The sequence below is a fragment of the Neocloeon triangulifer genome, unplaced genomic scaffold (assembly GCF_031216515.1).
Source record: "Neocloeon triangulifer isolate White Clay Creek 2 clone unplaced genomic scaffold, ASM3121651v1 ptg000003l, whole genome shotgun sequence".
Classification (NCBI taxonomy): Eukaryota; Metazoa; Arthropoda; class Insecta; order Ephemeroptera; family Baetidae; genus Neocloeon; species Neocloeon triangulifer.
In genome coordinates this window covers 10,009,001-10,134,559 of record NW_026775546.1, presented here as the reverse complement: position 1 = coordinate 10,134,559, position 125,559 = coordinate 10,009,001, and the positions used below count along the sequence as shown (strand labels likewise).

General features: G+C 34.9%; 5 protein-coding genes across 17 annotated transcripts in view; 2 read left to right on the top strand and 3 right to left on the bottom strand.

The window, feature by feature from the left end:
* Window positions 1-4,236: 4,236 nt before the first annotated feature.
* On the top strand, window positions 4,237-14,186 carry LOC132192394 (leukocyte elastase inhibitor-like). Of its 2 annotated transcripts, none has more exons than XM_059612342.1 (6): window positions 4,237-4,349; window positions 9,394-9,754; window positions 10,116-10,456; window positions 11,975-12,179; window positions 12,919-13,085; window positions 13,439-14,186. In XM_059612342.1, exons 2-6 carry the CDS (start codon window positions 9,422-9,424, stop codon window positions 13,629-13,631), a joined length of 1,239 nt encoding a protein of 412 aa, XP_059468325.1. In that variant the 5' UTR covers window positions 4,237-4,349; window positions 9,394-9,421; the 3' UTR covers window positions 13,632-14,186. The 2 variants fall into 2 exon arrangements, with proteins under 2 accessions (XP_059468325.1, XP_059468327.1); XM_059612344.1 differs by having other exon boundaries at window positions 4,274-4,353.
* Window positions 14,187-16,065: 1,879 nt separating this feature from the next.
* LOC132192771 (uncharacterized) lies at window positions 16,066-74,015 on the bottom strand. 2 transcript variants are annotated; one of them, XM_059612878.1, is made up of 6 exons: window positions 73,731-74,015; window positions 20,657-20,943; window positions 20,040-20,354; window positions 19,541-19,867; window positions 19,114-19,341; window positions 16,066-18,584 (listed from the first exon to the last, which is right to left on the bottom strand). In XM_059612878.1, exons 1-6 carry the CDS (start codon window positions 73,735-73,737, stop codon window positions 18,075-18,077), a joined length of 1,674 nt encoding a protein of 557 aa, XP_059468861.1. In that variant the 5' UTR covers window positions 73,738-74,015; the 3' UTR covers window positions 16,066-18,074. The 2 variants fall into 2 exon arrangements, with proteins under 2 accessions (XP_059468861.1, XP_059468860.1); XM_059612877.1 differs by lacking the exon at window positions 73,731-74,015 and adding an exon at window positions 35,288-35,351.
* A 7,185-nt stretch (window positions 74,016-81,200) lies between these two features.
* Window positions 81,201-100,993, bottom strand: LOC132205769 (uncharacterized). Its single transcript, XM_059635037.1, has 5 exons — window positions 100,811-100,993; window positions 82,240-82,455; window positions 81,984-82,067; window positions 81,682-81,885; window positions 81,201-81,367 (listed from the first exon to the last, which is right to left on the bottom strand). Exons 2-5 carry the CDS (start codon window positions 82,307-82,309, stop codon window positions 81,201-81,203), a joined length of 525 nt encoding a protein of 174 aa, XP_059491020.1. The 5' UTR covers window positions 82,310-82,455; window positions 100,811-100,993.
* A 14,083-nt stretch (window positions 100,994-115,076) lies between these two features.
* On the bottom strand, window positions 115,077-115,806 carry LOC132192737 (glycine, alanine and asparagine-rich protein-like). The gene is made up of 2 exons (XM_059612833.1): window positions 115,658-115,806; window positions 115,077-115,553 (listed from the first exon to the last, which is right to left on the bottom strand). Exons 1-2 carry the CDS (start codon window positions 115,666-115,668, stop codon window positions 115,148-115,150), a joined length of 417 nt encoding a protein of 138 aa, XP_059468816.1. The 5' UTR covers window positions 115,669-115,806; the 3' UTR covers window positions 115,077-115,147.
* Window positions 115,807-124,489: 8,683 nt separating this feature from the next.
* LOC132205887 (splicing regulator ARVCF) overlaps window positions 124,490-125,559 on the top strand; it is a 33,302-nt gene continuing 32,232 nt past the window's right edge. For 7 of the 11 annotated variants that reach the window (XM_059635251.1, XM_059635240.1, XM_059635246.1 and 4 more), the window contains exon 1: window positions 124,490-124,899. The gene's annotated coding sequence lies outside the window, so the exon portion shown is untranslated. The remainder of the gene's footprint in view (window positions 124,900-125,559) is intronic. The other 4 variants (XM_059635250.1, XM_059635248.1, XM_059635243.1 and 1 more) reach the window with 1 other exon arrangement.

Below are 125,559 nucleotides of genomic sequence, written 5' to 3'. Positions count from 1 at the left end.
TTCATGCTATTTCTGATGAAGGCGCAAAAGAAATTATATTACTATGCTCAACTTTTTATTTATTTATTATTTTTTTTAAATAGAAGTAAAATAAAAATTTCTTGAATTGTAAAAATTATCAAGAAATCTTTATTCATTAATGTATCTCTGTGTACTTAAGCCTACATCTATTTTATTTTACAGAGTTTTTTTTATCTAGATTGATCTAGATATTTCTCCTCTATTCAGATTTGGAAATTTTAGTTTTTCTTTTAATTATGTTTAAAGTAACTGCAGGCTACATTCCATAATTGTCAATTGCTTCACAAGAGAAAAATAGTATCATGCTATTTTATTTTCGGATACAGCAATCACGACCTGGGTATTAATTTTGATAAACCTATTTTACAATCTTAATGAGTCTTAAAAAGAAATTAGCAATTCTTTTGGGTTTAAGGTAGATTATTTGTGTGTGTTAATTTTCATACTGAACAATTTTAAAGCAACAACTGAAAGAACACCTAAGTCAGAGAAGTCTAATCTGGTAAAATTTAATTTCCAATTAAATACACCAATAAACTTCATTTTTGCAACTAATATTTTAAATTAATTTATTTATGCGTAGAAGTTTTTCAATTTTAATCTCATCAATTTGCAAAAAGAATATCGAGAAAAAAAATTAAGAAAAAAATTATTAAATTTAATTATTTATGAGCGTTAAAAAATTACTAGAATTGAATTATCTTGGTTGAACAAAAAAATCGAGTAATTTTCAATTAAAGCCATAAAAGGTAATTTTTAAAAACTCAATTTTTAACTTCTCTGTCTTTAAGAAGATTTTGAATAAAATCCAAATCATGTCAAAACTTTGCAAGTTTTAATAAAACTCTCCGTTCACTCAAAATGAAAAAAAACTTTCACACCTCTGAGAGTTGCAGACTTTTCACGTCAGCAGAGCGTCCGGTGCCCTTGTCTTCCAATGCATAATTAATTGCATCATACACACCAACTCTCTCGCGCGCGGTGAATAAAAGCTCTCAATAAACGTGTTTTAAAAGCTGAATGCAAACGTACATGTGGAGGCACAACGCGCATGTACTCACAATTACATTACATACATCGGGGGGCTCTTCTTCTCTCGCGTCTTCGCCACGGCTGCTTTAATAAGGCTCTCCCCCGATTTATCTACAATACTGATCGTGCACAGACTCGACGGCCTTCATCGGACATTAATCCTTTTTGCTAACCATTAAGCAGTCTTTGCTGATATTAAAGAAATAAAAAAGAAACTATTATAAAAAGTGGCGAGAAAAATAAAGCGCCCGCGGCCGCCTCGCGATAATAAAGCAGCAACAACACTCGGCACCAGTTAAGGGACCAGAGATCGCGCCGAGAGACGAACCCTCTGCTAATATGAGTGTCGTACCACAAATCAAAATCGTCTTCCTGGCGCTCATGAGATTTGAGTTACTGAACTTGCTTTTTTGATTTTATGGCTCCGCATTTGCATTTTTATGCCCTTGTGCGCGATTACCCGAGCACGTCGTCCAAAACGTCTCGTCTATTTTGGTCCAAGTTTAAAAGACCGGCACGTGCTGCAAACTTATACAACAAATATTAATACGAGCACTGAATGTATACGGAAAGTGTGGGAAAATCTAAAACCTTTGTAGGAACATATTAACTGAACTAACTTTTTTACGCAACAAATCTAACCAATAATTGAATTAAAATCAAAATCTAAAGTCTGCATTTTGAAATTGTAAATATGGATCATAGAGATCGCATTAGTGGCGAATCTGAATGAAAAACTTCTGAATTATCAAGAATTGTTGAGAATTTATAAAATAACTTTTGCAGATTCTATGTCATTTTGAAACAAGAATAATTACGAGCCTCATTATGAAATGGCTCAAAACTGGGATTAATAAATTTTGTGTTCGTCAATTAAAAGTTAAATTCACTTGAAACTTATATTTTGGGAGCTTCAATTACTATTTTGGCTATTTTCCCGGGTTTAAGATTTGAGACAGTTTTCATTAATACAATAAGGGTGTTTTACTATCTGCAACTTATAATTTTGCACTTATTTGCTAGAAAGAAAAATTTAAGCCTCTGTCGAGTTTTCAGTTGAGGGCAAGGTTGCAGTCACAGCGGACGCTGCTGCTGTCTTCACATCCTCTGCTGGCACTGGTGTCGTCGCATGCACACGTCAGCAGCTGCACAATTATTTGCGCCTTGATTTGCATTCGCGTCGCGTAATAGACTCTTTGATGGCTGGATCACACGACGGTCGACTTGCTGCTGTGCGCTGCCCCTGCACAAAGGAGACAATGTCGTCGTGCTGCTCATATAAGAACAATTTCACGTGGCAGAAGGTTAGTCGACTCGACACACACGCGCATCTCATATTATACGACGTGTGCGTGATGCCGCCGCCGCTCGAGAAACAATAATATATATTTATATAAATGACGATTTGTGATCCAATAGCACAGGGCGTGCGTTGGATTTGAAAAGTGCGTGCTTTTTGTCTTCCGAGAAGACCCTGACTGGACAAGGATTATTGTGTATATAAATTTTTTACCATTTTATGATTAATTATAATATTTTTTTAGCAAATATTGCTTTTTCATAGTAAGAAAAAGTAAAAAATATTCACTCTACTGTTTCACAAAACTGACCATAAGAGGTGTTTAAGGAGTTTAAACAAAAATAGTTGACATTGACCCTGAAATGGCCAGAATAAATAATTCAGGGCTTTAATTGTGTGTCAAGTTGTTTACAAATATAATGAAGTTTGTTTCTTTTATATGTTTGCTTGCCAAAACTTTCAAGCAGATTTATTTTAAAACTATATATTTAAGTTTGAATATGTGTAAGGATTTTGACGATTGATTAATTTGCATAGTTCAATGAAGTCTTTGGAACAAAATCTCCCATGTTCCAAAAGTCGAAAGATCGACTTCTATTGTTGCAAGGATTTGATTTCATTATGCCAAAAAGGAGTTCTTTTCCGCAATGGTTTTTTTATAGTTGCGTGCATTATTGTTGTTTTTTTCTTCTCAATTGCTATAGATACAAAACAATTGACGTGGGAGTGAACAATTTAATTGTTTAATAAAACAGCTCCGCGACTTTAGCAAGAATTTCGCTAAAAGCTATAAAATCAGTTAAAACTAAGCAATCTTCTTCAGAAGTGTTCCCAAATGAGCCTTGATTGACGACTGACCAATAATTTTAATGTGTTCTTTTTGCACCAATCTTTCGTTTTAAATTATGGCTTCAAAACCTTCAAAATTTAAATTTTGGTTCATTCAGCATGTAGAGAAGAGAAAGAGTGAGAATATCTTAAATTTAATTCTGCGTTCCAGTGGGAGCGTAATATACGAAAAACTGGTTGATATGTCAAAAAAAGGCGCACCAAAGCGTGTGTGAATGGGGCCAGCTGAGAGGAGAGAAAAACGATTTCCATAAGATGTGTGATAACCGATAAGGCGCATCATCTATATAGCGCATTAGGATGCCCATAAGGCACGCGCCGCTGTGCTTTTTAAACTTTAGTATTTTCCTCTCTGCAGCCGAGATAGAGCAAGCTGAACTCATTTCGTGCCTCTCGGAGAGTAAAAGAAAGAGAACGAAAAAGCAGCGGTTCATCGGCGTCGACAATAATAAATCTGAGAGAGAAAGAAAGAGAATCATGACCTTAAACGACCGTGGGAATAGAGGGCGATTTTCCCGCCCTCGTGCGTCCAAACACTTTGACCTTGCGTCGGAATATTGAGAACTGAATTGCCCACCAAGTTCAAATGATCTGTAAATTCAATGAAGCTCCTGAGATAGAGGAAATAAAGTAAAATCAAGCCTATAAAAATAAGAGGAAAGAAAAATTTTCTTAGAATTAAAGATAATTTCAATTTTGCATCAAAACAGAATTTACATAACTTCTTTCTGTAAATAACTTTGTTTCAATTTTGATAAAAATGAAATGTCTATAATGAATGTAAATTAAATAAATTATGTGCAAATTAACTTTGACGTTTTTATATAAAAAAGTATAAAATTGCCATTTGAGCTGCAGGCGTTGAAATCTCCGCGGCTTCGAAAAGGAGGCTGGTGAGCACGCAGTTGTGGGTCGGTGCTCCAATTCGACGGAAGGTCAGCGCGAGGGTGGCACCTGCGAACAGGTCGCGGCTCCTTCAGTGCGGGGCAGGGTAGGAAGAGAGCAAAAGAGAGGGAGAGAGAGGAGCCATAGTCGCACACTCGAGGCGCACACGGGGCCAGTCCAAGTGCAGCCTCGCTCAGCGTGGGAGCAGCCGATTCGTCCCTGCCCGCGACTCTTTCCATCTCCACGACCTTCCCAATCGCAGGTTGGTAAGAGCAATAATTACGTATTGTTCATTTAATTTTCATTTACTTAACGCGTTAATAATAGCGAGCTACAGGGCAGTAAGTCGACTGCTGATTGAAATCATTAATATTTTACAATAAATTAAATTTTAAATTTCAGCTCTTGTATTGTGTTTGCTTGCGAAAAACAATTGCGAATTATTACAAAAATCGACAAAAATGTTCAGAATTGAAGAATTTAATTTTATTTGATAAGTTTCTTACTTGAAATGTTTATTCAGCATCTAATTAGTAAAAGCAACACTTAATCTGAACAGTTAAATGGAAATCTGCTTGATTTATTCAAAAAAAATATGAATTTAACTATAAATACAGGTTAAATTTGCGGAACTTATTTTACGTAAGTTTTCAACCTGCAATTTTATTATAAATATAATATAAAAAATTCATTTCTCAATTTGTTTAGTTCTATTGTTGTTTATTCTACTAAAGTCAAGTTTCTTAACAAAAAGTAGAATGTATAAAAAAATATAATGACTAAAAATTTATTGCAATTGTGATGCATTAATATAAATATAAAATAATTTTATATGTATGCTATTTTTCATTAATAAATTTTTATAAAGCCATATTAAATGAGATTGAGTGCAGTAAAATTACTCTTTCACGACACTATAGAAGTTCAGTTTTACTGTTCAAATTAATTAAATATTCAAAAATTTATAAAAATAGTTTTAAGTTTCTGTCTCATGGACGTATATGGAGAAAGAGAGGCCGCTGCAGTTTTTTGTTCCATCTCTTAATGTTGCTGATTTTCTCATAGGTGTTTTATTGGCCGCCGCTTTTCTTTGTATTTTGTGTATATTTTTTTTTTTGTGCCAAGCGCTCTCGTCCAAAAGAAAGAACAAAAACAACGTGTGGGTGCCGCCGCTCGCTATTGCTCGCTGCTTCTCTTTCTTTCTTTATTATTCTTTCTTGATAATATTCCGTGTTCGCTCCGCGCCAAGAGCAGTCGGCCTGCGCCTTTTTCTCTCTCTTGCTCTCGCACTCGCTGCTTTTTACGCTCTTCCTTTTGATGATGTAAAAAAGTAAACTGCGCTTTTATTGTGTGTTTACCTTTTTGACGCCCCATATTACCGCCTATGCAATTTAAAAGGTTATCCCAGGCCGTTTAACTAGACAACAATAAAAAGAGCATCAGGTTCAGCAGGTAGACAGCGCGCACCTCCCTCTCTGAAGAGAGAAAAAGCAACAACCTGTGTGTTCCTCTCTTTACATGCTGCGCCGAGAGATGCTCTTTTATACCTTAATTTTTCAACTTTCATCTCAATAACTAATTAAAAATTCATTTTTTTTAAATTTAAAATAGAATTTATATTTCGAATTTTAATTTAATCATATATTTGTAATTAGAAATTATCTCTTTTCATGAAAATTGAAATAAAAGAGATGAAAACATAATTTTAACAAATAAATCATAATGTTTAAAATCCATTCAAATTTTTGATGGAATGTTTAAAAATTAATTGCAATCTTTGCATATTACATCATTCTTGTGTTGAATGTGCGATAAAAGAATATTAAGAATTTTGAAATAAACATTTTAAAATATTGAGTAAAATTTACATTAAAATTGCAAGAAACTACTTTGTTGAAAAGATCGCAGTTTGAAAATTGAAACTCATTGAGGAGTTGTAGAGTTTCAATGCAAAAAGTAAAAAAAAATAGGTAGAGCTTTACAGTCTTATTTTCTTGTTAGGGTTATCTGCAATCTTTGTTGAAAAAAACATTTAATCAGTATGGAAAATTTATGCTTGATTTGTACTAAAATGACGATTGTTTTTCCTTATAATATAAAATTAATTTAAAGAACATCTAGAACAAAAAATCAAGCTTTTTTCAATGAATTTTTTTAACCCATCTTCATATAATCATATATTATAGCTTCAAAATTTCAGCGAACATTTTTTTACTTACTGTAAAATTTAAATCTTAAACCAATTTTGTTTTGCAATAAAAATAATAGCCGCAACAATATCTTCTTAATTATATTAATCAATAATCAATCTTCCGAATAAAACCTGAAAAATTTTACGTTTCAACACATTACCAATTTAATAAAATTAAATGCATTTTTTTTTTATAGTTTTCTTACAACAAAGTCAAATTTAAGCTGAAAATATTTAAAATTTCCTCAATGCAATGTTATATTTAACATTCTGAACTGCGTGCACTTTTATACTAATGCAATTGAATTCAAACTTAAGGTGTTTAAGTCCACACACTTTTAATGCAAAAGTTAGTCCCCGGGTCCCGCGACGTGCGTTAGGGGGTTTCATTCATAAAACTGACCAACCTTAAAAAAAGAGAGGCAAACCGGACGACCTCGCCATCGCTCTTTCTCGCTGCCATCTCAAGTAGAAAATAAAATAAAATGCGAAATCGACCACCAAGAAACAAAGGGACACCGCGCCGACAATTTTCGCCTGTAATTTTATATCTGCATGTGTATTTACGTAGGCAGGATTATAAACTGCCGGTCTCCTCGTCGGCTGCCGCTGCTAATTTAATTACCTAGCAACAAGAAAGAAGAGAGCGAGAGGGTGTAGTTGCACACAAAAGCGATGGCTATCGACCGCGTTCGGCCGGCCATCCGCCTCCTCTGTCTTTTTCTGCGCTGCTCCTTCTTTTTATATCGGAAAATGAATATATAAAACACCTGCAGCCTCCAATATTGGTCTCATAAAAGTCTGCCCGGTGTAATTGATGTGCAGAAAGAACCAGTCTCGGAGTTTTGAAAAGTTTATTATACTTTTTATATCAATTTGTATAGAATTGTTTCTTCTATTTCATGTCCAATTTAATTTTGTTTTTATTTGATCAAGGAAATGGGCAATAATTTTTATGGTTCAAAATCTGGCTTTTTATTTCTACCAGTGGAAAAGTCTTTTTGATTCATTTTAATTACCTACAATTCATATGGGGACTTTGTAAAAAAAAATATATGCAAGACAATTTGTATTCAAGTACAGTGCATCAAAATTAATTAAAAAAAAAAGTTTTAATTTTAATAATTTAAGCAAATTTTTGAGTAACTTCTCTCCTCTTCAAATCATTATACTACTTTAAGATTGTGAAAGAAATACGTTGTGAAATAGAAATAATGCTTGAGCTTGAAAAAAGTGTTGAAGTTGTAAACCGTGGCCCCCTCGAGCACTTTTCCTCGCCTTCTCTTGCCTGCAAACACGGCTTTTCGTTCACATATACTTCATAATAAGAAGATGCTCGGCGCGAGATAAAAGTCAGCCGAGTGAATGAAAGTGTGCAGATAAAAAAGCCGAACGAAAACTAGTCGTCATCGCCGAGAAAAGATCAATATTACGTTGCGGCGAGAAAGAAAGAATGAAAAAAAAAATCTTAACTTCGCGCACCTGTTCGAATGGCGCATTAAATGTATATCAGCGAGAAAAAACATCACTTTTGTATAAATTGATTCTTAATTTATGCAAAGCAGCGCGCCGCCGAATTTACAGTAAGTAAATCAGATAGGCGGCTTTCTGCGAAACGGAGCCCGTTTTCAGCAGAATCGCGCTCCACATTTCGCGAATCCATTACCATTTCAGGGCGCGGTGGTGATGTGTGGTCCCTGCAATCAATTACCCACGCCTCTGTAACTCTCTCGCACCTGCTCGGCTTTAATTCTACTTCGCGACACATCTGGAAGCTTAATATAAATATATTATATATAAATTCTCAGACTAAGTAAGAGGACGTGCGTATTTGGTGCCCCGTGTTTTATCATTCACTCACCGCGCCGACCGCTTTTCTTCTCTGCTGCATGAAAATACGTTTCAGCGCCTTTTTTAATTCTTTCTTAATCGCTGTGCTGCTGATATTTTTTCAATACTGATTTTCTTGAAATTTATTTTTACTGCCCCGTTTGGTGGATTTATTTTTAGAGCGACATGCAAAGAGGTTATGTAATTACTTAAAAAAATTAGTAAGGCTGCAATATAATTTGGTCAAATGTGCAAGAGAAGATGCTAAATTTTATTTTTTTCGCCATAATAACTCATAATATTGTATAGGTGCACAAATGCAACCTGCCTGACAAGATTTATGGCAATTTCATAGATTTTTAATGAATATAGTTGCAAATTGTGTTTATTGATCTATCACAAAGGCAATTGCTGCCCATATAGCAATTATAAATTATATTTGTTTAATTTAAAATTATTTATGAAAGATTCAGCTTCCATTTTTTGAAATGTTTGCGTTGTTTACCAGCTCTGGCTGCCAATTTTCTCCCAATGCAATTCCATGTTTCCTGCATGTATTGACTTGAGAGAATAAACTAATTGATTTAAAGGTATCAATGCTCAGCTTTCGCAGTTTTTATTCTTCAGTTGGGGAATCAATTTAAACAGTTTTTTTTTGGAAATTTGAAAACTGTACGGAAGAATACAAAGTAAAGAAAACAATTGTTTATAGTAGATGAAAAATTAATTAAATGGCGTTAAAATCGAATAAAATTAATAATAATAAAAAGGATCAAAATCAAAAGGTATTGTATAACATGGACATTTCAGATTTGAGCTTTTTTTCCCAATTCTTGTGAGCAAAAACGTTATTGATTTATTATAATTAATATTAATACTTAAAAAAAAAACAACGAAAAATAAAATCTTCATCACCTGACATCACTAATGATATTGAATTTTTTTTTATCAATCTACTGATGGATCTAAAATCATAATAAAAACACAAAAATCGTAAGAATGATGCATTTAAAAATATATTATTATACTTCAAAACCAAGTGATTATTGAAAATTTTGTAAAAACAATTTTATAAAAAAAAGAATACATTGCTATTGTGTCACCAAATATTCTACTTCTAAAGCTAAAAAATGAAATTTTTTCTAAACTGAAAAAATTAGTCGTTTATTATTTGATTAACAATTAAACATTCGCAAGCCTGGAGATGATAACAAATTGCATTTATTATTAAATATTCTGTTTTCATCACAATAATTATAAAAATTGAATACGTCTTGGGTTGCAGGTGCACGCTATAGAGCGAGGTGAGAGGGATGGGCTGGTGTCGGCTGGTGAGCACGGCCGCCCTGCTGGTGCACGTGGCCAGCCCCCAGAGTGGCCTGGCCTACGGCACCAACGTCCAGCGGCTCTCGCGGGCGCACTTCGAGTTCTCCCTCGACCTGTACCGCCACTTGATCGACGCGCCCGGCGGCCGCGAGAATGTCCTCTTTTCGCCCTACTCCATTTACAACGTGCTGTCCATGCTGTTCCTCGGCGCCGGGGCCAGCTCGGACACCTCGAGGCAGCTCAGGGAGGCTTTGCACTACACCAACCTCAGCTATGCCGAGGTCCACAACGCGTTCAAACTGGTGCTCGAGAATTTCCAGGTTAGTTTCAAAATCAAGTGCCATAAAAATTTTTGAGAAAAATTTAAAAATTTTGAACTTTATTTGCATTTTTTGTTGTTTTGTTGGATTGTTTTCTTTAATTTTGTTTGATGTAGTTTTGAAATTCTTCTCATATTCATTCTAACAAAATAAGAAAAAGTTTTGTAAAATAAAATTAATTTATATGAACTTCAAAATTTGTAATTTTTGATGAATTTGTTATTAATTAAAATTAATACTTTTTTCCCTCGTTTTCCACTGTTGCTCTTTTTTTTTATCAAAATATAACATTGCTTTTTATACTTTAAATTAAAGAGGTTTAAAAGAAAAATCAATTATAAATTTATTTTTAAATATATAGGACTCTTATTACAACGACACGGTGCTGCTGGCGAACGGCGTGTTCCGGCAAACGGGCGTCGGCGTGTCCTCGTACTATGAACGCGCCCTTGAGGAATTCTACAAAACGCGAATGGACCAGCTGGACTTTGCCGGAGACGAAGAGGGCTCGCGCAACTACATCAACGACTGGGTTTCGCAGCACACCGGACAGCGGATCCAGCAACTGCTGACCAAGACGCTGGCCGCCGACACGCAGCTCGTGCTGGTCAACGCGCTGGCAATGAGGGCGCGATGGCTTTTCAGCTTCGACGAGGCGCACACTTTTGCCAAGGGGCTTTTCTACATCAACTCTCAAAGAAGGTTAGTAACTTTTAATTTTTTAAATATCAAAGTTTACAATTATAAATGAGGATTATTTAAAAATTGAAATTATGGAGAAGAATTTCATTGTCAAGGCCGATCAGTGGTGGTTGAATCAATCCTCTGTCAGGTCAACACAATTTTCTGGCCTCATTTACTCAAAATATAATGCATTTAATTTAGTTTGTTGGAAATAAATTCAACATTTTTGACAGCGAATTATGTGTTTCAGTTACTTTTGAAGTAAAAAATTCACTCTCCCGATCATGCAAAACTTGGAGTGAAAAAATTGCAAATTATTCTAAGGATTCTGGTTTGGCTTTTTATGAGCAAAAATGTGATCAGAACACAATTTTGATCAGGAAAATGCTGTCACGAGAGGTGACAATTTTTGAAAAGTGATACGATTGCATCTCTGCCGAAAAGGAAGGGAGAGGCGTCTTGGGAGATGAGATCGATGCATTCCTGTGCAAATGTAATAAAAATATGCGGCGGATCCTAATCGAGATTGGCATTGTTCATCAATGAGAAATGAGTGATTGATGAATGCGTGGATATCCGGAGGAAATCTCCATCAGGCATGCACGGGGTGTCGCGCCTCGGGCCAAATTACTAATACCCCGCCACCGTTGACGGAGGATATATTTAATGCTGCAGCTCTAACTCTCAATTCCGCGGCTTTTATTCCGCGAACGAATGAAGAAGAAGAAGAGACGTTTCCTCCCTACATATTAATGCCCCGCGTTTAATTTCCTCCTCGGATGCGAAAGTATTTTAATGTGAAAAGTCTGTCTCAGCACGCCGCAATTACTTTTGCGTCATCGCCGACACGTGCGAAATTTCAATGCCTTCTCTCTGAGGATCCGACGTCAACGTTTCTTTCTTTATTCAAAAGTGACTAAAGATTTTTCTATTTAAATTTTAAATATTAAAAAAACAATTTAGAATTAAGAATTAGGGGCATTTAATTTTTTTTATTTAAAACTGAAAGAATTAGTCAAATATATTGAGGAGATCTTGTATATTCTGCTGTTGCAAATTTAAAAGCAGCTCTGATTTTTGTGAAAAATACTCTATTTTTATCCTAGAATCGACCTTAAATAGATTCTTTTACAATAAATTATAAATTTCCGGTTTCCAAATTTTCTTATTAATTAAACTGTTTAATTGCCTATGATTTAAAATACGTTAGGTGAAAAACCAATTAATTTAGACAAGGATCGTTGAAATTTTTTGCTCGTTTAACACCTTAATGTCGCGTGTTTTTTTTCATTCAAGTTTTTCCCTGATTCACAATTAAGATTTATGAATGGTAGAATTGCGGCCTTTAATCATTTCCTGTTCCGGAGTGAAGTAATCCTACCATGACATTATTTTTTATTGTAATGAAGATGGATACAAAAATAATAAGGAACATATACAATAATATAGCAGCGTGAATTTATAAAAAAAAGTTATATTAATTTCCTTAAAAATGTGTATAAAACAATTAACAATTACTATTTTAATTGTTTAAAGATTTGAAATTCCCATGATGATCGGCAAGTTCAAGTTGCCGCTGGGCTACAGTCAAGACCTGGAGTGCCGAGTCCTGGAAATCCCCTTCAAGGAGCGTCGCATCAGTTTGTTCATTTTGCTTCCGGACGACCTGGACCGAGGTCTGGCCAGACTCGAGGAACACATGTCCTCCGACACCATCAAGGCGCTTTTCTCCACCCTCAAGGTGAGCCTAAAAAATACACCAGAAAGAACCAAAGAGCTGTTTTTTCATTGTTTTAAATTTTAAAGAGACAAAAGTGGCGTTGCCTGAAAAAAATAACTGAAACGGTTGTTGATGGGTGTGTGCGTAGGTGGCAGATTTTCGACCCGGAATCGAAAAGCGAAAAGGAGGCATATACTGGTTTCTTAATTATTTACACGCGTTTTGTTTTATGGCGCGGTGGGAGGTCTATCTGCCTATCTGAGAGACCGTCGTGTATATTATGTGAGAGAGGGATAGAGCGAGAGAGAGAGAGAGAGAGAGAGAGAGAGAGAGAGAGAGAGAGAGAGAGAGAGAAAGAAAGAGACGTCCGCCCAATGCGTGGAGTGTGTAAACGGCCACACAAGGACACGAGGGGCTTGAGGGGTCACTGCACCAAGTGGTGTGTGCCGTACTCGCACCGGGCCACCATTCATCATTTCGCTCAAAACGGAGACTTTTCAAATTAAAAAATAATGTTGATATCAATTTAAAATAAACAAGGCTGGCTAAATTATCTTAGTCATTTAGAAATGTTTGAATTAAATAAAATTGTTTACTGTTAAAAACTCTAATATATCGATTTTATGATAATTATTAATAAACTAAACTGAACTCTGATAATATTTTTGTTTTGTGAAATTATATAGTGCTGGGCGTTAGGAAGAGACTGAATTATCTTGAAACTATTGGGGCGGAGAGTGAAGTGCCGTTTTTGTTTCAGGACGAGATGGTGAACATCCGGCTTCCTCGTTTCCGGGTGTCCCAGAGCGCCAACTTAGTGGAGGCGTTGGTGCGAATGGGCGTCACAGACATCTTCTCTGCGACGAAAGCTGACTTTTCCGGCATGTCTGACGAGCGCAGCGTTCACATCAGCGACATTGCACACAAGTAAATCAAATTAATTGAATAAAAAAATCTGTAAACTTATTGTTGTTGTTCCCAGAAGGGTAAAACAAATCCGTAAAACCACTTCCAAAATTTTGTTCATTCAATATTTTCAGATTTTCAGAAGAGGTATTTTTTAATTGATTTAATAAAATTTTAATTAATATATTTTATTTAAATTTCATTGCAATTTACATTTCTACATAAAAAAGTTGTTAGGATTAAAAATAAACTAATTGTAAGTGCTCCAAATCTCTGAAAACGGTCTCCTGTTTCATTAAATTAATTGAACAAAAAAATTATTTTTTAATTTATTGGAACTTTTTTTACAAAATGGTAACTTTTAATTTTTTCAGGACAATTCTGGAAATTCGTGAGAGCGGCGCAGATGCAGCAGCCGCAACGGCAACCGGTCTCGAACGGATAGGCTCATTTGGTGACAAGTACTTTGAGGTTGACCACCCTTTCCTCTTCTTCATCTGGGACTATCGCAGCGGAATCGTGCTTTTCATGGGCAGAGTTGCCGACCCGACGCCCATCACCGAGTGAAAATTCACCTGAAATTTTGGTGTTTCAAATTGCAGCTTTTGAATTGGTGACACACATAATCAGATTTTTTAACGTTTAGAACTATGGGCGTCCAAGGTTCACGCTTGACAACTCATTCGGCTGAAAAGAAAAGTTTTTGTTTCAATTTTTTTTTATTTAAATTATATTTCTTCATAATTAATGTGCCAATGTAAATAGAATGTTGCCAACTTTGAGGGAGGAAAATTTGTTTCGTTTTTAACTTAATTTACCCAGATTATTTTGTTTCGTTTGATGGTGTATTCGCTGCAAAGTTTGTTTATTGAAATTTTCTTAAATTATAGATCTCATAGTGTTTATACTGTGTGCATGCAATGGTCACAATTTCTGCCGATTTTCCATTAATTGAAAGAAAAAGGTATACACACTAACAAAACTTAATTGCACATCAACATAATTATATAATTAGCCTATAATTATAATTGATTACAAAAGCAAGATAGATTTGCAGGTACGTAGCGACAAAGTGAGTTGAAAAATTTGTAAAGTATATGATAATTAAAATTCAAAAGTAACTTTTCCAAATCACCTGCTTTTTATTAAATTAATTGGTGATGCATGAAAAAACCTATGACAGCAAATTTATGAGAAGGAAAATTTTAGATTGATTTTTGATGAATACCACTTGGTGGGTCATTGATTTAATTAGATGAAAATATTATTGAGTGGGAAATTAAAAAATACGCTATTTTTAGTGATACTCAGCAAATTTAATTTAATTTTCTGCCTTGCATATAAAAAAATTGAATAATTTTCAAATTAAACAATATTTTGAACCCTTTACTTGCCAAACAATATTAAGAAGAAACAATAATTTTATAAGTTCTAAACACTTTTAACATTTTATTGTCTTTTTGTGTTTTCTTGATTTTTATATTTTGGAAAATGATTTTTACACAATTATTGTAACGCTAAAATTGATAAAAACATTCCTAAATAATTTTTATATCAGAAATCCGCAAGACACGTAGTTTTGTAATTAATTTTATTTTCAAAGCGACTTGCAGTACACGGGGAAGCGCTGTTCCAATGATGTCTAATTTACCGCTCCGTGCGACGCCGCCACTCGTTGCAAATTTAACAGTACGTGAGTGCAAATGAAGAGCGAATTCGTTTCAGCAACTCTCGCTGATGCCTTTCCGTTTTATTTAATTTGCCTCTGTCGAGCACGTCGACGTTCCTACGCTTTCGTACCACACAATTATGCGCCAGTCATCGGCTGCTGCCTCCCTCGACGCGGGGTGCACAGACGGCTTAATATTCAGTCAGTGAATTAAAAATATATTAGAGAATGGGGTGCGTGGGCGCTTCAACTCTCAATTACGCCCGATGATTTGGCCCTCGAATTCGCTTTTGACCATGTTCAGCAGATCTGCTCTGAATTTGAATTCTTTCAAATAAAATTATACTGAACCTACTTGGAATTTTTAAAATCATTTTTTTTAATAAAAAGAAAAACAAAAACACAAATTCAAATTAAAAATGATTTTTTTATGAAATTAAAAAAAAAATATTTTTGCAAATTGCAGAAAATTTTACCATTTTGATTTGAAATATTAGTGTGAGACTTTGACTTGAACCAATTATTTAATATTTCTTACATAAAAATAGAGTGTTTGATATTTTATTATAAATGGATTGAGCATTTATTTTTTATGCACAAGATTACACATATTGAAATGTTTTTAAATTTTGGGTTTATTTTACTATTTAATCATTTAAAAATGATAAAATGGGCTTTATTATTCGCGCAGAATTTTGATTTTTGTTTTACAAGGACAATTTGCTCAAATTTTCAAGCAAATGATTTTTTATAGACTGAGAAAAATAGGATGCTTTTGTCTCATATTGTAAAAGTACCGTTCTATATGAATGAATTCAACATTATAAAAACATGCTTTCTTTCTATGTAATAGGAAATATTGAATTGCAAGCAATTCTAAGCTTAGAAAATGATTTTCCTAGGAATTTTCTAACTTATAATTGAATCTAGATTCCGATTGTAACATAAATGATTTTTTTTTAATTTCTTTACAAAAGTTTTTCAATCAAATATAAAATTTTGTCGAACTTCATTATTGCTAAAAATTGCGCATCAAATTGATCAACTTTTTATGCAGTGGTCTTGTTCCTTTTTTGGCTCCGGCTTATGACACGGGGATCACGAATTCCCAAAGCAATTTTCGCCCCTGCTGAAATGAAATACACTATATGAAGCGCGCGACGGGCGGCAGACTCAATTTTACACACGTCCTCTGGTTCCCAACACCCTTTTCAACCCTGCGTATATAGCTCGCTTTTGATTTCCTAAGCCGGGGGGTAATAAAGTGCGCGACAATGACGGGCTAAATATTTTTTTTCAGCATGTGGAATAAAAGAAAAAGAGAAGCTCTTTTCAACAGTTTCATTTTTATTGGAACTAGTGTTTCATAATGTCTTCTGTACAATCTGAGGATAATGCTTATATGATATACTTTGAAACACATAAATAAAATTACACTATACACTTCTTGCTTGACAGTAGCTTGGCATTTCGAAATTCGCCTCTCGGGCAAATGTCTGATTTATTTTTATTCATTATGAAAATACTCGATTCTGAGTTTCGATTTATTCGTTCATTTTGTGTCAAAATCACCAACACTCTGCAATGGCACACAAAAAAATTTACGTAGTCGCCGATATTTCTATCACAATTGTTCTTTCTGACCGAAAATCTCCCTATTAAAAACACACTGACAGGGAAACGTGATCATTTAATTGCCTCTTAAATATACAACGAGAAAGTTCCATAGCCGAAGGTTCTCCAAGGGATTTTTTTTTTAAAGTTTAACGTTTGATTAAAAAAAAAATTAATTTCATTCCGTTTTTTTCAATTAATTGATCAAATTTTAGATTACAACAACTCCATTATTTTAAGACTGAAGTGTGCCAAAATTTTAAAAATATATCAGGATCAACCTGTTGTTTAATTTTGAATTAATGTTTTTAAAACGATTATTTTTAATTTTTAGAATCAAACGTGAACTTCAAAAACAAATTTTCCAGTTATACATTAAGTTTTCTTTAATTAATATCATCAGTTGGGTCAACATCAGAGTGCGCAAACTCTAATTAACGATAGAGTTTATGCATGAAAACGATTCCGTAGTGGCTTTCGGAAAAGCCTTTAATAAGTAATTATATCACAGTTGACTTAATAACTAACAATCACTCTCACTCAGCGCCATCCATCAACACGTACCAGATTATAAACACAGGGGTGAGCGCCAAATATGCAATTCTAATACCGCGCTAAATATATACCTCGGCTCTCTATCACTCCCAGGCGGAAATTAATTATCATCTGCCCAAATGTGGGGCGCCGGCGTGTAGCAGATCAAAAGCAGTCAGATGCAGACCGGCGCGTTTTGTTGCTGCCGTAATTAATATTGCCAGGCTGCAAATTAGGCGTCCCCTTTTCACACTCTCGAGGTCCTTTAATTACATTGAGCACAGTCGGGGGAAATTTCCGGACGCGGCACCAGAAGAGAGAGACATTTTATCTTACAGTTCTGTGTATAATTATATTACATGGAAAGATGCTATGGCGTTTTCTGTCCAATTCTGTACAATTCTATGACAAGGGACCTTTCAGCGATTTATCATTCTCGAAAGATTGTTGTTGACATTTTACTGTCACTAATCTTATTTCTCTGTTTCATATTTAACAGATATTTTTTGTTAAAAATCTAACAAGTCTAAGAATTCTAAAAAAAGACAGGCCTAGATCCCAATTAGAGAAAAAACATTTGAAAATAGCAGCAATTTTGATACAATGTCACTTTTTTTAAATCATTGTGTTTTTTGCTTTTAATTTTATTTTTTAAAGTGACCATACAATTTTTGGTTGCATTTCTAGTAATTTCATTCAGAGACAAAAAATTTAATTTTCCATTTTTCCTCTAAATATTAAAAAAAAAATTTTGCTAGGTCAAAATTGAGGTTTAACACAATTCAAAGATTTAGTTCCAGCCTTTCTTTAAATTTGCAAAGGAAACAAAAAAATGTGGCAAAATTATATTTTACTTCATTATATTTTTTTTTTATATATACTTTGAATTTCAACTTTGGCTCTGGAAATCCAATTCCACAAATTACAAAAATGCAACCAAAAATTTCCACTATTTTTTTTCTCAAATGTTTCCACAATTTCCTTTGTAATTTATTTTCTAATTAAAATCACCAAGAGAGGTCACCCTGTCAAAATTGAAGTGGCTCGGCCAGACTTGTTGATTCATTGAATTTGTGACTAAAGGTGAAAAACCCTGGCCGGGCCTTTCGTTCAATTCGAGTAACATGGCTTTTGAGCCACGATCAGTCTAGAGAGACTCAAATCTTTCCTCAGACAAGGAAGTAGTGCAGATATCAGGAGGTGAAGGACGAGCGGAAGAAGCCGAGCCTTCGCAGGGCGTCCGTGGTGGCCGTCACCAGTTTGTCCGTGTACTTCCAGATGGTGGTGTCCAGGGTCGAGTTCTGCCGGAACTCGATGCACGACTTCTTGAGCGTTTTGACGCAGTCGGCGCGGTAGTGCTGCAGCTGGGCGTCGGTCGTGTTGATGGGGTAGGACGTGCAGCCCGAGCCGAGACAGGCCAGCGGGAAGTGGTTGTGCAGCGTCAGCACCCGCTCAGGGTTGTGGAAACACTTGACGTACTGCCCTGGCTTGGTGAAGTTCTTGCTGCGGTACACGTGCTGCAGCATGTGCATGTAACGGGGGATGTTGTTGAACCAGCCGTGCGCGTGGCTCAGCTCGTCCAGGAAGTAGACGTTGCGCACGTTGTACGAGGCGCGCGTCTCGTTGCGCAGCGCCAACGCTTTTGGCATCACCTCCTCCCTCATCAGCTGGTGCCAGGTCATCGACTTGATCGGCATGATCACCTGAGTTGAAGAAGAAATACAAAATAATTAGCAATAAAAATATTAAGAAAGCCAAACGTTAAAAAATTGTTGTAAAAAGTGTTTTTCAATTAAAAATTTTTATTTTTATAACTTATTTTAAATTGTTAAAATGAACAAATTTTGAGCCTCTGCAAACAAATTTTTATAAAAGCAAGTAAAATAAAGATACATAAATAATTTGGTTTAATATTAAAAAATGGTGTAATTTAAAATAGTAATTATAAACTAAATTATTAATAATTTTTTTTGTTATCTAAAAATAATATTCCATCAAAGTACACTCTATGCATAATTTTAGTTTGATTTTTTTTTTACCAGTTCATTTTTATAATCATGATTTTTTTTTAAATCTACAAAAGTCAGATTTGAACATAGTCATAAATCAACTAAACGATTTTTTTTTGTAATTTGATTTTTATGCCTAAATTGATGAACTTTTTTATGCTTTGCAAAACTCCACTTTTCCATTCTGTTCACTACTCTTTGTAATAAACTTTATAAAACTAACCTCATCTACGTCGAGCAGCGCAATGTACTCGTACATGTAGAGATTCTTGTAGAGACAATCGTTGTAAGGAATGAGTTCGTTTTGCCTCTTGTGGTTGACCTTCTTTGTCAGATACATGTGCTGGAAACCAGGAATGTTGGGCAGAGTTCCTGGCAGGGTCAGTGGAGTGACCTCGACCTTGCCGACTTGTTGGTAGTAATCGAGAACTTTGCTGATGTTTGGATGTACCTTGGATTTAAAAAAATCAATCAATTTTCTTCAAGATTATAAAAGGTAAAATATTAAATACTTTTAAAATTCCAGAAAAACCTATTTGGAAATTAAATTTTGAGCAAAAATAATTTTAACTTCATTAAAAATCGCATTATTACCTATAACTTTTGAAATTACAGAATAAACTAAATTATTTTATAAAAATTATTTTTACCTGCAGTTTGTACATGAAGATCTTGTCAGCGCCCAGCAAGTGCAGCAGTTCGATCCACTCGACCAGCCTTACTGAGAGGTCTTCATGCAAAAAGTCGAGCCCCTTCACGCAGACGGCGAACCCTTTTTTCTGGCCTCCGGGTGGCGTGTTATAAAGGACCCTAAGGTTGTTGTTGGCGTTGTCGCACGGCCGCTCCACCAGCGAGACGGACACCGGAACGCGAGTTTTGTGGGTTGGGGGCAATTTGCAGGCGATCAGATAGGGCTGCAGGATGCCCTGCTTGTAGTTGCCCCACTTCTTGTACCAAATGTACTTATACTCCATCACCTGGACACAAATTTCCAGAAAAAAGTTGATAAGAGAGATTCTTAAAAAAAAAAAAATTCAAAATAAATTTATAAAAATTGATAAAATTATAAACTTTTGGTTTTCTTCAAATTAAGTTTTAAACTTTTTCTTCAATTCAGATTTAAGATTGAAGTCTTTGAACATTTCTAACCTCAATGATGGCGGGTTCCTTTTGGTCGTCGAACCAAAACTGGCAGTAAGTCTTGACTTTGGGTTCGATGCGGTCGAGCATCCCTAGAATTCTGACCGCAGGACCGATGCGGCTGAAGTGTCTGTTGTCGTAATAAGCTCCATACAACTGGAAGGTGCCGTTTGACGTCCGCAGGGTCTGCCAGTAGATGTTGTTGAACTCGAGTTCGTAAGGACTCGGGTACCTTGCGCAGGTGCCATTTTTCGAGAGGCCAACTTTGTTCTTGGCCGTTTTGCTCCAGTAGTCGAGCGGAAGGCTAGGCAAACTTCTTTGCACCTGTGGTCAAATACAATTTTTTTATTTAAAAAAAATGAAAAGAAAGAAAGACTAAAAGTACCTTCAAATTTACAGAAGTATTTGAATAATAAAATAATTAAATAATATTATTTGAAAATTTAAAATATTAATACATATTTTTGCAGAATATAACTAGCCTAGTTGGTCTAACTTTGCAAATGAAAATTGGCATTTAAATTGATTTTTATCTAATTTTTTTTTTAGTTCATTTTTTTATGTAAAAAAAGAAATATTTTTTAGACTTTACTTGCAGCTCAAAATAAATTAAATTGTCAACTAACCTCTTCGACAATGGCGTTTTCATTCTTGACCGGAGACCTGTCCACCATTGGCTCCAACTCGAGCAGGTTCTCGGTGGTCGAGGTGTCGGCGGTCACCGGTGGTGGTGGTTGCTGCAGCAGAAGGCGGCCGTTAACCGCCGCACTCTTCGGCGTCATCACCAACCCTTGTAGACTAACGTCGTTGCTGACCAGGGTGAAAAGTAGCAGGGCCATGGCCGCCCACGCGAGCAGCAAGGTCGAAACCCTGCGCAGACTGCGCGAGGCCAGATGTTGTCTCCAACGAATACCTGCAACAAAAATTAAGAACAATTTTAATTTAATCGCTCTTTAAAAACTTAATATTTATAATTGAGATAAAATTTAATAAATTGATAACAATTCTTAAAAAATTTCTAATTTTTTTCACCCCTAATACTATCACTATCAATTCCAAATATTCCTAAACCAATTTAAAATTATGAAATCAAAAAAACTATGTGAAATTATGTCATTCAGTTTAGATTTAAAAGAAATTTTCCCTTAATATTATTTGTTGTTTTTGTTTTAAATCGATACCCAGTAAAACGCCTGATGATATTTGAAGATGCAACCTGCATGACTTTCATGCAACACAGGTTGCCTATCTGAAAAAATTCCAGATAAATGAAGAAATAGCTGGATAACCAACCAAGTTCTCTGAAGAATTAATATAAATTGTTTCTGATTTTTAATTTACAAAATTCTTCGAAACCAGATAACTCGTTTAAAATTGAATTCCACACTAGCTAAATTACCAACGCAGAGAGGAAAAATTTAAAATATTTAGTATCAAAATATAAAAATATGAATATTTCAATAAGGAAGCAAGGCAGCTTCCTTATATTGTTTGCCATATTCCGCCCTCAGGGTAATTCAATCACCAGCAGCGGGCGAGGGTGCAAAATCGGATTGGCAGCGCGGACCGCCTGCTGTCGGCGAGAAATCGCGCTTCATTTCCTGTTTATTAGAGTTTCGCTAATTCATCACGCCGTTGCACGCCGCCTGCAGTTTATTTGTTCCTCTGTGGGACTGACAGACGCTCTCTGTATTTATGTATTTATTTATATTAAATTTTCACACTGCGAGATGATTTATCACTGGGAGCATCTCTCTCCATCCTGCAGTGCCAGAATTATTCAACAGCTCACTCTCGGCAAATAAAACGCACTCGAAAAACGTGCGGCCAAAAAAATGGATTAAAAATGTTTTCGGCGCGGAGCCGGGCTGATTTATTGTGGGAGGGATTGCCTTTGACAAGAGGATGAATCCGGTCTGCCGGGCGAAAAATTTAATCTCGCGCACTGAGCGTGGAACACAATCCTCGAGTTTGGTAACGAATTTTCACCAGATTTTCGGATTGCATGACTTTTTTCATCTACTAATCACGTGTTCAATAAAAATTTAACTAAAAAAATGATGTGAAATTATTTCAATCATGGAAAAATTATTCTTCTTTCATGTTTTTTAATAAAAAGATTTCTAAACGCTCTGAAAAATAAGGTTTTCTAATGGAATGCAATTTGATTGGACAGGGGTTTATTTCAATTTAAAAATAACAAAAGTGACATCGCAATGGTAACTATGGCGACTCTGGTTAAAGAAATTCCAACTGCTATATTTTCAAAGAATCAATCTATCATGTTGATTGAATTTTTTTATGAATTATGTACGCAACAAATAAATTAATGAATGTATGTTAAGGATTTCTATCACATCATTTTTTTCAGAACTGTCATTTAGATTCATATTTAATTAAATTTCTAACTATGTATATATTTGGATGTATTTGAAAAAAATAATAAATGAAATGCGCAGCTCTGACAAGTTCTCGTGGAAATTGCGAAACAAAACGAACTGTGAAGTTGACGCAGTCCAATTCCACTTGGATAATATTTCAGGACTTTTCATCATGTTGGGGCTTGAAATTTCAAAGCCGACACCAGCAGGTGGTGTAAAAAATTCAATTAGCAGAGCTCGGTGGCGCAGTAACTCGCTGTGTTTTAGTGTTTTCGCGGTGGGGAGTTTGGCACTCGCTGCCTGCGACAAAAAGCAAGAAGCAAAAGCATGCACGTGTATCAAGGTAGGCCCTTGTAGCTTTGCATTGTGCGACGGTATTTTGCTGAGAAGGGAGTAATTTTTGAGTTTAATTGCTTCCATTTCGCTGGTGACAAAAGCCAATTGAAATTTACACAAATTTGAAAACTTATTATTTTTAATTTGTTATTTTTATGGCAATTATTTCATCTAAACTTAAAAGTTGTTTACTTCTTCTACTCGTTTGTGTAGTTTTGACTGAAATTTTTATCCTGTTATTAGCAGAAATAACCGAGAATTTGATTTTCAGATGAAATAATAAAAAAAAAATATTTCTTTGCGTAATTATATTCTTGTTTAAAACCAAGCCTGTTTTAACTTTTATTGAAAAATGTATAGATATTGAAATAAGAAAATGAAAATCTACAATATTTATTGCAAATTTAGCCGAGCGCATCTGCGTTTTATTTTTGAAATCTGCGTAGCTCACATTCTACTGCCATGCACCAGATGGTTTTGGCCCGGATGAAACAGTTTTGTGGGTCATAAAATTAAACACTTGTTGGTCCAAGTTTCTTTCTTTCCTTCTTTGCCTTCCCTTTTTATTGCTATTATCATGACCGAGCAATATTTTGCAAACAAACGCGAGAGCAGCACTCGGGGCGCATGCAACCTCCATTAAAGTGATATGAGGGCGAGCACACATGCTCGCAATTCCAATTCGAACCGAGTGCTTTCGATCCCATTCAGATTTCCTGCGCATTTTATCTCTGATTCCATTTTCATGACCGTTGGGAACAAAAGTTTCAACGCAGCCAGACGATTTTTTAAACAAATAAAATTAAATTATACGAGCCAAAGTTTTCAATGCAGAGTATTTTTTATGCTTCATCTATAAATTTTTATATGAACAAAAAACTTGAAAACTTTCCTGCGAATTATTTAATTTCATTAATTTTTTAATCAACTTTTATCCAACCTTTTTTTATTATATAATCAGATATTTCACAATTTTTCAATGCCCAAAAAATTCCCAGAGGTAAACAGGTCTATTCTGAACCAAAAATTGCTGGAAATTATTCATCCCTGGAGCTAAAGCTAGCGAGCAGAGGCTCTAAAAAACCCATTTTTTTTCTCTCTCCCTGGCTGCTGCCGCGACATTAATAAACTTTTTGCGCGTGCAAGATTAATTTGCGAGCTAATGAGAGCCTCCTGCACGACTAACTACGCAGTTCACGTGGCAATAAAATGTTTATAATAAAGGATAGAATAGAAAGGCTGCAGATTATTTTTCTCGCTTTGCTCAACAGCCCTTGGCTTTTTTAATTAAAATTACTTTTGAATTGCACCTTGCTATTCATTAAAACTACGCCACTCACAGATTTAATTAAAGAAAATGATAGAATGCAACAAATCAAGTTCCATTGAAAATTGTTGCAAAAGACAAAAATAAATTATTAATATAATCGATTAAAATTGAATAAAAATATAATTATGTATTTCACTATGTAAAGTAGCGCTGTTTTGGGTTTTTATTTATTGTTAGATATGAAAATTTCAATTTTTTTCCAATGTTTTGAGAAGGACGACATTAATAATAAATTATAAATCATTATTCTTTAGTGAAGAAAAATTATTAGGAAATTTCTGAATTGATTAAAAAAGAAAACAAAAATATAAAATATAGCCATCTAGATTTAAATAGCAAAGTTCCAAACTGTCAAACTTTTTATCATTATTTAAAGCTTAAGGAGATTGAATAAATAAAATATTTTATTCTGGACAGTTACAAAACCAACGACGCGGAAAAATAGTGTTTTCATGAAGGTGTGGGCGGCACACGTGCAAAATGATTTACGCCTTGGCCCGCCGACGCTCGCCGCACAGCAAATAAAAAATTTATTTGCACTCGTCGGTGGCACTGCCGGGGCGGATTTTTATTTCGTCCGTCCGGCTCACGTCGGATTTAATTTTTTGGCCTAAATAATAAAAAAGCTCACCGGCGTGCACACAGTCTGTTGTGCTTGGCGTCGCGGCGCGGAAAAAATAAAAATGACGATGGTGTCCGTAGGGAGCACGTACACCCCGTCATGTACCGCGGGTCGGCAGTTTTATTGAGGGATGGCAGGGCGACGACGGCACTGCAGACCTCGCGGGACCAAATGGAATAAAAATGCCGTCGGTGTTTTGCTGCTCGCCCACGCACCTCGAATTAAATTCGTTTCGCCTGCAGACACTGCTGCTTTTAGTTTTCGTCAAAAGTAAAAAGTGTGCAATTTTTTGCACCAAAATTACATATGTTTATTCTTTTCATTAAGAACAATGAAACGAGTATTTCCCATAATAAAATTTGGAAAAATTGAATTATAATTATTTCCATCTTACAATTAGTAATACTGGAAAGTTTATATTTTACTTTTTTCACCGACAGTTTTAAGATTTGTTTATTGCTTCATAGGAAAATTATTTATTATATATTATTTAAATGAAACGATTGACGCATTGAGGAAAAATTGAAATTCATTTTAAACACCATCTCGACCGTGAAATTCTTGCACAAAATAAATAGTTTTCTTTCTAGCTTTAGTGAAAATGATGGAATAAAAAAAATTTTATGATGATTCTAACGCAGAAATCATATTTTCGGAGTAAAATCTTGCTCGTATTTGCCTTTCGGAAGAGGCAGGAAGCAAACAAAAGTGACAAATTGATGCGTTGTAGCAGGTCAACATGATTCAATTAGCAAAGGTCAAACAGTGACGAAAAGCCTTGTCGGTTGAGAAGAGTCAATTACTTCGCCGCCAATTCCCCAGGCCCGTCCCTGCGAACCAACGTGCGAAATCAAATGGGGCCGAGAAATTCCCAGTCGCACATTTCATACCCAATTTGCGTCAAATCACAACTCCTAGACGTCAAAACTTCCGCCTCCCTCGCGAAGAAACTTTCGGCACTTGACATTGATTAAATTTTTGCCTCATTGTGACTTTGACTCTGCTCTTGTCAGTAAAATGATTTATTATCTAGGGTTTTTTTTTAATTTTCCAATGGGAGGTAAGTTAATTAAAGCGTGCACAATGTTTTAATTTTCAGCATTAATAAAATAAATTATCCACGGAGGCCCGAAAATATGTGTATGCACTGGTCGCACTGGGATTTCAATTATTCACGTCACTGCCGCCATTGCGTGTTTACTCAACGAGCTTTGACAATGATTACTCGACCGTGAAGCGTTTGCCGAAAATAAAGAGGAGTGCGTAAAATTCATAATTGTGGTCGAAATTTTGCAAGCGGAAAGTCCTCAACCGCTTTCCAAAAAGGTCATCTCAAATTGAATAATTGAATTTGAGGTTAATTATCAAAATATTCATCGTCCGTGACTTTCCTGTCCGGGGTAATTACAATTTGATTCGTTTTCGACGAGATGTTCGCTTCCAATAAGTTTGTTCAGCAGAAGAGAATTATTTACAAAGGCTCATTAGCATAATGGAGAGCTAGCAAGAGGATATCTTAGAAAAAAAATTGGTGCCTTCGGCAGACAGACGATCGAAAAGGTCAGAAAGGTCAGATCCAAAGATAGCTAGCCGGGGAGAATTCAGGGAAATTTATCAGAAGATTATCCTTTAGATAATTGATAAAGGAACTTTACTTATGAATATTAAAAAACTTTGATTTAAACATGATTTATTTTCAGTTTAAAATAAATGATAAAAAAATTGACAAAAATTAAACAATATCAATTCAATTAAGACAAATAAACGAAATCTTGAAAAATATTTTTAATACACATAATTAAATATTATCAATTGTTCAAAATGATAAAATAAGTAATAATTAATACTCTCTAGATAGATTTGATTTTAATATTTAAAAACTTAATTTATTATTTTACTAAAAGTGTTATGAATAAAACTTCTTCAACACTGTGGTTAATTCTTGCAATACCTACTATTTATTTCTTTTGTTTGTAATTTTGCTTATTGCTAGAAGGCAAAATTTCCCTCTGCCGTATAATTTGCAAAAAAGGTGTTAATTGACGATCGTCTAGAAAGCGTCTGTTTGTCCGTCTCTCTTTCAAAACTCACAGTCGTAAAGCAGGGCCGCATGCAATAAAATACAAGCGGCTGTCCTATAATATTTTTATGTCAAACTTTTCAATCGTTTCTGTTTTTTTTTTTTTTTATTATTTGGCGAGAGTTGGTTGGCGGCAGATGATAAGTGTGGCAACAGATCCTCTATCAACCATTCGCCTGTGCGTGCAATGAAACCGAAAACGCACGCAGACGTCCTTCACATTAATGTGCCACTTATTCATTGCTATAATTACGGACGCCGACGGAATACAGGATGAGCCAAATGGGAGGTGAAATTAATCAAGTGAGGATCGCGTGACGCAAGACTTGGGGAAAACTAACACTTTGTGTTGATGTGATTTCGAAAAGGTTCATCACAGTAATTACGTTTTCTAAAGTTCTAAGGACCGATGGAAAAGTCTATAATTAATTGATATGGCTTATTCTTATAAAAAATAAAATAAATAACTTGAGAAAAATTCTAAAGCGGCTAAATTTTTATTTTAAAGTCGTCAATTTAAGATTTTTTTTTAAGCAAAAAGTCTAAAAATTTTTATAGTTGGTGATTTACTGATATGTTAAGAATAAGGATTATATTTTTAATTTATTTCAAATAACATCACGGCAGCTTAAATGTTCAAAGAAAAAAGACAAATTGCTCAAAATATTGAATTTAAAGTAACTAGAATTGCATGAAGTCTCTAAATAAAATATTTAGCTATGGAAAATTTTAAAAATCTAAAAACTATAAGCTTGACAACTGTTTAAAAAGTGATTTTCTTGTTAAAAATCGAATATTAAAAGAAAATTATATAATATTATTTTCAACTGTTATAGAAATTGAGATTTTTAAATAAATATTAAATATGATCAAATTCCAAATTTCATTTATTTTATTCTTACATCCTTTAGAAAAATATGACATTTGCCTTGATTGGATTGAAAACAAAATTTTCTTATCCAGATTATTGATTTCTGTGGTCTGTTTTATGCTTCATTTGATTCAAAGCGTCTGCAATTCTGTGGGAAAATGTGGGTGTTGCAAAGTGCAGCACTGGAAGAAAATCCGCAAACTTTCTCCCAGGAAGCAGAATCGATCTAATCAAGACGGAGACGAAGTTCGATTGTGCTTTTTGTTTTGTTTTGCGCCAAACAATCCCTCGTGGCGCAAGTTCGCCATCAGCAGACTTTTCTTGCTTTTGTTTTCTTTCATTTTCGCAGCGCACCATGTTTATTTCATGGGAAAACGAGCCGGCATTGGAAAATTCCAGTTTGCCGCGGGTCATTTTAATTTGTCCTTTGTCAAAATGACAAGCCTTGCTTTTTACCCGTCGCCCTCAGCACGAGAGATGCGTCAGTTTTTTTTTTTGCCAGGATATTGCCAATTTTACAACTTTCTGCCATGATAATATTGGCCCGTCGAGTGGAATTATTAACCGCGGTGCATTGTTTAGGATAAATTACCGTTGTAACGCGACATGACAACTTAATGCAGGCCAGACGAAGAGCTGGCGGGATATATTATGTGACACGGTCGTCGCAGCAAGAGAGAAGCAAAAAAGAAATAAATTTGTTTAACTGACAAGTTGTCACGACTAATTATCAAGGATGAGAGCATTTTGTGTGTCAAAAGTGCTCACGCAAAAATGAAAATATTTTTGCATATTGGAAAAAATATTTGAAATATTTTTTTAATACTTGCCGTTTTGTCCAAAAATAATGTCCCAACAATTAGATTTTTTCCAAATTCAAAATGGACAACAATTAGAAATGGATAAAAGTAAATAAAGTTATCAAAATTTAAAAGTAAAACAAATACGATGGGAAAAATTCAAGGAATTGACGCGATATGGAAATTTATACCGGACAGTTAAATTTTTTACTTTGAAAAAACCAGTTTTGGTCTTGGTCTGCGGCCTATTCATATCAGACAAATATTATGTTTCATAAAATTGGACCATAGAAAAGATGTTTTTTTTTCGCTGATAAAAATAACAGGAAAAATATGGACTCTTTTTATTTCATCGTGAACGTCTCGTTGAGAGGTATAAAAAAAGTAATGTTTCTTATACTTTCTTACTGTTATGTCAGAGAACAAGCATAAAATGTTCATTCATTCATAACCGCTACACAAAAAGACTATTCATCTATATGAAGTCAATTATTTTATATGTTGGAAATAAACAGAAGTCACCGCATGAATATCAGAGACATTGCATGGTTGAGTTGTCGTAGAATTTAAAAAATTACAAATCAAATTTTAAAAATTATTCTTTTTTAAAAGATCACAGCGTTTTATTTCATCAATGTTCATCAAAGTTTACTTAACAATGGACATTATTTAATAATTGCACAGAATAAACTCTCAAGGGGATAAAAAAGTCAATTAACTATTTTTTTAATTAAAATCTACTAAAATATTTAAAAAATTTAATTACAGCTTGACGTTTACTTCTTCTTATTAAGTTTAAAATCTACCGCCCGGAGGCTTTAAACCTGATGTGTCGAGTTCGCCGTCGATTCGTGAACCCTTCCATTTTACGTATTATGACATTATAAATCGCAAACTTAATGGCACGGGGCAAAATCAGAATCGCCCCCGAAGGGGTTGCCTGGCTCGTTTTTTTTTACTCTTGGCAGCAGATGCCGCACGGCTGCTAATGCGATTCCCTGGTTTATTAAAAAAACGGGTGCGCATTTTGGAGGCTTTTTATTGCCGCCGCCGCTGCCGCCGACTCGAAGCGCTCGCCAATAATAAATTAAGCGCACGGCTCTTTATTAAAGAATTTATATCTACGAGTCTGACAAAATTTGGCTTCCGCTCAGGGGTATTAATTATTGAATCGCGGTTCGGCAATTTTTCAGCCGGCAAATGAACCCAGCCATATTGGTCAGTTATCGTTCTCCATTATCACGGCCGCGAATTTTGCGAGTGTCGATTTTTGGCTGCTGCGAGAGAACATTAGTGGAGCAGTAAATTAAGCGCGGACGGCGCGGTATTTTAATTTCAGCCGTAGTTGCTTTAATTGCTCTAATTAAAATTGATGGTGCAAAATATTGGAAAATTTATGATAATGTTTTGCCACTTTTGCCATTTTAATTGATATTCATTACTTTGGGGAAAGTGAATGCACAGTCGTTACTATAATTAATTTGATGAATTTGCGTATTTTTTTTATGAAGAATTTTTACGTGAATTGCAGTTCAATACTTGAGGAGAATTCTCAAATTAACTGAGCGAGAAAAACAAAGCTATAAAACGTTTTTAAATGAAAAAATTTAATAAGAAGTCTCATTTATCTTAAAACATTTAAGTAATTTCTGTGAAGCAAATTCATCAAAAAAATCCTGCACAGTTTTAGAATCCTATATCAAATTTCTCTGTCATTTTGAAAAAATTAAAAATTTTAAATCCATCTGCTGAATGAGTTTGATTTTTGTTTAGTTAAAATTTAACTTTGATTAAAATTTTTTGACAGTAAAAGAATTAGCGATTTAAAATATTCCATTAAAAAAAAAAATACTTTTTGTCCCTAAGAACCTCTTGTTTTTTCTCTCTCCAAATTCACAATTCATTTAAATACATATACATTTGGGTGTTTTCACACAAATCGATTGCGGGCTTGCCTTCCTTGTCAGAAGCGGAAAATTTATTACAGCTGTGCTTTCCCAAATATGTAATACACAAAATAAGATCCATAATAACACACGGCTTAGTTCGGTGCTTAGCACATACAAGTCTCTGTGCAGCGCTTCTCACATTAATTCTGCGCCTCCTCCAACTGCCAACTTGGAAAACTCCCTCTTTTGTCTAATTTCCCGACCTGCAGCTTTTCCCTCTCTCTCGGAAGGGAGTTTGAGCGACTTCATTATTGCAGCTGGGACCTCCGACGACTTGATTTTATTATAGATCCGAGCCTAGTTCCGGAACTAATCGCCATTTACGCCGGCTGCTGCCGTCAGATTGGTCTTTTGGGGTTTGAATTTTCTTAATTTTCCGCAATATCTTCTTCGCCACTGCAATTATTAATCTCGGCAAAAGTTTCGCAGCCTCGGGACTGATTTCAAAAGTTGGCCAGAGCTAATTTATTTTTATTTCAGCAAAACCTCAGGCAAAAAATCCGTGCCTAGGAATCTTATCCTGTCTGAGGTTGAAAGAGAAATTACTATTTTGCAATTAAAACTTTTTGGAGAGCCGGAAAAAAAGGCTTTTCGTTTTCAATTTCCATTGTTTGCGCGCGACGAGCGCGCAACTTTTGAGTTTTAATTATTTGCCGAAGTCTCCAGTGTTTTCCTCCAGAGTTCTTCAGGCGTATGCTCCGAACGACTTTCGCGTCATTTATTTTTGCAATTAAAATGAAAGAGTCTCCCGAGCAGAAAGAATTTTTGTTTGGACAGGAGCTCAATTTCGCCATCGCAAACTCTTTCTGACAAGACGTTTCACGACAGTGTAATTATGCGAATAAATTTGTCCTGGGTTGCGTGAAATGAGAAGAGACTTTTTATTTAAAAGTTAAGAGTTCTCTATTTATTTTCTAGATTTGAATTGAGGCAATAAAGTTTCAGTAAACTACGGTAATGTACGTGTTAAAATTGCTGTTTCCTCATCCAAGCGTTTCAAGTTTATTGACTTTGATAAATAGGATCTGTTGAAAAAAGGGCAAAATCTTAACATCCACTTTTCCGTTAACAATTAATTTCCTCCGGCTGTTTTTTCAGTTTATGATATTTTCTTGTTATTATTTTAAGCATTATAAATTATTTTGGTTAATTATTTACATTGGTATTTTTGCTTCAAGGAAAATTTGAGCACCTTGAACTGCTGTGTTTTGGATCAGCAGGAATGGATACAAGCAACACGGCGTTGTGGCTTCGCTTTCCTTGCGCAACCCAAGCGGCTCGTTGGTTTGCAGCGGCTATTTGATATAAAACGCCGACAACGGTGCTTCCAGGTCACTCATCGCAACATGCTTAGTCTTACATAAGTTTTCGAAACAAACACAACTCAGCTTGTTGTTGTTATTAAAGTTTGTTTTTCTTTTTCAGGTTCTTTGAACTGAAATTTTTGTAGCTGGAAAGCCCTATGTGGTTATGAGGATTCTGCTTATTTGTAAAAATAAAAAAAATAAAAAAGTGTGATACAATTTAATAAATTTTTTTGGGCTGACTTTGCTCCAATTTAAATTTTTTTGCTCGCTTAATTTACTTCAATACTCTCACGGATAATCTGTAAAATAACTGAAATCTAATTAAATAATAGAATTAACAAATATGTAGTGCCAAGTATACTTGATTGATTTAAAAAGTTTTTTTAATGAAAAATTATAAAATTAATAGCATTGTAATAATTACAAAAATATCAATAACAATAACTATATGGATTGTGTCAATTTCTTGTATTCCATGATATAATTTTAGAGTCTTATTCTGGTTTACTTTTCTTGAGACAATAAGAAAGACATTTTCTCGGCAAGGTACGGACCCAGGGCGATGTTTCTAGACTTTTTTTTGGCTCGTGTCTCGAGTGCCAATTTCCAAAGCAGCTGATAACTCTTCTCCCAAAGGCAAAATGTTCGCGACACAATAACGACGTTCGCGAGTGGAATTTCAAAGCTGCAATCAGCACGGGAGTATAACTTTGCGAGTGGAACAGAAAGAAAGAAAGTTGTGTTGTTAAGCCGAAAAGCAGGGACGGTGGAACGACGCAGGACGTTAAGAGGATTCCATTTACGCGCCAAACTCGCTGATAGAAACTCTCGCTTCTCAATCGAGGAAGCCAAATTGAATCCCATTTTGTTGAAAAACCTCGATTAAAAATGCTTATGTTGGTTTTTCAATTCACATCAAAGGCATTTGAAAAATCCACTCGGCTTTTCATAAATAAAACGAAAATCCGTGAAAGGGAAAAGCTTCACGCTTCAATTTAAATAAAAATGCGCAGCTGCGATGGTTTTCACTAAGGGATCAGAGTTTATTATTAAATTTTGCGCGAGAAGGAAGATCAAAGAAAATAATAACCGTCGCAATAAAGCGCCTAATAATTTCGCTCGCTTTTCTCATTTTCCGCTTGCACAGCACAACGATGATGGGAAAGCCAACTCAAGAATAGCAACTCGGGAACAACTTCAATTCTCTTCAAAGGAAAGGAAACATTGATGACGAGTAAAAAATAATAGCACAACGATGATACTTTCCCACAGTAATTATTTATGTGAAAATATACAACATCAAACTAAAATAAAATAAAGTTTTTGCTATGAATTTTAAATAGTTTTCTTCTATAGTTCATTGTTGTTGTCATAAGATGAAATATATTTTTCCCTAATAAAATAAACCGGTGCAAAGTTCGTTTTGATTTTTTATTAAATCTGCTCTGAAATTAATCTTTGCATTGCTTTGATTACATTGATTTAAAAAGTTAACCCTAAACTTTTTTACAAAGTTTCTTTTTTATTCATTTTAATTTAGTTGTAATAATGTAATATCCTTTTTTTGCAGATTTAATATTATCTTCATATTGACAATAGTTAGTTAAATCTCTAGCAGCAATTAAAAAAGAAAAACCAGCAAAAAATATCAAATGATCCCTGTTGATTTCATTGAATTGAGATTTTACAACTCTGCTAATTAACTCGTCAGGTTGCAAGCACAGAAACCCTGGTGTTGCTTTTGATTTCCAGACGAATGGAGGCTTTAAAGGCTGACTCTCGAGATTGCTTTTGAGGCGCAGAAAGAGTGCAATGTCATGTGCTGGCGTGTAATTGAGCGCATGACGCGATTGAGTAATGCCTTTGCGTCTTCCAATCCCCGGCAGGCTGAATCGAACGCATCCTTTTCCATCAGAGAGGACGGAAAAGAATGAAAAAAGAAACGTTCGGTGAAAGCAGTTGAGGCACATAATGGCACTGATTGCGAACGAACACAATGGAAATAAATGATTCGGTAAATAATATGGAAAGTGAATTATTCATAAGCAGAGCGAAATGCGACTCCTGTGTCGGATTTTGCAATTCAATTCGGAATTTGCATAAATCATGCGTGTTTTGATTCAAATCAGAAATATCAACTAAATCCGTCTTATTGAAATTGGCTGACGTGTTTCGTCACTTCCTCCATGATAGAAATGCAAATGTGTAATGGTGAGAGTGAGTCGTCGCTGTTACAAGTTGTTGTCCAGAGATTAGAGCGCCGTGTTTGCCGAAAACTGCAAAATTTTCCACCCAACGGAGACTCAAAAGCAAATCCGGCAAAGAATCTGGAAAACTTTTTTCTGAATTTTTTGGCATGGAGGAAAGCTGTATATTTTATGGGTAATTGCCTGCTGGGGTAATTCAATTCTTAAGAAGTAAATGGAAGTAAACAACTTAGGGGCAGTGAAACAATTTATTCAAGTTGTAGAAATTATTTAGAAAGAAACTGAGCAATGCAATAAACTAATTCAAATTTCTGATTTCTTCAAAATTTAGCAAATTCTTTTTTTAAGTAAATTTTTGTGCTCAAAATTAAATTAAATTTACAGTAGCATATTATATATTTTTTGAATGTAATTACAAAATTGTCTTTTTCATTGAATTATCTAAATATTTCTGTATTATTTGAAATGTTTTCTCCGAATCAATAAAAGAGTAATGAAATTTTATGCGTTCTTCCTCTTCTCCTTGGCGTCTTTTTCCAATGAAAATGAGTCAAGGCAGCCAAGCGTGAAATTTATAAGATGACATGCAAAGCGTTTAGAACTGCATCTTTGCGCAAGGAGAATCACATTAAAAGTAATGCGAGCTGCGCCATGTGTTTTTGAAGCGGCCAGTAAAAGATGGAAATTATGTATTTGGCGGCAAAGGGAATCGCACTCGCGTAAAAGAGAGCAAAAATAATGTGTTCTCGCTCCAACGGGGACACTGAAGCGAACGAACCCATTCATCACGAGAGAATGCAAACCGACGTGCCCTGATGAAGTGTGAGAGTTGCAAAACGCGCATCGATTTTTCCGCGGCGAGAAAAGCGAGAGAATCATGATTTTGATAAATATTCACGTGCGGTGACGACCTGAATTGAAACGAGCAAAAACAAACTGTAACACAAAAGGGAAATAATGTTTTGTTGAAACAAGAGTTTTATATATTTTGAATTATTTAAAATGATGAATCGTAAAATATTGAAAAGGTAGATTTGTAAACATAAGGATTAGTGCATTTTGAGAGCCAAAACACAAAAATTTTTATATATAAATATTTTATAAAATTATATCTAAAAACTATTATACAAAATAAAAAAAGGGATTCTGCGGACTTCAGTTGATCTCAAAAAACGCTTCCCTTGGATGAAAAATTACCCACAATTAAACACTTCCCACATTAAACATAAATTAATTTTGGAATTTAGAACCTTACATGCACAAACCCTTTCGATTAATTTTAAAAGAGCAATTTCAATTTAATTTCCCTACAGCCACAAGAAAACAAATTCGGGTCTAAGAAACTATTCCTTAAAACTGAAAATTTTGTCTCACCGATTCCATGAACAATTCCATCAAACCAAAATGAAAGGGACGCCCACATACCTGAAACAGAGAGTGCAAAATTAATTAACAGTAAAAACACTGGGGTGGATAATGGATGAAGGCGGCAGCGTAGCGCGAATTTCCCCCGAAATTTAATAATTACACTGCTCGCGGCAACTTGACCCTGCGCAAGTCTAACCCCCGGCGCACCGTATTGCGAAACTCGTCGGGCGTGTGATGAATGTTCTGTTAATTTTATCGCCGCCGCTCCGCCGGTTTTATGTAAGTATAGCGGCCCTTTGTTTTGCGCTGCCCTTTGTGTTTGAGGGGTTGATTTTTGGGGCGACGTGACGCCACCGAGCTCGGTGTGTTGCGTTCCTCAAAGGGGCTGGCAACCCTTTCTCACTCTACCCTCGAAATTCGCCCTTAATTATTAAGCGAAAAGGACCTCGCTCAAAGGAATAAAAACACAAGTCCTGGAACAACTCCATTCCGCCTGCTTTTGTTTATATTTCGTGTGAAATACGCCTTTATTAAATCCTCCGACCAAAAAATAAAAAATATGTAGCTGCGAAATGTTTTTTAATAAACTGAAGGATAACCTCGCTTTGGTGACGTTCTTTTTGGCTCCGAAATCTCGTTGCAAAAGGACACGCTCGCTCTCTTCGCTGACATGTTTATGAGATTGCCGGTCTATGTAAGTTGGCTGAATTACGCCAAAGGAGCATGTTAAGGGTCGAATTACGCGAGCTTATATAACATGTCCTTTTAACGAACGACGTATGAGCCTTTGAACGGGATTATAAAGTGAAATTCAATGTTTTTATCAGCAGTTTCATTTTCCCGTCCTAAAATCCCGCCGTCGGATTTAATCCTCAAATGCGAAGGAAAGTTTACATGGAAGATTTTAATTTAATCAGAAAATGATGTCACTGGGTCCAAGACAAGAAGGTTAGAGAGGGTTTATCAAAAGGAGGACAGGTTTAATTAATTATTAAACCAATTACCAGAATTAAAAATTTAAATACTTTTAGCTTTTTATTTACAGTTATAGGCGGATTATTTTTTCATAATTTCCTAGAAATCAGAACAAAAATGATTTGAGAGTAATATTATTGAAATAAAACAAGGAAGTTGATGTTTTTTAATGTAACAATTTCTGTTAATTACTACAACACGTCTTTCCATTGTAATTTCTTATTTATTCTAAGCAAAAATACTTTATAACATCAATTACAAGCCTTCAAAATTATTATTTTTTTAATATAACAGTTTCAGGTTATGGAAAATTAAAAATATTTTATACAATTAAGAATTCTTTAATTGAATCGTAAATTTCGTGGCAAAAAATAAATCCAATTAGCCACTCCACGCATTCAATTGAAAGATCGTCGTAATTTCTCGTGAGCTCACCGAGGAATTACTTTCGGTGGCCGGAGCTTTCGCTCTGCTGTCCCTGCGACAAATCTTTCCACCGCGCACTCTCTGCTGTAGGTGGTTCTGATTACGGCTCGCTGCACACACGGACTTGAAAAATCGGTTCCCGAGTTGTGCAAGACGGGATAATCCTTTAATTAAATTCCAAGCCGCAAGTGAATTAGAGGAAAGGGAGGATCCCGCAGTAACACGGCTGTAAAGTTTCCCATGATTAGGCAGCTCGCCCAAGCGTGTTAAGCAAACAACAAATAAATCGGTTGGAGGGCAAAAAAAAGGAATACGTTATTCTAATCTTTACGCGGATAACTATTTTTCTTGTTGATATTTTAATATGAATCAATAAATAAAATGAAAAAATATTGTTGATGAAATTGGCTTTAAAGAAATTAATTTTTGATCGTTATAGTTGTTTATTTGTACTAATTTTTAAGAAAACAATATTTTCATTAATTCATAAGAAATCAATAATTTTTACTTTAATTTTTATTGAACTTAGTTGAAAAAGTAAGTTATGAAATTTTGTTAAAAATTGGTTTATTATTAAATTTTATAATTTTTTTAAGTTTGAAGATTCAAACTGAATTATTTTCTACATTATAAATCGATGTATAAAAAAAATGAAAGTTATGATTCTAAATTTGAAATAGTTTGAACTACAATTTGAGCCAAATTTATCAATCTTTTTCCACAAAAACATTTATCTCTGCGTAAATGGAAACTTCTCCATCTTTTTCACTTTATATCTCTATCCAAAATATGATAATGAGAAGAAACGGCGAGAGAGTTAAGGCCAATTAAGCGCTTAAAAAATTCATGGTCAACAGCCAGCGAAAAGCGCTTCGTGAGCAAAACTTTAGAGTGCGCATCCTGCAGCCTTTCTCATCACCCTGTCAGCTTAACAGTTGCTAAAGAGGAAAAAGCATCTTGGCTTTAAGTTGCAAAGAGAGCCTCTCTCTCTCTCTTTCCCTTGAAGCAAAAACAGCAGCAGCGATGTGCGTGGCCTGGAAATTGCGTGTTTTGCCACCCGGTTGAGAGACAGCCGCGACGAAAGCATCTGTCACCCTGGCCAAGAGGGAATAAGAAAAGCAGCCAGGGGATGCAACCCAAAATCCCTTGATACTTATTAAGCAGCTCGCTTGGTATTCACCTCGAGTTTCAGGAAGAAAGCTGCACTCTCGCATCCCTACGCTTTGACCCGGTGACACGAAACTCCTGCCACCGGCATCGAGAACAAAAACAAAACGCAGGGAGAATTTCAATTTTCTTTCTGCCTGAGAAATATTTCTTTTCAAAATTTCTTTATTTAAAAATTTACCAGTGTAATTTTTATTTTTGTAAAAGAATTTATGTGTTAGCTACTGATAAAGGTTTGGAATAATTTTCAGAATTTTTAAAATTTCACATACAAGTTTTGTATTTAATTTTTCACGTAAACGAATCCGGAAAGAATTCTTTATTATAAAAACAAGTATTTAAATTACTCATATTATCTGTAAAAATCCCACCGAGGAAGAGTAAAAATCTCCACTGTATAAAAAGGGAAAAATGTTGAGCAGCTTATCTATTTTATTTTTTACCGTAAAGCAATATTTTTGAATGAACAAAACAAGCCTAATCTCCATTGTGCTTTCAATAGACTCTGCAGCAGCATATATAAAACCCTGATGTTTGCAAGATTATCTTGCTTGGGCTAAAAGGGCGGACGCTCCCTCTCAATTCGAGACGAAACGCAATTTTCAAATGCCGAACGAATTCTCCACGCACTCATCGTTCCTCGTTTTCGCTGCTCTCGTTCAGCAGATCCGCAGATTAAGCACAGAGAGGGAAAAGTCATCCGAATTCACGAGCATAATACCCGAAAAGCCATTACGGCAAAAAGCGGCGGCGGCGGCGGCACGAGAGCGCAAATAAAATATATAAAAAGCGAAAAGCGAGACAAAAGCTGCCTCGGCCCAACGAATGAATAAATTCCACTTTCATCGGAATAATCCGTCGAAGTGCTGCGCGCCTGCGATTTCGGACGCAGACAACCCGCAACACACAAAGAGCAGCCTCTGCGCTTCACTTGCTGCCAATTCCAGACTCGAAACGCGAAATTCGCCTCAGCGTAAATCACAGAGCAAAAATCAGTGCAAAACTTTGAGCCAACCTAAAACACATTTTTCTTTTAAACAGCAAAAAAATGTTCAAAATAAAACCAACGTGTATTTATGGCCTGTAAAGTCCGGTTTAAACATTTTTTTTTGTGTGGTTGGTGTTGTATATTTTGCCGATATAGAATTGGGTTGTTTTCATCCAGTTTTTGAGTGATCAAGACTGTTAGGAAATTGAATAGACTTTTCCTGTAGTCAAAAACCTTTTTTTAATATCGTAGTTTTTTACTTGTTTGAAGTTCAAGATTAAAATAATAATAGTATTCACTAAGATATTCTCTCTAGTTGTGCGCAGTCTTTCAAATCTCTCCAACTAATTGTAACAGATACGGTTATTTACTTTCAGTGAGCATCGGACTGTTCTAATTTGAGGCTGGATCAACTTTGCCTCTGCTATGCAAATTCGGTGCCCCCTTCTCGGTCACCGGCAAATCGACAGACCAACTGGCGCCGAGTTAAACGCCTACTTAATAGACCAAGTTGGAGTGACGAGGGTGCACGCACGATTCCTCAAGCCCTCATAACTTTTGACGCGTATTTGCAATATTCTCAGAGGGTTGGACGACGCAGAGAAACGCACTCGAGCCACTTATTTCTGTAATATTAACTTTGGCAAAAGCAACCAGCCAAAAGAGGGAAGGGAAGTTTGTGCCCACTTGAACTCACCGAGAGACCAAAATGCGTTTAAGGAGATTTTACTCCGCAACATCCCTTTGTTTTTTATACAGTAGACAGAACAGAATTCCAGGTTTATATTAACTTGGTCTTTCTTTATTTTCTTTAGTTAAATATTTCATCTCAACCCTGGAGTAAAAACAGTTATCCATTCCGTTAGCAAGACAAAAAAATTTGTGAAATTTGTTTTTTATTAATTTTTTTTGCAGCAGAAGATTTATCTTGACTGTTTCAGATATTCTTGAACAATGTTTGGTTGTGTTGGCGCCATATTTGTCCATGAAGGTTTGAATTTTCCGTGTTTTCTTTTTTCAAATTGTGATGTACAAAATTTGGGCAAAATAAACAGCAATGTAGGCAAAATTTTAATAGAAAATATAATTTGATGTTAAATCAAATTACTGTTTTAATGTTAAATCAAATTACTAAAATTAATTAAAACCAAATATTATTTCTGTCTCAAAATAAAACATTTAAATATTTATTTCGTTCGTTGTGAATTTATTATTTTACATTCTAAATATTTAGTTAACAATACCACTCTGAATATAAATGCTTTAAAACTTTAATGCAATTCTGCGATAGATTATAACATAAATTATCTGTATTAAACGCGTCCCCTTGGGCAACGTGCGTCACAATTAGTTTGATATTCGTCCTTTATGTTTGGCGCAAAACGAGCCGTCATATAGAATTAATGCATGTTTATGTTATGGTCGTGGACAAACAAGCGGCGAAATTAACGCAAATTACAATAATATCGCAGAATATTGTGTTTGGCGATATTGTTTGCCAGTGGCCGATTCGCTCTCTCTGGCGTTTAATCTGCTCTGCGCATAGTTCCGCAGAACGGTGAAGGGCCTAATAGTGAAATACGGCGCTGTGCAATTACGCAAACCGCGGCAAATAAGGCGGTAGAGAGCTGTGCAAACGTGCAAAAGCGAAAACTGGCAGGCTGTTGTTTCCAAAGCTTGAAAATGAGTTTGCCTACCGGAAATACAAAGTATCAATTCGAATTTTATGAATATTGGAACACATTTGTAGAAAGGACGGAATTTCCTGAACCAATATCCATTTCATAGATTTTGTTTGTTTATTTAAACAAAAAATAAAATGAACAGCGGGCGAAAAATTCTTTTCGCTCATTATCAAACGTAATAATAAAACATACCGTATTTTTCTTCTCTTACAAAGGATTTCAAAATGTGTCTCGCTTAGAAGATGTTTTTTGTTTTGTTCTTTTAAAAGATGATCTTATCGGGACTCTTCTGAACTGAAATTCTTATTAAAATGATATTTTTACATCTTAAATTAAACGGAATTTCTCTCTCAAAAGCAAGTTATTAGATATTAACCTTAAACTTTTGCGAGTATTAACTTTAAAATAATTTGCTTGATGTCATTAAAAAAATAAAATTATGATTTAAAACAAATTATTTCTTGCAAAACTTACAGCCCGTTTTTACTTTTATAACCTTAATTTGGCAACAAATTGATCCGTACCAACTTTTAACTTTCTTACTCGCTTGGAAAGAGTTGGTTTTGTTCGTGACTTGATAGTGAATTGTGGACTTCCATTATGGAAACTTGCGAGACTGTGTCTCTCGTGTGTTTCCCTCTTCGCGGTGCAATAAAGACAAATAGATGGTGCGACCGAAGTAACAGATAAGACAAACTCGTTACTCTCTTGTCCCTTCCATTCAATTTGCCGCGGAGAGGAAAGAAAAAACAAAAAGCAAACCGCGCCGAGAGAGGTGCTAACGAGCTGGATTAGATTCTCGGCGGGTCGGAGGGAAGGAGTTAGTATGGCCAGCACACGCGTTCCCGGCAAACACTCAGGATAATTGCGTTCGCACCCATAGAGAATTTACGAGCAAAAAGAACTAGAGGAAAGAGTAAAGTGTGTGAGTAGTTGTAAAAAAAGTTCATGAGGTGTAAACACTGCACAGCAATGAAAAAGGGTGCGCGTGCATAAAAAGTTGGCTTTTTACTCCTGCAACATGCCACTGTTGACCTCTGACCTGGACATTGATATTTCAAAGCAAACAATTCATTTTTTTATTTTATAAGAATTTCTTCCATCTGTCTATACAAAAAATTCAGAATATTTTTATTATAAAGAGAATTTTAACTTGTGAAAATAATATTGAATTGAACAATAATCATTGTTTCATTGTTACTCATTGTTGTAATTAAATCAAAATTTCTTATTTACTTGGCTCAAATTAAGAAAGTTTCCTCTGTTTTTATAATTATTGTTTTTTTTATGCACTTTAACTTTCACATTTAGAATGAACTTTAGTTTTTTTCGTATTCATTAAATTGACAAAGTTATTTAAAAAAATAAATTATAATTTATTTTAAGTAAAAATAAGCTCTAAATGCTTACCAAAAATTATCCGAATTTAACTATTTAATATTAAAAAAATTAACCAGATATTTTATACCTTTTTAGATTTTTTTTGTTTTGTTAAAATTGCTCAAATTTTCTCCGTCACAAACGACTGTAATATTAACCCCAATTCTCTGCCAAATAACGAGAGCGCGAAAAACACAATTTTCCGACCGTAATTACAGGGTGGCAGAAAACCCCCCGTTGAGTGCCACGCCAATGTGCAATCAAGAAAAAGAGGCTCATTTCATCTCGGTCGTGCAGGACAGTCGTCGAGGCGCCCTTAATTGAATCGAGCTGCGCACAACAACAAACACTCGGCGTAGTCTCCACAGTGGCAATTTTTACCCTGGGCTGTGTTGCAATTAAGGTGATCAATCGATTCTGCATGTATCTGGTGTTTGTAATTACTACGGCAGGGCTCGGCCAGCGTGGTGAATAATTAAGTGCCCGACGGCCGCCGCATTTGCACAGGGTGGTTGATCTGCCAGTAATTAAGGGGCAGCTAAGCTTGAGGGTATACGCGTATGTATGGCTTTGAACCAAAATTGCACAGCCTGACCGAGTTTTGCTACTCTTTTGCTGATAATAAATTCCAAAATGATATTCCAATTATAAATCGATGGCTCAACTTTTTATTATAATTCATGAATATGTTTTCGGAAATTGTTTTGTTTGTCTTTTATAAATATAATGTCTCATTTACTAGATAAATATTCATCTAGTTAAAATTCCAAAGCATTAATTTGGTCAAAATTTATAAAGCTCAAAATTAATGCTGTTTAATGTTTAAAATACGCATATGTACGCTTAAAAAAAAAAATGATAAATTTTAAGCAAAATTTACAGTGCTATCAATTTCATTTTGATCAATATCGTATTTTCAATGGAGCAAATCAAATAATGCTTGCCGGCATTTCATCACATATTATAAGCTAAAATTTTGTGCTGTTATTTTATATTATATCCTAATAATACAAAATCCATTTTAAATTCCCCCAATTCGGTTAAAAAAAACATTTTTGTCATTTCAATCCAATTTTGTTTCACATTTTTTTATCTTTTTCCATAAATTATCCCTTCCTTTTAGCTGCTTTTAGCAACTCTTGAATCTCTGCTTCTCGAGTTTTATAATAGGAAATAGTTAGAGCAACTATGTATACCAAATAACCGCCTTGAAAATTACATCGGCAAGTTTCTCTGTAAATGAGAAATTATTTGCCAATTCTACAAAGTTTTGGCTCGTTTTAAGTTAGATGAGCAAATCTGCGGTAAAACTTTTAATTGAGTTCATTTCCCGTACAGAAAAGTGAGTCGACTAATTTACCGTACGTGTCAAAGTCAACAATTTACTTTGAACGATTGTTATACAAATTGGGCGGAAGGGCGACGGTTAAACGAGTAAAGCGGGTTGCATTATTTACAAATGTCGTTTACAGTTACGAAACATCTGATGGCCCGATTCGGCGAGCACTCGAACGTGTCGGGATGCAAATGAATTGTTGCTGTGTTGAGAGAGATGTTCGCCTGCCTCCAATTTATGGAGTGCTTCCTGGTGCTTTCTCCCCGCCTTTTTGCAAGACCGGAACCGACGGCGGCTGCAGAAAAGCGCCACCAAACAAATTAGAATTGTTAATTCAAGGCAGAAGCGATGGCGGCGGCGGCGGCAAATCTGATTCGCGAGCTGAATGGCAAAAAAAATCGGCATAACGAGCACTGAAATTCTTACGTAGAGGAAGGGCTCAAGGCGCTCAAGCTAATATTGAAAAACTTTCTGGATTTTCGGATAAAAATTTCTCCATTGAGTACGAGCCAAGATAAATAAATAAATAGTCTATCTTGTAATTAATTTCTCTTATTAATAAGTCTTTTAATTGAAAATTTCAACAGTTATTTAAATCTTGATAGATTTTTGCTAAATGATTTCATACTTGATTTTCAGAAAATTTATTTTGAACCATTTTGAAATTTTGTAAACATCATTGCTAGGAAATGATCTATTTTAATAATTAATTTGAATTCTCAAATGATTAAGTCGCTTGAAAATAACAAAAATTAATGTAAAAAAGGTTTAAATATAAATTTTAAATTTTGTTTCAAATTAAGGAATTATCAATAAACAAAACTGTAATTGTATGGAAAAGCTTCAGCTTAGGAAGCACAAAATTAATTTAGAAAAAACCTTACAAGTCATATGCCCAGATTTTTCCAAAGATATCAGAGCTTGATCGGTCGATACGCTCTCAGAAAACCCAATTTATATCCGCAGTCCCTGGACGTGCAAGTTTTTCTAAATTCGCCTCCTGTGTTTTCCGTGAGCGGCCAAATTGATAAAAATTGCTCGGCGCCTCGCGCTATTAGGAAAAGGCGTCTTGGTGGCGCTACTTTAACCCTCCCTGCGGAAAAGCAGGAGAGGAAATAGTGCGATTTCAGAGATGGAAGGTGTAGTACATGATTTAGTCCGGAAAGGGCAACGTTCCGCTCAAGTGGTTTTCAATTCAAACCAATCTCTCGCCCACTTTGGGATCTAAGATCGGCGCAGATGTGACCAAAATAACTCGTTTTCTGATTATTTTCCACATTCTCTCCTCGTTTGTGATTTAATTTAAAATGCCAGGCACAAGATCGTCTTGCTAATGCGATTTGCCGCGAGAACAAACAAGCGAAGGAAGTGAGAAAATTCGCTTGAGGCCAAAACAACGAGGAGAGTCAGCCAGCAGCTGTGCTATTCGCACAATTTTATTTATTTGGCGCAGCTTTACTAAAAAAATTCCGGCGGAAAATGAGGCAACAAAATAGAGAAAAAAATGGGATTAAAGCAAAAAATTGTCTGCATTTTTTTATATTACTAAATAAACAGAAATGAGATGTTTAAGAACATGACTTATATTAAAAAATCCTTGATTCTTGCACATAAAAATTTTATTTCAACTAATTTGTGCAGTTTCTATCAAGGCAAAGGCTGCGCATCCCAAAATTATGTTGGTACACGGCTGCCGTCAGAGCCATGGGGCCTTATGGCTCGGGCGGAAGACATCTTTTTTTTGGCCAACATAATAGAGCTGATGCGCGGCCTTTGTATCAAGGTATTATTATTAATTTATTAAAGAACTTGTAAATTATTAAATTTAAAATTATTACCCAATTATTTATTTAACAAAAAAAAAAAACGTTCGATAACAATTATATATCGAATTGAAATATTAATTTTTTAAGGCAATTAAAATTCAAGTCCGTGCATTCTAAGCCTGAATTTAAATTTAAAAAGCAAATATACAAATTTGCAGAAAATTAATTAGAGGAAAAAATTTATTTCCAACAAACTTTTAGCTCATTTTTCTCTTTTTTGTCCTCGAATGGTCTCGGATGAATGAATTGCCGCGGACGGGCTGCCTCGTTCAATCCCATTTATCGGTTCAGGCCATAAATTTTCAGCAAGAAGAGCCGAGATTAATGCATCTTTCTCTCTCTAGCAACTAATAGTGAAGCTGCACGGTCAATTGGCTAGGTCACTTGACCCCTTTCGCACACACTTTGCCACACTCTGGCTGCGAATCAGGCGCTGCATCCATTAGACGCGCAGTTGGTAATAAGCTCAAAGAGCGCTGCGAGTTGGCTTTAATCTTAATCTTTTTGATCTTCTCGCAAGGCTGTGAAACAAAATAACACCAACGCATATACAGGCAATGCAACCGGGTTACAAACTGTAGGACGCAGAGAGAGTTTTAAATTCAAAATTAATTGCACAAAAATTAATCAAAGTGAAAAACGAGCTTTTCGTTTCTGACGAATTGTTTATTGCGAAAAATTAATAAAGGACGCTTTAAACAAAATGTAGAAGATTAAATCCCGTTTAAAACTTCAAGGAAAGACTCCTTGAGTGCCACTTCTCCTTGTCGCTGCTCTAAAAAATGATAACTTTGAGCAAAAAAGTTTTAAAAAATGGAGCCTTTATTAAATCTTCTGATTTTTCTTCATTCTTGAATATTTTTTTCTTTTCAATTTAATATTTTGCATAAAAAGAATACACTATTTTTTTTTTTATTTATGTATTGGGAAATTTTGTAATAATTTAACTCAATGAAATTGAGATTATACAATTAATAATTGTTTTTAATTAAATTAATTATTTAGTTTGAAAAAATTTTCATCTTTTACTCACTTTTATTTAATTGCAGTTCAGTTCAATTTAGAAACATTATTGGAACTGAATTAGTATATATTAAATTTTTGTACCTGCAATTCAATCAATTTAGAATAATTTTCTGTCCCTCATCAATCTATTACCAGCATTACCGAATACGACTTTAAAATCGATCCTTTAACTTTGTTCAGTTAATTTCCACCACCCGGCTTGGTTGAGCAGTCGGAAAAGCAGCAGTTTGCCGGCGCGTCGGCGGAAAGCGCGAACTCGCGCACAAGAAGTCGCAACAAACGCATTTTCAGCGGGGCCCTTTCTACCCTAGCTGCGAGCAAAACAGCAGCACACAAAGAGAAGAAGGATCAAGGGGGATCAGGAAATATAATAAATTTGGAGCCGCTCTCCACGTAATTGGAGGGCAGGCCAACGAGACTTGGCGTCCGAAAGTCTCAGACTCGTTGTGCCCTCTGCCTTTGAGTTAATTAATATGTCGGCAGTCCATTCTGCACGCCGAGGGACTGAGGAATAATCGTATAATGCCTCATACAATGCATCTGTATGTTATGCGCGTTGCCTGCCTGCCGAGAGAGTTATAGAGAGAAACGAGCCAATTGTGGAAAGCGCTAATTTCTGTTGCAGGAAACTAGGAACGGACTGCACATATTTTTTTATTAATTATCCCTACATATTAACATAAATTAATTGCTTAAAATATTAAACAATGTTCCAGTGCAAAATTTGAAAACAGAAAATAAAATTAAAAAATTTCTTTTTCTCCCATTTAAAGACTTTGTTATAATTTTATGCAATACCAAATCGTTTATGTTTCTCCCTGCAATTCTAATTTCTTCTAACAACCAAAATTAATTTGATATTTTTTTAGTCCTGTATGTATTTTCATCAGTTCAGTGTGTTGATTGATTCGCTATCGGTTCAGTCCGGGCCTGTTACAATATACAACAAGAAACTGTTTAGCTCCATCGGAATGCTCGGCACATAATTCAGAATATCGGTCTACGAGTCTAGTCCACCCGGCTGCAGCATCGGATCTGCAACTCTATGGCGGAACTACAATTCGCTCTCATTTATAATGGATAGATACATGAGAGTACGTGCTCGGTACAACGCACTTGTGTTCCAGCAGTTGAATTTGACATGGCACCGCACGTCTCTCTATTTATCCCTCCCCTCGCGCCAGGGATGAAATGTTGTTGTGCCCAAGTTGGGCGCGCATTCAAAGCAGCCGGTTCGCTAAATGTTATTACAGGTCACGGCAGAGGGTCTGACGCAATTGTGTAGATCGGAATCCGAAAGCGCCCCATTGTTGCGGTCGCTGCAACTTTGCCGACTTCATTACATGCGAGATTTACATACACACGCGCGACGCACGAGATTTTCGAGGGTCGTTTTGTCAGAGGCAGTTGGAAACTTTGGAGCCCGTCCATCATGCTAATGCCTACAAATTAATTGAGCGAGTTTTGCTCTGAGCAAATGCGACTTGTCAATATTGAATTAGTATTAGAAACTTTGGTAAAGGGTTCAGTGAGGTAATTTGGATAAATGTCAACATGAGTGATAAGGACACTGGTAGGCCAGTATTGACTCATATTGACTGTTCCAAAAATAAACAGTTTTAGCCTTTTGTTATTTTTTTAATGTTTGGAAAATGCAAAAATTTAAACTATCGTAACATTTTTGAAGAATTTTATCCAATTTTTACATCAGTTGAAGTTGAAGTGAAAAAAAAATTAAAGAGCCAGTTTTTTTTATAAATCATTCTTCTTTAAATGACCAGAAACTAACATGGATTCAGATTAAAGCAATAAAATTGATTTCCGTGATCAAAAAAATCTCTGCTTCATTTTGCGAACGACTTTTTTCACTTCTTAAATCTTCATTTTCAGAAATATCCCTAGAAAAATTTACATAAACCAAATTTCTTTGAAATATAAAAAAAAATTTTTGTGATGAACAATACTGTAAAATCAAAGCTAAGTAATCAAACTTGACAAATTACACTCAAATTCACCTCTCGGCTCTTTGCTCCAGGTCGCCCGGATGTGTGCTTAAGGCCCACAAGGGGGAAGAGGCACTTAATTCTTGTCGGCATGATTCGATTTGCATGTTAGTCGGCGACGAGGACAAGGCCCCTCTCCTTTGATCTCTGCCCCGCATGTGCGTGTAGCAAGTACAGTTTACACAAGTGTGTGCGTCTTGGTGTGAGCTAGGGCGCGGCACGCTCCATTTACCGCCCAAGCTGCCCTGGCTGGAAGGACCCTGAATCTATTTTTACGGCGGCGATAAAGTCTCTGGTGATTTTCGACTGCTCTCAGCCCGAGTTTAATCAAAGGCGCGGAAATATCACCGTCAAGCCAGTCTGCGTAAAAGCGTATAAGAGTTCGGGCGAGAGATTGACACGCGGGAAATGATTTGAGCGAAAATAGTGGCGTAAATTTACTCTCCAGAGAATTCCCATTCGATTTTCAGTTCTGTTCGAAAATAGACTCGCAAATAAAGAGGAGAGTTTGTATGTTTAAGGACAGTTGAAAAAGTTATTCCTTTTTTAAGGATTTTGAGAATCAAAAGCGGATCTTTTGATAATGGGTTGAAAGTGATGATTGTTTTGGTTCTTGGTTTAATTTTTTTCATTCTGTCCTAATTTTAAAACACAAATTAAAAACTTGAAAAAATCAGTTTGAAAATAAATCCCTCCTCTACTCATTCAGCAAATACCATGATAAAGTTTCTGCAGATTTGCAAAACAAGCTATTTTTCTCGGTTTTACTTTTTATTTCTGCTTCTTAAAGTTTGAGGTAAATATTTGTAATATTCACAGTATATAAATCTTATATAAACATCAAATTGATCAAACTTTCCATTCCACAAGCATTTTACAAATTTTTCCTCTTTGCCACAAGTCAGGTGCTTTTGAAACTAAACAGAAATAGCTCGGAATATTATTTTCCACAAACTCTCCGTTTGTTGCGTTTTTTGCTGTTGTGGTGGCATCAAGATAGCTATTAGAAAAGTTTTGCGTGGCGTCCATTTGTGCCTGCCAACTTTGCTACCCCGCCATAGCTTTTCCGAGCTCTGCACTCTAGGCCGGATGTCACGTTTCCAATTCCATTATTCGCAACACACAAACACCAACTTTTCTTTTTCTCCTCTTTTCTGTGCGCACCTTTTTTCCTCTCAAAACCGAGAAGAGAAATTGCCGCCTTTTATTCCTGGCTAGACGTGATTTACTCGGCCGGGAAATTTCCAACCGTTCAATTTTTCCTCCGCTACTTGAATCGACGTGGCGTCATTACGGCTTGGCCGCCGCTCAAGAAACCACTCCACGGGCAATAATTCGGCAATATTCATTGTTCCAGTTTTCTGCACACAGAATTAGCGAGCGACTTCATTCCGCTCAGATGAAATAAATCGGTGCTCCGGATGTTTTCCACAAGGCTTCGCCAAATGATAATCAGCTCGGAAATGGATTGCGCAGAATAAAAAAAACGAAGAAGAAAATTGCGAAAGGATAGCACAAAATTTCATCCCCAAAGACGATTATTCGATCCATGGATATTATTTTGATTTGTAAAATAAATTTCTCTAGAGAATAATTTAATTAATTTAAAAAGAGTTCATTTACAAAGTTCACTTTAATATTAAATTTCGCAAAAATAAATATTTTAAATGCAATAAACATTATTATTGTTAAAAAATTTTGAAAAAAGCAGTTTAATACAAACTTAATCGCATTTACCTATCTTCATGTTAGAGCTAGTTACTCAAATTAATATGTTTCCTTAATCTCAAATATTAGTAACATTATAAATATTCAATTATATAAATTTATTCTCATTTGAATAGCTCTAGCTTAACTTTTCTTTGATGAGATGAATTCAGGTGCGTTCTCTACTTCTTGTTAATTCTTATTGATAGCCAACTTTTGAAATTTAAATTCCATTTTCTCCCAAAGCATTTCGTTTCTATAAATATGCGATGGGCAGGAAAAGGCACTCACAGAACAAGAAAGCGATATTTGTGTTTGGCTGCTTTACAAGTTTTCCAATAAATGTCACAATATCGCCTGCAATCTCACCCCTAATATATGAAAGCCTCGCCTTTCTCGCTATGTGTGCACGCGTGTGTGTTTTTGCGCCATGCTGAAGGCGAAGGAGCAAATTGAAATTCAAGAAGGCGGAGAGGAGAGGATCCCTTTTGCTCGCCGACTGGCCGACAAAAAAAAGAGCAAAAGAAAGGCACCGTTGATAAAAGAGCTAGAGGAAGGGATAACAAAAGAAAGAAAGAAAGCTATAAAGATAGAAACTCGATTCGAAAAAGTTGCGGAAAGTATGCGGGAATGTTTGCGATATTTGAAAGCTATTCCATCAATTTGTATCCGCATTTCAATGTAGGCACAAAATATCAAGATAAATAATACATTCCAATTTGGAAACACTTTAAAAGGAAAAATTGGGGATATTTATAAAATATATATCTTGCATTGTATTTTTCTCTCTCTTCTGTATTGATTTGTGCATAATTAACAGGAAACAATAATAACAACTTATGGAAATGGCCAGAGTAGTTGTATGACGTTTTATTACAGTACGTTAATTAACTTTTAGGTCACTTTTTTCATTAGCATTGAAACATCATAGCTTTGGCCAACCTCGAGAATTGAATGCTTTATATTAGATAATACATATTATGATATTAATAATATTAATTTCATAATTATCTTTTTGAATTTTACTTTTAGGTATAATATTTTAGAAAATTTCATCATAGAAACATGAAAGCATCCCAATATAGTTAGCTAAATAAAATAATTTGACCTTAAAGTTTACACCGAACTTCCAATTTTTTTTTTTTTAATTCAAAACTTCTCATGTTGTTGCCATATAAAAATCAGATTTTAAAGTTTGCAGATTTTTGTTACAAGTTCTTAAAAAAAGGCTTAACATCTTAAATTAAAAAGCTTTTTTAACGCATTTCCTTTTAGAGCAAGGCATGCACCGGCTGTAATTTTCATCCCTTTTAACGGAGCTAAATGGCCTGTAAACCCCGGAGCCGTTCATTAGCGTGCGCCGCCGCTTTTCCGCATTTTATTTGCACATTTGCCGCGCGAGAAAATAAATGCCTTCGTCTTTGTCTGCAGTGAACACGGGTGCGTGTAAGTGGCGTGGAGAGCCGACAATTTAATTCACCTGCTTCTTCTTAGCCGTCATTCTGGGTCGGTGCCGCGCTTATTTGCATGAGAGCATGGACAAAGTTCAATATTTGTCAAAAGCAGCTTTGGCGTGGTTTTCCGAACCTCCGCGTCCGCCCGTCCGGCTGCTGCCTTTCGACTGCGGTCATTTGCGCGCTCTCTGGTGCGGGGGCGTTTTGCATTCGCCGGCCTCACCTTGTTCGGTTTCCGTCGCTCTCTCGTAATCGCATTCTGCGGCAGCTTTTGCGAAATGAGCCCTTTTTGCTCTCCCTGCAGCTCGGTGGCTTGTTTGTTTGTGCCGCTGTTTGAACATTTCTGCGCGGTTTTTATTTTCCTTCATAAATAACTAAGGGGGTATTTTAATAGAAAATAAAACATATGCCAAATAAAAATAAATAAAAATTGGTGCGTTGCGGAGCTTTTAATTATATTTCAATTTTATAATTATGGTGGATAGATAGTAAAAATGATGATTGTGGCTTTTTTTTAAACCTTAAAAATCCAGTTCAAAACTAACGTCTTTTGTTTAAAATATTTAACCTGGAGGCACAAAATTTTACTTTCAAGCAAGTATTCAGTCACCAATTTACAACAAATTTACATGAATAGACTTACTCAACATATAGGTAAATAATAAACCGTTAGAATTTATTCCCTAAAATTGATCATCAATCAACAGAGTGTATTGAATTCATCGAATTCATAAAATGTATTCGATAAACAAATGAAACAAACATTGAAAATTAGTATAATTTGGGGCGTCAAGAGCACGAAGATTTGAAATATTTTAGAGTTAGTCATTAATTATAAAGCTCAAACACACTTATATTTTTAATTATAAAAAAAATCTAAAATTTTGAATTTTTTACCAATAGAAATTCAATTTTCACAGAAAAATTTGAGCAATTAGTGAAATAACTAACAATTTACAAATAATTAAGTTTATTTAAAATATAAATCTAAGAATAATACAAATTCTTATGAAAAATTTCAGAAATTGGATAAATTTAAGCAAAAGAGATCAAACCTTCATTTCATTTTATGCATTTATAGACGAATATTAACAAATAAAGGTTTCATGTTTCCTTTTCTTAAAATTTATTCCAGAATAGCAAATAAAGTTAGTCATTTTTTTTTGCAAATTATCATCAAACTTGATCATAATTGGATCCAGTAGTTCTTTATGCAATTAAAAAATAATTGTCAGCACAAAAAATTACACCAGAAAATTTTTGACTGGCAAAATTTTGCAAAATCACTTTCCTCGCTTGACGACGTGAGTGACGTCAGCCGCCAAACAAAACACTTTTGCCCAAGCTTGCGTCACGCAGGAAAATCGGCAAAAACCTTCAGGCCACTTTCCTCTCAAGATGGTATTCTGCACACATCTTTTGTGAGCGCACAATTGTTTCTCCTCTACATTCAGGTATAGACAAACAACGCATTAAATTTGAAGAATTAATGTGCAATGCTTAAGGGTCCAAGGACAACGCGAGAGTGGATGCAAATTAATATAGACGCTTCCATGAGCAAGCAGGTATGACGCAACCTTTCTCAAGTGATTAATTGAAGGGATGAGCTCATCAATTCTTATCTCACAGGCCACGCAATTGTGCGAATAAAATAATCCCTATGCGGTAAATAAATTTATGCTAAAAGGCCTTTGTAATGTTTGTCTAATGAGCAAGTGGAAAATGGACAGAGCCTTTCAATAAAGTTTTTTGTTGCATTAAGGAGAAAAGTGAAATCATCAGAGTGTGGCGCAATAGCTGCTGATTTATCTTTTATATAAATTGAAACGTAAATTATTAAATGTGCCAAATATTGTGAAACGCGCATGGCAGTGCATTTTTATTGAGAATGGAGATATTTATCACATTTTTCCTACAGTGCCAAGAAAAAAAAATTGATGACATGAAAATTATTGAGAAAAATCCTTGAAAAATGATTATGTGGTTTTCACGTGAAGAAATTTTAACAAGATGAGGTACCATGAAACGATCAAAGCAAAAATTAGGGCCGATGAAAAAATTCAGAAACATTATGTTGCTAAAAAAAACTGTTTTTGATTGTTTTACTTTTAAATGTAAAAAAAAAAAAATCAATAAATATTTGTAAAAGGAGCTTTAAAGATTTAAACAAAAATTACAGGAAAATTTTAGTGCTTTATCGCCTTTCAATTAACACTTTTGAAATAAAAACATAACATATTCCTGCAGGCATAAAAAGCTTTCAAATCTATTATTTCCCTGTGAATTCAATTTTCCGCACAACTGCTACTCCAGTCCAATTAATCAAGGATTAAAAACGTTGCGAACAAAACTAATGGAAAAATTTATCTGGCTTTGCCAGTCGTTGGAGTTAAATTATCGAATTAAAGGTCGCTGCACCAGCAATGCTGCGAGCCAAGGATTACGACGTTTTTTCCTGTCCACTGGCGCCACTGCCGCATTTAATTACGGCTGCAGAGCACCTGGCCATTTGCAGGCCGCGATAATAGCAGGTAATTTGCAGAAACGCATTAAAAGGGTAGTGCAACGTTCTCTCCAAAAGTGCGGAAACGTGTTTTCTTTTCTCAGGGAGGGAAACGCGTATATTTCGGTCCGACGCTAATTTCGCTTTGCTAATTAAGCGCTGACCAAATTGCCTTGGAGGTTTTTAATTAGATTAATTAATTTGATAACCAAATGCGGAATTCTGGTGCTCGGCGAATTATTCAGCCACCCGGAGAAGAAGAAGGTGATTTTGTTCGAGTAGCGGAAGACTGGATTTTTCTCAGCGGGAGAGGAATTCGCTAGGTATAAAATTTCCATGCTCTTTCGCCAAACACAATTCACAGTTAGTTGCTTAATTCATTTGGCTTGTCAGAAAGGGCTGCTTTTGTGTGAGATTTATAATAACTTGGTAAAAGTTGTCGCCTTTGACAACAAATAACGGAATTTTCAAGGTAGATTTTGCCATCAAAATGGCCTTCTTATTTGCAGCTATAACGTCAATCATTACAATTCATTTTAGTAAAAAAAAAATATTATTTACAAAAATAAAAAATAGTTTATGTTTTGCTCTAAATTTATTTTTAATTTTAGATTTATTGAAATTTTTATTAATTTGATTTTATTCTGATTTAAAAATTATTTCACACTTAAAATCAACTTTTCTCAAATTTTCTAATTTCTCTTAACTTTTAAAAAAGTTTTTTCATGTTATATTTTTATAACTTTTACTATATTTTTTGTCTGATTCTGATTGAAAACTAATCAAATTTTATTCTAGAAACTTTAGAAATTAATTTTAGTAAGAAAAGTTAATCAATTTAGAATTCAACTACTTCGTCACTTTAAAAATCCGTTTTGAATGAAATAGAATTTACTCTAAAAAAACGAAATTGTGGTTTAATCGTTATCAAAAACTTATGTGCGAAAAACGTGGATAGCAAAAATTAACGGCCACTTAATATTACGTAAAGTGTGGCAAGTTGCACTTCAGAGGCCAAATCGGTGTCATGTGTCTTGGACTGACTCGTGCATTTCTTTTTTCTTTTTTAATGGAAACGCCGTGTTCTCCTCGTAATCCAGCTGCGTATTTCTCGCCTTGGCATGAGTCTTGGCTGCAAATTGGAGGCTCTTTCTCGAGTGGTATTGGCCCTGACACCTGATTTGCGCTCGCACAAACGAACACCACACGGGTCTGCCGCTCATTATATAACGCAACGAATACATATTATATACTTTTCAGAACAGGATAGCAAAAAAATCAAGCGGAGAGGAGCTGCTTGCGGCGTCCGAATGTCACGACCGGTTTTTTCCTTCAATGTATAGTCACGATCAAAAACCTGCAGGTACGAATCATGAGGTTTTACCAGCTTAAAAGTAAGACAGAATTATCTTAACACGCTCATGAAATGAAAATTTAAGTTTGTAAGCATGAGGTACATTTAGTCGAGTACTTCATCAAAAATGACTGGGATTAATTAGAATAATGTACATAATTACTAATCACTGCCACTTCTTTTAATGCGATCTCAAATTAATTCTGGCAAAGGATCTTTGCAAATTGTCGTGGGATAAATATAAGATTTTTTATATAAAAAAATTGTTTTTAAAATTTTGCACTATTTTGAGGAGCTCATATTGTTGTTTTATATCCATCATTACATATTGAGTAAAAAATTTAAGGTGATTATTTTTTAACAAACAAGACTTCAAAAAGCCGTTAGAAATAATTGAGGAAATATTTATCCCATGTAAACAATTATTCAGTTTTTACAATATTTATTTTGCTCTCGTAACGCAGCACATATGGTGATTATTGATTATTATTTTATAAATTATTAATTACTTTTTTGGGCCAGACACAAATGGTTATTATGTAGAAAGGACCTTCTGACCATCTTTACTCGCTCACTTTCAGATCAATTTAGGCCAACGATGAAGACGAACACGAGAGGAGAGCAGTCGGCCGACTGCAGGTTTTTTTTCTCCCAATTTCACTTGTTGTGGCCTCGCGCAAGGTGAGGGTCATTACCTCGTTACCCTAATCTCGATTGCCGGCTTATTGAGCACGGACATCAATTAACAAATGTTTGCGAATCTCGAAACTGAAGATGAGCTATAATAATTAATGCCAGTTTCGGACAATGTGTGTTAATAGTTTGTGAGGGAGGCAATCGAGATTCTCAAAAATTTTAATAAATGCTTTCATATACTTGACCTGAATAAACTCTGGCGAAGGCCTCATCGGCGAGTGAGATAATTTAAATGGTTGGAATCTATAATTAATGTTATCCATTATCCAACAAAAAGTGACTGGAATACTTTAAAGGTTAAAAATGTAAGAAGGAAAATTTTAAATTTTTTATATGATGGACCCAAGAAAAAATTGCTCAAATTTAAAATTTTACTGTAATAAATTTATAAAAATTGTTTCCTAACAATTTTAGGCTAAAAACATGCAAGTTCAATCAATAACTTTTTTTGACGTCTCTAGATGTCGTAAAAAAGCTTCTAAAATTGCCATTACTGCGTCCTTTTTTGGCATGAATTATTTCCTGGCCGTCTCGCTTAATTTATTTCCCCTTTATTAAAGGGAAATAAAATCCGTCTGTGTTGACACTTGGGTCGTAAAGTCCAAGCGAAATCCACGAAATCTAGTCTGAGGAAACGAGCACCAGGCCGGCTGATCCGAAAGTCGTATAATCGGAACGGGGCGCACGTGTTTTTTACGAGACAATTTCCCCCCTTGGGCGAATAATGGGCGCCGATTTCTTTTCCTGATTCGCGGGCAAAAAGTGATTTTCCACAACACGCCTCGGCAGTTGTGCTGCGAAAACACCAAAAATGGAAATTCTCTCGGAAAGGGGTGCGAAAAAGGAATGAATCAAACAGGGTGGAAACAATATATGCCGAATCAAGCCGCCGCCGCCCCCGTGGACAATAAAAAAGCGTGTGTGTGCCGGATTTTGAATTATTCTTGGCAAACTGCTTTGCACCCTGTGATATATATTCGCGTTTTACATGTTTGTCTGGATGAAAGACTTTTCCCCATGGGCGAGCACGATTTTCCAGTTGATTTCGAGAGTTGCACCGGCGGCCTCGTTGGCACGTGGACTGGAAATTTATTCTTTCCCGCGGCATCGCGGCCGCGTGCAGATAAGCCTTTCAATTTATCCAAACACAAGTGTGTGCAGCTGTTGAAAAGTGGGACAAAAAGTACTTTCATTTTTAGGAAATTTCAAATGAGAAATATGTATAGTAATTAATAAAGAAAATTAATCGATCAATGTTTAATAAAAATCGTTGACAAATTAAAATAAAAGTGAAAAATATGTTGATGGCTATTGTTTTATAATTCATCTTTATAAACTAAAAATGTTTTCACTTTCTTGAAAATCAAGATTTCAATTTGAAAACCTTATAAGACCGAGACCTTTTTTCGGTTTTTGTTCAATCTTAATTTTCCGTTTGTGTGTTCATTCGTGTCAAGGATTGGTTACTTTATATAAGATTTAACAGCTCTTTATAGGCCGTTCACGACGATAAAGAAATCAAAATAAATGAGTTTGGAAGCCGTTCAAATGCGTCTGGGGCGTATCCAAGAAAGTTAAAATTCGCAAAAACCTGCTCGGGCTTTTGGCAGGCGGTTCACCTCTAAATTTTTCTCTCCGTCGGCCACACAGCACATACCTGAAACAAAAGGAAAAACCATTGTTGAATTCCTGTGGCTGATTAAATTTGGAATTTTGAGCTTCGAAGCAAATTACATTCATTTACCAGAGAGAATACCTGAATGCCTCAAAATTTTGGCTCTCTCCTGAATACAGCAGAGCCACTTGCTCCACTAAATCATTTAACTTTATTGCCACGCGAATGTATACGCATAAACGCGCATTTGCATGCACGCAAAATAACCGCATTCCAGATTCCGCGCCGTGTGTGCTCCATTCAAGAGTCGCACAACAGCTCTGGCCGCTTTTGGGGTCGCGACTTTTGACGGCGATGCATTCGCGGCACGTTCTGGAAATAAAGCCCGCTAAATGTGGCATGGCATGCAAAGAGAATATTTTCAAATAGCTCATTTCATTTAGATTTGGAAAACTCTAAGACGAAAAAAATTCTGTTTTATTATTGCAAATTCCTTTTAGGCTTCAAAATTTGGAAGAATAAAATATAAAATACATGTTACCATAAAGGTTAGCGTGGAGAGGGCTTTTAAAATTTCTCCGGATTTGAGACAAACGAATTTTCATTTACTCTTTTGTATTATTAAATTATTAATTTTAAAGTAAATAATTTAATGGAATGACTATAACTCCTGTTAGGGCTTTCAAAAAATTACAAATTGGTAGGCCAAATTAATTTTGGTATCCATCTATAACTTGTTCGGATCGGACACAATTTAAAATCAAAATATAGCCTAGAGTTTGATTTTAATTATTATTAAAAATCCAAATAATTATTATGCAAAAATTAGAAGAAAAGATGTTCAATTTTGCTATGTGAGAGCTAAATCTGGAAGCCGTCGTTTCTGCTCACTTTGGTCTCGCGTTTATCGCTGAAAATGTGGCCCAGACGACGTAATAAATCTATTTCGCGGCTGTGCACTTGTCTCGCGAAATAGGCGCCGCGAGTGCTTCTATAGCAATCATTCGATCATTCACATGCAGAAAGCCAATTTGCCAAAATTGATTCGCACACCCGGATGTCTGTCTGTTTTCAGAGCGAGCCGAAAACTTCTTCCTCCTTTGCTTTCGTTTGGCGTCAAAGGAGAATTTATACTTGTATATAAAACGAGACATTTCAATAAAGCAGCAGAGCGCCGCTTTTGATCGTTGTACGATTTAGACGAATACAAACCAGGCCTTTAGTGTTCTCCACTGAGAAAGCAAGGATTATTTGACCCCTAATTGAATTCGGGACAGACTCGTTCAAACTCGCAATTAAAAAATCAAGTCGTGCAAAAGACATCAAAAAACGTCGTAAAAAGTAGTGCTTTTTTCTGCCATTACACTTTCCTCGTTTTTATTACAGAGGCTTTATATTTATTCCTCGACTGCGGTCCATTTGAAAGGATTTCAATTGCTAGACTGGCGAAAAAAATTCCTTTTTGATTATTTTTAATTCACCCCTTAATTTTATTTCTCTTGGAATTTGAAATGATGACTTGAACTGTAACTTCTACATTTACTACTGTAAATTTTGCAGTACCACTTAAACTTCCTGAAAATTTTTGGAATTTTAGGAAAATAAAATGTTCATTCAAGATTTACTGTAACGCATTTTTATAAAGCAGAATAAAAAAAATCTATATAACGATAAAAATTTTTATAAACGTTCGAATTCAACCAGAAAACGCTTGAAAATTTTTCAGCGAAAAAAAGGGACATGGCAAATGAGTTAAACATTTCAATTCCAATGACAAAGCGTTTAAATAAATGTCGTTCACTCGAACACTAAAGAGTTGTGATGCCATACCATTATTTTTTTATTTACCTTTCTTCCAATGACTGCAAAAAAATTTCTAATCCAATTTGCAACTCGTTTTCACTCCGTGTGATCTCATTTGGCACAAGTACAAAGGAATGGTAATGTTCCAATTTCCATTTCAAAAGCGGGGCAATTTTCGCGTCAAATGCAATAACACGTTGTTAAGTGCAGTGAGTTTTCAATTTTATTCTATGCTTCAAGGTATTGCTCCGTCTGGTGCGCAAAACTTTCTTTCTTTCTTTCTTATATGCACGAGATTCGAATCGAGCAAAAAAAATTCGGTGACATCTGAAATGCATGCTTTCACCGTGTCGTGAGCGTCGTTAGCTAATTGCACTCTACTTTTTTACGCTGGGTCTAATTCAAGGTTGGAAGCAGCATCGGGACAAGGCTCTTTCTTGTATTATTTCATACACCGCTGGAGACAAACGTGAGCCGCGGAGATGGCTCTCGGTTCCGGATAAAAATAATAAAAAATAAAAAGAAGAGTGCAGACCGTGCGACGCTATAATAAGCCACCGTCAAGGTCGGCTCGTCTTCCTGCTGGGGTGAATCAAAGACGTCCTCTTATTTGATTTCTTCTATCTCGAGATTAGATACTGGTATATCGACGCAGTATAAAAAAAGGAAAAAAGATATTAACCCTTCATCTGATTTGCTAGTAATTTTAATTTATTTTGTTTATCAAGAATAGAGTTTTACAGAAATAATTTTATTTTGTTTAATTTAAATTAATTTAAAAAAATTCGATACTACCACAAAAAATTTCAATGACAATCATTCTATACTAGACCTTGAACTTAATTAGTAATTATCAACTATCAACTCGTTTAAAAAAAATAAGTCTATTAACAAGTTAACACGTTATGCTTTAAGTCTACTCTCTTCTTTCAAGAAAACGTGCTTAACCCTTTTCCTACAAATTACAAAGCACCAGCGGCAGCGGCAAGACGGCGTTAAAGACACGCCCTCGCGTCTCTTCACCCCCTTTTCAGCCGTTCTCTGCGAACTTGAGGTGTTTTAATTTGCATGGCATGCCAACTTTTTCTTTTTCTACGTGTTCGAGGGCTGAAAGCCGGCCGGTAAATTTACGTCTGATGAAAAAGAGCACTTTGCCCGCGCCGTATCTCTTTTCGCGAGCAGTCTGGATAGTTTGCAAAGAGTGGAATTAATTGAAAAATGAGGATGTTCGCTCGCCGGCTTAATGGAAGCCACCGCACTCGGCGGACCGAGTTTTAAGCTGCTGCCAGATGGAAGTTGGAATTCGTTTCGCCTTTGCGTGGGCGGAAGGATTCTCTCTCCAGGACCGACGCCAGCGACGGAATGAAGTGCTGCGGTTCGATTATGCGGCCCTTTTGAAATTCATAACCCTCCTCTTCTAGATGAATTTCACCCGTTCGCAAAATGGAGAGATGTAATAAGGGAGAGGATCAAACTTTTGCCATTACATTCTTGGATCTTTTTTACTATGATCTGCCGAAGTTTAAAATCCACAGGCGAATTTTTGCTGATTTGCAGGAAAAAAGATTGAAATTTCAAAATAAACCCCTAATTAATATGCAAATATATGTGGCATATTAAAGTTCCTAACTAGATTAAAGCCTAAGATATTTAAATTTCTATTCCTTTAGAACATGCAACAGGAAATTAAAACTAAATTAATTACTTTTTACAATGAACTAAAATACTGATAATAAAATACAGTGATATTTATTTAAAATAATTAAGTAAAAATTAAATAGAATAAAATCCTGATGACAAAATGAACACATTAAAAATAAAAATTTTTTTTTCGTTTTAAATTATTTGACATTTGTATTCAAATTTCTCAGTGTTTCATCTTCTCACTGTCAAGAGATGCAAATCCGCTGGAGGCTTTTGGGGGGCAACGTCCGCTTAACTACTGCCTCGTTTCAGAGAACCAAGTTGGCGAACACGGCAAAATAAATTATTGGCCGCTCTCAAATCAGCGCCAAATTTTTTGGCCCGCCGATCATTGACTTGCTGTCAGACTGTCTGCAGCAGAGAGTGTAAAGCGACTTTTTTCTCGCGGACTGATGGGATGCGCTACTCGCTCGCAGCTGCTGTCAAAACGCCAACAACAAAAAGTGCACAATCAGCGCTTGGGCTCATCCTCTCTGCCTCTATGAATAGGAAAAAATTTGAAATCGAAAGTGCAGACTACGAAACGGAATTTTCGCCAGTTGTGTTTGGCATAATAAAAAAATCAAGAGCTTGTATATATGATTATTTCACTATCGCCCGAGGCCATTTTCATTATCTAATTGTGAGTCGCTCTCTCTCTCTCTCGCACTCCCTTCGTCGTTATTGTCATTCCAGCCGAGTCTACTGTTCCCCGTCCGTCGATGGTGCTCGCTGATAGAAACACATCGGGACCAGTGCCAAAACGAGAGAGAGACATGGGCATTCATTTCCAAGTGCTTTTTGTCCCAGTTAGGTTCGAGGAATTCAGATGATTTCTAACCGATTGCGACTGAATGGCTTGCAAAGTGATTAGAATATTTATTTGCTTGGCTCATTGTATGAAAAAAGGCTTGGCTGGACGAGAGTGATAAAAAAAGCTCAAATATAGGAAGGGAAAATTAAATCAAAAACTTTCGATTTGTGATATGAAAACTGGTCAAGGTTATAAAAAATAAAATTATTAAGAGAATTAAGAGAAAAGATGGGTTAGTTCTTTGTTGAACTGTTTTATTAAAAAAAATAATAATAGTAATTTGAATAAATTAAAAAGCCATTTTAAAGACCCAGTAATTTTATGAAAAAGAAGATATTATATTCAGTATTTTCATCAAAAATCGTCTCAGATCGTGACAGTGTTTTTGAAAAAAAAAATCCACAGAAGGAAAACACCCGTTTTTCTTCAGTTTAATTTTGTTTGAATTGGCATAAAATTCAAGTATGAGGATAAATATTTGTCCTTAACTCATTTTTTTAAGCATAATTAATTTTTTGTAATATTGAGCAAATTTAGAAAAAGCAATATAAAAATTTAATAAGTCAACTCATCACATTTTAATGTGTTTAAAATCCAAAAACCTTCTCTTGACTCGTAATCAAAAATCTCACAAAGCGGGCGAGGAGCTCATATTCGGATCATTCATCTCTGCTAAATTTTTTACCGGCTCTTTTCTGCACATATCTATCTTTCCGTCGACACAACGACGACCCGTTTCGAAATATAATGATAGTTGGTTTGCGTTTCGTACTCGCTCATTTCGCGACGTCTGCGCGCGCGAACTCTATATATCCATCCATTATGCTGGTAGGAGGCTCCAGTCGGCGTCCTGATCCAGATTTTATATATTTTTTGTGCACCACTCATCCGTCTGTCTGTCTGCTTTGCTCTGCTGCCACAGTTTCCGTGCACCACACCGGAATAATGTCGCGGCTTTTGTCGCGCGCTGACTTGACTGCTTTTCCGATTTGGCGTGGAAAAATTGGCTTCCCCGCGACCCGAGGAATGTTGAAGGGCAAAAACCTATCTCGGAGGAGGGAAAACAAAGCGAGAGTAAAGGTTTCGACGTGAATTGCTTGGCTGTCGGCGTCAAATCAAATTGAAAGAAAACACACTTACGGAGTGGAAATGCGCCATGAGAGACAAAAACGGTATAGCAACTTAAGCCCATGCAAATTCCTTGCTGGTTCTATATAAAGTTATAAACCCTCTCCATTTTGGTGTTCTCACAATATAAAGTTCACTTATTCGTAGAATACAAATTGTGGAATTCACCAGAATAAGACAATCAAGATAGAACCGGATTTTGAAAGGCCTTTTCTAAATATTTTAAGCACTACGAGCAGCTTATCAATATCTTAAGTATGGGGGTCAAATCCATAAAACAACTACTTAACTTCTTTAAGAAAGGTCAAGTGAATTCAATAGAAATTGTCTTGTGGAAAAAATATGAACCTTACACAAGCCCAAAAAAACTAAAAATTACATAAATTATTACACGTGTTTGTTTGTAATTTCTAATTTTTATTTTTTTTTTCATCCTCATCTGAAATATTTATTTCTTGTTCGTCACTTTGAAATCTTATCTTAAATTTTTTTATAAGAAGCAGTAGCTGATTTATGAGCATTTTTTTAATTTCCACATTGTACAAGCAGGGCGTGAATCATTTCGGACACATTTTATGAAAAAATAAGCACCACCGCCCTGTTTTCAACTCCTCCGCCCGCGAGTGAAACTTCCGTGGGCCAAAATCCTCAGGAGGCGCCATAATAGACTCATCCTTTCCCAACACACTTTGCTGCCAATCCAATAATAAAAAAGAGAATTCTCTCTCTTGAGTCATTTTTCATGCGAGCTGTATCCGGCTCTCGTGGAGAAAGAAGCGCATATAAATTTCTTTCTCCTCTCCTGCCTGCGTTTGTGTACAAAAGGTCAAATGAGTCTTTCTTGAGATGCGTTTCGGCCCCTTTCGCTTTTCGTGGTAGTGAAAAAAAAATCAGTCCGGAAGAGCTGCCAAAATTTTCTAGAAATATTTTCAACTCTTTCCTCATGAAAAGAAAACGCGAAAGAAATGAATCGGCACAGACGCTTCCATCTCCTTTTCCATTCAACGCAAATTGGGAAGTTTGGAGAGGCCATTAATTCGACCTCACCCGCGTAAGCCCGGTAGAGAAACGAGCTGCGTGAGCCGAGCTTGTCTTTTTCAGACGTTATTTCACGGAGACTGCCTGCTCGTGACGCAGCCAGGTCGCAAATTGAAATTTTCTTCCTTCAAAAATCGGTTTTCAAATTTCCAATCAAACTGGTGTAATACAGTTTTCAAAGTATTTCAATGGAGTATGAATCTTTTATTAGGACAAAATTATTCTTTAAGAGAAAAAAAGGCAATTTTATTTTAAATAAAATTGACTTGCCAATTTTAAGGGATCTAGGTAAATTTTCCTACTCCACACCTGTGAACAAAAACAAATTAAAATATACCATGCAATTTTAAGCTGAAGAAACTAATCACACAATTGACGGAACCACCAAGATAAAATTAAAAATTAGCTTCAGCTTAAGTTATAATATACCTCCCCTTGATCAAACTTGATGCAAAGGAAGATTAATCTAAATCCTGCTTGTGATGTCACGCACAAAAAGTGCCAATCCGCCATGTGTGTGCCTTCGTCGCAGTTCCCTCCACAGAATTTCATCACACTTCAAAGAAGCGTCGGGATTCAGCAACTAACTCGTCTTTTCTCATATACAGTGTGTCGTTAATTTGCCTGCGGAGCCGAAAGTGAAAATCACAGGCTCGTCCTAACTTCGTAAGAAAGGATATTTAAAAAAACATTAGGTACGGAAATTTTTTGCATAAAAAACGCGCTTTCGAGATTAAATTGCAGATGGCTATCACGTTTCCCTCTAATTACTTGAAAATTTGTGTCGCGCTAACGCAAGGACGCATAACACACGATTATTTGTAGTGACGATTTGAAAAAAAAATGAAACTTCTCTCCTACGATCTCTCCCACTTTTTGCAGGCAGCGAGAAAACAAAAACCTCCATCAGCCGCAACGCTGCTGCTGCCGGAATTTTAATTATGTTTGCGCGGAGTGGAAATAAAATATGTATAAAAAAAACTCGTGGCGCAGGAGAATTTTATTTATTTTTCGGAGGGGAGTCTGATTGTGAGAGCAAAGAAAAAGAGGAAGGAAAAATCTACTGCGGAAAAAATAGCTCATGAATTACCTGACTACCAAATTGGATTTTCAAAATTTTCAAAAGAATTAAAATTTCAGTTGAAAAGTCGTCGTTGAGCGACAAGGTTAAAAATAAACTATTTTTATATTAGGTAATGTTGTTTCAAATTTTATAAAAAAAGAAGTAAAATTAAGGATTATTTTATTTTTAATTATATTCATAAATTTAAAATTCATGAATACAAACTAATTTTTCCTCTTGAAAAGTCATTCTTTTGTACAATTATTCTAAATTAGAATAATGCAATCTGAAAATAAAATTTTTGAAGCAAACTGAATTACTATCAATGTTGATTTGTATGTTAAAGATTAAGTTACGAGGAAAAACATTGATCAATTCAAGAAGACAGTTTTGATGCAATTTTTTTGTGCTTAATTTAATAAGATTTCTCACAATCCATTTTATTTACGAGACAAATAAATCGGATCAGGAGGAAAATCGCGCCTTTTATGTGACACTGATCCGATTAACCTCCTCCTTTCCCCGTTCATAAAATTTTACGCAGCAACCGATCGCTCTTTGTTTTGAGTGTCGCTAATAGAACTGTTATTCAGAACGCGCTGCTCCTTCCACGGCTCATAACTGCTCTTGCACACAGGCACACATCCCATCATCTCGCGCTAAACCGATAATGGCGGCTGATGTATCGGATTGCGCAACAATCACAACAGCCGCAGGCTCTTAAGGAATGTATTCGCCTATAATTAGTTACTATGACTATAATGAAATTTTCGCCGTCTGCCAGCTGAAAATGGCGATAAACTGATTGGATCATCTCGTTTTTGCAAAGCCAATAATTTCGAGCAATTTTAACTTTAAAAAAACAAAGCTTGTTTTTGCATCTATCATCAGCCATGGCTTGTATTGATTGCATGCGTGTTTTCCTGTAAATGAAAAAAATCCAGCAAAAACGTACCACTTGCTGATTTGGAGAATTTTTCCTGGTTTCTCAGAAATGCCTGTTAATTAAAATTGCTACTTTAAAATTTACCATAAAATTTGCATTTTTCCTCTCTCTCTTTGAAATGTGTTACGGTTTTTAACGTGTTTATTTTTCACGTAAATTGTAAGCTTTTTGAAAGGGATTATATAAATTACGCATTCAACACGGATAACTGAAATTAGTTCGCATAAACGTGAATTGCAACGTGAATTACTAGACACTATAACGTAATGCAGAGCTGCAAACTCGGAAGGGTCGACTCTGTGAATGCAGTTAATTGCGCCTGAATAGGTTTGCTGCAAACTCGCGCTCCATAAGCAAGGCTTATTGCACATTGTCGCATATGCCTCGGAGCGAAAACTGTAATGGTTTTTAGCAAAGATTTAAATCATATGCTTTTATTTTATATAATACTAACAAACAAAACATCAGAAGATTTGGTAATGAAACCAAAATCCTTTTGAAATTATAAACCTACTGTTTGAATGTCAAGGAAATATGAGAGGAGAATTTTTTTTTAATACAATTGGATAAATAAATCATTTCAGAAAAATCTACAAATAATCTCAAAATGTATGTATTTGAATTTCAAGTTTCTAATTTGAATTGAAAATCAAAATAATCTGTTTTAATTTATGCTGATTTAAGTACACATAAAAATTTAATTCTGGCTTGCCACAGTTTTACAGCGGAAACATATCTCATTTCTTGTTGTTGATTTGAATAAGAGTCGACTACGAAAATTCGCAATTTGAATTGCAGATTCTTTATTTTACTTGCTTCAGAGAGAAGCTGCTGTTTAGGCTCATTTGAATCGAGAATCTACCAGCCATATTTAAATAAAGCCGTAAAATGAATCGAAAACTTTCGTCGTTAGAGAAAAATAAAATTAAAAGCGATACAATATAAACCTGTGAATAAAATGAAATGCAAATGAGATAGGATCCTGTTTCAGCAATACGAGCAGCGGAGAAACCAAAAATTTATATCATCTCTCGTGAGAAGTTAAACTCTGGCTCTCTCTCTCTTGCATATTATTAAAATTCGCTTTACAAGGCGAGGTAAATCCATTCCGAATAAATAGGCAGAAGCGCCTTTCAGCTCTTTCCGCACCGACCATAAATTTCAAAAGGGAGCTTTGAGGGGCTCGTTTGCATTTCGAGAATCATTTTATTTATGGTGCACAGCCAAGTGTATTCGCGCATTACAAAACATATTCATAATAATAACAATACACAATTCACGCACGAGTGAAAAGAGATTTATGTTTACGAAGATGAAGCGGCGCCGGCAGATTATATTCAAAAGTAACGGCAACCGCTGCTCGGCCGGTTGCTTCGGCCAAGCCTAATAAGAAAGTGGATTTTGCTTCCTCTTACGCGAGCAGCGGACAAACACTCGGGGAAAATGATTTTCACCAAGAAAAGCAAATTCCTTTTAATTAGTTTTCACGCAGACCTTGAATAAGTGAACCACACGTGGGACATTTTCTCTGGTGGCAAATATTTTATAAATGGTTATTTGTGTTAAGCCGCATTTCCTCGTGCTAGAAACAAATATTGCAGGTTGGCCAGATTCGGTTTTTAGGCCTCAAGGGAAAGTACAACAAGCGCATTCCTCAAGTCATTGATGAGGTCAGAACAGTTCTAGGAAACACTTAGTAATTAATTATTTGTTTCATCTTTTTTTCACAGTTTTTTTTTTAATAATAATCAATATTGTTAAAATAATTTTTAGTAATAATTGCTATAAAGGGAAATTTAAAAAGTAGATTATCGCTTGCCGCAGAGGATATCGCGTTTAAGTTAGAATAATGCGTTCTGCGGTATTGTGTGGTCAGACTAATCAGGAAAGCTTGCACTAGAGGAAGCAAAAAATGCGTAGTCTCACAACAATGGGTATCTCATTAGGTTTAATTAGATTTCCATCTAGCGCAAAAAAAATGTAGCTACATTTTTTTAACATAACTGCGATAACTTTGCCTGGAAACACATTTTTTTTTTATTAATCCTTAAAGATACAGATTTTTATTTATAAATTTAAAAGTAATATAAATTAAATGTTGCAGACTTCAAATCTCAATTGCTTTCATATTTGGTAAAAATTTAGTGATTTTGCTCCAAGACAAAGCTTTTGGCAGGAAAGAAAAATAAATTTTATCTTCTTTAGAATACAAATCATTGGTGGATACTCTCTTAATAATTATCATTATTCTTGGCTTCTTGGCTGGAGCTGACTATGATAATTATGTTCCGCAGTGGCTTTTTACTGGAAAAAATTTCTGGCCGGGTGAATCAGAAATGATGATGCGGGAGGGCGTCGTTTCGGAACAAAACTAATTGTTATTCTGGCGGGGCAGTGCTGCTTTCGGAATACACACAGAGCAGTGCTAGCACAAATAAATGTGTGTTTGTGTGGGCCGCTCGCGTTTGTCGTTCCAGAACGCTGGCCACTCGCCGGCGCAATTAGCATTTGCATCATTTTCCTAATCTCGGGGCGCGAGCACGCAATCTCTAAATTCATTGCTGTAATTTTGGTATTGCGCGTCTGCATTTATTGCATTAATTTCTGTCGACATTAAGACAAGAATTAATTTAATTCTCTTCTGTTAGAATAAAATTTAAATTATATTTTGATGAAATAATTGTATTTAATTCAAATTCCAAATAATATTCATTCAATACCCGATACCAAAACAGGAGCCGGTTTCATTCAAATCAAAGCAGCCACTCCCTTTTACTGCGCTCACCCACTTCAACGCAGACTGCAGCCGATAATAGCACAATGTTTAATAATGGCTCAGCCCACTTTTATATGTGTTATTATTTGCCGTAAAGCACGCTCCTTTAACCCTTTCTAAAAAAAGTGAGTCAAGTAGTATCGGAGCGAGAGAGCCGGCGAAAATGAACGTCTGTGCACTTTGCTCAAAATCGCGGTCAGGTTCGAGAGACGAAAAAATATACACGAGCCCCATGGCGAAAAACAAGGCAGGAATGTTAAATGTTTCAAAATTGATTATTTTGTGCCGTTCAAAGCAACTGTACAGTCTGTGATAATTATTGAATACGCGGATTTAAGATAATTTTAATAAGGTCAACAACACGCGAAAGGAACATAAAGTATATTTTGCTAATATTTTGTTATAACTGCTATTTTAATAATTGAATTTTGTTAAGGAAATTAAATTTTTTTTTTATTTCTGATACTAAAATAACTGTTGTTCATTAATAGATTTTTTTACGTCTTAATATTTATTTAAAAAAATCCCCCTGAAAATTAACAAAAAAAAAAATTAGCTGCTGTTAAGTCATTTGCTTGAATAAAATTTATATCGAAACCTTGGTGCCATTGAATCAAAATTTTTTAACATCGCAACTTCCTTTTTACGATTCAGTTCAGCGTGGCGAAAAAGAAATGCCACCCAGAAAGTCATTTTCGCATGTCAAATAATTTCCGTCTCCTTCCAAGCAGCAAAGACGCAATAATTGGAACATTTTTTACTCAAAAATTGATCATTCCTCGTTCAGTTTGCTGAAATATGTGGGTCTAAAAAGACGCAATCATCCCGTCATAATGTACAGAAAGGGCTCGGTAGAGCGTGAAATGCAATTTAGATCCAGCGCGCCCTGGCTTCAAATCATGCAGAGCAATTTTCTCCGAAAGAAAAATATTATGCGGGATGAAAATGTATTTTTGATCGACGCCCGTTTTGAAAGCGTCTTTTCTTGAGATTTATGGGCTTTGGGTGTTGAGACAAAGCGAGGATGCACTACTATTCCAACTTGCCGAGTGCATCGAGGAAAAAAACGACTGGTTGCTTTTTACGAGTGCTTTTCCGCTCGCTCCAATAACAAAAAATAGAGCGACCTGCCGTCAGCGAAAATTATGTACGTTTGTCACTTTCAAAACGGAGAACGTGCTGGAAATTATCGCGAACTCATGATTCGTTCGTTATATATTTCAACTTTTGTGCTTATTGTTCTCCGGAGACCGCTTACTTTTCGTAATGTGCACGATATCGATCTGATATCGAATTAGCCTTCCGCACTTTCAAAATAAAATGTCGCCCTCTTTATTGATTGAATGTGCCATTTTCCAGCGGCATAAATTACATCTACGCCGGCAATTTGGGCGATCATTAGTGTCGACGCGAAAAATGGCGCTTTCTGCCCATGTCCTGTACATTTCCATATCAGCCCTGTAGGTCGATGGGGGTTAATGCAAATCGAAAGACCGTCACCGCCCTGTCATCTACATTAAATATAGAAATATTGCAGATTGGCGGAATGAATAAATCGCTTGCATTGATTATTCATGAGACGAGCTTTTGAAATGTGAAACTGACGCAAACGACAGATCGGAAATGTTCAAATAATGTTATCTGCACAAATTAATGCATAATAGTTCCATTTAAATAATCCATTTTTATCGATTTATTGAACCAGATTGCAGAGTTTGAATAAATTTAAATACTAGATTAATTTTCAAAGAAAAAAGATAGAAATCTGAAATAATCTTGTTAAGTTCTTATCCACCATTAGATAAGAAAATCTCTTTTAAGCTTTATTTAAACATGCTGCTTGAAGAAAAAAAATATAAAAATAATATCGTTTTTTTTGCCAGATATTATGTATTCAAAAAGCAATAGCAAATGAATTTTTTTGCTCATTAACTAGAGCAAAATGCAAATGAGAGCAAACTGCAGTGAATGAAAACTTTCCTAACCATAACTTGACTGCAAAAAAGCAAGCTGTTGCCATGAAAGCACCACGCTGTGTGCATTCCGACTTTCAGAGGCAATCCGCATGGCAACGAGTCAAAACTTCTCCTTGTAGAATCGCAATCACTGAAATTGAGAATCATATATATGCTGTTGTGCATTGCATTACGTATGCACATATGCGATTACGTATACGAGCAGCTCTTTCGCTGCAAGAGGAGAGGATATTTGGTTTCGGTTTGTGTGAAATGCATCAAGTCCACCACCGAGTGCAATAAATTGTGTACCGAGACGTGCGGTAATTAATGCGCGCAAGTCATTTGGATCGCAGAATAACCGATTGCAAACACCTGCTGCCGAGTGTCTCGGGAGACACTTGCGTTTTGTAGGATACTCGGCTTAAAAATCCTCTTGAAATGGGTACAGAGTTGTTAAGTGCAGAACTGCTGGAGAGTTAAAAAGGAGCTTTACTTGTTACATAGTAAAAGTTGTTTTAAGTGTCGCCGTAAAACTAAAATAGGAAAAAAACTCATTCTAATTTTTGTATCAAACTTAAGTTCTAGCCAATCTATTAAATCAATTACAAAATTTCAAAAACCTTTTCACCAGTTATTTTTATTCTTGAATTCAATTCGGCAGTTTAAGCAACATCTTTTGCTCGTAGTGCAACAGTTCAATTTTTCCCTCTCAACAATGGTTTTTCTTTCAATATCATTTTTTTTTTCTAAATTATAAATGGGGAAACAATAATTTTATATCTTGTCTCTTGGTGAAATTTCCACTGGCGAACAAATTTTGGTGTCAATATTAATTTTAAGGGCAATTTCATTAGCATGGTCAGAATGCAGGATGGAGGCAGGTTTGCAAAGCTCAATTGAGAACCAACTCTCAGTCCACAGACCATTCTTCGCTGAGCAAATATCAAAACGGGAAACGCTCATTTGTTTAATTAGCATAATTGAAGCAGAACCCAATGTGAATAATAAACTACCGTCGAAAGCAGGGCAAAATAAAAATTTCAAGTCGACCGTGCGGAAAAACTTTGCTTTTAAATTCCTTTTTATGCTGACGGAGCTTTGTTGCCCCAATATCTTGTTTTTTGATTTACCAGTGTAATAAAATTTTGGAACACTTATTTTTTTTCCTCATTTTGAATATTTCAAATTTTCCCAATGGTGGCTTTAAAAATCGGCTTTTTGGCACATAAAAGCACCTCCATCAAATTGTCGTTTAAAACCTGTCGGATGACAAATTAAGACTTCGCCTTATGTTTGACAGGCGGAAAATGCTCTTATCAAAATTTAAGCACCTCCTTTTGACTAAAATGCAAAATTTGGTTTTGAAACTGCTGATGGCCTGCAGGTTTCAAATGATGAGGCAATGCGAAAAAGCCTTTGTCGTTTTTTTTTCGCCCAGTGGGCGGAAAATTAAAAAGACTGAAGACGGCAGCGGTATCATTGATTTTTCCAAAGTGGTTCTCAGAAGACACTGCTGGGTACACAGAGAATGTGCCCACAAGAAAAGAGCAAGAGCAGAAGGCAGGAAAAGTTTTACCTCTTTTTTCCACGCCGCCAGACTGCCTGTCCTTTCACTCGGTACCCCAGTGCATACTATTTGCACAACGTTCCGTCGTGCTTTCTGAATTAAGTGGCGAAAAAAATTGTGAAATGTAAATTCAAGACTTTCTTTAGTGAATGCATTAATTTCCTAATTTATTGAAGTTTATATTTGCGAATTCTATCAGTAAGGATCAACTAAACTTCATTCGGAGACAAAAAGCAACAAATTGATCCATGATCAACAGCACTTCCATAAATTCATTCATAATAGGAAAACAACCTATGAAAAAAAATCAATTAAAGCAGATGCAAATTTAATTAGCAAAATATTAAATTGAAAAAAAAATTGCTTTGATAAAGACAAAATTTGACTGGAAATGATTGGAAATGGAAATTGTTTAAATTTTATTTTACGGAACAATCAACCACAAAATAATGAAATAATTTTGAAAAAAAAAATAATTAATTTTGAGATAATATCATCCACCCTTTTAATTTCTTTTCAAGCAGAAATAAAAATACATTTCGCTCTTCATGGTCCATTTTTCTTCTTCAATTTTTAACAAGGCCACCCACAACCCTGCGGTTTGAATTTTTACGTTCAATAATTTGCGAGTTTGTCAAGAAAGCATAACATTGCATTTGCGAGCAAAAGAAACTTTATAATTCTTTTGTCGTCCAAATTTAAATGTGAATACTCATTGCTATTATTAATGTTTATCTAATCAAGTTCTTTTTCCTTGAAATAAAAATTTAATTGAAATTATTTTCGTTGCGGTCAAGTAGAGTTGTGGCGGAAAGTGAAACATCGTTTTCCGTGCATTCTGGAGCATCTGGAGATGATTTTCGAAAGAACCGTTTCGTCTGGCCACCGCGCGATCTCGCAGAGATCTTTCAAGAGGAGCTATTTTACACTGGCTCCTCGAGAATAATAAATGAAAAAGGCTGGCCGCGCTCGGCGTCAAGGCCAGTGCTGGCTGCATGAGGTCAATCCCACTACTCAGAGTCTCTAGTTCCTCCATATGCTCATTATCCCCGGAACCATTGGACGGCTCTCTCGATGCAGCCAATTTGAGCCTCTTGGAAGGAAAAAGCTCTGAAAAACGCGCTCTGGCCGCCTCACTGGCGGCAAAATTCGGCCTAAAATTACTCACCGAGTTATTCTGTTTCGATCTTTCGAAACAGAGGAAATTAGAAGAAATAATACCAAAACCACTTCCATTTATAACTTTATGCGCAAAACCGAGATAGGTATGAGGAAAGTTCAAATATTAAATTGGATTTTACAACGAATATAATCAAAAACATAATATGCAAATATTTTGTCAAAAAAAATATCAAAGATTTAAATTACTATTCTATATTTTTTAATAATTAAATGCTACTAATAAATGTTACAACTTTATAAAAAAAATCCTATTAGTTTGCCACTTGTTATATTTCCAACAAATTTCCTGTCGGTGGAAACATTATTCGCCGAAATCAGCAAACTTTTTTCGTGTCAGCAGCTTTTCTTACCTGCCATATTCGGGGACCGTGTCTGACTCAACGATGCAAACGCCTCTCAGGAGCAACCTGTTGTTCGGCACGGAAAAATCCACACAAAGGTATAATTATGGCGCACAGGACACAGTGATCAAGCTCGGGTCTCTGGGGGCCCTCGGAGGGCCATCTGGGGTCGAGCACACTTCGTTTCGGCGCGGCGAATTCGACTCGGCTGCTTTCGGCGGCTCAGTTTTCAAATGGTATGCGGGAGCTGATGACTCCGCGAGGCGCGACTACCGACTGAACCAACGACTGAACCTTCCTTCGACGACCAAAGCTCGGCTAGCGGCGCTCGAATTCCACGCCAAGAGCGGCGGCAGCGCAACCTCTGCGCGCGCCCTCGCTCCTTCCAATCGCGACTCACTGGCAGACAGGTATGCTCATCGCGTCAAGCCTGGGTCCACGATGAAAGAGAGCGGTACCTTTTGAACAACTTTTTTTCAATCAAAAGGCATTAAAATCTAACTAATTAAAACTTTGAGCTTTATTTAACTAAAAGAATTTGTTTTTCTTATTATAATGTTATTAATTTTTATTTATGTTCTAAAATATTAAATTATTTTTTTAAATATTAATTTTCAATGTTTTTTCTAAAAATAAGGTACAATACATGAAAATTCAATACCTATGAAAATTTTACAAAACGTTTCTTAAAATAATATTTATTTGGTCCATGGCGTAGACGTGGCGATGATCTGATGAATCTATTTCTATTGATTTGCTATAAATTAGTAAGATAAGTCTGATGGAAAAGTTTATTAAAAGATATGAAATGCACTCTTTTGGGCGCAGGAAAGTTGTGTTTTTTTAGCAATCAATTCTTCGTATCATAATGTCTTTGAGTGCGTTATTTGTCTCCAAGTCCCGTAATAATGTCAAGAAACGCAAATTATCTTCTACATCTATTGAAGCACAAAAAAATTTAATGATATATCGATGGTTGTTAATTTGCAAGTGCTTTTTTAGAGTTCTGTCGTGTTTGCGTTGTTAAGTATATTAGTATATTCCAGTTTCCGTTTTAATTTTCCAAATGAGATTTATCTAATATTTTAATTTTAAGGTGGCACTGAAATGATTTTGTAGAAGACAAAAGTTTTAATTTTGCACTTAAGGACATCAGATTTAAAAAATACTTATTCACCCATAAGAACTTGTTTGTGACTTCTGCAGATAAATCCCTAATTCATGTAAGTGGAATTTTTATGTTATTATTTTATAATTGGAGTCGAGCAAAGAACAAAAATTATGTAGGTTCAAATAGAGAAGAAAAGGCTAGAAAATCATATTTTTGTGCCTTTTGTAACTTTTAAAGTTTCAATTGTGGACGGAGCTTAACGAATTTGCTCCACCGTTCCTCTGTATGAAGCGGCTGGGTAGGATTATTACATTTTTTGCGCCAAATAATATATGCGCCGCCGTGTATGTCTTCTCCGCTTTTGTAAATAACCCGTCTTTCCTCCCTTTCAAAGTGAGCGGGTTTTTGTTTCACTCTAAGCCATGCTCTAATATTGCGTTGAGCTTAGAATTGGAAAAAAAGTGAACTCTAAAGGAAAATTTGCACTTTTTGTTGTGCAGGTCTCTATTGCGGCATGGCGAGCGAGTTTTTTTTATTAATTCCAAAAATAACACGCATCGGCAACGAGTTACAGCTCATGTAGGCTTTTAAATGGCTCCAGGTGTCCGCTACTCTAATTATTGTTGTTCTCCGGAGGTTAATAACTCGCGTTGTGTATACCCACTCGAGCGGCCGGTAGTGGAATATAATATTACGCACAAAGAGCACCACCTGGTTGATTTGCTTTCCGGTGGGCAATTTCAACGCAACCAAAAACCAATCATGAATATTGGGGTATTAAAACCGGGTGGAACTCTCGCGTTAATTAGAATACATGAAATTCAAAAATTATTACAACCGTGCAAAACCAAGGTCCAGAACTATGCATAAAATATATACATTTTATAATTCCACTTTTTACACTACCGCTTCCTTGACGAAAAAAGCTTGAAAAATAACACTAAATTCAGAGCACGAAAGTTAAATTCATAAAGCGCGATAAAAGATAAAATCTTGTTAAGAAATAATTATCAAGCATTTATTTTTATTGCACATTATAGAAAATATTCATCAATTTTTGATAAAATGCATTTTTCTTACGGTTCATTTAATTATGTACTTTTTATGCTGCAATTAAATTTTTTGCCTATTTTGATACTTAAAAATCAGTAATCATCTTTTGATTAATTAAATCTATCAAATGCAGGCAGAAATATTTTCCTCACATCAACAAGGATCGATTGAAATATTTATCAACTAAATCCACTCAGAAAAAATCTACTGGATTTGACGTCATAAATCAAAGAGAAAAACTCCAATTTAAATATATTTCTTTGGGCACTGTCAAGAAGAGACTAACAAAATAGCAAAATAATAATGACTCGCGGGTGAATCACATCTTGTGCATGCCGTCGAACAACTCCCGCTTCCTGCAGGTTGAATTTTTTCCTTGGCCGCTATATAAAGAGCAAAGAGTTATTTTCTCCAACGTTGCCACGTAAACACATGCGGGGGAAAAAGACCCTATACCGCAGCGATCAGTATCTTAAAAAAAAAACTGTAGGAAGTCTACCTGGCTGACGTCGGATAGATGTCACATCTGTAGTAATAACCTGACACCCAAATTACAGCCGTCTATGATATTGGAAAGACCAAACTTTAAGTAAATTGTTTTTATGAAACTTATTTATTAATTGATAACATTCAAAGAGTTAAAATTTTGCAGCAAATTTCCACTACGAATTACAAGCAATATCACTAGACTGGTGTAAAATGATTTTTTTTTTTAATCCAAAAGTAAATGTGTCCATTTTGTAAATATCATTCTGAATCAAACTAATTAATGTGATAATATTTGTAGAGGCTGAAAAAATTTTTTTTTCTCTTTTTCCCAGAAAAAGGAAAAGAAACGCTTGGAATACTTCAATGTTATAATGGGTTTTTCTTTGTATTGAATATAAAAATAAAATGTAAAAATGGTTTTTTGTACCACATTAAAAAAAAAAAATAATATTAATCAATAATAAGCCCTTTTTAAAAAAGGGGGAATTTTTAACTAATATTTGTATTATTTAAAATATTATTTAAATTTTTAAAGAATTTGTATCTCAAAAAGCTTTTCCTGAGGGAACAGTTTCAAGAATTTGAGATTTTCATTTTCACTACCCAATATTAAATGCATGCAGACAAAGAGAATTTCCAATGTTTTGAGATCATTAGCGCTGAGACGTGCTCTTTCCATATTTTTGCATAATGCAATTTCATTCCGAGTTGGGAAAGAGCTGCAAACCGCCAACTATGATATAAAATGCAAAATGCGGGCTCTGGAGAGAGAGAAATCCTTTCAGCCGCTTTTGCGCTTCCTCGCCAACGCAGCACTCTGCACGCCCAGCAGTCGCTAGGGACAATGTATGGAGTGTGTGTATTACCAAAGAAAAAAAAACTAGAGTGCACACATGCATACATAAAGTGTACAATCTCTAGTGTACGGCGTAGCGAAAAACGAGTGTATGCTTTTGAAAATTATCGTCGCAAAGCGTGAAAAAATAAACACACGACACCCCAGAGTGTCTATTCTGCATGTCGGTGCTTTTTTCGATTACCTATTTTCTATGTGGAATTATCATGGAAGATGGGGAAGTGGAAAATATATGAAATAGTTGAACAAGGATTGCCTGCTAATATGGCTTTTAAAAAAGACGCATATAAATTATTTTTCCACTCTAAACGTGGATTTGCGAGTTTCAAACTGCCGATTTTTTAACAATGTTGAATGACATTTTTATGTGTATCGACTTGATGTAAGCTGATGTGTATTTCATTGTATCTAAATGGAGAATAAATAAATAAATTAATTAATAAATGAAGCGATAGATAGTAATAAAATTATTATCTTATTTCCTTTAGAAAATAATAGATTATAAATTATAAAACTCTGAGTGGATTTCATTTGGAAAATTTTTACAATAAGCAGGAATATACAGTATTAACCTGGGTTGAAAAAGAATAATAAAAAAAGGCAGTTATCCTAAAAGACTACCTGCAGGCTGCTGGTTTTGGTTTTATAAAAATGTATTACTTTTTGTGTATTGCAAATATTAATGGGGGCCAGAAATAATTAAAAAAAAATGGTAAAATAAAAAAAATTTTGTTATGCTCTTTATAAAATTTTAAAATAATATCATTAAATATGTTCATATTTTGTAATTTATTTACCTTTCTGTTATTTATTATATAATTATTATTATTTGTTTTGAATTAATTTACAGTCTGACATTTTTTTCTGTGCCTGCAATATGGTATTTTATAGACGAGTTTTTTAAATTTATATTTTAAAATATTAATTCAGTCCTGTTCTAAAATATTAACTACTTATACCTGTTTTATTACACATCTTATCAGGAAAATGAAAGTTTTGTCACAATTAGTTCATCTTTTAAAATTGTCGATTTTTAGGTACAAATATGAAAAGTCGCGACGAGGTATAAAAAACCGTTTAACATTTGTTAATGAGCAAAAACTATCTGAATCAAGGCAAAACTTATGCAAGTGAATGTTTCAGAAAAAAATGTAATTAAAATATATCTTTTTAAAATCTATAAAATAATTTGAAGAAAAACCAATCACTTTAAATTATTGTTAATTGTACTATGCTTGAATGATAAAATAGGAATGATATTAATGGAAATAATGGGCATGCAAACGAGAGGAATATTTTCCACCATCCGGCAAATAATTAGCATAATCCTTATCAGGGAGACGTTTTGATGCAGAAACAGGCAAAGTAGAGCCAGTCGCGAAGAGATAAAATGCAAATGTGCGGGAACAGGATGCAAACTGGCGCTCACCTTTCCTTTGAATTGCAAAAATTATATACAAAGCTCAGTTTGTGTTCCATCCTAGAACAAACACAAATGTGCATATAGCTGGAAATGTTTACTTTTTGCGAGAGGGCGCATCACTAATTTTAAGCGAAGAGATTCACAAGTTTGTTCTTCAGGGGCCACGCTTTCTGATGAGATTTTCAACAAACTTCTGCGGTCTCCCGTCGCCAAAACTGGCCAAAACGTTACAATTATCAAATTTTTATAACAATAAAATTCCCAATTTGGTGAGAAATTTATTCAAAAGAGAAACTTTTTAGTTTCGTTTTATAAACAAAAATCGATATAAAAATGTGTGTTTACTTTATATATATTATCACTGTTCAAAAGAAACAAAATAAGAAATTTGGCTTCACAAGTAGGAGGAAAAACGGGAGCAAACTTATTTGGCTTTGCATGTGACAACATACCATTTTTGTACAAACTGCTGCTATAGCTGCTATTTATTCAACTTGATTCTGAGGGCTGAAAAGGGTTTTTGTCCGAGAAAGGACAAGAGCAAAGGATTTAACTGCGGCTAAGCTTTTTCAGCATCCAGTAATTATTAATCTAAACAAGGCTAAAAAGAAGAGCCTTAAAAAAATGTTTTGAGCAAAGCTTTTGAATGGCGGCAAATTTATTATGCATTTTCCTGTAATTAAAAAAAAGAAAATCGTAAATTCCAGGATTTAACAAAGAAAGGTTTGTCTGACGCAGGCCCCTTTTCTCTTTTTTAATCTGCTTTTCTCTCCCTGCAGAGGCAAACCCTCAAATGAATGGGGGAGTTAATTACCAGAGAGGGCAATTCTCGGTCCTTTGGGTGCAGATTTAGAACCATATTTCCCGAAGATTTAAAAGAATGCACGCTCTAACAAGGCATTTTATTATTGCGTGTGTCAAACGACGGCGTCCTTTTAGCGAATCCTCACTAAGCACCAGTCCCATTTTTGGCTCTTTCCGGAAAAGAGAGAATCTTCCCTCTTTCCGGGCGACGTTAATGGCTCCTTTTTTTAAACGGCCCAAGCAATCATCTTTATATTGAATGCGAGGAAAAAAGTTAAAAGTGGCTCATATCCTGCATTTCGCCGCCCTTGTTTTTTCCTTATCCCCAACTGTCTTTTTTCGCACCCCTACAGACCGTCAAGTTTCGCTGCTGATTTGACGCCTTGGGCCGAGAGATATGAGATATCTTTTTCTTGCTCTCAGAGTTAAGGGGCTGTTGTAGGGACAAAGTTTACCGGAATTGGATTTTGTGATATTCAAGTTGTTCGCCCTTTTACTGCTCCCGATCCGCTCTTTGTCTTTAGCACTCCCAAAAAATTTGAGCCTAAATATGCCACTTTGAAATAATACAAATACTAAAATAAATTTAAATAAATAGTCTTTTTGATTTATAAAAAATAAAAAATTTTCATGTATATTTTTGGTATTTGTCTGTCAGTCGATGCAAAAAATAGAGATTTATTCAGAAAGGCCCTAACGCGCCGGTCGGGATGTAAACTCTTAAGATAAAAGGAAGAGTGTTCGAGGCGACATATTTTAGGCAGAGCGGAAAATTTCATTTTTCGTCCTCACTCTTGCGTCTCGCAACGCACACAGGTCGTGTACGCAGAGCATACTGTTATAAATGCGTCTGGCCGCCCCGGCAGTTTTCTGCTTTTCTTTTCCCTTTGTTTTATGCAGCGTATTATTTTAAAACTCCGCCACACGGCTGCCCATGAATCAACCCCTTTTTCTTCTCTGGATTATTTCGTGAATTACACGCTGGCTGGATTTAAGAGTTTGAAAAGAACTGCGCCCAGATAAAAGAATGGTCCTTTTTGGTAACGCACTGCGAACGATAAACTTTTGGATTTATGTCCTGCTCGTCGGTTGTTCATTTAATTCCAAATTTGTTTGAATTTGATACAATTAAAAATGTCAAATAACGCAAAACCTTGAGCTACGGTTGGGCAAAATTTGTCGAGTAATTTCAAAACCTGCATTTTGGAGCAGTTTGTGAGCAAAGAAAGGAAAATATTAAAAATTTCATTATTTCGTTATAACTAAATTCTCAATTTTCTAACTATTAAAATTGTTTCTTCAACAAAATTTAGATTTTCATGAATTTTTTTCTTTTCTATTTATATGTGATATCTGTTGGAAATAAAAAAACTAAAAGCAAACTTGAACGAGCAGGAAAACCTCAATATATTTTGCAGCTCCACTGTGTCAATGGGAACAATGGAGACAGACTCTCTTTTCTATTTACTCTAACGGCCAGGATGGAGCACCTTTTTGTGCGCCTCAAACGCACAGAGAGGCTAACGAGCTGAATCCTCCGGTCATTTCCTCGGTGCGCCACAAATCTCAAGGGTCACCTCCTAGGATCGATCACAGGACTCGGTAGATGCGCCGTGTGTATTTACCAGAGCCAAACTTTGCCAAACATTCTGTACATCGGAAAACAAAAGCAACCTGGACCCTAACCCGTTGAATTAATTAAGACGAACAAAAGTTTCTTCAATGAAAAGCGGGAAAATCGATTTAGGTCAAAGTTTTATTAACCAAGCCGTCGGCTAGTCTGTGCAAAATTGTTTTGCCAAAGTCTTTGACCGCGTCTTTGGTGGCGTGCTTCAAATCTTCGAGAATCGAGAGTTGGCCCTTGAAGTACGGCACTCTTGTGGTGGTTGAGACCGGTCTAGATACTATCACTGAAATAAAAAAATAAATATAAATTTTATTTAACTAAGATATGCTTTGCAGTAAAGAGTAAAGGGTCATAATAAGCATATAATTAAAAACAATGAAAATTTCCTTAAAAATTATCATTCTTCCCAATTCTTTCTTCACCAAAAAGTCCCAAAAATCAACAAATTTTAAGAAATTTTATCTCTTTGAAATCAGATAAAATTTAAATATATGAGTACTCTAAGCCTTTGAATTTAAAAACTTTACCTAATCCAGCTCAAGAAAAAATTTACAAATTATTTCAAAAGAAAAAAGCCCAATTGAAAAAAGGACTCACAGCAAGGATATTCTTCGTGATCAGCAGGCCACAACCTCCAAGATTTTCCAAAACACACCAACCTAACGCCAGTTCTATTCCTGTCGGGACATTGGCAAATAAGGTTGTGTGTTGGGAAAGAGCCTCCGAGAGGGTCGCAGTTGTCCAAGGGCTGGTCGGCAGAGAAAACAGGCTCATTGCACTTCTCAGGCACTTTGTTCACAACTAAAATTATAAATAAATTATAAATTAAGATAAATAAAATTTTTGAAAATAATTCAAACAATTCATTTTTTTTTCAAATTAAATAATAATTTATTTACCTTTTATCAAATCAACAGTTTCCAGTTTCAGATTGAAGTTCGTCGGCGTTTTGGGTTCCAAACTCATTCCTGTTAGAGAATAGCCTGAAATAAAAAAAAATTCGTTTAAAAATTAAATTAAAATTAGCTTTATTGACAAATTATGTTGCACTATTGAACCTCTTGTGTTTAAATACTATTTTTTACATTTAAATATGTATAAAAAATTTTATGAGGTTTTTGTGATTTTTTTAAACATTTTTTTTATAGTTCTTACCTTGCAGAACAGGTGGAAGATTCAACAGGAGAAAAGAGCTGGACACCAGAAGCACATGTAGGGAAAGCATGTTTACTGGACTGAAGCAAGGGAGCGACTGAAGGGAAGGCGACGGACGCTTCACAGCCCCAGCCGCTGTGGCAATCAAGCCAGGAGCCAAATTTCAATTAGCAGAGAGGCCAAGCGTCGCGACAATGGGCATTTCCGTGGCTCCGTCTACAACTCACAATCAAGCTAGGATGATTCATTTACACTGATTTACACATAGTTCAAATGGTTCAAATAAATCAGTCATTTCGTCATTTGATAATCATTTCATGATTATAAAATTTATTTTGTTCAATGCCCATCTAATTTAGATTGTGATATTAATTCAAATAATTTTGATTAAACCATGCGATAAATTGTCTAAAGTATTTTCTATTAATTCATTCTATATTCAGAACAAAAATTATCTAATCTGAAAGAAAAAAAGGCGAATAATTTTGAAGTTTTCAAATGTTAAAACAATATCAATGGAAAGATTTTAAACTTAAAAATGAAACAAAAAGTTGAAGAATGTAGGCCAGATTATATTTTTAGGGTCTGAATGAAAGTATATCTTTGATCGGCACAAATCAATCAATCGTGAAAAATTGTGCACGGAAGCGTTTAAGGCTTCACTAATCAAACAAACCCGTTGCTCCCCGCAATCATTACATAAACTCAGTCGCTACTTCAGTTCATATAAAGAACCCTCGTTAAAAGCTACAGCGAGATTTCTTGCTCTGATTTTTCTTTCCAATTAATTTTGCGGCCGGTTAATTATTTCTTGCCTTTGGCAATGTACTTATTTTTTATCTTCGGTAATTTTATAATAAAATCGATGGCTCACGATTGAAAATTTTCAGAGCATCAAAGACTACACAATAAATAATAAAAAAGTAGAGATAGAGGCAAAGGAGAATTTTGCGGGCTCTTTTCACGTGAAACTTTCATATTATAGGAACCGCCAGGAGGTATCAGATACGGTTTACTAATTATCGTTAAAAAAAAATGAAATCATTCCGGCGATTTAATAACTAAATTTTATGAAATTATAAAAGGTTTCAAAAATAATGAAGGAATATAATACATAAAGTAATGTAAATTATGATGTTATCATATTAAATTTCGCATATTTATTTGGAGAATTTTTCACTTTTTTAAAATAAAAAATCGCTCCAGGGCTAAAACTTCTTCTTTGCTCCGCTTCACCCTCCGCCACGCTAATGGCTGTCCTAATTAATTTTAATGGGTTTCGCCGAGAGCGCTTTAATTTGGGGACGAAATTCGAGAACTTTTTCGCCACTCAATTAATCACCATCCACTGGTCTTTTCGCTCTTTTAAAAAGCACTCACAAGAGAAGAGAAAGAGAGTTCATTAATTAGATTCTTCATGCTAAAAAAAATAATTATATTTAACTTAATACACGGAATCACTCTCCTAAGTCATTTATAAACTTTATATTCTGTAAAATAATAATTGTTGTTTTACAATTTTTGCGGATTTTGTGATATTACAAGAGCTTTAGATGGGATCAAAAACATCAAAAGCTGAATAATGGGCAAACAAAGGTGGCTTTTAATAAATCAAATTCATTTGTTTCCTCTGTTTCTCCATCAGCAATTTGTCATGTGCCTCTCCGCGCGCGAAAACGACGTGAAATTCGCGCGCATGGCACCGGCTTTAGAGGCAATAATTCACGCCCACCGAGAGCGTTTTATTGCAGCACCAAATGTGCGTATTTGTCAGCCAAAGCGCTCGGCTGCTAATGGCGATTTGTAAAAAATATTTACGCACGCTCTCTTGCGTCCAGATTTAATGCTTTGATTGCGTGCATTGGGTCAAAAAAAGGGAGAATGAAAAATAAATTCGAGGCTTTGCAGACCGAGATGAATGCAGAAAAATATTTTAGGATCCAAACAGGATGAAAAAAGAAAAAAAAAATTCAAATCCCATTGAAAATTAAAATAACAATTTAAATTTCATTTTTTTTTAAGCAATTAAATCAGACTTTACAAACGTGTTTTTTTTTATTCTATTTAATTATTTATTTATTGAATTGAATAACTTCAATTTTAATATTTAATTTTAGTGGCATTATTAATTTGACTTCGGCGTCCTCAAATTTTAATAAATTAAACCAATTCAATATGTCTCTAAAAAAAAAAGAGTTAAGGCAAGTTTTCCACGACGATTATTGTAATCAAAGCAACTGAATTTTCAGCTCGATTAGTTTTGTAGAGCAACACCCAAATCCCTTCTTTAGTTGCAAAGGATTTAAAATCTCGATCCACACGTTTTCAAGAAGTTTTAATCGCACTGCTCTTCGAACAGCCGTTAAAACCTTATTCTTCTCTTAAACTGGTCCCAATCACTTTTGTTCCCAAAGCTCTGATAATCCGCCGACCAGCACGTCGATATTAGGGTCAGAACTTTCGTTGGCACTTACTTTCGTGCAGTACACTCCATACATGTGAACCAATTAGACTTTTGTTCGAAACAATAAGACCCGAGAGTGAAGGAGAGAGTAATTCAGGCGGATGATCTGAAGTCTCAAGAGAATGAAAGGGCAAATTGGTGAGAGATAATCGTGGCGACAAAAGAGCAATTTGGTGCAAAAAGAATGGACATTTTTTTTATTCAAGTAGATTTTAAATCATCTTGCCTAGTTGTAAATTATATTTAATAAATTAATTAAATGACAATAAATTACTATAGTAATTCTATGAGCAACCAAAATCAATGGATTACTTAAAATTTAATTTTTGTATATTTTTTTAATTATTGCAAAACATTAATTATTTTTTATTATATTTATTATAAGATTAAAGATGCATTTAATTAATTGGGTATAATATCATCTCAAATAATAATATCTAATATTAATTCAGTAAAAAAGAAATATAAAGTTTGTCCTACAATAAATTTGAAAAATTTTATGAAGAAATCATAATTTTAGATACTCAAGGAAAGTTATTTTGCATTAAAATACAACTTCCTACAAAGTAGACAATCATTACAAATCCAGTCTGGAAACACCAACATAAGGCAAATTAAATGTTACTAATTAATAGAAATAATTGTTAGCAGAACGTGCCTTCCCGGCCTTTCTCCGTTTAACAGAGGAACAATTAAACGCTCTCTCGAGCAGCAGTTCAAACAAATGGTACCTATTTAGTAAGTCTCTCGTTTTGTGTGGCATATATGCGTGAATATGCGTGTTTTGAACATACACACTTCTCTCGCGTGCAGAACAAGAGACGGTTTTCACAAAAAACGAAACGCAATTAAACGCACTAGCCTTTCTTAGTTAGTTAGGCCGCGCTATATATTCCCCATTGAATAGGCTCCACTCTCCGAAAGACGCAATTTTAATACATTAAAAGTAGACGAGCACTCTCTGCGCGAGAGAGGAACGAGAACTATGTGTGTGCTTGACTAGAAACAACATACCGGCGCATTAATTAATAATAATTGTGCGAGAGTGAGCGAAAAGGTTTTGCACGCACACATACCTGCCACCGAGAAACTTTTGCTTCAGTGTGCTATCTTGTTGAAGAGCGGCAATTAATTAATTAATTTACTATAGCAATATGAGCCTTACTGTAAAACTAGCCTTAAATAGTTATGCCAAAAACGAATATAAAAATCCTTGATCTACAGAATTTAATTATAAAATTTGCATATACATAAGTAAAATTTGTTTTTAAACCAAAAGTGTCTTACTTAATTAAAAATAGCTTAAAATTTATTGTTAACTAAGAAACTTTTGCAATTTTTACTTTCTCATTTCTAACCAATTCTATTTATGCAATTTTCTTCTCGCTGACTTTGAATAAGGCTCATTTAGTTTGACATTGAAACTACGTCTTCTTCTTCTCCATACACAATACTTCCTTCGCAATAAAAATTTGGTTTTATTTTCCGCTCAACAAAAACATCCTCTCCGCAGAGGCCACCTTTTTGAAAGAGCGGCTTATTCTCAAGCTCCAACCTTGCGAAAGATGATGCGCCATGTCTGTCAATCAAACTGATCATCGCGAAAAGAAGATTTTGATCCAAGGCCAACCCGGAACAATGCAAGGGCCGAGTGTATTCGTTATCTGATATTTACGATTTTCAACATTTTTCCAGCTGACACTGATCTTTGAAAGGAAGCTCAATCAGCTTCACTTCTCTACATGCCCAGTGAAAATATATAATCAAAATAACGTGCAAAATGCACTGCGGCTCTTTCCCATCATCAGCAACTCTCTCGTGGGAAAACCTGAAGATTTTCGCAAAAATTGTTCAAGATTTAATTCAAGATGAACCTTAAATTGAACTTCAAATATAAAGAGTACTTGTACTTGTCGGTAGCTATAGAATTCCGATGATAAAAAAATAATGAAAAAAAATTAAGTAAAAAAAGCTACATACAAATTTTGTTTAAATTCAAATCAAATAATTTGACTGAAGTTTGGAAATATAAAAATTGAACAGTTTTTAAAATATATTTTCATAAAATTAATTTATTTCACATAAATATATATTTTAATATATTTTATTTCATTATAGCGTCGTTCCGCTTGAATGAATCGAATCTTCCTCACTGTATAGCACTTATTTTGATTCTCTCATCTTTCCTACCAGCAGCAGTTGATTTCAATTCAGCGCTGCATCTCTCTCGTCTGCCTAAAGGGGTTTAACAAAAGCAACCCTTTGACTGCATCTCGCAGATCAAAAGTCCGTTCCACTTGCGTGCACAAACGCGATATATCGAGCTTGTCGTTTGTGCACAGAAGAAACGTCGTTTGCAGAAAGCGCCGGTGCATCGGGAGCAAATAACACACGCAGCAGAAAACGAAATTACTCATTGTGCCGTGTGGATCTCATCTCACTGAATGCAACTTGCGAAGCGAGACGTAATAAAATGACCTACAAAGGAGGATTTACTTAATAGTTGATGCAGAAATTGAAATCGACGAACGAGAAATTAATAGAGTTTTGTCCCACTGTTTCTTTAATACTGTACTATTTTGCTTTCCCAAGGCATAAAGTTGGAATTAACATTGAAATTAATATGAAAAAATATATAATATCAAAATCTACTAAACTACAGTTAAAAAAAACCGTGGGATCATAGCATTTAAATTAAATTTAATATAATAAACTAATAATGCAAATAAAACTTTTAATCTATTTTTAATCAATAATTTATTCAACAATATTGTTTTTTGATAATTTTTATTTTCAGATTTATTATTAAAAAATTTCAATAATTTAATATCATTTTCCCTTTTTACAATTTCAGCACTCATGAATATTTTCTCAATCAAAAAAAGATGTATTGTTAAATCATAAAAAAAATGAAAGTCTTCAAAAGGCTTTTTTATTTTTTACATTATCGTTCTGTTTAAAAAATTTCCAAACTTTGCTTTTTATCCTTGAATGAATTTTTCCTCCAGAAACTGTATTTATGCTCATAGCAATTCACAGAAATAAAGGGCGGCCGAAAAGCCGTAAAGGGCTGATAAGGGGGAGTGCGAAATTTAAATGCGCGTGAATTATTATTATTATCGGCCTGCTCTCTTCTCTCTTTTCCGCCTAGGGAGAGAGCAGAGAGCTCTGATTGCAGATAAGGCTGTGGCCCCGCGCGCGTTTCGCTGCCCTTTTATCCTGCAGCATTTTTGCAAAGAAGAGAAAGTGCCCTCTGGAGAGTTTTGTGCAAATGTATCTCGCACAACATCACCACTTTTGGCAGTGGTGCCGAAACCGAGTTTGTCTCAACCACCCATTTTTTTAGCCACGCCATCAACGTCTCTCGGCCCCTCGAGTTTGGCTCTCGTCTCGGGCTGTGCCACTTTTGCACGCACACAAAATTATTTGCCTAATGGGGTGGCAAATCTCGGCTGTTCATCTAATTTCGGTGGAGCGTGCGATGCAAAGAGGAGGAAGGGGTTGTTTGGCAATTAAGATGAAAATCGGCGTCGTGGGCTCGAGTTTTAAAATTGCCTTGTTGAAGTTAAATAATGGACGGAGGGAGAGCAATCGTGATAAAAACCAAGCGGGCTCAGATTTTTTATTTTTTGTTTCCTTTAACACTCTTTTTAATTTGGGATGGAATAAAATCAATTGGCCAAACAAAATTTTAATGTTTTTTATAAAAAACGATCAATACTTGAAAAAAATTATTATTAAATTTTACAATTTTTTGCTTTAATTATAGGATATAATAGAGAACGTGTTTTAGAGAGAGAGAAATGTTTTTTTCAGTAGAAAAAAAAGAAGCCATTGGAAAAATAAATAAAAGGGGCAAATAAATTTTTTTTCGCTAGAACTCTTTCCTCGTTATTATCATTGACTTTTTTAATGACGCTGTGCTAACTTTTGATTAAATAAAAAGTTTTAATTAATGTTATGAACTTGTGCTCACAAAGGCCTTGTCAGTGTTTTCTGAGAGAAAATTATTCACAAAGCATGTACGAAAATGGCAGCATCAAAAATTCTTTCGCATGTGTATGAGTTAATTAAAGTGAAATTATCAAACAAAATTCTCTTGCTCCTCTCTTACAATTTCTGCTTATTTGACTCTGCAAAAAGGTATGCAATATAAACTTTAATTCTTCCCTATGGAATTTCGATAGTAAATTGTAAACTGTGTCAAAAATATATTCCAATATGAAATTCTTCAGTTATTCCTGAAATTAAATTTTTTATTGCTGTTAAATAATCTTCACTGAAATCTTATTTTGCAATACTCTCTACATGAAGCATATGTGTTTGCTCATAAGCTTTACAACCTCACATAAATTACTTTCATAAATTATAAGTGATTGATGTAATTTGAAACCTTTTAACTCATTAAACACCAAATTGCTCAAATTAATGACAAGATTTATTGCAAGCGATGATTAAAAAATATATAATAGCTTTTATAATTCCATTCTATTTTTATTTTCTTTCTCCTCTCTGTGAAAAAGTAAAACAGCACGTGAAACCAGGAGAGATGTAAATAATAATAATAATAAAATCGACATGAAGAGAACGATCGCTCTTGTGAACGCGATGGTTTTTTGCTCTACTTCATAAAAATTCATTAGAAATTTGGCGCACACGTTCGTTGCGAGTTGAGAGAGTGTGCAATAAGCAACGACCTTTACAGGGTCGACGCGATACAAATGAAAACTGCGAATTGTTGCACCGAATTGACAGAGCTGCACGTTTTCTTTTCGAGTGTAATTTTGAGCGAGCCATAAAATCGCAGGGCAAAGAGATAGGCCGGGTTTCGTTCGAGCGACGAAGAGGAGCACTCTCGCGAAATTGCTAGAGAGACGGTACGTAATTTGAGAGCGTGTTTCTCATCTGGAACAAGTGAAATTATTTACAAGTGGGCATTTCTCTTTGCTCTTCCATTTGCACACAAACGCATTTGATATTAATGGAAAAAATTGTGTGCTCAGCGATCTGTGTAAAAAAATCAACAAGCGGCGTGAGATGATACAAAGGTTGGTGATGCGTGAAAAAACTATGATGTATTATTTGATCCTCTTCTGTCATGGTTTCAGAAAATGGATATTATCAAAATATTCTCATGAGAGAAGCTTAAATGATAAAGCAAAGATTTTTAAAGCGAGTTTCCTTGTTCTAAATTACATATGCAAATTACGCAAAATGCGGGATTGGCAGTTTAATGCCTGATTAGTCCACACTTAACAGAAATGGGCGTCGCGAAAAGATCATCCGTCAATTTTCGTCCCATTTTGGCAAATCAGACGCGCAGCAAAGAGAGAATTTTGGACCAATGTATGATGGATCTGTTGTTGGTTTTAGTGATGAATTATTCAGAAGTCCTTGGCTAGGCTCAGTCTATGGTTTGCAAAAAGATGATTACAAAGAGGGCTGTTAAAAAAAGATCAGCCTATTCCATTAGAAAAATTTGTAGAGATAATGCGAAAATTGTTTTGCGCATTAGTTATGTATTAAAGGAAAATTGATAGATTGATCTGCTTTAATATTTATATTTTATCATTTTCGTCTTGCGGATACATTATTGACATTTTAAATTTTTGAGAGGTGGAATAAGAAGAATTTTGTTTCATGCGGATATCATAACAAAATATGAAACCAAGAGGGCTTTTTAAAAGATCAGCCTATTCCATTAGAAGAAATAAGATAATAGAAAATTTGTTCTGAGCATTTGGTTTTTAAAATAAGGTTTGCTAATATCTTCCGCTTTTATATTTGTATTTATTTTTACCTTCACTTAAGCAGATTAAAAAGTATATTTTATAAGTAAAAAGTTAAAAAATGTAAGATAAATAATATTAAAAAAGAAGTTGACACTCGAGGAGATCAGAGGAGATGATCATGGAAATGAAGAGATCGGGCTTTTCCAATATTAAAAATGTTAATTCATTCGTCTCAAACTTCATTAACTTATAAATAATATCCATATCAGTATATTCAATGATTTAAAACGTAGTCTAACCAACAATAAAGCGCCACAAAAACTGCGAATTTTTTCCTCTCTCTCCAAATCAATCATTCTAGATGTGTTTGAATAACCCAGAGTTTTGCAACGACTGCAAAAGCTCGACGAGGATAGCAGAGCATGAATATTTAACTGGCATTGTCTGCCTCTTTGGTCAAGGGATTCCGTATTCTGTCTGTCTCGCAGCTCCAGAGAATCCATTTGGAATATTATGCAAAAAGCAAGAGCGGAGCCAAAGCAGGGAGCTTTGTTAAAAATAAGTACCGCGTGAACAGAGTGCAGATTATTCTTTTAATCAATAAATAATCACTGGCGCAGACAAACACTTACGAGATTAAAGGTATAAATAAACGAAGCCCAAGAATATTGCTAAGGGTTAAGAAAATCTATAATCAGTATTCTGCAATTCTACACTCTAACAAAATCTCAAATTGACCTTTTTACGACATATATGGCCAACTTAGAATTTTTGGCCGAGTTAAACAAGTAAATTCGACTTAATCATTAGCCTCATAGATCAATTTGCAAAGAGAAAACGAGAAGGGAACTAAACTTACTTCTCCGGCGGAGGGTCTGACTGGTCCGCGGCGTTCGCTTTATTTTTACGTCAACTTAAAAAAATTATAATTACATATCACAAGAAGAATTGATACGAATATTTTATGTAAAAAAAATCGCGATTACACAACGTCAACTCAGTACTTGACTTTGACTTTCAACAAAATTTCGTTTACAAGGAAGAGCACTTTATTCAATTATTTGAGAAGAAGCAAGAAACGAAGGTCACGCAAAGATGGAATAAATTTTCACAATGGGTGATTTTTCCATCCATAATTCATATATTCCCGCTGTTATTGCAAAGAGCGAGCGTTTTTGCAATTTTATCATTTTGAACGCCGCCACAGAGCAGAAAATCAAGTGTGCGCACTTAAAATTTATTTATCACTCAGCGATGTGCAAAAAAGCTCCACAATTTTCCAGCCAGGCACATAAATACATCCGATGGGAATCTCAAAAATGCACTAACAATCAGACGGTGCCCAAGGTCATCATCAGTGTGTGTATTATTCTTTTGTGTGTGTGTGCGAGAGAGAAAGAACCGGCAAAGGTTATCTATTATTTCATGCAGTGAGAGAGAAGAACGAAGTGTTGAAGAAAATTACATTGTGCAGGTTACTGCATAGGAAGAAGGGGATTCGGTAAAAGACGTTTAACTTTAATTCCCTCTCTTCTCACGATGATTTCATCTACAACTTGCAAGAGACAATAATTCGTTACAATGCGTTGAAAATATATAGTAACATTTTTTTATCAGAATATTTTTACAAGCATTATGAGCTTAAATAATTTTTTTTTTTTTTTTAATTTTTAACCTTTGTCCTTCCATTCTCAATTATTTCCTAAAGGGTAAAGTTCAATATGCAGGTTGCAGGCCGATTTGACCAATTAATTAATGACAAAAGTTAGCGCCAAATGCAGTTTAAAGTTTTTATAAACAATATTTCGATTTACGCCTGGAAGGATTTTGAAGAATGGATCATCATTATTCTCTCCAATTGTTGAAATCACATTGTTTACACATAAATTATTTTAGAAAAATAAATAATTGTTGGAGAATATGAATTTTGAGGCAAGAATTTTTCTAATAGTTAAAATCAAAAAAATATTCTGACGCAGCAAGCCTAAGTGGTTGTTTAATCAATTTTTTTTCCAAGAATTCATTGTCAATAATTATAGCCAAATTGTCTTCACAACAATGGTTGGTTAAAATTTCCAATTGTATTTAAATAATGACAAAAATATCTCTATTATTGCAAAGAATTATGCTAAAAGGAGCCTTTTCTGCACATGTGAGCCTAGCGGAGGGCTTTTAAAATTTAATTAAAAATTTATAAATTTGTTAATTTCCTATCTTTATACAATTACTAGTTTCATTTTGATTTTTTGCGAACTTTATCAAAATTTTAACTCACTTGCACATGAAATCAATTCAATTTATTCTGATTGATTATATTTTTCTCCGTGAAGATCGATATAAAAAAAGTTACTCGTATATAAAAGCTTGATCAAGGAATGAATTCTTGCCATTTATAAAATGAACGTGCGTGGGCGGCAAAAGCAGGATGGCGTTCAATGCCTTTATATTATGTTAATGGACCCAAATGCACGCCGGTGCCGCACAAAGGGCCGAATATATAAAAATCGCACGTACACTTACGCCAAGGTCGTGCCAATAACACATCCGCCGTCGGCGTTGTCGGCGAAAAATCTCATCTCGCGCGTCAGGTCGATGCCGGCGGCGGCGGCGGCAGATAATGCAACGTGTAATAAAAAGACGCTCACCTGCTGTTGTGCAGACGCGCGGTGACCGCATATTACATTATTATTATGCCGAACGCTAACAAAGCGTTTGCGTAATGATATCGAGTTCATAATGCACAATCATTGGACGGCAAATTGGCTCGGGAAGCGAGGGGGACGCGACGGTCGTTCCTGGAAATTCGCCTGTTTGTGCGAACCGCCGTCGGCATTAATTTTCTAGTTAGGGACAGACCGGTCATTGAACTTCAATGTGTTCGCAAGGTCAAAATAATTTGAATCATGCACTTTTCCTTATAAATATTAAAAATGTTTCATAATTGTGCATATTGAAATACCTAAATAACTTGGCTGATTTCTTTGAATCTGTTGATGAGATTTAGCAAAAATTTATCTACATAATTATTCACTTTAATGATTATTTTCATAAAACTATTCATAGTTCTTAGAATTAGGTAGGTGGTAAAAAGATTTCCAATATTTCATTCTGCAACATTTGCAAATCTGATATTCTATTATAAAAACGCTAGAATAAAAAATTGCTTTTCTAACAAATTTATTGTTATTATGTTTTTCATATTTAGGTATAAGAGGTATAATATATTTTATTTTTAAAGACGTTTCATTTAATCGTAAACTTCAAGTAAATGATTTCGTCCTATTTATTTATTTTCCATTCAGTAAAATAAGTTTAAAATCCAGAAAACTTGCCATTCATATTCTGTTGTAAAGATCAGCGCCGTCTTCAATTTTACAACAAGAATTTAATGTCTTTAATTTTCCTTCCGTAATATGAAAACAATCATGCAAATGGCTCCTTGCTACGTAAGATTTTTTTAAATAATCCTTCAAAATTTAGTTTCATTAAAAATAATAATTTTTGTATGAGTAATAAAATTTGTTGTAATTCTTTTTTAACATTTTCAATAATTATTTTTATTGATACCAAAAGATTTATGCTCCAGAAAAGATATAATTATTTGTAATTATACTTACAAGTAGTAATAACTATATTAACCAGGAATTTAATTATGAAGCATCTCTTATCTTCTAACAAATGAGACTAACAAGAAAGTGTGACACGCTGGCTCTCATTTTCCGTTTTTTCACCTTACATTCTCTGCAGTGCAAATTTACACTCGGCGCTTTCAATTTAACTTTTCCTCTCGCGAGTCCTTCGTCTCGCTAGTTAACTTGTCCATAATGGAGTGGGCCTGCAGGTTACAGCCGAGGGCATCAATAAAAAACTTCTCGGCTGCATAAGGGCTGCTCGGCGCTCACCCTCTGCGTAGGCGCGTGATTGATTTATTCCGTCCAGGACACGAACTGCGTATATACCTATACATACAATGTGATCGGCTGATTTCGTTTTCTTGCGCTGAATTTGTCGTCGAATCTCCGCGCGCTCGTTTTTCGTATGCGGTTGTAATTGGACACCGAGGCGCTGTATAATCAAATCGATATCTCGCACTTCCAATAGTATGAAGGGCCGTGAATGAAAACGATTCAAAGATATTTTTTGTTGATAAAAAAAATTAAAATTTTATTTTTGCGATCCATCAAAATTGAACTTGCAACAAAATTTTAAATTTCCAACTAAGTGCAACACAATTATATATTCCTAAAATCAAGTATTTTTATTTTTTACTCGGTTTTATTTAATTTAAATTGTTTAAAACATTTATATAATTTACATTTTTTATGTTATTTTAATTATTTTATTGAAAATTAGATTTAAACTTAAGAAATTTATGAGAGTTCTTTCATTTTTAAAACAAAAAATGCACAAGCCAAAATAATCAATATAAATGTCACATGTTAAATTGTAAAGCAATCAGACTTAAAAATAATAATTCAGTGCTTCGCCCTGTGTTTGTGTTCTATTTTGCTGATGATTGAAAATATTGAAATACAGATACAAATATTTCAGAAAAATAAATTAGCCATGTTTGATGCTTAATATGGAAAAATTTCAAGCAATTGAATTTTAATTTGTCCTGTTAAGGCTGAAAAATTGTGTGTTATTTTTTAGACTTATTTTTATTAATTTCGATATCACCTTGTGTACTTTTTCATGCAGAATCGCTAGTTATATATTTGGTCTGTCTAATAATTGTCTAATAATATTTTACATTTTATTTTACAACCGTCACAATTTTATGTAGCACTCCTAAAACAAAATCAAATTTTTATACACTTCCCTGCTTTACTTCTCGAGACAGACGAAACCGGAAACCAAAAGTACATAGTGAACATTATACAATCCGTCCGTAGAGAGGCCCCGCGTGCACTTCGGCGAAAGACGCTTCGTTATCCTGGCGTCCTTCCCTTTGTGTATTATATGCTTCGAAAAGTGGCTGAGCCTCGCCCATTTTTCCCTCTTCGGCGAATTGTCACGTACACGCACCCATCTCGGCCGTGTTTGCATAACAAATGACAGAAAGCAGCTTTTTCCTAACGCCTGGCCGTATTGTGTGCTTGGCTTAGGATGTTCTCTGAAAACGGGAGAAAAATGTCCGTGCGCAGGAGGGATTAATAATAAATTGATTTTCAAGTACTGCGTAAACAAAAAAATTATTTAGCTCGGCAAAAATTTCAAGCAAAAAGAAATTAATGGCATACACAAACAAAATAATTGTAATCTAAATTATTAAATTCTCTCCCCCTGGAAATTGATTTTAATTTAAAAAGCCAATTATTTTTTATTTCTAGACAAGGAAATTGACATTTCTCTCAAGGTAAATTGCAACATCTAGTTGGAAACCCTTTCTTCTGTTTTCCCAATGTTTAAAATTTTTTACCAACAGAGAAAAATGAATTTAATAATAATATTTTCAGCGTCGGTCATATGAAATTTTTATTTCCTTGAAATTAAGAATTAACATTACCATTACCTGTTATTATTATTGTTACCTCTGATGATGGCCTTTAAACTTAATTTTTTATGGTTACAGGAAATCATTAATAGATCAAAATGAGCCTGCTTAATTTTTTATTCGAAATTGTTGCAATAAAACTATAGTTTCTTTAAAAGATCAACAGGGCAATATCAGTTTTGTTTTACTCGTATATTCTCGTTCAAAATGAAATCTCTCCGTTTGTTTCACTCTTATTTTTATTTTCATCGTTTCCCGAGTGTGGTCTTCGTGTGCATTATTTATTCCAACGCAAGGCTGTGTTTTTATGGCCAATAACGTGTGCGACTCAATTTTTATTCCCGGCGCAAAAGGTGCACGTTTATACTGTTCCTCATTCACGGCCGTGTAATACAAGCTGCAAATAAGAAAAAGATGACTGCGGTCGCAATCTAGCCGGCGGTGTGGAAAATGACGATGCATGTCGAGCGTTGCTTGTGCGCCCCAGGAATTTGCAAAACCTCCCTCTACTTACGAGAATTTATTGCAAATTCGTCGCGCCATTGCCTCAAGGAAACTACGGGCCATTTACTTTTGAGAAGAAAAATTGCACAGGCAAAAACAGTACGATAATATGTGAAATTAAATGGTACATAATCCGTAGTGGACCTTCTATATTTTTCAACTAGCTTCGTCTGCAAAAGTTTTTTTGATTAATTTTTTTAATTCACTCAAAAATAATATACATCCCGACAAAAGATCTTGTGCAATTTTGATTATGTTAAATGGTATACAATGGTGTATAATGTGAGATAAAAACAGTTATTTTTCTACTTTTGCAAGAAAATGTGAATATTGTTTTTTTCAAAATTATTTCAAAACTTTTAAAAGCCTTAAGTATTATTTTTAATCTTAAATTGTCTTTGGTTTTTTTTTTTACTATTTTGATTGTTTCATTTTATAAAATAGTTAAATAAAACCCCACTGTAAATAAAATATATCAAGTATTCACAATATTTTATTTTGTTTCCTGTGGTTTGAAAAAATTACTCTCTATTAAATCCTTTTTGCCCGATACGTATGTAGTTGGTCTCACCTTTAAAAAATACGTCATGTATTTTTGTCACCGTTCTAGGTATTTCCAATTGATTTTGAGCATTTAAAAGAGATGAGGTATACTACACTTAAATCAAATTGACTTGTAATTGTATTTGTAAATATAATTATTCAAAAAGAAATTTGTATCTCCAATTCTGAAGATGAAGAAAATATTTAAATACACTTTTCAACCACTTAAAAAATCTATTTGATAAGAAAAAAATTTATAATTCACAGCTAAAAAATAAAATATGAATTACGCTTGCCGCGCCACTTTTGATCGACGCGCCCATTCAAAGCGAGATAAATAGCCACTGACGGTTTTTTATCGGTGGTCAAGACTAAAATGACTGATGCTACATAATCAAACAAAGTGCACTTTTGTGTTACTGTCAACCAATAAGATTCGAGATAATCAGCGAAACCTTGTCAATCTTGCATGCAAATTATTTTAAAAGGAATAACACGTCAGCCGCAAATTGCGCAGTGTTGAAATAATCACCAAGGCTCGGAAGAGGGAGCTTTTAATATGCGTTTCATATAAGAGGTGGAAAATTGCGCGCACGAGTGAGTTATAACAGAGCAAAAGTTTTCTTCTGGCACTTTTCTCAAGACACTCAATTTTGATGGATGAGAGTTCAAAAAGTTTATTATTGTAATTGATCAATCAACGGCTGCTGTTTTGACAACCAAAAAAGTATTAGCTCTGACAAAACATATGTATATATCAGTAAAAATGCACACCTCTGATACTTTTCTACTAAATATGTATAGTTCTATATTGAAGAAAAAGTTGCCGTAATTCAGCGTAATTCAGTAAGCAGATGAAAAGCTTGGAAAATTAATGAAAAACTTCTTCCAAAAATTAGAAAAAATTTAATCAGTCAAACGCCTGAACAATTCAATATAAACAAGTAGAAAATTAAATTCCTACATTTCACAGTGGAAACCCTTTTTACATTGTAGCAGAAAATTTAGCACAGAGTGGTACCATCAACCGCTCTGTCTGTTCTATTTAATTAAAAGAAAAATTAAATTAAAAGAATTAGAAAAGGTAATTAAATCATATCTTTAGAATTCTTCTTGTTTCAACGAAAATTGCAGTTTCAGCGTTAAAAAATAAGCACAAAAGAATATAAAAATCATAAATAATATTCTTACGCATTCGTTTAATTTTCCTGCAACAATTTAGATTAGACAAAATGAAATTAATAAATAATCACTTTCCAGGACCACAACATTCAATTTGAATAATTTAACAAATGAAAATACTAGTAGTTCACTTGTAATGTAATAAAATGAAAAGTTTTATTACATAATTATTCAATTTTACAATGAAAACAAGAAATTAAGGCAATTTTTTCTTTGATGTAAAAAAGCTTATAATCGATTTTCATCTCAGACATCTCAGAAGCTTTCAGCAGAGGAGTCTGCGTTCAATTATAATCAAACTTAATTAGAAATCTCTCAAGTCCCGAGGTTATACTTTACTTACAGAGTTAATTTGCATATACGTCTAGAATTGCTCTCATTCATATTGACATTGCACTGCGGAATTTTCATTAAATTCTCCGTCTCTAATGGATTCGCGAACAACAACAAAACTAAATAATGCTTTTGTGCCGAGATTAATTCCGGACTGGAATGCGAGCAGATATCATAATACAGCCAGAGGTGTGGTTTACAATAAGAAACAAGAAAGAATGCCAGATTGAAAATTAAAAAAGATAATAATAATTTTTTGTCTGTCGCATTGTCTCTCTGTCGGGTCGACGTCCTTTTTACATTTCATGCCCTTTTTGCCGTATACGTGTCCATAATAAACTAATGTTGGTAATCCACACACATGCACAACAAGACGCTCCAGCGTGATGCAATATAACCATTAGCGACGCTGAAAGTAACAAAAGCAGCCGCGCCGGCAATAATATAATATAATAACAATAAAAAGTAGCAACACCTCTCTCTGATTGTGTGTTTCACGAGAGACGCGCGTGGAAAAAATTCTCTCTCTTGGTCGTCGCCTTTGAACTTGGCAGAGAGACGCAGAATTCAAATTGCACATAACATGTCTGCCGGCGAATTTGCGTCCTTTTTTATTCCCACGAGCAAGGAAAAAAGCAGCGTCGTGTTTTCGCAATTTGATGAGGAGGTTGTTGTTCTCCTCCGTTGAGCGCCGAATCTCCATTTTCCGTTTCGAAATCGCAATTAAAATTAATGCTGGAAGCAGGATGACAACGTGCAGATGAAAAATTGACCTGTCACTCGCAGCCTCGCCTTTCGGGGATGAACACGCGCGCCACTCTCATTAATTTGCACTGGATTTATTACTTCTCGGCTCAGGATGACTTATTTTGCTGCACAACATGCTTATTGAATAAATAGAGAAGGGATAATGGCCAGAATCCATGCATGAAATCCACGTCATCCGTAAAAGAGAAGGCTTAAAATTAAAGATTAATATTTTTATTCCTTCTTGCCATTTTTATTTTTAATTTTCTTGTGATGAATTTTTGAGATCCAATTTTAAGTCCAGGTAAAATTTTAAACTACAGCAAATAAATAACTATATAAAATTACTATTAATAATTGTATAAGTAATTTTCAGATCAATAAGTAAATAATTTTTTTAACATGTTTTTACTATCAAATAATTTATTCAATTAAAATTCAATTTCATTAATTTTAGGTTGATTCAGCCAATTAGAATTTAATTGGATTACCAAGAACTCGTGCCAATTAATCAGACACGTGATTATGCATATCAAGTTCAAAGGCCCAATTATGCAGTGTCATTGCCACCGCTGTTGTGTGTAAATTGATCCGCCACATCAAATGCAACACACAAACACACGTCTGTGTATCCCAATCTGGACAATCAATTAAAACACCAGATGCCTCGCATATTATCTGCCAGCACGTAAATAAATTGAATCGAAAGCATCTGCACTCGCGCGCTCTTGTTATTTTAATTCCTACGCCGATCTCATGCTGCTAATTTATCCATGGCAGGGCAGCGCTTGCCATCCCACCTTGGTCCCGCTGATTGATTGGACGCTAACCGCATACCTGACGTGACAGGTTTAAATACACGTAAATACATAAATCAATGTGAATTTTTTTTTCAATTTCGATATTATTTTTGCTACCTTCTGTATAATAAAATATTCTTCGTTATTTTATGTATAAAATAATTTAAATTTTAATTAAAATTCTATGTTCTTAAATTATAACCTATCAACCACTATTTTTGCGTCATAATAATTCCTTGGAATTAATTTACAGGTATTTAAACACAACCATTTAAGTTCAATGTAATGATTGTCAATTTATTTATTAAATAATGCATCTTATATCTGTGATCTTTTATCAATTTTTCAATAAATTCTTGGTTTAAGAAAAATAATCTGGCATCTAGTCTAAATTATTATTAATAAATGTTAATTTCTTTAAAATTTTCAATTTTCATCCCACTAAAATAATAAGCGAAGCGTCTGCTGTTAATTAATTAAGGTGGATTTATTATTATTTATAAAAGCTTCTAAAAAAAGGCTTGGCCTGAAATTTCACTTAACTACACTTCAAATTTCTAAAGCGAAATTTAGAATTTTTTATATCTTTGCGTGAGAAAATTACATGACAGTGGATATAAGAAAATTAAATTCAATAAAAACGCCTTGATGACTGCTTCTGTCGTCAACATTTCCTCTGCCTTCAGGTGTCACTTTTATGAGTCGATCTTACAACAGATAATTTTATCCATCGCGTATATAACGACGGACACATCTTTATTGAACCTACCTTATATTCAGCACAGCATGTCATTGCAGAATAATATCCTCTTGAATCGCGTGTGTGCATTTCGCTGATGGATCGAACATAACGCGCGATAAAATGCACTCTCAGCACTTGCTTGTGGGAAAAATAAAACCGAAGAAGAATTCAATACTTCTAAAAACGCCGCGAATCTGCTGCGAATTGTGAGTGCAACCAACATGCAAGTGCTTTTATGAAATTTATAAACACATTTATGATAATTGCAGTTTATTCAGCCGAGAGCTGCGAGTGTGTGCATATTTTACAACAGGGTCACTGATCTCTGGCGGGCAAGGTCAGAATAAAGATAGAGGGGTACCCGTATATATGTGTTTGTGCATTCGAGTATCTCACATGCAGTCTCCACTTGTGCATAAAATTACTCTACAGGTCGCCATAAATACTTCATTTCGCTCTTCGAACGCAAATTTACGACCGTCCGACATAAATTTATTTAAGGATAACCTGGCTCGGACGACCTTTTCGTTTCATTCGGATGGGCGTGTTTTGATATTTTTCATTTTTATGCAATCATTATATCGACACGGAGAATATTACAACGTTTACACTTCTTAATTCCCTCCAGTTGATTTGTATTTAAATACACGTTTGAAGCGAGTTATGTTATTGCTTATCAGCATGTCCGATGCATTCCGCGCCACTGCCAACTCCAATAACATGACCGACTGCAAAGTGTAGCTTTAAATATTTGTTACTCATAAATTTTAAATTATTCAAGTTGACATTGCGACAAGTAACAAATACAAACGTGCTCTGTGACGTAACAAAGGGACTTGACGTGGTTTTTTGAAAACAAATTTATTTAGGCTAGAATGTTGAAATTTTCCAAATTGAATTTTTAATCCGCTCTGCAATTCATTCTGGCCGATAGATTTAAGAAAATATAGTAATTCTAATTTAAAAAATCCAATGCTTATCAATAATTTTTTGAAACATTTCTCTTTTAAGTTTTCGGTAATAACATCCAGGTTTTATTTTCTAATTTTTTAAATTTCTGGATTAAACCGAGACTTTTGTAGCTTATTACCGAGTTCCTTCCCATGAGTAATTTTTTGCATAATTTTAATTTTTATTGCTTGCTAAAAGAGACTTAACTGAATTTTGAGACTACAAAATCTGCTTCTTGAACAAATAAACTCATTCTCCGTCTCTACTTTTATAATAGCTCAGGATTCTTGGTTGTAAAAGAAAATTGCACCTCGTGAATGGAAAAACTACTTTTTTTCATTGAAATTTCATTGGTGTAATTTTTCAGTAAGCAAACACCTTTCGTATATTGATTGCTTCTGGGAGACAGTTGAGCGCATTTGTTTCCTTGCTTGGTAATTAAATACGCATTATGTCATTGGTTTTGCTGAGAGCGGCCTTTTGCAACGAACAACACAAACCTAATGGCCACGCATAAATAACTGTGCAAAAAGCTAATGACTCTTGACGAACAATTATACATAAGACTCCCAGGACAGGGCAGTGACCAAATAATTTAATCCAAAATGAAAATCTGTTTTCAGTTTGAAGAGCTTTAAGAGATACTAAAGAGTTGGGAATTATTTTATAATAAGTTTCAATCAAGTAGTTTTTTTTTTAATATAGTCGTAATTTAAACAGTATAATATTGATTTAGTTTAATGTCAATAATTTTTTTTTCTAAATTTCATGTGTGATAAAATTATGAAATTATTCAGTAATTATTTTATATTAAATAAATTTTAATTTAACCTTCTCTGGATTTGCTTGAATTAATTTCTCACTGCCCTTTACAGCATGGAAGATTTATTGTTATCTTCCTTTAGATTGAGCGTAGAACAGGTTCGTTGGTTGGTCTCGGCACTTGAAATAAATGAAATGGCCCTGCGCTACCACACCCATTGGCTGCTTTATACATATTTACAAGCTAAAAAGGCACTCACCTGCATGGACCAGTTAGGCGTAATTGGGACCGTAAATTGCGCCGGAGAGTCGCATTTTGGCACCGGTCATGCAGTGCGGTCTGGACGAGAACGTGGAGGGCGTTTAATGAACCTGTGCTGATGCTGCGAAAGAGTTAGACGAGCCGCAACTTTGACGTCTTGATTGAATAGGGCGCCTGGGAGAAGAGATCGTTTTGGAATTAATTAAGCTCGTATGAATAATGCAAAAGGAAACTCTTTTACGCTTAAATGGCAAAAACTATTATCCTGAATAATATTTGCAAATATTCCTCGATTTCATTACAATTTTAGTACATTAAATAGACTTTTATATTTGATTACCATTCAAGTAATTCAAAGGATCGAAGCCTTATCGAAATTTATTATTGAGCTGAGAAAAATCTACTTTAAAACTTTAATTTGAAAGGTCAATTTTTAATTAAATTAAAAAAATATATATTTTTTACTTGCCAATTTTGTGGGCAATCGTAAATTTAGGTGTTCTAGACACCAAAATTTAAATGCTTGATAAAAATTATAATATTTTTAGTTGGTGATAAGCTTAATTTTGGAGGGAAGATTCACAAATTTCTTCCAAAAAATACTTGTTTGCTCATATTTCGTAAAGGAGCATTTCCGACGAAAAATGACCACACAACGCATATCACGTGACGAAACACCAGATTAGGAGCGGAGCAAAAAAAGTACATTACCAGGGAGCCTCTTTTAAGGGCGGACATAAATCAGGCTGGTGAAAAACGGGAGGGACTCTCTCAAACTCGTGTCTGTTATCAATATTCCACGCAACATATCAGCAGCAAGAAGCGCGTCCGCAAAATGGATATTGCCGGCGCATTTATTTAAAAGGGGTTTGAAGAGCGGGCAGGTCTGCGTTGACACGGCCCTAATAAATCAAACGGCACTCCAGGCCCGTCCTGCTATACACGAAGTCCCGACCGGCCGCCGGTGACACATCCGAAATAGCACGGCCGCCTGATGAATTTATGCGCAACTTTCTTTCTTTCGCTCCTTCCCTTATTTATTGCCGGCCGCGTGTTGGAATTTGTGCCTCGGCGAGATGTGTGTTGTCTCTTTTGCAAATGCAAATGCTCGTCCCTAGTTTTTGCAGACAAAAGCAATTTGTCTGCGGCGACTGTTTTCTGCGTTCTATGCTTGCAAGAATTTCTCTCCTGCGGGAAATGCGTGAAAAATTGTGAATGCTGTTTAGTGACAGCACATCTCGCCCTGACGGTCTTTATATGCTAATTTCTATGTAGTTCGATAATGCTCGAGGAAGATTCCACAAACTGATATCCATATCAATCCAGAAAATCCTTCAGTTAAAATAGAAAATTTTCTATCAAATTTAAAATATGTAAATCAGTACACGTATCTAAAGTTTTCTTGTAAAAAGTAAAAAAATGCACGAAAAAGTTATATGTTTTTAAGCTCAAATTGATGCAAATGACCCAAAATATTTTTGAATAATTAAATTAATTAAAAATTGTATCTCCAATAGAATGCTTCTCCTTATTTACTTGCAAAGTTTATAAAAAATTTCACTGGGATAAGATATGAATATTCTTTCTTATGATTTGTAGTTTAAATAATTTCAAAGTGAATTCGAACATTGGGCCCAAAAGATAAAATTGTTAAAAATTTAGACAGACGAGCCTTAAAATTAGATTACATAAGTTTCAAAAATGTTGGCCATTTGTGTTAGTTAATTAAGTACTTTCAGTAAAAGCATCGTGAAAATTAATCATGTTTTCTCCTGGTTTTGTTAGAAAATTGAATTTAAAATTTAAATTAAAAGATTTCAGCAAAATTTTAGTCATCTCATTCCCATTTTTTTTTCTTCATTTGGTCCATATTTAATCAGTTTCTTATAGGATTTATTTCCTTAAATTTAATATTTAATTAAACTTTTTTTACTTACCTATAGTAGAGGAGCTCTTAATGTACTTTGCTGAAAGAAGTATTTGCAAGAAAAACAATATTTATTATGCGAATATTGAAGAAAGAAATTCATAAATTATGAGCTGAAAAGAAATGAAAAAAGTTTTGCAATTTCAGATTTCTATAGCAAACAAAGTTGTTTTTGTTGGCAGTGTTTTTTTGTAATATTTCTGGCAGATTTTTGATTACGCGAACAATGCCTGACCGCAAAATTAATCTCCCGGAAAATAATTTGGCAGAGTGCATGGTACCTATGTACGCTTTCTTTTGAGAGAAAACACCATTTTTCTCCAGCGTGGCAACGTCACTAGGCATCTTTTTCACAAGCTCTTGTTTGAGAGCAACTTCTTACTTAATGAAAATCGTGAATTATAGAAGAGGAAAAAAGTACATAGAAAATTTAAAGCGTCTATATTAATATTTAATCTGAAAACTTCTACGCTGCTGTTTTTACTGCACAGTAAATTTATTTATTTTAAGAATTTTTTTAGTATACATAAGAGAAGAAACGGGGAGTAAGAGAGCAGAAAATGGAAAAAGCTGATGCAATATTTAACATGCTAAAAGCAGAGAATTTTGTTGCTGTTTTTTCTTTTTGCCACCAACTTGTAAGAAATTTTAAATCCAAGAAACGGTAATTTCACAGAAAAAGAGCAGAAAATGAAAAGAAAAATACCCTTGTAAATATTTAATTTGCAAAGTGGCAGGGGGAACTCTTGAGCTTGATGCTTTTTTGTTTTTTTATTTATGAGCGGAAAGAAGAAATTTCATTCCCAACAACAAACATTTGCCAAGAAAGAACTGAGAAAGGACAAATCCGTCTCGCAAATGTAGACAAAAACTTTTTCGAGCTTGCATCATGTATTTCGGACTTGATGCTTCTTTCTTTCATTCTCTGTTTGTGTAAAATCGCCGTCCTGCCTGACAGCTGCACGAGGAAAATGAGAAATACACGGTGCGGAAAAAGAGATACATTTTTTCTGCCTGATCCGTCCAGATGTATGTGTACACGAAAGACATATGAAGCGCAATTTTCTTGTACTTTGCCAGAGAGAGTTAAGTAGAAAAGCGCTGCCTGTGACAAACATTTTGTGAGAAGAGAAAGACGGCCGATATAAAAATGTCCTATGAGCAGCAGGACTAACTCTCTTCGAAAAGTTTGGCCGGACTCAATTTTTTGCCACGCTTGTCCGTCTCCACAGCTGCTTGAAAAACTTTTGTTATTAGAAGTAAAGCTCGCTGAAAATTGACATTATACATACAGTTCATAATTGACAGTTTAAAAAATTTGTTTTATTAAATATTTTATTTATTTATTTTCTACCTTTGTTGATTTTTACAAAAATAACAAATTTTGATATATTTTCGACAATTTTTTTTTCAATTAGACTTTTTCCAACTAAAAATGTTCAATAATTTTCTATTAATAATATATTTTTAAGAAATTTTATTGTAATAAAATATTTGATAATAATCCTGCAATATGCAATACGGTAAATTAATTCTCGTTATTAGTTTGCACTCGATAACGTTTCGTTGCAATTGGTTGCATTCAATTTCCTAAATCCTAATTCAAACTTCCGAAGTTAAAAAAAAGAACTGTATTTTCAGTATAATATTCAGATTTCAGATTATTTGCCTAAAATTTGAGCTAATTAATGCATATACATAAAAACATGGATCAAAAAATCAGAATTTTTGAAGAGAAACGTGATGTAGGCAGCAAAGTGAATTTCCTCGGTGCTCATTGCACGTATGTATATATTTATTTTGGCGACCTCAACGAAGCATGGAAATTAAATATTCATTATTTCCTGATGCACATTACGTAATCTTGTCGGACATTTTCTCAGGTGCTTGGCTCCTGCGTGCATTTCAGCATGAAGTTGAAGTAATATCGGTGATGCACGTTGCGCTTTTGTTGGAAGCGTTTCTTCTTTTATTTTTATTTATGCGCCCAGCAACATGCATGTGCTTTCAACCAGCATTTAAATAAAACCACTTCAATCACGAGTTTAATATGTTTTGCTGTCGCAACTCGTGACATGTATTTTAAATTTTAATTAATCTCCACCACAGGCCAATGCAATTTGCATGTAAAATACCTATCCCGTTTAATTGAAAGTTTCATAACGCTCGAAGCAGGGAAGGAATAAAATAATTTTTTTTATTTGTCACGTTTTTACAATTAAATTATTCCAAGATGAGGGGAAAAAAATAATTAATTTCTGGATGAAAAAATGTCTCACCGAAAATGAGGCTCACTTCGGCGGATGGGATCTATTTGATCTTGGAAGTATTAGCAAACTTCTTATAAAACTAGTTATGGTGCCGTTGCCGTTCGGTCCAACAATTACTTTTCAAGTAATATAATTAACTCACCTCATAGAAAAAAAATAATAAACGGAATCTTAAAAACTACTTACATCTGGAAATGAAACAAATGAAAACTGATATCAGTTTTCTTAACCATGTTATCCAATTTTATTAATTAGTACAAATTTAAAAAGAGTTTAAATTTAAAATAATTTTTAATTGAATGTTTACTGTTACAATTCTCATTATTGAAATTTAATAAGAAAAAAAAATTATTAACAATTTTTGGAATATGTAAATTTGATACAATTTTTTTTTTTTTGAGCTATAATAATTGGCTGATGCCTTAAATAATGTTGATTTACAAATTCAATTATGAATTTCATTGAAATATTATTCATTAAACATCACTGCTTTTGTTCATTCAACCCTAAATAATTTGATTGTTTGCATTTTCCAGCCAGCGCCTTCCGTTATTGCCGGATGTCCATGGGTGCTCAAATTGGTAAATTGATTGCCTCCGCCAACAGAGTGAATGGCACGCACACGTGAGTGTTTGTGCTACAACTGTTTTTTTTTATCATCATTAGCCCCAAAACAAACCATGCTTTGGCAAGCATCATAAATTACGATCGTGTGTGCAGTGCTGCGCGTGATTTTCGTTCATCTTGTTTTCGCGTGTGTATTGGTTATCCATGCGCGGCGATCAGGAAATGACGATGATCGCGCTCATAAAATGCAAAACAGGGGTCGGGAGGTGGAAAAAATAATTTGGCCGTAATTTCTGCAGCTCCGTATTCATGCATGCCCTTCACGTTTCACGATAAAGAGAGCGAACAAAAAGTAAAAAATTGCAAATTTCTCAGAATAAACAAAGGGAAGAAACAAGGGCAAATCAAGCATTATTAAATTTTTTAAACAAATTAATAAATACAATGTATTTTTAGTCTTCTAATCTGTTTAAAACTGCATAATTTGAAAAAATGGAACTGATTTTTAATTAAAAAATAGATAAAATAAAACAATAAAAAGTTCAAATGTCGTCAATCGAGAATCCCCGAAAATCCAGAGATTTTTCAGAGATACTTTATTTTTCATTATCAAAAAACTTTAAAACGAATATTTACTGTATTAGTTTATATTATCAGTTGCTTAATTGTTTGCAATTAATATAGCCATAGCATTAAAACGTGAGCGACCTTGATTAAGCCCGCACTTCTCTGCAATATTATGTGGGTTTTGTCCTAATATCGTCTCTTGTATACAAATAATTTTTGCTTGAATTTGAAAAGATAAACTTTGTGAGACAGTTGTAAATCATATCATAATTTAATTTTATAAATTCGCTTTAAGCCAGGATTTTTGGTTTGCAACTTACTGAAAACATTTATTATTTTCATTGCCTTAAATTCCCTTTTCATTAATTTTATTAGATTTTTTCCTACAATGTGTCTTCAAGTAATTTTTTTTCTGTTTTAGCAATCAGTATAAGATAGCACCACTAACTTGCAAGGACTAAAAATTTACAAGTTTAATCTCGACTGCACTCCAGGGCGAATCACTTTTATCAAACGCCCAGCAGCAACCGCGGCGCAAAGTACAGTAATAATATATTTGCGCAACCTCTTCTGCTGCGGTGCATGTAATGCATAATAATAATTTTCAAACCGGCGTAATTTTCATGCAGCATCACACAGCCATAATCTCCTGTGAGATGCGTCGTCCACCCGTAACAAATTTAATGCGTATTTATTTCTCTTTTTTCCAAAGGGTTGCATCGTTTGTGTTTATGTCCGATAAAGCTCATAACATGCGGGCCTTGCAAAGGGCGTGCCCGCCGTTCATGTGGGATGCAAAAAGCTGCCTATCCGATTCAATTCACTAAGTTGGAACAGCGTGATAAACAGCCTGAAATAAATGGTATCGCCGCCTAACTCGGCTCTGACCCACTTCACGTCACGTATGCGTATATCAGAGAGGAAAGGCCCACCATGATGACAGTGAGGTATAACACAAAAGGGTCCAGGCGTGAAGTTTCGATTTCGATCGGCACCACATCGTCAAGGGCACCACCCACGAATTATCGGCGCGAATAATAATTAATCTGAAAGCGGTTTTTGCAACTCGCATTGTTCCTTATTGCACAAGGTCGGTCGTGGAAAGAAATTAAAATAATAAAATAAATAATAATGAAGAAACTTAAAAAATTGCTTTAAAATGTTTGCCTTTTAATTGATAAATTGAAAAAAAACAGTGTTAATTCACTTCATTAAAAACTTTCGCAAAAATTTTAATTAATACAATATGATTTGTTACTGCAGTAATCCTGAATGTAAGGTAAACAGGAATAAAAGTTGATCTACTATAATTATGAAATAATGTTTTTCTGCTCAAATTTCAAATCACTGTTGGAATAAGTAATTATTAATATTACGATAACAATGATAATTATAAAGAGTAAATTTTTTTTGTAAGATTTTGTAATTTTACTGTACTAGGGATCTAATATAATTTACAGCACACAAAAAATTAATTTTTTTTAACCCTTTTCATCTTTATGACCGTAATTCAGAAGCTCCAAAGCTGATGTAGCGAGTGAGGATCGAAAATTAGCTTTTAATGTTCTCAAAGGGCCCCTTTTTGCGCCCTACAATTGGCCGTTTTTGTTCTCAGGGGTCGCTTGCCAAGAGATGACTTGTCGAGCGCAAAAAGCTTTAGGAAGATAGGCGATGGGGCGCGGCTAGCGAGGCGCGGCGCTTGCATAACGCGATTACAAAGCAAATGCATCGGAATGATGCAAAGCGCGTATCCCACTCACAATCAGCCACGCCAAGCAGCCTTTTACAGTTGTTGCACTTTAACGCACAAACCTGCATGCTGTGCGATAAATAATAAGAGTGCCAAGTAGTAAGTGGTGCACACAAAAGAGTGTCACCTTCGCGAGCATGTGGAGCTTACCTGACCACTAAAATTCTAACAAAAAATAGTAAACTTAAATCATCAAGTCGCATCGAAAAATATTGGAATCTTGAGAAGTCAATTTATAAACTGAAAGAACTCTAAATTGTAAAAAAAATAAAATTTTCAATTTGCTCTACGAGAAAACTATTTACAAAATATTTGGAAATTAAAAATTATGTTTAAAATTGAAATAATTATCTTCTCGTTGTTAAATTATAAATTTATAAAAATAAAATTTAATTTTTATTTGTAATTAATTATTTCGTTATAATTATTATTTTTTTAATCTAATGTTATCAATTACAATAAAAAGCATGCAGATTAAAATGAAAGCTCATGTCTTCAGATTTGGTTTAAGAATAAATATTATATAACATAATTTTTTTTTTATTTTTTAATGTAAATTGAAATTCTCTCTATTGATATTTTTTTCTGCTTATATAATTTATTTGAAATATTGTCTATTATTAGAAATACTGCCAACACAATAGGACATTCCAATAATATCGCATTTCATACCTGATGCTAACAGGGTGTAATTAAACCCCCCAGCACATTTGCAATTATCAAAGAGCCGATTAGTTTGGAGTGTCGCAAAAAACACGCGCAGGCAATAGAGCGAATGTGTGTCGCAGCCACCACCGCAGAGCGACATTATGAAAATGCTGCTGTTGTGCGAGCGTATAATATGTGTGACATAAATATCGAGGGGATTGTATCGCAAAAAAAATGTAAAGCACAAAACACCGATACGTCTTCTCCGGTGGGGATCGATTTCTGCACCCAAGAGAAACTAAATTAAATAACAAATTAATATCCGACGACCATTCTCTCCATCGCTGTAAATCGAACTCGTTTTATGCGGGCTGTGCAATATCCCGCGGCTGAAGAGGAATCGAATGTCCTTTCCCAAAGGTCTGTGGCTCAAACGACAGCTCAATTCGCATGACACATTAACATACATCTATAGCACACGTCTCATATTTTTATTTTGCATCATGATTGTTTCAATTAATTCTCCTCAATGTCGCTGTTTTAAAAAGTAAGTTTTTTAATTAACTGAAAACAAACAATAGAATGATTTTTTTTCCTTTTAAAATTTAAATTATATAGTATTGATTAATATTATTTACAAATATTTTTTTTCCATTTTAGTAAAAAAAAACTTTGTCCCCTCGCTCTAAATTTAACTAATTTTTGTTTTAATGAATTTCTCATTCTTGGGTCTTGCTGGTAAATTAAAAATTAATATTTATAATAATTTAAAATTTCAATGTGTTTGGCGCATCAAAAATGTAAAATCTGGTTTAAATTTGACTATTGTCCTCTTCACCTCTCTTTCTCTTGGAGCAAAACCTTCCTCATCAGTGAGGAAACACATTTGTGGAAAATCTAGGATCCTGAAGCGACCAATAAATATTCAAAGCACGCCGGCAGCGGAGCGTCTCTTTTCCGCAGCACGTTCCGTTTTTGCAGGCAGTTTCGGACGGCAGAGTGTAAAGAGTGCACTTGCACTTCTTACTTTGTTCCAATACGTGAGTGTGTTGGTCGGTTAGTCTCGTGTATGGAGGACGTTCATGTAGGACGCATAAATTTCCCCCCGAGCCCGAATAAATTCAAATGCAGCGAGCAGACGAGCAGCCAACTGCGAGCAAAATAGCCCCTGTGAGTTATGCCGACTGCGCCGTGCATAAAGTGGTGGTATAATTTACAGCCGCGCGCGCGCTCACAAAACGAGCGAGCGTTATCAACTTTGCAATTTATGCATCTCATTATTTGCACGACGAAGTTGCGAGCAAAGTGTGTTAAGACGCGGCGAAACACTTGTAAATTCGCGGCTGCAGACGCACGTCTGGCACTGAAAGACGGATTTATTATTTATGAGAAGTTGAGAGAGAGTTTTGCGCAGCTTTGCCAACAGTTTGTGCTGAAAAGGAAATCTGTTATGATATATGCAATTTTCATTAAGATATTTTGTTGGTTTTCATTTTGGGTTATAGGAAAACTTAACTTGTTTTCCATTTCCATAAAAATTCAAATGGTTTATTTTTAAAATTTAAAATGCCTTGATCAATAATCTATCTTGTTGTGTGGTACTTAATTGATAATAATTAATTGTGACTTATCTTAAAAATATAATATTATGATAATTATTAATTGTTTATGCATTGCCTGCCATCCGTCTAGCAATACTAGCAGGAACTAGACCTGAGCGGTTTTTTAAAGCCGGAAAAGATTTAGTAGGACAAAAACTCCAATTCAAATTTATTCATACAATTTAATGGAAAACAACCGAAAAATTCGAATGCTATTCAGAAAGCTTGAAATTTCTCATTGAGCGGTCAAATGTAGATGGTCAAACTAAACTTTCAACGATTTGTTGCTGCCTAAATGCGTCTCAATAAATCACCGAAGCACCCAAACACAACTCGACCTCGTTATTATGTAGCTTCGGGCTGAAGCGAAACAAATCCAAACTCGGCGCACTGTCGTTGGAAGCAATTTACATTATCGAGAGCAGCAGTTTCGCGAGCTTTGGGCAGATGAGAGTTTCGGCGAATATAGGAGGGTTGTGTGCCCGCCGCACTCGCTCTCAAAACCATTTATCATAGAGAAACCCTGTTTGGTTTGGAGACACGTGTGTGTGTGTGTGTGTGTGTGTGCTGTGTTCTATCTCTATCTCTCTTTCCTTGGCTGTACGTTGCAGCTGGGGCGAGAATTTATTTTGCTTGATGTTCAGCATCTCTCTCTCAGAGGGACTGCGAAATTATCTCTTGCGAGCGGACAGGTCGAGCAAATTGAAATAAATGAGCTTGGCGGATCACAAGTCGGAAAAGGCCGACTGTGAATTGGGCTTGGAACCTGAGAAAACGCAAAACACCACAGTCTGGATCAAATAAATGCTCATGTAAAATGCTGATTTAATTGTTGTTTAGCTAGTTTTTATATGGTTAATGTAAAAATTGTAATAGCTAACAATTTAAAATAATTCACTCAAAAAGCCGGTTTTTTAAGTTTTTTTTTAATATCGTGCGCTTTACCCTTCGAGTTTATTTTAATGAATTGGAAAAATTTTGAAGATTCCAAGCGTCATATTATAGTAAATTATTTGTAAGTCAACCAAGGCTCACTGAGGCGGAAGGGGTCGTTTTAGCAAAGTTCTTGCTAGTAGTGCTGCCATTTTCTTTATTAATTCCTTTTTCTCAAACACATTGTTGACATTGTTTAAAAAAATTAATATAAGCAATGTGATGAAACAATTGGAAAAATAAACAACGTTCAATAATATTTAGTATACACTACATTATATTTTGTATTTTGTATTCCGCTACATAGAATACAACCTAAATTTAAATAAGAGATGCATATTTAACAGATAAAACAGTAAAATAACTTTCACTCGAACCGTTCTGAAAAGTTCCTAACAGCTCTAAAATGGTTGATTAATGCGTAGTCCATATTAAATCAAAATAAAGGGAGGGGTACGAAATCGGGACATTAATTTTGTGGGCATGTTTCTCATTATTCCACTAGGTTATTTTATCTCTGGCTCGCTTACTTTTCATTCGGGGCACGAAGAAAATTCGCTCGCCATATTTCATGAAACTGATAAGAGGTATATGCACAAGTTTTGCCTCCGCCCGAAATTATGATTTATCGCTCCTGCAAAGAAATCAATTTTCCAAAAGCAACTGGCTTTGTGTTTGAGAGAGTCTGAATTAAAGCAGTGAAAATTATATAATTATATTAATTAAGCCCCTTTGCTTTGTTATCCTTAGGAATTTCAATTTACACACGGATTATAATCACATCCCGGCAAATGCCAAAGTTCAAAGAGCTTATAAGTGAGCCGATAAATTAAATCAAAGTGGAACTTTATCGAGGTTTGTTTTCAGAAAGAGAGTTGGCTCGACTCAGCGACTTCGCACAAAGTAAATGGGTAGACTTTGTGGTAAACACGACCGTCGAGCAGGTTGCATACTCGACAAATTGCAGGCTGAATAGCAAAGTCTCGGGAAATTATCTTGCAGCAAAAGGAAAAATTAACTCACTTGGCTCTTGCGAAAATTTATTCTGGGTATTTTGCTCAACTTTGCATAAAAAATCCAGGTCTTCCAGTTTTTATATTTTTATTTATTTACGGCCGTGAACCCTTGAAAATAAAAAAAGGTCTGCTCTGTATGCATGCAAATAGTCGCAGCTAGAGGATCTCGGGATAAATGTGCCGTATTTCCGAGTTTATGCGCCAACCCAGCCAGCCACCAGCTATTTTACGAAGTGCGCCCAACATTGTTTATACACACACGCACTTGCATGTAATTTGAATTTATGTCACACACGGGCAACAACCAGAGTAGTGTGCAGTGCGCGGAAACGAGGGCCTATTCAAAACAGCCAGGACCCTTATAAAGAGAGCCTCTTACCTTTGCCTTTTTTTATACAGTAAAATTTAAAAAATACAATCCTGCCAACCCTTACGGCCCTCTTGAGCCTTAACCTGTTAATTAGATTACTAAACTCTTTTCTAATTTATTTTATTTGTTATTAAATTTAATTTATTTTTATAAGAAAAATTTGTTAAAGCTAATTTTTAGAACATTACAGACATACTCTTTGAAAATTCCCAATGGTGTAATTTTGTTATCTTAATAGGCCTTCTCTGAGAGCTTATTGCTTTTATACAAGGCAAATAACATCGGCTGGTCTCGCAAACACGTTAGACACGCATATTCAGTCAGTAAATAACTGTTTCAAGACGCCTAAATGGTAAATGCGCCATAAATTACACTTGAGAGGAGTCTCTGTTTCCCTTGACGTTTTGAAAATAAATATTTAAGTGTGACTAGCGTACACACCAAATTTGCACATCAAAAGCAGACGAGATGCGCAGTGATTGTTCAAAGATATAATATAGAAGGCATTAAAACAATTATGTTAAAATTAATTTATTTCTTATTGTCCGAAATAAAAATTTCTATTTAACTCTATTTTTCAGATACGAGTTTTACTTTTAAATTTAAATTTTAAGACTTCTATTAAAGCAATATCTCACTAATGAAAGACTTAAGATGAACTGAATTGGATTAAAATTTAAATAAAAATATATTTTATTGAGGCAAAACAAGTTCATGTAAGAAACAAGTGTTTTGATAGCTCAACAGATTCTTTCTAATTTTGGATTAAATCTTTCAGGAGCTTTTGGAAGATCAATGGTTGGTACGTCTGGATATTCACTACCATTGCCGCCTCCATGACCACCATTGCCACCTCCGTTTCCTCCGTTGCCGCCTCCATTGCCTCCGTTTTCACCTCCACCGCCCCCATTGCCTCCATTTCCACCTCCGCCGCCGCCGCCATTGCCTCCATTTCCACCTCCGCCGCCGCCTCCATTGCCTCCATTTCCACCTCCACTGCCTCCATTGCTTCCTCCGCCGCCGCCTCCACCTCCTCCGCCGTTACCGCCATTTCCGTGTCTTAAAAGTTCTCGCTCTTTGCAGTTTGGCGCTGGAAAAGCATCGCAAACGCATGCCAAAGCAAGGCAGGCAAATGCTGCCACAAATCTGGGGATTAATTAAGAACAGAGTGAAATACTGAAGAAAAAACACAATTTTGCAACTAAATATAATTATTTAAGTTCATTTTAATCGTATAAAAAAATACTCACGCTATCCTCATATTTTGTTTGAGCTGCCCCAAAGATGATCTTCTTCAACTCTAGATTAAAAGTGCTCACCGCATCAACCGTGTCGGTGCTTTTTATAATTACAGTAGTCTCAACTGGTTCACGCAGTGAGCCATATCAGCAATCCAAAGTCATTCAGTGAAACACGAAAAGCTTTTTAGATAAGCCACTTCAATCACTTGCAATCCATCACAATGATTAACGTGTTTTCTTTTTGGTTAATTCAACAAACAATTCGATGTAAAAATCATCCTTCGTGTTAATTTTTTTGCAAGTTGCATCTTTACAAATGTAATATTTTTAATTAATCACTGGCTCTTGTGTTACGGCGTTTTTTGATAACACTAAAAGCATTTTAATTAAATTTCTTAAGTGCCTGCCGATTAAATAAAACCTGCATTATTCAAAATGCTAATTAGCTTTCAATGCTATCAATAATTCCGCGTAATAGAATGATAAGCTGCACACCAATTTCCCATCTGTGAGGATCAAAGATTAAATTCAACTGACACAAATTTTATATTTACGCCTTTTAATTCTTGATATTCGCAAGCATCGCGTGCAGTTTATATATCAGGCAGAGTTTGTGAGTTACTCAGCCAATTCAAAAGCGGTTTACAAATAGGCTGTTATGCTATATGGTGAGATCTCCAAAAGCCTTGTTCAATTTCTATAAAAATTTTAGGAAAACTCTTTTTCATAATATTTGTGAGTTATTTGTTTATTAAAAATTATAATATATTTTCTTTCCTTTTAAATTGTTTAAGGACCGTTTTTTCATCATATTTTATAATAAAGCACTTATTCTCATATAGAATATTTTCCCTTTTTCTCTCCTATTTCTTTTACAAAAAAAATGTAATGATAGTTGATAAATAAAACAGAAGAAAGCTATCAGTTTCACCCTATAAGCGAGAGTTTATTCAATAACAATGGAACAGAAATGATTTACAGGCGTGTGTTGGGAGCGTGGCTCTCAATCGTTGTGGGTGATTTTTTGCTCCTCCATATATTTATAGCTTTATAGCTCAACTCTTTTCGCTTTCTATATATATTATACGTGCTTTTTTTCTCTTTTCCTTCTCCAGCGTCCGCCCAAAAACTCCATAAGAAAATAACCACGTGAGGCACCACATTTGCAGAGAAAAAAAACAAGTCTTGTGTTTGGCGGAGCTTTTTTGCTTGGCCTCAGCGCGAATAAAAGCTGACGGATGACTTTCTATTTTATCTTTCACCAGTTATCTGATGGCAGTGGCAAAAAATACAGAGTTTCCAAAAACGTCCCCTTCGTTCCTTACGAGTGTTTTTGCTCTCTTAATTCTTTTTCGCACTCCGTTCCAGAAAAAAAAACATAAATTATATAAAAAAAACTTCCCGTATGGAAAATAAAGCGTTGAAACAATCTTCTCTAAGTTTTTATCGACTTTTAATTTAATAAAATATTAAATTTTTTTTAAATGCTTCAAAAATTGAAATTATGTTCATCAAATCTATCACAATAAAGGCCTGCAATTAAATTAAATTCAAAAGCTTAATTATTTTTATAACTTGTTTTTTTAAACTTTCTTATTGTGTGTCTTGGAAATAAATCAGCCGGTCCGGAATAAGCAGTTTCCTAAAGCGGCCTCGTTGGGATAGATAACGCATCCTTTATCTGCCAACCCATTATCCCCTTGTTTTACATTTTTTATCCCTAACTTGATGTGCTGCATACTTACAAGGATCTTCTTGAGATGGATATTCGCATCACGCATGCCATGTAAAAGTGTCTTCTACTGAAAATGCTTTTCTAGATAATACTTTCTTTTTTTGCAACACCACCGCAAAACTCGATTATTTTTCCTTAAACCAAATTTAACTCAAATTTACAATGTTGTTAAGGATTGTTTTTTTATAACATTGGAATAACGCGTATATCTTAGCTTCAAGTTAGAAATAAATCCCCCATCATAAAGATGGATTAGAATGAAAAACGTATTCAATCAAGCGAACATGGTGTCCGTCCTCCGGGAAAAAGGTCTTGATGGTTGCAAAAAGCTTAAACTCCTCAGACTACTGATGTCTTCGAGCGTGAGTTTGAAGATAAAAAGAGCAGGCCATTCGTTGCTTCGCGTCCATGCTACTACAAATCATCAATCAAATTGCTTTTTGCGTCCACTTGCAGCAAAGGTGCTTGTCCAAAAGCGAATCTGTTGACGACGGATGTGAAACATCAACCATTTTATAAGATTATTTTTTTCTAATCTAGTGCGTTTAATTGCATTTTTTGGAAATGAGAATCTCCTTTGAATGCATGCCATTTGAATAAAGTCAAGAGATGGAAGCTTTATTGCTTTCAAACTCCATAACGACTTAGCAAGCAAGCGCTTCAATCGCGACAATTAATTAGGTCGGCTTAAGATAAATCGTTCCCTTGGCAACGACTCTGCTAATTGCAAACAGAGAGGCAAAGTGCAGTTTGTAAAATTACTATCCCTTGGAAGTGTGCTGTACGGCTGATGCTTCTTTCTTTTGTTAAGCTATCATAGTTTCATTTCATAAGCTTCCTTTGTACCAAAAAATGGAATTAGACTTCTTAAAATATTTTTTCTATGTACTACCGTCCATAAATTTTAAATATCCTATCGTAATTTCGACTAGTCCTGACCTGACGTTTCAAAAGGTAACCAACCTGTAGCACAAATTAGTCAGTAGAAATAAATAAATTTTATTCTTTTATACTTTCACATTATAATTTTAAAATTATGCTTCTTTTTCTATTATCCAATTAAAATCTTCAGCTAGCCTGTAGCTCAATACCAGGAAAAATGGGTTACGTTTTTTTTTTTCTTATGGCACCCGTGAGCTTATTAGGCTATTGGGTCGGTCTTACGGGTTACGTAAATTTTGATATTTTCATGTCATCTGAAAAAAGGTTTGTACAGATTTTTTTTTTTTTTTTGTTAAATAACTTTAAAAACAGAAATTTAATTTTTTGTTATTAAATTTTGTAGTGCATATTAATATAAATTAATTTAAAAACCACATTAAAAAAATAAAATTTAAAATAATGGTTTATTTAGAATAAGATACTTATTTTGTGATAGTAAAAAGAAAAGCTGAAGCAGACTGGGTTCAAGAATACCAATATGGACGCCCTCCGTCGGAGCACGGCTGAACCCTTTTGAGCACCATCCTCCGCTCCTCTCCGCCTTGTGGTGCTCATTAAGCAAAGCTGGTAAAACATTTTTATTTGAATGGCAAACTGCTTTCGTATTGTATGTCAACGCCAACTTTGTAGAATCGACTTGAAAGCAAAGTTGTTACATATATGTATGCAAAGTGCGAGTTCATTTTCTAATTTGAAACAATGTATTGTTGCGTCATGCAGCTTGTATATTTGAACGTTCCACTTGCATAGCACAGGGTGGAAAAGCCAAAGGATTAATGCTTTGTGCAAACTTTGCGAGAACAATCAAGCAGCAGATGCGTTAGCTAATTCAACAGCTTGGCGTCAATAATACATAAAACAATGTTGATTGGGCATAATCCTATTTTATTTTGTAGGGAAAAGACAAGTTTCGTGAAGATTATTTATTTCTTGTAATATATAAAAGGAATTTGAAATAAAATAAGATCCGTTGAAAATCAATCCGCTTCCCCTTGAACATATTTTTTTACAGTAAAATTCTCCAAATTGATTTGCAAATCTTCTTTAAGTAGTATATGTATGAACTAACTGTAAGAAAATTAATTATTTGAAATTGAATTCTGATGCCAAAATTTTAGTTAGAAATCTCGATAACAAAATGAATTCCGTTTTCAGATTTAATCTTGAAAAATAAAGACAAGCATCCTGACCATTACCACATGACTATCGAATTCGAAATATCAGTTATTAGTAAATTTTAAATTCTTTAAATCTAAAGTCACTCTTCCAACATTATTTTTAATTTTCTTAAATTGATTGAAGTTTTCGGTATTATTTCTCACAATCAGACAAATTTCCTTTTAAATTTTCTATATTGAATGTAGCAGTTGGTGTAATGAAAAAAATGATTAATAATTTTATGTGTGGTATTCCTTTGAATAAATATATTTTTTTTCATTCCTCCCGCTGTCACTTTTTGACTTTTTTTAAATTAGAGTTTAAAATTCTAATATAAATTGAGCATGAATTATTATTATTATTACTACTTAATTTCTTTCTTTCTTTTTCAAGAGGTTTCTCAAATAAAAAAATTATTTCTGATTATTTCAGTGAAATAAAGAAATTTGAAATTTCCTAGTTTTGCCAGAGCATACCATATTCTCTGCAAATCGCGCCTTTGAAGCCTCTCTATCCTGAGGCAGTGTCAAATTAGTTGGATTGACACGAGTTCTCGTCTTTCTCTCTTCTGTATTGTAGCAATATCGATTGGCCAAATAATTAACTGCTGGAAACCGGAGAGTGAGAGACACGGAACTTTTTATCTTGGGCAATATTTTTTTTTTTTCTGTCTCGTTTTACTTCTGCTGTGTGTGCCCAGTAAATTGGGTGGTTTTCTGATGTCGCGTCGAGGGAACGAGGAGGAAAGTTTATTCAACTTCCACCCTCTCTCGTGAGATGAATTCAAAGGGATGTAGTTCGCAGAGTCGCCCACGGTGATGAAATTCTGCCGCTTTGTGAAAGACCACTCGAGCTGCAGCTCTCCGATGTTTGAATTAAAGGCATGCCCGCCTCTTCGAATTTTCTTTTCGTACGCGTTTGACTGCGAGAGATCGGGTGACGCTGAAAGGCGTGAAGATACCGAAATGGATTTTGCTTGTACAGACCCTGTTTAGAAGTCATGTGAATGAAAAAGTAATAATTTAGCTTGACTGTAGAAATTCACGACGCAACCTGCTTAACTTGGATGTCAGTAAAGTTGCATACCTTTCAAAAGTGCAGTTTTTCTTACAATAATTTATTTAAAAGCACTAAAGTACTTTCTTTTTTTTTTTCAAAACATTTTTAACATTTTGTTGAATTACAAAATTCAGACAACAATCATGTAAAATGGTAGCGTTTTTTTTTCATGAAACTTTTTTATATGGTTATCTCAAAACGTACAAATGAAATGATACAGTTTTATCTTCAAAAATTTAGAAAACTTAAATTTATGAATTAATGTTTTGCTATTCTCTTTATATTTCAATCAATTTAAAGTAAAGATTTTTCATTTCGAATGGGGAGCTCGGAACGCTGGAATAAAAAAGTAAGGTTTGCTGCTTGTTGACACAGCAGTTTCATTTTTCGTCCTGTCATACGTCAGTCAGCAGCCTCGTCGTCGTTTTAGGTTTCGCATGCACACATTTCTCTCCCAAGTTGTTTTCGCGAGGCTTACTTGACTTTTTTCAAAAGAGGGTGAATTTCGTATATTTTTTCAAACTTCCGCTAAAAAAGAGAAAAGTGTTTTAAAAGAACGGAGAAAAATGAAGGAACGTGGCGCGTTTTAATTTTGTGCATTGGTCCGTGATGCTTTATTCGTTGATAATAAATAAATTCGCAAGCTCGTAAATACGCAGCGCGTGTGTTATGGTTTGCCGTCTTAACGGCTCGGCTATGCTGAGTGATATTTTTACGGTTACGAGAGGGAGTGATAGAGAAGCCCTTGGTGGTGTGTTATTTCATGCAAAGTGAGCAAATTCAGCACTTTGTGCGTGCCTAGTTCGCAAACAAAAATACATAACATGCGCAAAGCGTTAAAATACTCACTCTGTTTTTGCCTTGATGTTTGTGCTTTAATGTTTTTTTGCTTTGTGCATTAAAGCAGATTTTGTTTTAATTTAAAGAAAAACAAATCTTGATGTTCATTTGTGACTTATCCTCAAACCTCGAAGAGAAGTTTTATTAATTTTCAATTCTTCCACATTTTAAAAAGCCTGAATAATTATTATACAAAACCTGGTTGAATAGCATTTCATCCGAAAAGACTATAATTAATTTGAACGACTGATAATTAGTCACTGATTCACTGTTGCAACTTTTTAAAAGTGAAGGTAAAATTGAGTTTGTTGTAAAAGATACATTTTCTTTTTTTTCAAAAAGAAAGTAAGTTCTAAAGAATTATCAGAATCACTTGCTTGAAAATTTGTTCAAAACTGCATTAAAATAGAAAAATAAAAAATTACAATCAGGGATAAATAAAAAAAAATGAAATAAATTGCTAAATTTAATGCCTTTAAAAATTAGATATTTTCCTTAAGTTTTAAGAAGTAAAATTGAGTCAAATCTTAAAAAAAAATTAAATTTTATTCATTTAGAAAAAAATCAATTGTAAAAATGTATTATTTTTGGAAATAAAGATCATCAGATCATTAATTTATTTGGCTTTGGGCAATGAGCTTTATATTTTATTTATTTCACAAAATAATTCATTCTGCAGTGTTTGCTTTTCATTTTCAATTCACAGTGAAAAGAGCAGTCGGTGCGGACTAAAATTAATGACAGACGAGGTCGCACGCTGGAAAAGGGTTCCAACCCCGAAATGCATAATGAACGAGCCCCGGTGACGTCACGCGCTTTGTGCTGGAGAGCGCGCGTGAGTAAATTTTGATTTGCAACGTTTTGCCCTATAATAGTTTGCTTGCTTTGTGCGCGCGTGGTGTTTGCTGTGAGAAGGGCGAAAGAGCGACGAGAAAGTCTGGAGGAGAGAACCAACCACGCACCATATTGATTCATCTTGGCAAAGCACACGGAGCAGATTTTCGTACAAACACAATTTACACCTGGAGTTGTGTGGTCCAAGTTCAGCAAACGCACACATACAAGCACAAGATCTAATAAACTATGAGAGCGTTTCCATTTGCTGCTGAAAGGATCAGAACCATAAACACCCAAATATAGACCATCAGTTTTATAAGAGCAAAATTCAATTTCAATTTCATTGGTCTAATTAATTAAATTTCTTTGAAATTTAATTTATTTTTAAATAATATATTAAAATATAAGTTAAATTACTGTTAATTTCAAATGAATATGAAATGAATTTTAAAAAATATCTCGTCTGGATTCTGGAGTAATTTATTTAATTTATGGTGATCCTTTCAATTTAACTTTTATAATGAAATTTCAATCCCTGATTAGATTTTAAATTTTCAAACATTTGACCTAGCTCTGCGCTTCTCCTCATGTTTACTTTCCATCTCGATCCCGTGTCAATCTTCTCTCTTGGCCCCTCTATGCTGCTGGTTCATTAATTCAATTACGTTCCATTTCCGGCTCAACTGTCGCGCTAAATAATAATGTAAAAGCAACCAGGCCCACTCTCGCTTGCTCTCAATATATAATGCGCGTATCTTTAAATTATTCTCCCTCTCCGCCGTGTATGCATCAAGAGCGCAGCCAAGTGTGCTGCTGGTCCATTGTGCATCTTAAAAAATCAAACTCTGGAGATCGTTGCTGGTAAAAGGGTTCCTCCTTTAAAAAAAAACTGTCTTTAAAAAAAAATATTATGAGATGCGCTTCTTTCTCTTCCTCTCCTTTTACGCTGAGATAATTATTATACCTAATTTCTAACGGATTAGAAAAAATATAGTTTTTTTCCTTCGAAAATTCAGTTTATTTTTAATTGGAAAACTCTAGAAAACAAACCATTTTTAAAAGTGATGGATCTATTTCCTTTAAAACTTGAACTAAAATCATCACTGAGGATTTTTACAGTCAAAATTATTATTTTAAAAGTATAAACTTTAATAATTCAGCCTCAGTTATTTTTAATTACGTACCAGTTTTATTATTTACAGTTGAAATGATTAATTATACTATTATCATTACCCCCATTAAACATGTCCTCACCTTATATACGCAGCCATAGCACATACATGTGTTTGAATTAAGAGATATGAGTGTGGGAAACCAGCAGGGCTAAAGAGCGAATTCGTGTTCACGTTGTAAAGTGCAGTAAGGATACACGTGAGTTTGCACCACAAATAAACGAAATTAATACAAATTGCGTAGCGTCCGTGATCCCTTTTTAAATTTTAAATATTTGCAAAATCCAAATGCAATAAGTGTGTGGAGATATTAATCTCTTTTTTGTGCATGTTTCAAAACATTCTTAGCTTAGCATTAGCACCAATTAGCACATTATTTTTGATCTATCAAATTTGAATAAAAAAAAAATGTTCTTAACAAATCTTTAATGCATCTTTTATTTTTAAATATTTTCTGTTGATGATTTAATCATTGTCTTCTTAATGCGTAATTAACATAATATCTGAAGCTCAAAATACTCTAATACATTATACTTTTTTATGCTTTTTAATATTTTGAAATCAAAGTTTAATTGTGGCAGGAATTGATTATTGATTGAAATTGAAATTTAACAGTATTCATTGCATAATTATATTCTTCGAATTCGGTGTCGGTGGACATAATGTTTGCTAGTTTGCTATAGTTTCAAGTTTCCTTTTTTTTTAAATCATAAAATTTCCGCAAAACACTTCAATTAATCTTTTAAATTAAATGAACTGGCAAAATAATTCCTATTTAACAATTAGTGATTTCAACGTCTGTAATTAAGCAGCCACAGAAAGCGACCGCATTGAAATCCGAACGCGAAATTCCTGGGTTGCTCGGAAAAGCGGAAATTGCGGAAAACCTCAGCGAGACGAAACTTTCCCGCTGCAGCGATAGAAATACGCGATTCAACCTAGAGAGGGAGAACCTGAGGCGCAGACGAGCCTGTTCGGAATAAAGAGCGCCTGGCTCGCGAGGCTAGCCTCAAATCGGCGGGCACGTAGTTCCAGAAACGGCCGCCACGGGCGCTTGGCCGGCGTAGCGGTGGCGCTAGTGAGGCCGTCTCTGGGTGCTGCTGCTGCTTGTCCGCTTGTGTATCCAAGCTTTTGGTGATTGCGTACGTCAGGACTAACTATCGGCCGACTGACACTCGGGCCGAATCGCAGCCGCCACCGTCTGAAAGTGGGCGAATTTGGCGTCGATCGGCAGCAGTTATTCGTATAGGGCGGCGCCACCGGCGCTCCTCAGTGTCCCAGTGTTGACCCGAGTGCTTCGAGTGACCCGCCTGTGCCCTTTTGCCCAGCAACTTTCCGCCCTGCCCGGCACGGCTGGAAAGTATACAACACACTCGCAGTTCGTGCCCCCCTGTATTTTTGTGCAGTTCCCAGTTCGAGACCCGACAACCACCTGCCCGTCAAGATCATACTCGCTGCAGCCAGAGAAGACGGGATAGTTTGGCGGACAACACAAAACATGAACACAGGTGAGGATCTTCTTCGCCCTCGGGCGCCACCTGACACATTAAACAACGTACCTGACTACCCCTTAACGTCTCCCAGATTTCACTCAATCTGATCTTTTAGCTTCAAATCATATTAAATTTATTAATTTATATTTAGAATACCCATTTAATTGTAGGCGTTCATCATTTTAGCAATTGAAAAAAAAATACAGAAGTGGAAATTTGCTGCATTTTAAATTGTTTGATTTTGCTTTGTCTACAAGATTTTAATGTGCAAAGTATGTAAATATATTATTAGCTTGTAGTAGTTATCAAAAGTTGTAGGAAAGAATATTATTTTGTATTTGAAATTTTTTATTAAACTTATTAATTCAAAGATCTAAATTAAATATTATAATTTTGCGTCAGTGAATGGTATTAGAAATTAAAATAAATTTTTTGCATATTAAATAAATGTGATTTAAATTTGCCGGAGAATTTGGAAGTCAATAACTACCTATAAATATCTAATTAAAATAAATTAATTTTATATTCCAAAAAGGGTTAAAAAAAGAAAAAATATTAAGGAACATTTGAATTTTGAATGTTTCATAGGGATACAATTTTCTTTAAAATTTGATATTTTTAAATTAAAACTAGAAGTTAAAATTCTTTAAATTAAAAAAAAAAATTATTTCTTGA

Coding starts and splice junctions, on each gene's coding strand:
- LOC132192394 (XM_059612342.1), top strand. CDS start 9,422: ATGGGCTGGTGTCGGCTGGTGAGCACGGCCGCCCTGCTGGTGCACGTG. Junction 9,755..10,115: donor TGGTGCTCGAGAATTTCCAG/GTTAGTTTCAAA, acceptor TTAAATATATAG/GACTCTTATTACAACGACAC. Junction 10,457..11,974: donor TACATCAACTCTCAAAGAAG/GTTAGTAACTTT, acceptor AATTGTTTAAAG/ATTTGAAATTCCCATGATGA.
- LOC132192771 (XM_059612877.1), bottom strand. CDS start 35,336: ATGTGGGCGTCCCTTTCATTTTGGTTTGATGGAATTGTTCATGGAATC. Junction 20,944..35,287: donor TGGAATTGTTCATGGAATCG/GTGAGACAAAAT, acceptor TTTTTGTTGCAG/GTATTCGTTGGAGACAACAT. Junction 20,355..20,656: donor AAAACGCCATTGTCGAAGAG/GTTAGTTGACAA, acceptor ATTTGACCACAG/GTGCAAAGAAGTTTGCCTAG.
- LOC132205769 (XM_059635037.1), bottom strand. CDS start 82,309: ATGCTTTCCCTACATGTGCTTCTGGTGTCCAGCTCTTTTCTCCTGTTG. Junction 82,068..82,239: donor TCTTCCACCTGTTCTGCAAG/GTAAGAACTATA, acceptor TTTTTATTTCAG/GCTATTCTCTAACAGGAATG. Junction 81,886..81,983: donor AACTGTTGATTTGATAAAAG/GTAAATAAATTA, acceptor TTATAATTTTAG/TTGTGAACAAAGTGCCTGAG.